At 37.8% G+C, this 144,179-nt stretch overlaps 3 protein-coding genes, 1 non-coding gene and 1 pseudogene across 4 annotated transcripts; 1 reads left to right on the top strand and 4 right to left on the bottom strand.

Moving 5' to 3' along the window:
• Positions 1 to 29,692: 29,692 nt before the first annotated feature.
• LOC114424054 lies at positions 29,693 to 34,238 on the bottom strand (annotated as a pseudogene).
• A 6,788-nt stretch (positions 34,239 to 41,026) lies between these two features.
• On the bottom strand, positions 41,027 to 48,744 carry LOC114422843. Its single transcript, XM_028389386.1, has 5 exons — positions 48,329 to 48,744; positions 46,888 to 46,981; positions 42,014 to 42,051; positions 41,793 to 41,928; positions 41,027 to 41,652 (listed from the first exon to the last, which is right to left on the bottom strand). The coding sequence occupies exons 1-5, from the start codon at positions 48,662 to 48,664 to the stop codon at positions 41,240 to 41,242; spliced, it is 1,017 nt and encodes a 338-aa protein (XP_028245187.1). The 5' UTR covers positions 48,665 to 48,744; the 3' UTR covers positions 41,027 to 41,239.
• Positions 48,745 to 51,304: 2,560 nt separating this feature from the next.
• Positions 51,305 to 101,861, top strand: LOC114424053 (the record flags this gene model as incomplete). The annotated part of the gene is made up of 3 exons (XM_028390920.1): positions 51,305 to 51,412; positions 99,738 to 100,628; positions 100,845 to 101,861. Coding segments are annotated over exons 1-3 (2,016 nt in total), but the record flags the coding sequence as incomplete, so codon positions are not given.
• On the bottom strand, positions 100,002 to 100,108 carry LOC114424788. Its single transcript, XR_003669088.1, has one exon. It is a non-coding gene; the product is annotated as a small nucleolar RNA R71 (small nucleolar RNA).
• A 6,451-nt stretch (positions 101,862 to 108,312) lies between the features above and the next one.
• On the bottom strand, positions 108,313 to 110,654 carry LOC114424051. Its single transcript, XM_028390919.1, has 4 exons — positions 110,624 to 110,654; positions 109,758 to 109,925; positions 109,392 to 109,571; positions 108,313 to 108,368 (listed from the first exon to the last, which is right to left on the bottom strand). The coding sequence occupies exons 1-4, from the start codon at positions 110,652 to 110,654 to the stop codon at positions 108,313 to 108,315; spliced, it is 435 nt and encodes a 144-aa protein (XP_028246720.1).
• Between the last annotated feature and the right edge of the window lie 33,525 nt (positions 110,655 to 144,179).

The following is a 144,179-nucleotide window of genomic DNA, read 5'->3' as shown; positions in this document are numbered from 1 at the left end:
GCCCCAATTCTGATGTCGTACGGGGACTTGTTGCCATCTTTGATCGCCAACCAAATGGCGGTAGTGACCCCCGGAAGGATTTACCGGTCTCCTTTCCCTCGGTGGTACAACCCCAACGCAACCTGTGCGTATCATGGGCGTATCTCGTGGCATTCAATTGAATAGTTTGTGGCTCTCAAGCATAAAGTCCAAAGCTTGATCGATGCGGGGTGGCTAACATTCCAAGAAGACGGTCCAAATGTAAAGACAAATTTGCTTGCCAATCATGGAGGATCGATAGTAAATGCAATAGAAGAGTGTGGACTGTAGAGGTTGAAGCAAATGAAGGACGTGGTAACCTCTAGGAGGTTTATATTTGAGGCGCTGCAAGAGGCGGGCATGGTTTCCTTTGATGGGCACAAGGAGGATTCTTGTTTGATGCATCCGGGAGCATCGCATGACATGGAAACATGTTCAACGGCCGAGGAGCTGTTACAGCGAATGATGGACCAAGGTCGGTTTGAAATTGGTGTTGCGAGCAAGGAAGAGCAACATGTGTGCATGCAATCGGCAGACAAAAGCCCAAGCAAACCCAAACCTTTGGTGATCCACTTCACCAGAGATACTACCTCCCAAAAAACCCAAGGCTCTCAACCTATCCCGAGAAGCAAGCCTATCACATTCCCTTACAAAAGCAACAAGGAAGTCCCATGGAGGTACGCCCCTCAAAAGCCAGACGAAAAGAAGGACGAGGCCGTCGGGGGTGAGATATCCTCTGCCAAAGTTACCAACATCATCAGCATAAACGGTGTGACCCGTAGTGGGCGTGTCTTTACGACACCTGACCTGTTGGTGTGATCCAAGGACTCCAAGGGAAAAGCGAAGGTGGGCACAGAAGAGAGCGACAAAGTAAATCCCGCTCTGGATGAGGATGTCTCGGTCGAGAGATTCACTGAGAAGGAAGGAGACTTCGGCAAAAAAAAGGTATCCATTGAAGAAGCGAACGAGTTCCTTCGGATCATTCAACAAAGCGAATTCAAAGTAATTGAACAGCTCAACAAGACCCCAAATAGGTTCTCCCTGTTAGAGCTACTCATGAGTTCCAAGCCTCACCGGGCGCTGCTATTTAAGGTATTAAATGAAGCCCATGTGGCCCAAGATATCTCTGTGGAGGGCTTCGAGGGCATCGTCAACAACATTACTGCCAATAATTACCTCACCTTCGCTAATGAGGAGATACCTTTCGAGGGGTGGGGACATAATAGGGCCTTGCATGTGTCCGTCAAGTGTATGGACCACATCATGGCTAAGGTACTCATCGACAACGGCTCATCGCTTAATGTCATGCCCAAGAGTACATTGGACAAGCTGCCTTTCAACGTGTCACATCTAAGGTCGAGCTCCATGATAGTACGGGCTTTTGACGGTAGCCGCTGAAATGTAATAGGGGAGATTGACCTCCCAATTCAGGTTGGACCTCACCTTTGTCATATCACTTTCCAAATGATGGATATCAACCTGGCCTATAGCTTCCTTTTAGGCCAGGCTTGGATTCACGCAATCGGGGTGGTCCCTTCAATGTTCCCCAAAGGTTGAAGTTTGTGGTGGAAGGGTAGTTAATCATCGTCTAAGGGGAAGAAAACATTCTGGTAAGTTTTCCTTCCTCTACACCATACGTGGAAGCCGCGAAGGAGTCCTTGGAGACGGCCTTTCAATAATTTGAGGTAGTGAGCAATGCCTTTATCGAGTCTCTCCCGATGTAACCATCTTCATCCAGCGTCGCGCTGATGGTGGTCCAAGTCATGTTAGGGCACGGGTATGAGCCTGGAATGGGCTTAGGTCGGAACGGTTATGGCGTGGCCAGCTTGGTGGAATTCAAGGAGAACCGCAGAAGGTTTGAGCTAGGGTATAAGCCCACACGCGCCGATGTGAGAAGAAGTGCCCTAGAAAGGAAGGGCAGGAGCATGGGCCAGCAGCAAGGGCCACAAGTAAAAGAGACCCCTCCATGTCACATCAGCGAAAGCTTTGTAAGCATGGGCTAGAGGTGTGAAGGGCGAGTCGCCATGATCCATGATGAAGCCCCCCAAGAGCATTTGAATTGGATACAGTCGTGCCTTCCTGAGTTCAAGTTAGGAAACTGTCAAGTTGTCGAGCGACCCGGAGTTTCCGTGGCAAACATAATGTAATTTGTTAGTCTTAACCGTATGGCTAGGCCTAGGCTTTAGGGTTTTCTCCTTGTTAGGGCGTTTGTCTTTTGATATCAAATATATATAAAATAAGATCTTTTCTTCATTTGTTCTTGCACCTTCATCCGTTCTCATTTGTTTGCATGTTTATTTCTGTTGCGATTAAAACGGTACAGATAAATTGGTGGTTTTGCTATGAAATTACCAAGACATCTTCGCTTGGTCGTACCAAGATATGCCCGGTTTGAACCCTGACATTGTACAACATCGCTTACCGCTGAATCCCGGTTGTTCCCCGGTAAAAAAAAAACTATGAAGGATGAAGCCCGAGATGTCCTTAAAGATTAAAGAAGAGGTGAAGAAGCAGTTCGACGTTGGATTTTTGGTCGTAAGAAAGATGGGAGGTACGAATGTGCATGGACTATCGGAACCTAAACCGAGCCAGTCTAAAGGATAACTTTCCTTTACCGCACATCGATGTCCTTGTGGATAACACAACCAATTTTGCTTTGTTTTCTTTCATGGACGGGTTCTCGGGTTACAATCAGATAAAGATGGCGCCGGAGGACATGGAGAAGACTACGTTTGTCACCCCGTGGGGAACATTTTTCTACAAGGTGATGTCCTTTGGGCTAAAAAATGTTGGGGCAACCTATCAACAAGCTATGGTAGCATTATTCCATGATATGATGCACAAAGAGATTAAAGTCTACATGGATGACATGATTGCCAAGTCTAGAACCGAGGAGGAACAACTCGTCAACTTTCGGAAGTTGTTCGAGAAACTGTGGAAGTTGTTCAAGTCGGGAAAATTGCTCGGCTTCATCGTGAGCCAGAAAGGGATAGAGGTTGATCTCGACAAGGTGAAGGCCATCCTTGAAATGCCCAAACTGCGCACCGAAAAGCAAGTCCAAGGTTTCTTAGGGCACCTAAATTATATAGCGAGGTTCATATCGCAGCTCACCGCTACCTGTGAGCCTCTCTTTAAGCTTTTGCGTAAGAATCAGTCCATCCAGTGGAATGATGAATGTTAAGTGGCATTCGGAAGGATTAAGCAATGCCTTATGAATCCTCTTGTGCTCATGCCACCGGTGCTCGAGAGGCCTCTTATCCTATACATGACAGTGTTGGATGAGTTGATGGGGTGTATTCTAGGGCAGCATGATGATTCCGGAAAGAGGGAAAGGGCTGTCTACTACTTGAGCAAAAAGTTCACCGCTTGTGAGATGAATTACTCTCTGCTTGAAATGACGTGTTGTGCCTTGTGTAGAAGCCAAGCTTCATGGTGAATCAAAGGTGATTCAAAGGTGTTTTGATGATAACAATGATGATAACAAAAGATAATGACAAAGGTGATGACAAAAAGCTCAAAGATCAATCAAGAACAATTCAAGAGTTCAAGATAAGAATCAAGAAGAATTCAAGACTCAAGAAGAAAGTCTAGAGACAAGAATCAAGATTCAAGGTTCAAGATCTCAAGAATCAAGATCAAGATTCAAGGCTCAAGATTCAAGAATGAAGAGAAGACTCAATCAAGATAAGTATTAAAAAGTTTTTTTTCAAAACTTTGAATAGCACATGAGTTTTTGACAAAACCTTTTACCAAAAAGTTTTTACTCTATGGTAATCGATTACCATATTGTTGTAATCAATTACCAATAGCAAAATGAGTTTGAAAAAGTTTTCAAACTGAATTTACAACGTTTCAATTATTTTCAAAAAGCTGTAATCGATTACAATGTTTTGGTAATCGATTACCAGTGCCCTTGAACGTTGAAATTCAAATTCAAAGGTGAAGAGTCACATCCTTTCACTTAAAAGCTTTGTGTAATCGATTACACTAATTTGGTAATCGATTACCAGTGACTGTTTCTGAAAAAATCAAAATATGTAACTCTTCAAAAGGTTTTTGACTTTTTCAAATTGGTTTTAAGTTTTTCTAAAAGTTATAACTCTTCTAAATGGTCTTCTTGACCAGACATGAAGAGTCTATAAAAGCAAGGCTTTGTTTTGCATTTTAGGAAATTCAATCTTGAATACTTTTCCAATCAATCTCTTACAATCCTTTACAATCCTTGAATCTCTTTGAACTTCTTCTTCTTCTTCTTTGTACCAAAAGCTTTCTAAAGTTTTCTGGTTTTCCAAACCTTGAAAACTTGTGCTATTCATCTTTTCATTCTCTTCTCCCTTTGCCAAAAAGAATTCGCCAAGGACTAACCGCCTGAATTCTTTTTGTGTCTCTCTTCTCCCTTTTCCAAAAGAACAAAGGACTAACTGCCTGAATTCTTTTGTGTCTCCCTTCTCCCTTGTCAAAGAATTCAAAACGACACAGTCTGAGAATTCTTTTGATTCTTCCCTTTCCCTAATACAAAAGTGTTCAAACGACTAACCGCCTGAGAATTCTTTTGTATCCCCATTCACAAATTATCAAAGGTTTAACAGCCTCAGATCTTTGTCTCAACACATTGGAGGGTACATCCTTTGTGGTACAAGTAGAGGGTACATCTACTTGGGTTTGACTGAGAACAAGAGAGGGTACATCTCTTGTGGATTAGTTCTAGTGGAGGGTACATCCACTAGGTTCAAAGAGAACAAGGGAGGGTACATCCCTTGTGGATCTTTGCTTGTAAAAGGATTTTTACAAGGTTGAAAGAAATCTCAAGGACCAGTATAAAAACTCTTGTGTGTTTGTTTCCTTCTTCCCTACTCTTTTACTTTCCGCTGTGCATTTCTTTTCCGCTTTTACTTTCTGTTAAGTTTTCTCTTCTACTCCTCATTCTCTTAACAATTTAGTAAAAGCCTTAAAAGAGTAATTTTTTAATTAGTAAAGGTTTTGGAATAATTAATTCAACTCCCCCTTCTTAATTATTCTGAGGCCACTCGATCCAACACCTTACCCATCGTCTAAGATAGTACATGCTAAGCCACACCACTTGGTTGGTATCCAAGATGGACCCAGTCAAGTACATTTTTGAGAAACCCACTCTCACCGGACGGATTGCTCGGTGGCAGGTTCTGTTGTCTAAGTTTGACATTATTTATGTCACTTAAAAGGAAATAAAGGGAAGCTCCTTGGCAGACTATCTAGCTCAGCAGCCCCTCAATGACTACCAACCCATGCATCTGAAATTCCCGGATGAGGACATCATGACCTTGTTCGAGGAAGAGATGGAGGATAAAGATAGGGATAAGTGGATCGTGTGGTTCGATGGCGTGTCCAACACCCTAGGCCATGGAGTTGGGGCAGTTTTGGTCACTCCCGACAATCAATGCATACCCTTCACGACAAGGTTGGGCTTCAATTGCACAAATAAAATGGCTTGGGATCCAAGCAGCAATTGACTTCAACGTCAAATTGATCAAAGTATATGGAGACTCAGTCTTGGTGATCCATCAATTGAAAGGAGAATGGGAGACTAGGGATCACAAATTGATACCTTATCAAGCCTACATCAAGAAACTGACAGAGTTCTTCGATGATATCTCCTTCCACCATATTCCCAGAGAGGAGAATTAAATGGCCGATGCGCTTGCTATTCTAGCATCCATGTTTCAGCTAACCCTGCATGGAGACTTGCCGTACATCAAGTTTAGATGTCACGGCAAGCCCGCACGTTGCTGCTTGATAGAAGAGGAGCAAGACGGTAAACTGTGGTACTTTGACATTAAGTGATACATCGAGGACAAGGAGTACCCATGGGAGGCTTCCAACAATGACAAGAGGACATTGCGAAGATTAGCAGCTGGCTTCTTTTTAAGCGGAGGTATACTGTACAAGTGAAATCATGATATGGTCTTGCTCCGATGTGAGGACACCAAGGAGGTTGAACAGATGCTCGTGGAGGTGCATGAGGGGTCCTTTGGGACGCATGCCAATGGACATGCCATGGCCCAGAAGATTATGAGGGCAAGGTATTACTGGCTCACCATGGAAAACGACTATTGTATCCATGTGAGAAAATGCCACAAGTGCCAGGCCTTTGCAGATAATGTCAATGCTCCACCCATGCCTTTGAACGTATTGGCAGTGCCATGGCCCTTCTCTAAGTGGGGAATAAATGTGATTGGAGCTATTGAGCCTAAGGCTTCAAACGGATATCGCTTCATCTTGGTCGCCATTAAGTACTTCACCAAATGGGTTGAAGCAGCTTCATACGCCAGTGTAACAAGGAGCGTGGTGGTTAGGTTCATCAAAAAGGAGATAATCTGTCGGTACGAGTTGCCTAGGAAGATTATCACTGACAATGTTGTGAATGTATGAATACATGATTTTGATGATGCCAAAGAAGAATCAAACAAGGTTGTTTCAAAGGACAAGCATTGCTTCAAGATTAATACAAGGTTGTTTCAACAAACAAAGCCTTGCTTCAAGATTAACTAAAGATCAAGCCTTGCCTCAAAACAAAATGTTTCCAAGACATCCAAGGCTCTGGTAATCAATTACCAGGCAGTGTAATCGATTACTAGAAGATAATTTTGAAAAATAGTTGTTAGAAAGGGTTTTGAATTTGAATTTTGAACCTGTAATTGATTACCAGATGTTTGTAATCGATTACAAACAATAGAACTCTTGAAATTCAAATTCAAAAGTCATGACCCTTCAAAATATAAATGTGTAATCAATTACCAGAAACCTGTAATCGATTACCAGTGAAAAAATTCAGAAAAAAGATTTTTGAAAAGACACATCTCTTCAAACCATTTTGAAAAGGCATGAAGGGCCTATATATATGTGTGTGATTTCAAAAAGCAAGAGAGAGATATTCTAAGAGAACTTCATTGTCAAATTCTCTCTCAACAACTCTTGGGCAAACACTTGCAAATCTATTAAGAGTTCATCCAGGAACTTCAAATTGTATTATCCATTCTAAAGGAGAGAAATCTTTCTATTCTGCTCATAAAGTCAATTGTAATCAAGAGACTGGTTGTCTCTTGAATTGTGAGTTTCCTAAACACAAGGGAAAGGGATTCCTTGGGTGCTCAGAAGTTGTAAAAAGGATTTTTACAAAGATAGTGGAAAATCTCAAGTGGGTTGCTTGAGGACTGGGCGTAGGCACGGGAAGTGGCCGAACCAATATAAATTGAGTTTGCATTTCTCTCTTCCCTTATCTCTCATTTATGTTATTGCAGTCAATTTTGTCTTGCATGTTTTAAAGAACATTATTAAATTGATTGCTTCTTCTTCTTCTGCATTCTGAGCCTATCATTTAGAAGGGGGTTAAAAGTTTGTTAGTGGGAAATTTTGAAACTTAATTCACCCCCCTCTTAAGTTATTGAGGCCACATGTCCAACAAATGCTACTAACCTGAACAACAAAATGATGAAAGAGATGTCTGAGGATTTCAAGATCCAACATCACAATTCCATGCCTTATAGGCCCAAGATGAATGGGGTAGTTGAGGCGGCAAATAAAAACATCAAGAAGATCATTCAGAAGATGATCGTGTCATACAAAGATTGGCATGAGATGCTCCCTTTCACATTGCATGGTTATCGAACCTCAGTACGCACATCAACTGAGGAAACTCCATTTTCTTTAGTGTATGGGATGGAGGCTGTGTTGCCATTTGAAGTAGAGGTCCCCTCTTTAAGAATTCTAGCAGAATCCGGATTGAAAGAGTCGGAATGGGCCCAAGCACGCTTCGATCAGCTAAACCTTATAGAAGGTAAGATATTGGCACCAATGAGCCATGGGCGTTTATATCAAAGATGGGTGAAGAACGCTTTCGACAAGAAGGTACGCCCACACAAGTTCAACAAAGGGGATCTTGTCTTAAAAAAGGTATCCCACGCCCAGAAGGACCATAGGGGAAAATGGGCTCCAAACTACGAAGGGCCTTTCATCATAAAGAAGGCATTTTCAGGCGGAGCATTGGTGCTTGCCAGCATGGATGATGAAGAATTTCCTTCGCCTGTGAATTCTGATGTCTTCAAACGATATTTTGCTTAGCACTTGGGGCAGCTAGAGGAGTCAATACATGTTTGTGCTCCAAAGACTCATTGGGATCCCCGAAGTCTCCCAATCCTTTGTAAACCATGATCGCAACATTTAATAAACATTTGGATTGATGATTTGCATTCCAACTCCTTGTGTTGTGTCTTTTATTGCTCTAGAGTACACACTCTCATTTTGAATCTCGAGCCATTTGGCTCAATCTATGGGGTGCCACAAAGCATTTAAGTAAAATTGAACATAATAACACTTGTTTAATAGTTGCACTTAAACTGCCTAATCATGAGCATGCATGCATGCATGTGCATTTTGTCATCCTGCGAGTCGGGGGATAAATGAAGATTCTTTTTGAGTGATGGTCGGTACCACACCAAAATCAAGACAAAGGTAAGCAAAAGGTGGTTTGTGGTGTTTCAAATTTTACTGCGTGATGCCATTTCCTTTATTAGCTTAGGAGCAGGTACGAGCAGGTGCTAGGCCCATAATCAATCAACCATCATCCAGCGTCCGGCTCAAGAAGTTAAAGAAGCACTACTAGGAGGCAGCCTAGTACCTTTAAAATTTTTGTTTCGTCTATTTTCTTAAGTTATACTTGAATATGCCTAGTTTATTTGCAATCCTAGGAATTAAGGAAATATACGAGCATAGCAAGGGGATATTTAAATTTTTAAAAAAATGGTCAGGTTAGCTCACCTGGGCGAGCATGTCTGGACCAGAGACGTTAAAAGGGGGAGGGGTGAAGCTTCTTCACCCCATTTTCTCCCCCCCCCCCCTGGGATTCATGGTTTTGAAGCCCTAAGTCACCATTCTTTTCATTTTTTTTTTCATTTTAGCACTCTTACTCACTCCCTACAAGTAAGTGCACTTCCCCTTGATTCTTTGGCTCTCCATTGATGTATTTTGATGCCTTAGTTGTTTAGTTTTTGCCAATTACGTGAGACAATGTATGCTAGGATTTATGCTTGTTTTGTTTGAATTGGAGGGTTGTGTGGGATGGCCTTAGGCCTAATGTGAATTCTGAAATAATTGGGCATGCCACATTGCTCCCATTCCCCTTTTGTTCATGTCTAAATATACGTCCACCAAGTGCTCAGTAAAATGCCTCGATGGCATTTGCGCATGAGTTTGTGAATTTTAGTTTGTGAATTTGACTTGTGCTTATATGGCTGTCATTCTTGAGTGTATGGGCAGCTTGTAGGAGCTAGAATAAGTGCCCAAATGTGACTTAGGCCTAGGAACCCGAGCTTTTGATTTTGGATGCTAGAAGGCACGAAAATGAGAGCATGTTGGTGAGGATTCCCCTTTAGACCAGCACTTGGTTTGGGCTACGTCATGATGATTTCTTGGCACTTAGATGGTGTGAATATGTTCTTCACCATGTACATGTGTATATAGAATAGGTAGCAAGAGGAAAATGCCTTTCAAATGAAGCGTACATATGTTGAATAGGTAGTCAAGTGCTTTGCAAATGTGCATATATGTTACATATGGCACGAAAATGCTTCTCAAAATAGGAACATATGACATGAAATTGCCTTTCAAAAATGTGAATAGGTAGTACAAAAATTACCTTTCCAATGAATGTGTAACATAAAAATTGCCTTTCCAATGAATGTATATATGCGTGAATATGTGACATGGAATTGCTTTTCAAATGAATGTCAATATGTGTGAATGTATAGCATGAAGTTGCCTCTCAAGTGTATGTACATAAATGCTTCTCAAAATAGGAACATATAGCAAAAAAAATGCCATTCAAAATGAAGTAGATAGGTAGCAAAATGCCTTGCCAATATGCATGTATGTTTAGATAGGTATCAAAATACCTTGCAAATATGTATGTATGTTGAGATAGGTAGCAAAAATGCCTTGCAAATATGCATGTATGTTTAGATAGGTAGCAAAATACCTTGCAAATGTGTATGTATGTTGAGATAGGTAGCAAAAATGCCTTGCCAATATGCATGTATGTTTAGATAGGTAGCAAATTACCTTGCAAATATGTATGTGATGTGCCATCATTTTCTTCTATTTTCTAAACCCTTTTTGCACCATTTTAATTATTGATTGGTCTTAATTGTCAATTAATTAGGCAGTTTTATTATTTGGGCTCATTTAGCTAATTTGATGTTTTTAATATAATTTCAGGAATTAATGAAACATTGGGCTTAATCCGGATTTTGGTTGTGGACTTGAAGAGGGCAAATAAAGCAGCGCTTACCTTAGTTAATTTCTAATTAGGAAATTTCGCAATTTTATTTTATGTTGTTCAGTGTTTATTTCGTTTTGGGCCAGAGTATTGTAATAGGGCCCAGTGACTTTGAGTGACTCTTTTTAAATAGCTTCCTTGGGATTCGTGCAAGGCATTCTGTTATGCTATTTTCATTATTCAGAGCTTTGGTTTTAGGTTTTCACGTTTTTCTGTTCCCTTGTTATGGTTTTCGTTCTTAATGCAAATTTCCGTTTTCTGCTTCTAATTACGAGTTCATTCTTGCTTCTTCTTCTACTTTCATTTACGTTTCTGTTCATTTACGTTCTGCTTCATGTTTCATTTGCGTTTTCTGTTTGAATCCATGGAAGGCTAGATTTTCTGGTGTTGTTTCCTTTTGAGGACGAAGCCCAACTCTCTTTGAGGTTTCGCTTGTAATGTGGTTTCCTAGCAGTTTTCCCTTCACCAGTTATCCCAAATTCGTGAATATTAATCAGTGCACGCTTCGTGTTCGATTAATTGCCTCTGAGCCTAACTTGCGTTCATGCTTAATGGACGAAGGGCTAACTGGTGTATGTGGTGCCTAATCACGTATTGGCAACCCTAATTTGATTTTCGCTTAGTAAATTGAAATAGGGTTGGATTAAGTGGTTGACTGTTAGGGACGAATTCTCCATAACCCAGGATAAGAGAATGGCTTCTGAATCAAAGGAAACAACCCGTTTTTAATATTAGTAATTTCGTATTCCAGTTTACTTGTTCTGCTCTTTAATCACAAAACAAACAACCCCCCCCCCCATCGTTACTGTTACTGCAAGTATATTATGAACAATTGGTGTGTCACTGCTCGTTGGGAAACGACCTAGGATCACTTCCTAGTTACTGCATTTTCATGTAAATTTGATTCGGGTACGGCCTCGATCAGTATGTATGTTGAGATAGGTAGCAAAAATGCCTTGCCAATATGCATGTATGTTTAGATAGGTAGCAAAAATGCCTTGCAAATATGTATGTATGTTTAGATAGGTAGGCAAAGTGCCTTGCAAATGTGCATGTATGTGGATAGCTTAGTAGGTAACATAAGAAAATTCTTTGCAAATGGAAGAAGGTGTATCTCATAAAGTGTTTTTTCCACCAAGGGAAAATATGTGTGCATAAATATATGTATGTCCTAGAGAAACCCACGCATCGATGTGTAAGTTTTTTTCTCTAAATTCACCTTGACATTTGTGTTTTGTTGGAAAGAAGTGTACGCCATTTTTGTTTGATTTGGCTTTTGTTGTGATAGGTTGTTATTTCTTGTAAACTAACTTTACAAATGTGTCCTCACAGGAGATGGCTCCGAGAAAGCTCTCTGCCAAGAGGTCCTGGAAAGACACAACTGGAGAGGGTTATAGTGCGGCCCCATAGGCCAATGTGGACTTCGATACACACAGGTTCCGGAGCGCGGAACACCAGCAGCGATTTGAAACCATTAAAGGTTGGTCATTCCTCAGAGAGAGATGAGTCCAACTGAGGAACAGAGAGTTTGCTGAGTTCCAAGAGGAGATAGCCTGGAGGCATTGGGCTCCTCTTGTATCACCCATGGGTAAGTTTGATCCTGAAATAGTCATGGAGTTTTATGCTAATGCCTGGCCTACGAAAGAGGGGGTCCGAGGAATGCACTCTTGGGTGAGGGGCCAGTGGATTCCCTTAGACGGAGATGCCATCAGCTAGTTTCTGGGGCATTCACTAATCTTGGAGGAAGGCCAACAGTGCGAGTATAGCCAAAGGAGGAGTCAGGCCTCAAGCTTTGATGAGGAGGCTATTAGCCAGTTGTTGTGCGTGCCAGGGCAGGACTTTTCCCGGACCGCAGTGGGGAAAAGGGTGCGGATCATGCACACAAGCATGACCACTCTCATGCAAATCTGGATGACGTTGCTGCTTAGCAACATTCTCCTCAGTGACCATAACTCAGACCTCCCCATACCGAAGTGCCAGCTGGTCTACGCCATACTGACACAGGTGAGTGTACATGTGGCTCAGCTGATCTCTAATGCTATTTACCAGTTTGTAGGGATTGCACCTACGAGACACCAGGTGGACCCAGAGAAGTCCAACAAGGCCTTGGGATTTCCTGCTTTGATTACAGGCCTCTGTCAGTTCTTTGGAGTGTCGATCACCCCCAGCAAGCTTATCTGACCTCCTATTAACAGGCTTTCATTGAGAAGTACTGCATGCCCAGGCAAGCATAGGGCCAGGCACCACACCAGCCAGAGGAGGGCCAACAACAGGCAGCTACAGACGCACCACCGCCACCTCCAGAGTCCACCTCTACTCACCTATAGAGGTTGGAACTCTGTATACAGCATGTGGCTGACCAGCAAGCGGCCAACCATAGGGGTCAGGTATGGTTGAATGAGAGCTTTTATCAGTACACCCTACATCAGCAGAGCCAGGATCCCAGCCCTTACGCGTGGCCTACTCCTAAGCAGTCTGAAGCCGTAGTGGCATGGCCTAGAGATTGGCCCAATTTTCAGACAGGGGCAGGGCTCGCAGGGACCTCCGGAGATGGAGACGGAGCTCAGGAAGATGATGACATGGCCGATTGATGGACTTTTTCCTTGGAGGAGGCAGAGTCGTACGGCCAAGGTCGCCAAACTTGTGATTTGTCTTTACTTGGCATTATTGCTTTCAATTTATTTTGTTATTGCCATTGTGATTTGTCTTTATTTGGCATTATTTCTTTCATATTATTTTGTTATTTCCATTGTAATAAAACTGAACTTGACATTATTGCTTTTAGTTATTTTTGTTATTTCTATTGTGATAAAACTGAGCTTGACATTATTGCTTTCAGTTATCTGTTATCTCATTGTGAGTAATTTTACCGCTTCTAGCATATTGTCGTATGTACTCTACGATGGTTTTTCTGAAACACCAAAAATAGAGGTCTTGTGTTTTTTTATAGCAAACCTTTTATTCCTTTCGATAAAGCGTAATCTCGGATACTAACTGTGCCCGGGTAGCAAACCATTTCTAATCATTTTTTGCTTAAAAGAAATTGATTGAAAGAAAAAGCCAAAAGAAAAAAACACTAACTAAAAGGCCAGCACGCTTTTTAAAAGAAAATGACTGCCAGTTTTCTTTGGAAAATTCACGGGTCAGAACATAAAGGATTTTTGGAAAAAAAAATGTGTGTGCGCCTAAAGGGTGAATGCAATGAAAGTTTTTCCCGAAGCCCTAAATGGACTTGGATGTGTGCATAACTGGATAAAAGAGCATTGTTTAGAAACACTAGGTTGATGTGGATGGGGAAAACATACCCTAAGCCTTAGTGTTTACATGGCCACAAAAGAGCATTGTTTAGAAACACTGGGTGTGTGCATGATCAGTTTTGCATGAATTTCTAATCATCATTATTATATGTGTGTCATGGAAATAATTTGGGGCATTCCCTTATTCCTAAACCACCTACTAAATAAATATCCCGACATACATCATGTCCTGCCTTCCGCAAGCCTTTTTGAGCCAAACCTCAACTCTTCGGCCATAAACCTTGACCCAGGATAGGAATTTCTACCCTTACCCTTGGAAGAAAGAATAGAAGGATCTCCCCAAAAGAAGCTTCTTTTATCCTCAGGTTATAAATGTGCTTCAAAAGAAAAGAAAAGAAAAGAGAAAAAGAAAATCAACCAATCAAAGATTGGACGAAAGCAAAAGAAAATAGAAAAGAAAGAATACAGAAAAGTTCTTAGGACCAGACAATGTCTGAACAATGTGAAGAATTGTCAAAGAGAAAAAGAAAAAAAGCAGCAAAGTTTGTTTGAAACCTGAGGGATGCCTGAAGCAGTCACCTCCTTAGTTACCAACCAAACCTTTGTGTTTGTGCTTGTTCCGCATCAAACCAAAGGGAAAAGAGGAAAAACAGACAAGGGAAAGGCCAGAACACCCAAAACCCAAATTCCCCACCAAAATCCAACTTCCTAAAAAAGTCCTATAGATCCATGATTACGCATGTTATCTTTGATTTGATAGGAAATGATTTGCAAAGTCAAGTCATGACATATCTGTGATTAGGAATTAGGATGAAACACTTGCCACTGTGAGACTTATACACTTTGAGCGGTTTTCCTCTATTTCAATTGGACCCAGTGTTTCTTCTAAATGCTCTTTTAGAAACGAAATGCTAATATCCCAAATCTCATTTGTGGCTATGAGAAATTCTATCAGTATGCTTTCCTTCACCAATAGACACATTGTTTTTCTTCAAAAATATATGTTGCTCTGATCAGTTTGGGAGGTTTGTTTCTTTGCTAAGTGTGTTAGCATTTTAGTTGAAAGATTCACCGAGACTATTCTTAGTCCCCCCCTTCATCATCCAGAGACAATCAAGTCCGATGGCACGCAGAGACAAATATGGTCATCTGCTCCCTTTATCGAAGACTCAATATCTTTCGACCTAGACTATTAAAGTCTCCCCTTCGACATCCAGAGACAATCAAGTTCGATGGCACACAGAGACAAATATGGTCATCCGCTCCTTTGTCGGAGACTCAATGTCTTTCGACCAAGACTATTAAAGTCTCCCCTTCGTCATCCAGAAACAGTCAACTCCAATGGCATGCGGAGACCGTCATGGTCATCCACTTTCATTGTTTTGAGACTATTTTAGTCTCCTTTACCATCCAAAGACGAGCGAGTCCGATGGTATGCGGAGACGATGATGCTCATCCATTTTCAATTGTTTCTGAGATCTTTGTAGGTCCCTCTGCCATCTAGAGACAAGCGAGTCCGATGGCATGTGGGGACAAATCACGGTCTTCCGCTTTTCGTTGTTTTCAAAATTATTAAAGTCTCCTTTGCTATCCAGAGACAATCAAGTCTGATGGCATGCGGAGACCGTCATAGTCATCTGTTTTTATCGCTTTCAAGGCTCCAAGGCCTTTTGTTGATGCACCTAATGTCTCTTATGCTCTTTCTTTTGACAGGTTTCGCTGATTGGGCTAGTGGTCAGTCGGGTAGAGAGATCACTCGAACGAAATTAGTGTCTTATCTTTACTTCCCGTTTATCTCCAATAAAAGATAAGTAAAGAGGGGCAACTTTCATACCCTAATTTCATCCAGGGACGATTGTTTGTCAACATGTGGATTTGTGCCAGCTGAGTTGAGCTGCTTAACACCAATTGCTGCACAATCTATAGGGTTTTGTGACATTTCGAAAGGAAATGAGCAAAACACTCAAAATGGGGGCAAAATGGCCAATTTGGGGGCATTCCTCAGCCCCTGGGCCCACCTAGGCCCATTAGAAAGCTTCAAGGTGAAGCAACCAGCTCACCGAGACGAGCCTTGTTGCAACCTCCTCCCCCCATTTTGCTATAAATAGGTGTGAGGGGCTGAGGGGAAGGGGTTCAGCATCCTTAGTAAGCATATTTCACTAAAATTAGTGAAAAGAAGGAGAAAAAAAAAGGAAAATCAAGGCCAAGGCGCTTCCATAACGCTTCCGTGATGTTTCCGTGATCAATTCTGTGACTGTTCTTTGTCGTTCTTCGTCCATTTTTCATCGTTCATCGTTCTTCGACCGGCTAGTTTTTGATTTCGAAGCTCTGAATTCATTCTATGCACCCTTAGGGGTCCATTCTTGCTTTGCATGTCTTCATCTTCATTCTTCTACCATCAGTATTCTTTTTCTTTGTTTTAAGTGAGTTTCGACCGATCGTTTAAGCCATAATCTCACTTAATCAATGTTAAAATGAATTTCAACCGATCGTTTGTGTTGTAATCTCGTTTAATCACCTTTAAAATAAAATTCAACCAATCGTTTATGTTGTAATCTTGGTTAATCATCAAAAAATAAGTTTCAATCGGTCATTTACTTTGAAAGTTCTCTTTTAATGAGTTGAGAAATAACTAAGTGAAACCAAAGCAAAAATTAACTCACAAATCAAGCTTTGTCCGCAAGAAAATCGCTTGAATCCGTTCCAAGGTCCAACGCCTTAATGGTTCTCTTTTTTACTTTTATCGGTTAAAACAAACTGTTTAAAAGTCTAAAATCAACACCCCGCATAACTCTCTTGTTTTTTTTAAAGGACTACATAGGTCTGAGTTCCTCATCACAATTGAGGATACGTAGGAGCAAAAGTCCCTGCTTTTGTCAACCCCAAAAAGATAAAAAAACATAAAAAGGGAAATAAAAATAAATTAGAAGTCATGATTTTGCACATTTGATTAAAGGTTGTTGTCCCTTTGTGACAGACATGTAGGGTGCTAATACCTTCCCCGTGTGTAAACAACTCCTGAACCTTTATTTCTTAAGATTCGTAGACCCGTTTTTTTGTTTTTTCTAACGTTTTCCTCAAATAAACATTGGTGGCGACTCCGCACATTTTCCTCCCTTGGAAGATGCACCCATGAGCCTCGCGTCGCCCTCCCGCTGAAGGGTAGGTTGCGACAGAAATAAAGTAAAATACCATAATATACTCAAAGATAACTAAGAAACAATTTAATGATGAATTAAGAAGAAGACATAAAGTTTTAGTTGAACTTACCTTGCACCTCAATGCCGAAGAGCTGAGGTTAGCTTTGATAGGTTCTGACAATAAAAGACCAAACAAGGTGGAGTCCTTGAGAGACCCACCACTCTTTCCCTGTAAACACAAAAGTCATTGTTTAGTTATCTCTTTGGAAAAAGTATATAAAACAATGAATAAGAAGAAGCAATAGTGTGGGAGATTGAAGCAAATATTTTTAAGAACCAAAAAACAAGCAAGAACAAGAGAAGTAGTTTGGAGAGCCATTTCAAGAAGAAGAAAAAAGTATGAATCTAGATTTTGAGTTACAATGTTGTTCTCAGGTAAAGTTGTTGAGTTTTACAATGTTTGTTATCAACTATTAATCACAATGAAGAAACAGTACAGAAGTAGCCATTCAAATCATTCCACCAATTTTGAGTTCTTCTTGATTTCACTGTCATTGACAAAATAGAAATAAAATAAGCTACTGAACAAAGAAACCATGAAGATAGAGGAAACACAAAAATAGCAAAACAACCTAACAACAAAAAAATAGCTAATAACTGGTTTTGTTTGACACACGGAACAGACACACAAAGTCCATGAAGAAAACCATTCCATTTAAAACAAAAACAACACAGAATTATGATGTGTAAGAGAAGCTTACCTCAACACCAACAGCAACAGTGGCGGTGAGACTGGCCGCGAGTGGTAGTGAGAACGACACCGGAGCTCAACGTGGAGAGTTTGCGACGGAGAGGAAGATGCGGAGGCATGAGAGTCAGATGTTGTGAACCGTGAATGGAGGAGTTGTAATGAAGAGGATGTCGTGGGTGACACCAGAGCTGGAGTAGAGACAAAGATATGCAATAGACGTGAGTGACTTAGGGTGTCGAGGCAATAATATTTTTAAAAATCGAGTTCGTTAACATCCATTTTCACAACAAAACTGATGTTAACGTTAACATCGGTTTTTTTTAAAAAAATCGATGTTAACATATCATCTATCGACATCGATTTGTTCAAAAAACAGATGTTAAGGAAGTGATGTGAAAAAAAAAACCGATGTTAACTTATCATTTGCCAACATCGTATTTTTAAAAAACTGATGTTATCAAAGTGATATTAACATCGTTTATTTAAAAATCGATGTTAACCTAATGTGTTAGCATCGATTATTTAAAAAACTGATGTTAAGAAATTCACGTTATTTACCATTATGTCACCACGTTTTTGTTGACATCGTTTTTATCAAAACTAATGTTAACTTAGAGATGTTAAATCTACATTTTGTAGTAGTAGTTTAAGCGGAAAAGATTGGGCAAAACAAGAACCAAAGGGATTGCAATAGAGTGGCTGCCACAAATAGAGTTAGCTTCCAACCAAGCAATTGTGGAAACCTACAAAAAATTTAAAAAATGCATCCCCAAAGAAGACAGTAATGCATTACTAGAAACTAAAATTTAGATCAACAGGTTATGTCAATTCTAAACTCTCAAATTGTGTTAGTGTTGGACCTGAGTATCCATGATAACAGGCATTAGTAAATGCAGGCAAAAGTATATAGCTTCAGATCTCCAAATAAACATATATATGGGATCAAAACTTAGTAAATAGTAATTAATATTTAATAATAAAGATTAACATGGAAAAGGAGGAAACATACTTTTCTAACAGAAAGGTAATATAGAAAAGGAAGCATACCTTAGCCATGAAAGTTAAGATATCAACCAAGAAAAAATTTTGGAATGATATTGCCTTTTTTAATGAAAATAGAAAAATATTAGATCATATTCAAGCATAGTTCCAAGTTCCTACTGGATACTAAAAGCATCAATTCATAAGGAACAGAGTAAAGCAAGTCCCAGTAACATGAGCAATAGTCATTTCCCACCCCTTCAAATCATCCCTATATATATATATATATATATATATATATATATATATATATATATATATATATATATATATATATATAATCCCTTCTTTTTAACTCAACTCTTTCCTTTTCTTAAAAGAAACTCAAAAAACCCTAAGCCAAACACTATGTACATGTTACAAATCAACTTTAGTAATTTGATGCAATCCTAAGTCTCTGGCGCAATTTCCTAAGCCCTACCCAATTGATGTAGTCATTGGCTGTTAGACCCTAAACCAATTTATAAAGCCCAAAGGATCATTTGGTTAACTATTCCAACAATTGTTACATGGACCCAAGGTTGGAAGGTTTACACTAGGAGATGAAAAAGGAAGCTAATTGGCTACGTGAACTTTCATTTACAATCCTATGCCAGAAGCAAATTGGTTAACTTTCATTTACCTTTTGTCTACCATGCATATTTGGATTGATTTATTTTAAGGACATAATCATTTTTTATTTGTAGCTTTATGAAAGTGGGTAAAAAACTCTTTTCCCTAACAATCAAAGGCAGAAATCTTATTTGCATGTTCACACACTGAACCCAGAAGTAGCTCAGCTCTTAAGAAAGGGTTTTTATGAAACAAATTTGTTTGTGGAGCTTTCATTATGGACTCAAATTAGGCTGTTACCCTAGCTTTAATCATTCATTGATGGAGCCCTGTTTAGGTTGGTACCTTGCATAATATTATTATTCAAAGTTCTAGTGTCATGTGATATGGTAAAAATTTTATTTGAATTATAAATAGAATTACTGTTAATGAAATCTTAAGTTTTTTTTATAGAATAAACAATATAAATCCACTAAGATTATGCACTTCAAATTTTACTTAAATATTGCTTATAACAACCTACAGAGGATCATTTTAGCTTATGATCTTATAGCATAAATCCGTAGTACAATTAAGAAACAAAGAAATCATCTCTCAAGATATATAAATAATGGAAACTAAGACATACCACACTGTCATCAACCTTGAACCACCTTCTTTGTAAATTCTTCACATAGCACACACAATGACTCGAAAAAGCAGCATTCATGATATCCATGTGAACAACAACCCCATATAGCCTGTATATAGGCAAATCACTAGTCCCACTCATGAAAGGTGCCAAGTCGAGTATTTCAGGAAACCGTATAGATTTATTGAGCTTCCCAAATTTTCCAAACTAGAATAACACAACAAATATTAAAATCTTCATACGAGATGGGTGATAAAATCTTATCCTTAAAAGTAACAAATACCTTGACGAAGGAAAATAAAAGAGGCGCCTTCTAAAAAGAAAATGAGTGGGAGTGACCACCAATGTTTATTTAAGAAAAACGTTAGAAAAACCAAAAAGAGGTCTACGAATTTTGAAAATAAGGGTTCGGGAGTTGTTTACGTATAGGGAAGGTATTATCACCCCACGCGCCCGTCACAAGGGACGACGGCCTTTAGTCGAGTGTGCACAACGTGACTTCAAAATTATTTATTTTCCCAAGAACGGTGAATTGCTTTTATTATTTTTTATTTTTTATTTTTATTTTATATATATATATATATATATATATATATATATATTAATTTTTTTTAGTCGACAAGGGTGTTGCCCTTGCTCCTACGTATCCCCAGGTGCGATGAGGAAATCTAACTACGTAGTTCTTTTAGTCTGAATGTTTGTGTGTTAAATTGATTTTATGTTTTTTGAAAGATTTATTTTATTTGTGAACAAAGAGTCGTTAAGGTGTGGGACCTTGAAACAACGTTTTAAATTTTGAAAAGCGGATGGAGTCGTTAAGGCGTTGGACCTTGAAACGATCTCAAGAGATATTTGATAAAGAGAAGTTTGGTTGTGAATTGATTTCCTTTATTTGTTTTTTTTTTTTGTTTACTAGTTTCTAGTCTCACAAAAGAAAAGAAAACGATTTCACGACATTGGTGGTCAGCTAGAATTAAACCTTACAAATGAAACGAAGTTACCAACGATAAAGGGGAGAAGATGAATACATACATAATATCAGAGAGGACCCATAAGGGTACATGGATTACATTCAACTCTTAAGAAAAGAAAAGAAAAGGAAGAAGAACTAACCGGTTGATGCACAGGGTACAAGGCTAGCAAGAGAAGTAATGTAGGGAATGATCCTCGGTTGCGATTCGTGTTGGACAAGTGGCCTCAATAACTTAAGAGGGGGGGTGAATTAAGTTTAAAAAAATTCTTGTTTAATTCACTTCTAAATCCCCTTTTAAATTTATATGTTAAGAATATTGAAGATGAAGATGAAAGTTATATCAACAGAATACTTCAACTGTACAAGATAAATAAAATATGCAAGATAAAGTAATCAAGATAGGGAAGAGAGGAATGCAAACTCAATTTATCCTGGTTCGGCCACTTCCTATGCCTACGTCCAATCCTCAAGCAACCCACTTGAGATTTCCACTAACTTTGTAAAAATCCTTTTTACAACTTCTGAACACCCGAGGGATCCCTTTCCCTTGTGTTCAGGAAACTCACACTTCAAGAGACAAACAACCTCTTGATCTCAATAAGCCTTTAAAGAAAGTACAAATGTTTTTCTCTCTTTTAGAGAAGAAGATACAAGATGAAGTTCTTAGAAGAATCCTTAATTGATTTGCAAGTGTTTGGCCAATGATTTGTTTTTTAGAGGATAAGACAATAAGGTTCTGAAAAACTCCCTAAAAACTTTCGTAGATAAGTCACATATTTATACGCCCTTGGTGGCTTTTCAAAAACTTATGAAGGGATTTGACATTTCAAAGTAACTTTTAAAATTTCCTTACTAGTAATCGATTACAACTCTTTGGTAATCGGTTACACAGTTATGTAATGAGGAGTCATCACTTTTCAATTTGAATTTTTGTAGTTCCGTTATTGGTAATCGATTACAGACAAGTGGAAATCGATTATAGCTCTCAAATTTCAAATTTCAAATTTCAAACTTTCTGAAATAGCTTTCGAAAATAATTTTGCTTCTGGTAATCGACTACCAGTGGAAAAATGCCTTTTTCAGAAAATGTTAAAAATATTTTAAAACCTTTTTATAATCAATTTAGAAACTATGTTGTGAGGTCAAACCTTTGCAATCAGTAAGAGACTCTTTTAACAAAGATAGACTAAGACTTAGTTTTCTTCTTGATCTTTGTTTTCTTGGTCTTGATTTGAACTTGAAATAAAACTTGTGTTGCTTTTGTCTTGGCATCATTAAAACCTTCATACACATATCTTCACAATTCGGCAATGCCTCAGCTTCGCTTTTCTTCTTTTTCCTTCATCTCCCTTCGTTTTTCTTCCTCTATAAACTCTCTGAACCCTTTGCCCCTTCCCCTTCATGGCTATTTATAGGAAAAAGCCATTTGGGGCAGGGGAAGCCCGCCCAAGCGAGCTAGTTACTTAGCCCAAAAGGTAACAGCTCGCCCAGGCGAGCTGGTTACTTAAGGTTGAAGATATTTCATGGCTCAAGCGAGCCAGATGCTAGCCAGGGCGAGTTTGGGCCCAGAAAATTCCATAAAATGACTATTTTACCCATTTCCTTGTGGTTTTCATTCCTGGATCCAACAATCGATTTAAGTGATCCCTCAATCTTGCATTGCAATCGGTGTCGAACAATAAAAGCATTCCCCGGACGAAATTAGGGTATAACAGTTGCCCCTCTTTGCTTATCTTTTATTGAAAATAAAAAGGTAAGTAAAGATAAGGACCCTAATTTCATAAGAGCGATCTTGCTATTCAAAACCAGACGGCAGAGAAAACAAAAGAAGCAAAATTGAAAAAACAAAAGGACATTGAAGTCCTATAACACCAAACAAGGACCTTGAAGTCCTATAAAATGTAAAATGGAGGACATTGAAGTCCTGTAGAGCATAAAAGTAAAAGACATTGAATTCTTGAAAGCATCAAACAGAAGACATTGTAGTTTTTGTAAAACATAAAGCAGAAGATATTGAAGTCTCTGAAAGCATAAAAGAGCGAAGACATTGAAGTCTTTGAAAGCATAAAAGACTGAAGACATTGTAGTCTTTGAAAGCATAAAAGACTGAAGACATTGTAGTCTTTGGAAGCATAAAGCAAAAGACATTGTAGTCTTGAAATCATAAAATAGAAGACATTGTAGTCTTTGAAAGCGTAAAAGACAAAAGACATTGAAGTCCTTGAAAGCGTAAAAGACTGAAGACATTGTAGTCTTTGAAAATGTAAAAGATTGAAGACATTGTAGTCTTTGAAAATGTAAAAGACAGAAGACATTGAAGTCTTTGAAATCATAAAGCAAAAGACATTGTAGTCTAGGAATCATAAAATAGAAGACATTGTAGTATTTGAAAGTGTAAAAGACAAAAGACATTGAAGTCTTTGAAAATGTAAAAAACTGAAGACATTGAAGTCTTTGAAAGCGTAAAAGACTGAAGACATTGTAGTCTTTGAAAATGTAAAAGACTGAAGACATTGAAGTCTTTGAAATCATAAAGCAAAAGACATTGTAGTCTTGGAATCATAAAACAGAAGACATTGTAGTCTTTGAAAGCGCAAAAAACAAAAGACATTGAAGTCTTTAAAAATGTAAAAGACTGAAGACATTGAAGTCTTTGAAAGCGTAAAAGATTGAAGACATTGTAGTCTTTGAAAGCGTAAAAGATTGAAGACATTGTAGTCTTTGAAAGTGTTAAAGACTGAAACATTGTAGTCTTTGAAATCATAAAGCAAAAGACATTGTAGTCTTGGAATCATAAAACAGAAGACATTGAAGTCTTTGAAAATGTAAAGCAAAGGACGTTGAGTCCTATGAAAAAAAAACAAAGGACGTTGAGTCCTATGAATCATGCAATTGGATTTTGGAAATTGGTATATAATGAGAAAGCTATGGACTCATAGCCTGATGTAAAACATGAGTTTTGGAATGCATGGACATGTAAACTTCGCCCTAAAATGAAGTAAATGCAGGTTTTGTATGCAACAATGCAATGCAATGAAAAATTATGCAATGTTCATGACATTCTTTCCTCTTTTGGTGATCTTAATTTTGTTTTCTTTTTTCTTCTTTTCTTTTTTTTGTGTGAAAAAAACACATATTGACTGTCTCTTTCTAAAAGACGTGATAACTCATGTTACATCATCCTATCTTTTGTAAATCCATTCTGGGACTCCCTCAAAGTGCATGTTTTGTTTGGTTTAATCACTTGACAATTTTGGATGACGACAGTGGAGTCATTTGACATTTAATCAATCAACTGAAACATTGGTCCTAGGGTTTGCCCCTTTCTTTTTGTTTAAAACCTTCTATTATTTTGCACAGCAAGGAAACATAAGGCTTTGGGATTGATCGTGCGCCCCATGGAAGGATGGCAATGGATTGTCACACTTTGGTATGTGACCAAGTGAGACTTTCCTGATTTAAATATCATAGAGTAATGTCATGGGTCAATTGATCCCGCTAAAACTTGATGACATTGCAGATCCCGAAAGAATTTATATAACGAAGGCTACCCTTGGATCCGAAAGGAATCCTAAGGAGTTTGCATGAGAGACTCACATCTGATGTACCCTACTATCACAATTGTCTTTGGGCATCTTCCACGAACCCCTGGTCGAATGAGCTTCCTCCTCAACTGTGCAAGTGTAAACCTTGAGGCTTTTTTTTTACAATTACAAGCATATGGGTTTTGTTCCAGAATCCAAACTCAAAAGAAAAATCAGTCATTACTTGATCCACATGGACTTTATTAGGCTTGTGACGTGGTCAGGGGGTAAGAGGGCTATGAAAAAAAAAAGGATTAGAGAGGCTCAAAGAGTGTTTAAAGGTTACATTGAGTAAGAATCTTGAGAGCCTTGCTTGCATTTTTATTCATTTCAACCTTTTGGGTTGGGTTCTACCCCATTCGCTTCATACATTAATCTTTTATTGCACTTTTGTGCCTTTCTTGTAAAATTTTGAGATCTTTTGTCTCTCTTTTTTTCTTCACTTGCCTTTGGCGGATTTTATATTTTTTTTTATTGTTGCCCAACTTCATGCATATGTTGTTTGAATTGCTCTTCCCATCAGTTTAGCGGTGGTTCCTACTCGAGGTTTCTATTTTTTTTATTTTTTTTTAGAAAACAAATATGCTTTGGCTCGGAGGGGGTAACAAGGGATAAATTAGTGTTTGGGATGTTGAAACATGGTCATGTGTCATTTCAAATCTTGACTAGATACTTTTATAGTTTGGATTTTGGGACCAAATCTCTGATAAACACGCTCCTTATTCTTTCTTCTTTTTATTATTTTTTTACTACCCTAATTTTTGTCTAGGCCGCCCTTTCGGATTTTCAACCTACCGGGTGAGAACTTATGATCTGCCCCTAGGTTCGCTTGAGGCTCATGCATGGTGTCTGTCATTGCCCCAGTGTAGGGTTCGAAGGTACTTATTATTGTCTTTTGTCATGACCTTGTAGCAAGGAAGAAACTATGCAGGTTCTCGAAAATGAATTTTCGAGGACGAGAAATATTTAAAGGATTTTCAATTAACAGATTAAGTCAAATGACTCTTGTTCTTGACAACTCACTTTTCTCTCAAAAAGACAACTTTTAAGAATGATAAGATGAGGTCACATGAATATCTATACTTCTTATTTTTTATTTGAAACACTGTCAATCAAATGTTTTTTTTAACTTTACTCATTGTTTATGGCACCCCCACCAAACATGTAGAATGAGCAATTTCTGATTGAACAGACTTAGAAATCAACTCAGGAGCGCAAGTCACTTGAGCAAACATGCCAATGATGTACATTCACATTCCAGTGAATGTTCAATAAATATGCAAAGATGTAATTGTGAGAGAATGAGACAAGGACATCAAATTTATCCATATTACTAGCATTGTGACTGTTGTTTACAATAATGGCATAAACTTGAAAATCCTAATGAGTCATTGGAGACTTCTAACAACAACCTTCAAATTGCCCCAAGTATCATGCATAGTATCGCTCGACAACGTCAGAATTCACAAGCAATTGTCCTCCTCGAATTTTAGCCAGCCTGCATCAATTAGACTTTGCACCTTATGTTTCAAGGTCATTCAATGCTCAATGGAATGCCCTGGAACTCCTCCATGATAAGCACATGTTGCATTCGAGATGTATCCACGGGAAAATAGAGGTTGAGGAATCTTTGCTGGGATTATGGCTACCATTGCATTATTGAATAGATATGGGAGTAAGTTAGTATACGACACCGAAATTGGGGTGAATTCTACAAGCTTCTTTTCTGGAAAATTCCTTCCCTGGTTGGTGTTTTGGTTCGTATTAAGGGTGGTGTTTGGCCTCGGATGTGCAGCAGGCGGGTTTTGTGGCTGATTTAGGGGAGGCCTTTGTGGACGATTAGGTGTTCTTGGCTGGTAGGGTGGTGGGTAATGAGAAGGACTGATATTGGTTGAGCATTAATATTGTTGAGCTAGTGGAAATTTGGCCATGTAGGAACGATAGTCACAACATTGGTTTCTACCTCCTTCTTATTCTCTCCATTTGCCCCAGGCTTCCTATTCATCAAAGCAGTATAATCAAATTTGTCTCTTCTCAGACCCACTTTGATCCTCTCGCCAGCAAACACTAAATCTGCAAAGCTTGAAGACATGTAACCCACCATCTTCTCACTGGTAACATGTCCACTATCATTGTTATCATCTCCCTCTCCATTATTAGGGGCGCTACTTGAGCTGCCAGATCCTTCCATCTCTAGGCGTATTCTTTGAAAGATTCATTATCTTTCTTGCACATATTCTGCAGCCGCATTCTATTTGGGGCCATATTAGAATTGTATTGATACTACCTGAGGAAGGAAGCCATTAGGTCTTTCCAGGAATGGACCCAGGAAGATTCCAGATTGGTGTACCAAGTGATAGCTGCCCCAGCCAGACTCTCTTGAAAAAATGCATCAAGAGTTTTTCATCCTTCGCGTATGCCCCCATTTTCCTTCAGTACATCTTCAAGTGATTCTTGGGGTAAGTAGTCCCATTGTAGTTGTCAAAATCCGGCACCTTGAACTTTGGAGGTATGATGACATCGGGCATTAGGCACAGCTCTGCCATGTCAGCAAAAGCATAATCTTCACCTCCTTCATTGCAAAATGTAAGGGTTGGGGTTGTGGGCGATATTGAGGCCCCCCCAAAGCATTTGGCGGGGGTATACTAAAAAATGTCCCCCCCCCCCTCAATAGCATATCTGAGGTGAGGCTCGAAGTCGGCTAGAGTGTAGCCTCGGGGTACTTCATGCGTCTCCCCCATGGGTAGAGAGACATGTGCATGATCAGATTGGGGTTGTTGGCTCTCAATGGGTATGGGTGCGGAGTTGTCGACATTCTCATCGGCAGCGTGTACAACATTGGGTGGTGTATAGTTAAGAGGCAATCCACATGGTGGGAATGAATGCTTGTTCTGAATCTGCACAAAATGGGGGCCTCCCGCCCTTCCCAACGCTTCGCCTCCCTGACCTACCATATCCAAGGCTAGATGATTTACTTGATTGAAACTAGATGGGTGAGTCGGGTCCACATCTGTGGTGGTAGTTGCGGCAACAACTATAGCCATATTGACCTCCATCATCCTTCTCATACTCATCATGCCCTCCATCATTGTGGTCATCTGTTCTTTCATGGCCTCTGTGTCGGCCTTCATCTGCTCTTGCACCTCCTCTATTTCACTCATCACTCTAGCTTTGGCACGCGTTCGGTAAGGGCACCGTAAAGCACATTCTTTCCTTTTGATTACAATTATTGTAGTTCTAATTTCAAGGAAATAATGCAATGAGCAATGCAACCAATATGAAAAGAAAAATAAGCATGGATGTATATGAATGATACATTGTTGAAGTATTGCAAATTTTACACAAGACATTCAATAGAACATCGAGTCGAACCTATTCAGATTTTCATTAAAACAACATTGTTTATTACATCTTGTCAGAGTCAAAGTGCATCTAGAAATAAAACATGGACATCAACAGTCCCTAATTTTGTAAATTATTTAACTCAATCATGTGTTGGCAATAGCCAAAGAAGTTATGTAAACTCGATCCATCTTCTGCCCCCAACTTTTGCAAGCTGGTTACTTCCATACTTGACCTTGACTTGATGAAAACCTTTCCTTAAAAGCATATGCATGGTTCGACCCCATAATCCAAGGAATAGAAATTTTGATTGTCAATACTTCGACAACCTATCATAGAGATGAATGATTAGGGCATACTTATGTTATGCATGACAAATGTAATTATAAGATTGACATGAGACGCCCGAAGAACCATCATTTCCTAGTTAATAATGCATTAGGTACCATGTTCACGTGATTTTCAATCATTTTTCAAGAGAAATGAGTGTATAATCCCAACATGGTTTGTTTATAGCTATCATCATGGTACCTAACACATGTAACTAAGAATGTGGTGTAGACTTTCACGCTTCATTGTGACTTTGAGGAAGAAGAAAAGAACGCAAGGCATGAACAACTATATGGCAGGAATATGCATGAGTGAACATAAAATGCGACTAATGACAACAGAAGGTATGTCATTGGCGGAACAAAAACATGCTAAACGAATATGTATGACAATGTAATGGCTTATGCAAAATGCAATGCGTGAATATGACAAATGGTAGATACAAGAATGATATGTCCATTATGACGCTATGAAGAGATGCATGATGCGATCAAGGAAACAAGACATGGTGAGTTTGCTCTGTGTCCCTAATTCAGGAACTTAATGGAAAGGATCCAAAAGTTCACTATCTAGTGACAACTCCCAAGGGTAGTTTCATGTAACTCTATTGGCCTCTTGAGATATCATCATCTTAGGTAACAACACCATGGCGGTAGAGGCTACTAGCAACAATGCATCACCAAAAAAGGAAAAGTCTAGACGAGGCTTCATTGTTATCAAGCGAGTTGGAGACCCAGCATGACCACAGATCGACCTCTACTCCCTATGGCTCACACAAACCCGGGTATAGGGCCTAATATCTCAAAGTGTGTGCAAAAAGTGTAGGTGCCACGTGTGAACAGAGCAACCTAAGAATTAACCAACCTTACCTACCAAGAAAACAGAAAATTCCCAAGTAGATACAACAAGCACATCACATGTCGTCTACCCAAGGATTCAATGGCACAAATTACTTCTAACTACGAAATTAATAGATACACAGATACACACCAAGAGGCAATAACATGGCAAAGATTATATACAAATATGAACAAAACAAAGGATAAAAGAGAAAATGGAACATAAATAAAGAAAAAGTCACAATAAAATTGCACACTGATCAAATGGCTTAACTCTCTAACGAGTCCCTAATGGAGTTGCCATATGTCGCAACTTACCTCACGACGGGACGGCGAAAGAAAATAAAAGAGGCACCTTCTAAAAAGAAAACAAGTGGGAGTTTCCACCAACGTTTATTTGAGGAAAACATTAGAAAAACCAAAAAATGGTTTGTGAATTTTGAAAATAAGGGTTCGGGAGTTGTTTACGCATAGTTAAGGTATTATCACCCCACGCGCCCATCACAAGGGACGACAGCCTTTAGTCGAGTGTGCACGTGACTTCAAAATTATTTATTTTCCCAAGAACGGTGAATTGCTTTTATTATTTTTTATTTTTTATTTTTTATTTTTATTATATATATATATATATATATATAATATATATATTAATTTTTGTTGAGTCGACAAGGGTGTTGCCCTTGCTCCTACGTATCCCCAGGTGCGATGAGGAAATCAAACCTACGTAGTTCTTTTAGTCTGAATGTTTGTGTGTTAAATTGATTATGTTTTTCGAAAGATTTATTTTATTTGTGAACAAAGATTCGTTAAGGTGTGGGACCTTGAAACAACATTTTAAATTTTGAAAAGCGGATGGAGTCGTTAAGGCGTTAGACCTTGAAACGATCTCAAGAGATATTTGATAAAGAGAAGTTTGGTTGTGAATTGATTTCCTTTATTTGTTTTTTTTACTAGTTTCTAGTCTCACAAAAGAAAAGAAAACGATTTCACGACATTGGTGATCAGCTAGAATTAAACCTTACAAATGAAACAAAATTACCAACGATAAAGGGGAGAAGATGAATACATACATAATATCAGAGAGGACCCATAAGGGTACATGGATTACATTCAACTCTTAAGAAAAGAAAAGGAAGAAGAACTAATCAGTTGTTGAACAGGGTACCAGGCTAGCAAGAGAAGCGATGTAGGGAATGATCATCAGTTGCGATTTGGCAGTGCCTCGATTTCGCTTTTCTTCTTTTTCCTTCCTCTCCCTTCTTTTTTCTTCCTCTCTAAACTCTCTAAACCCTTTTCCCCTTCCCCTTCATGGCTATTTATAGGAAAGAGCCATTTGGGGTAGGGGAAGCTCGCCCAAGCGAGTTGGAGCTCACCCAGTCGAGCTAGTTACTTAGCCTTGAAGGTAACATCTCGCCTAGGCGAGCTGGTTACTTAAGGTTGAAGATATTTCATGGCCCAAGCGAGCTAGATGCTAGCCTGGGCGAGCTTGGGCCCAAAAAATTCCATAAAATGACTATTTTGCCCATTTCCTTGTGGTTTTCATTCCTGGATCCGACAATTAATTTAAGTGATCCCTCAACCTTGCATTGCAACAGGTGTCGAAAGATAAAAGCTTTCCTCAGACGAAATTAGGGTCTGACATACCTAAAATCTCTTTATTGCAATAGTAAGAACATTAGGTGCCTCCGAAACTGTCATTTTCTTCTTGGCCTTCTCGTAAGATTTACACCTGCTCAACACAAAAATGTAAGGAAACTAGTAGTCCAAACTATGTGTCAAAGATGACCACACTAAAAAAATGGTAAGATAATATTGAAAGTTTTCATGAGGCTTCTCCAAGATCAACCAACATGACGCAATGGTACTTGTGAACCACATATTGCATGATGGAAGCAAGGTTGTTACAAGGCAAATATTTGAAAAGGGAACAAGAAAACTGATGGAGTATTTTATCTTCTATGACAAGTTTGGAAGAGTTGTAATTCATATAATGTTGTTATCCATTTAAGTGACATTTGGTCAAGGGAAAACAAAAATATTCTCACAAGATTGTTTTCGGTGAATGATTCATTGATCCAGAAACTCATGTTCTTGTAACAAGGAGGATACTGCAAAGGCAAACACAAAAATTAGAATTTTCTCACAAGATTGTGTCCACTGAAATAAAAATATAAATTCCTTAAGATTCAAGACTCAAAATGAATAGCAAGACAGTTAGACATGCATAGAACATAACCGACAAGATGCTTGAAGGATTGCTTAGTAAAATTCCTTCTTAATTAACTGTATACAAATTAGATCAAGAAAGGCCTTTAACATAGTGAAGCATCAAAGCCATGGACATATGCAGGTCTAAAGTTAACTGTATCTTGCAATTTAGATGAGACTGTCAAAACTCACTAAATTTTTTGATTGCACAAAATAGAGTTTTACATAACAATTTACAAGGGTGATCTTAACTTTCAATTACATGAATCCTTCTTATCCAACTTTCACGTTTAAATTGCAGCCATATATTGTAAGGAATAAGAGATATTCCTAGACGTGAACATACTCAGAAAACTGATGTATACACCCAAGGGTAGGCACACATTATGGAATATCTAGTAAAATAGTGTGAACTTTGACAATAAAAAGTAGAAAATAGTGAAAATACTAATATACCAATAATCAAGGTCTATAAGACTATAACAAATAAGTTCATGCCTATTATTGAAAACCCAACACTAGAATTACATGCCCAATATCTTACAGTGCTTCTGTTTATAACTTTCTGCATTGAAATAACTAGAATTACATTCGATTAGGAACAAGTATTTTTCATTTTTTTTTCACCTAAAAAAATTATAGTGTAACTATAATATTTTAAAGTATAAGGCAACCTTGTTCATCATGTTCCATTGACCAACTTGTGGCAAGTATTCTTTCTCCCTTCCAATCTTGTGATATTTCAACTATAAAGAGAGAAGAGCCAAAATGTACTATCAAGACTAGGAGAATGCTACAAAGCTATCAATGATTGACCAATTTAAATAAAGACAATTACTCATGGAGCAAGAAGAACATGAGCCTCAACTGATGCAAGCTTGTTGTCATTGTTGCACAATTGCAGGAGCAACGAGTAACCTTCCTAGCTTTTCCTTCCGAATCAATCTTGCACAACTGCAGGGAGAAAGTCCACCAAAATTAAAACACAAAAGCAATGGCATAAATTAATCCATTGGAAGGCATAAATATAGAATAGTCATACAACAACAACAACGCCTTATCCCACTAGGTGGGGTCGGCTACATGGATCAACTTCCGCCATAATGTTCTATCAAGTACCATACTTCTATCCAAATCATTAAGTTTGAGATCCTTTTTTATAACCTCTCTTATAGTCTTTTTGGGTCTTCCTCTGCCTCGAATTGTTTGCCTTCTCTCCATCTGGTCTACTCTCCTTACTACAGAGTCTACCGGTCTTCTCTCTACATGCCCAAACCACCTAAGTCTATTTTCCACCATCTTCTCTACAATAGGCGCTACTCCAACCCTCTCTCTAATAGCTTCGTTTCTAATTTTATCCTGTCGAGTCTTACCACACATCCACCGCAACATCCTCATCTCCGCTACACCTACTTTATTCTCATGTTGGCTCTTGACCGCCCAACATTCTGTTCCGTACAAAATCGCCGGTCTTACCGCAGTCCAATAAAACTTTCCCTTTAGCTTGATCGGTACCTTTGCATCACATAACACCCCCGATGCTTTTCTCCATTTCATCCATCCTGCTTGAATGCGATGATTCACATCCCCTTCAATTTCTCCATCATCCTGTATTACAGACCCAAGATATTTAAACCGTGTGACTTGAGGGATAATATGGTCTCCTATTTTCACCTCTGAGTTAGAAACCCTCCTTCTTTTGTTGAACTTACATTCCATATACTCCGATTTGCTTCTGCTTAGGCGAAAGCCATGTGTTTCTAGAGCTCGTCTCCAAGTTTCCAACCTCTCATTCAAATCCTCCCTCGACTCTCCAAGGAGGACTATGTCATCTGCAAAAAGCATGCATCTCGGCGCTATCTCTTGGATTTGTTCCGTGAGGACATCCAGAATTAAGGTAAAAAGGTAGGGGCTAAGGGTTGACCCTTGATGCAAACCAATTGTGATGGGAAAATCGTCTGACTCTCCACCCTGTGTCCTAACACTAGTCGATACCCTATCATACATATCTTGGATAGCTCGAATATATGCAACCCTAACCCCTTTCTTCTCTAGAGCTTTCCACAAAATCTCTCTAGGCACTCTATCATACGCTTTCTCCAAGTCAATAAAAATCAAGTGCAAGTCTTGTTGGTCCATGCGATATTGCTCCATCACCCGCCATAATAAATAAATCGCTTCCATGGTCGACCTTCCCGGCATGAAACCAAATTGATTCTCAGTAACTTGAGTCTCCTTTCTTAATCTCCGTTCGATCACTCTTTCCCATAATTTCATGGTATGACTCATGAGTTTGATTCCCCTATAATTTGCACAGTTTTGTATATCCCCCTTGTTCTTATAGATTGGCACTAACATGCTTCTCCTCCATTCCTCCGGCATGCGTTTTGACCTCATAATTTCATTAAAGAGTTTGGTGAGCCACTCAAGACCTCTATCTCCAAGAGTTTTCCACACTTCAATAGGTATGTTGTCTGGCCCCACCGCCTTACCGTTACTCATTCTTTTCAACGCTTCCTTTACTTCCTGTTTCTGAATCCGACGATAGTACTTATAGTTCCGGTCCTCTTCTCTTGTGTCTAGACTGCTAGAGTCATATCCATATCCATCATTAAATAAGTTGTGGAAATACACCTTCCACCTTTCCTTGATATCTTTTTCATGCACTAAGACTTTGCCTTCTTCATCCTTAACACACTTTACTTGATCCAAATCTCTAGTCTTCCTCTCTCTACCCTTAGCAAGCCTATATATAGATCTTTCTCCGTCCCTGGTTCCTAGAGCTTGGTATAGTCCGTCAAAAGCTTGGGCTCTTACCTCACTCACCGCCTTTTTGGTTTCATTTCTAGTTATCTTATACTTATCCCAAGTTTCAGAATTTCTACACCTAGACCACTCCTTGAAACACTCCTTTTTTACTCTAACTTTGCTCTGAATATAGAATAGTCATAATCAATATTAAATATTGACCAACAAAAAGTAAATGAAATTCCCCAAAGGAATGAAATCAACATGGCTTACTGTCAATGACACTTACACCAGCCCATTCTCCAAGGGTCTTTGCACATGGAACTGTCAGCAAGCTAACATTGTGCTTTACACAAAGGGCCTTAGCCAATTTAACATAGTCAGGCTGGTCACAGTCTTTTGCTAGAACACAGTTGCGCAGCATGCTTCTCGATCCCTTTTGCACCTTCATGAAGGCCATGTGCAAGACCACCATAAGCCAGCGATTTTCTGAGCACGAGTTGTAAGGCAGTCATGTTATCCACAATTTCAAAACCTCTAATTAGACAAAGAATCTCTAGCTTTAAATGCCTTATTATACCCACAATTAATACCTCTATAAATAAGTTACAGTGAAAAGGTAATATAAAATTAGCATCACAAGTCCACATCCTTCAAACAAAAAATGAGTGACAAGGATAAAATTAATATTTATTAAAACCAAATCCAATATACTCGCAGATGAAAAAGAATATAAAGATGCAGATCTCCAAAGAAATGAGAGATGAAAAACAATCATATACCTTCCTTGTTATTGCTCTCCACGACTGAAATCCAATCCAAGCATTTTTGTGTAAACGGTCAATCCTGTTTGCAATTGCAAAAAAGGCTCCATATTCACCAAGTAAATCTCGATAGTAAACATTATTAAGTAGTGGAAGACGAGAAGGAGCATCAACATCATCTCTCCCAAGTCTTCGACCTTTACCGAATTGCAAACATCCAGTACATCCATTGCATCTTATTGAAATCGGAAGCCACTCATTATAAGTTCTGAATAGAAAACACAACTATTGCAAAAAAAATACAAGCACACACAACTTACCAGGCCAATTCCTCGATAAAGAGATTTTTGATGTAGAAAAGACCATGATCCTTCCCCAAAATAAGGTTCATAAATGCATTGCGGTTGTCCTGTCCACTCAAGCTCTCCTTCATCTCTTTCGTGTAAATCATTCTTTGAATTTGAAACAGGTGTTGCAAGCGGACGCAGTTCTCAATTTCGATGTCCACAAAATCTCTATCAACAGGAACAGAACAACGATACTCCTTTTCGGTTCCGAGACACTCTTTGTTATATACCTCTACAAACGCTCGTTGTCGAGGAGACATAGGTCGTTGCAGAACTAGACTATTGCTGCACGGTGAAGGGCGACGGCGATGAAGGGGTCGCGGGGGCGGTAGGGGTTGAGGAAGAAAAGGGCGTGGAAGGGGTTGGCAGAGATGGTGGATTTAAAGGAGACTAGGTTTTGGAAGGAGTTGGAGGGCACGAGTGAGAGAAAGACAGTGTGAATGAAATTAAAATGTTAGGAAAACCCTTTCCACGAAGACGGGTTTTCAAAATCATCTTTAAAATCTAGTATTTAAAGTCGATTGTTTAAGAAAACCAACATTTTCAAAAACAATGTTAAGAAAACCGTCTTTAAAGATTGTAGTTATTTACAAAATTTTCACTGTTTTACATATAACATCGATTTTTATATAACTGTAGTAAAACATGTGTCTTAAAAGAATCCTTTTGTAGCAGTGCAACCGGAATTAACAACTAACTATAGTGAAAATAAGTCTTAATGATAACAAAGCTTTTAAATTAATGAAAAAATAGAGTTTAACTCTATTGGTTAAACATATGTATGAGTTATTCCTAGCAGTATTAATCTAATCCAATATAATAAAATTTGTGAATAATTTCTTTGATTTTGTATCCACATGACAATCAAATTGGGGTATACGTGATGATTAGAGATAAGTTTGTACGACACGTCTCATATATTAATTAATATATTAATTTACAAAAATTAACTACACCGATGACCTATATCACTTATATATTATTCAAATTTATGAAGTAGTTTACATACACAATTAATTTAAATTCAAAAATTATAACCTACCCAAATTAATCTAATCTATCTATAGTCTATAATATATACATACAAAAATGATTTTTATATAAAATGTTTACAGGCGGTCTTCTCTGAACTCTAAATATATATTTTTTAATTTTAAATTCAAATATTGATTAATTAATTGCAATCAATATTTTCTTATAATTATACGTATAATTAAAGAAAATAATTATTATAAATAATACATGATTAATTTATTGCAAACAAATATTTTTATAATTGTAATTATAATTAAAGTAATTGTTATAAATCATATTTTACAATAAATAATTGCAATTCAGTTTTTATTTTATCTTCTGATTCATCACAATTTCACAATCATCTTTATATTTAGTATCAGTATTTAATAAAAATACATTAGTATGGAAAATATTTTTGTAAATAATTTAATTTAAAATGAAAATAATTGTATTGGAACAAAATATCAAATTAAATATTTAATGGTCAATTGATAAATTAAATTATTGAATAAATAAATTAAATATTGAATTATTGAAATTGAATGGTCAATTAATAAATTAAATATAATAATTAGAAAAAATAATTTTAATTATTAATTGGTGTAAGTCCAATCTATTTCAAATATTATTAATGCTCAAGTTTTATTATCGGATATAAAATTATTATATTTCCTTAAATACTAACATAATGAATGACCCTGATAATAACAAATTACTATATATGGATTTAGATTAAGCGATACCATTATTTTCTATTCTGATTTAAAATTAAAATATATTCCAATTAAGGTAATTCAGGTAATTCGTAATTTGTAATATTATTGATTTTAACATTCAAATCATTCCATTTTCAAAATATTCAATAATTGTTATAAATATATTGAGTAAATAATACACCTTACGTGCGCCAATTTCTTCTTCTCATGTAATGTAATTTGATGTGATGTGATTTTTAGTTTTGACTGCATTGTAGAGTTCAAGAGTGTCGTCTTCATCTATGTAATCTAAATTTTACAGTTTTGCTTTTCATCTTCTTCTCATGTAACGTGTTTACCATAAACATAAAGTTTAAGAGTGTCATCTATGAAGTCTTCTTCAAAACATTTCCGTTTTGTTTCTTTTTTTTTTTTTTACTGAATCTTCATCTTTTTATTGTATATGTAACTTTTAAGTTAGTGTGTATTTTAACAATATTTTATAATGTTTGCCATTTCAATTATTAAGATGAAGTAAAGACTCAAAAAAAAGAAAATGGTGGTGCAACATTCTCTTACAGATACAATGGTTTAGTGAGTTCGTCTCAGCCTCCCTAGAGCGTGCTTTATGATACTTTAGAACATTTATAAGATATATACATGGAAACAATTTTTTTCTGCTTTTATTTATTTCCCTGTGCCAAAAAAAAGACTAATTTACTACATGAAATTGATGAAATATGAACCCTTATTTTTCAGTTAAAGTGATCCATGAACTATTGTTGCATTTTTATTTTTTTTTTTACTTTAATATTGGTATGAATGAGCTCTCGTTCAATGTGATAACTAATTTTAGTTGGATATGAATTGTTGTTACATAATACTTTTTTAGGTTGTTCATATTTATATATTTACAAAATTTGGCGTTTCATAATTTTAATTTGTGATTTTTGCTTGAGACTTTTTGTAATATACCTTATGCTTGGTATAAAATTGTGGTATGATTTATTTAACATAATACTACGTAATACATATATGCTAAGGATAATTCTTTATTAATAAATTTATTTAATAAAGAATAGACATATTATGTATTGGTCATAATTATATTATTTAATATGAGATTTTTTAACCTTTGTGTCTATTATTATATTAACGTTTAATACATTTATGTTGATAATTTCTGCCAAGAATTATGTTCAAATAATCATTAAATAGAAGATCCTAATTTTAATATTTTATTCATGATTCAGTAATTATTAATTTATTAATGAAAAAAATTTTAAATTTTATTTAATCTATATTTTTTAAAAATTAAACCTATATTATTTCAAACTGAAGAATAAATAACATGATTAAAAATAAAAGCGATAAATTGAGTTTTATTCCAATAGTGTGATGCTAAAATAATAAACAAAATGTGAACAACTTAATAACAAGATGAAAAATAAAAGCGATAAATTGAGCGTTATTCTCATAGTGCGATGGTAAAAAAAATTACAACAACAAATACATTATATTATCCATTGTACCTTCTCCCGTTCTCCTCATTCATCATGTGTGTCCTAATTTGGATATTTTATCTCAACAAATACCATACATGTCAAAATATGAATTTCATATCAGGCATGCCCATTTCAATGCTGAAGATTTACTGTAAGATCATCATATCAAAGGTCCATACATGTTATAGATGGTCCTAGAATGTAAGCTATTTTCTTAAAAAAAATTATAATAAAAAAATCTTACTTTTTTTATAAAAAAAAATTCAATGAAATAAATTACATTTTCTAGGTGGATAAATTCTAAAAGCTATGAAATTCATATTTTTAAATATCATATTTTAATTAACATTATTAATTTATCGATTTTCATGTTAAGTAAAGTGAAGCAGGAAATAACATAAATATTAAAGTTACTATCCACACGTCTGAGTAATATTTTTTTATTCTAAATTTTAATTTTCCCCATGTTTTATTTTAAAATAATAAGTAATTGGATATTCAACAAAATATTTATACTTCAAAATAATAATTAATAATTTAAAAATAATTATACTTTATGATATATACATGGTTGATATGTAAGCAAAAAATTCTTATTATTTTTAGTTCATAATACCCAATTCAAATTTTTTAAAATTTTAAATTTTGAAAAGTTTATATATTTTATAGCATTGTCAAAAATTTATTTCGTTCATCATATGCATAGTTTGAATTTAGATTTTAATTTAAAAATATATAGCTAAAATGTCATTTTAAAAACAAAATACTTTTTTATTATAACTAAGAACTTTAAAATCACTTAATTACTACGTTTCTTAATATATGATTATTTTTTTATGTTTCTCAATTATTGTATTTAAAAATCATAATCTATTAAATATGTAATCAACTATATATTTATGATAAATGAAAATATTTAATAATTTAAAATATTATATTTTACTTATAACTAATTATTAATGCATATTTTAAGAAAATATTTATATATTAAAATTATTTTATAGAAATATTTATATAAAAATAATTAACACTTGCATGGCATAGTCACACTCTGGTACTATCACGCACTCTAGCAAGATTGTCAAACTCGCGATTCTACGCAAACTTGTGAAGAACATGCAAACTCAAGTCGTATAATCGATTTATAAATTGGTAAGATTTTACTCAATATAAAAAATATATTAATATTCCTATATGTATAATCATAACTAAATATTTCAACTCTAAAATAAATCAAAATAAAAAACTTTAATAAACTAACATAGTCCACACCCAATCAAACATAAATTCATATAATACAAAACATAAATTCTTAAAATAAACGCATTTAAAAAACATAAAAATGGTTTAAATGTCCATCAATCATCTTATTAAATCATCTTCAATATCACCACCACCACCATCATCTTCATCTCCATCATCTTTAAGCTCTTCCTCAGTTGAGAAGTGATCTTCAACATTGTTATTCTAAACCAAATTGTCAATATCAAATGCATCCAAAGTTGGATCACTTAAACTTCTTCCAACAAAGTCAATATTACCTCTACTACCACTTTCACCTAGAGGTTGTCCAACTTGGACATCATCTTCATCAAAAATATCATCTCTCTCTTTTATTATCCACTCATCATCATATTCCATATCTTCAAATGGAAGATCAAGCAACAATTTTTTTTATTTGTCTACTTTTCAACTTCAAAGTACATCACATAAAGTAAGTCATTCATATTCTTTTAATACAAATGATTTCTCTTCTTTGTATAAACCTATAAATAACATAAAAAACTGAAGTTCATAACTTAACTCCAAGTTTGGTCCAATTCTTTCAAGTTTACTATCAATTCTACTCAATTTGTGATTTTGCTCACGATTTAACTCATGGAGACACTATGAAATCATAAACTCATATGATTTTGAGTTAAACCGCAATTTTGATAATCATGCACTTTAGTACTACTACTAATAATAAAATTCTTTTAATTAACTAATGAATTCCTTCAGGGGGATGGCCAACGTTATGTCTCTTTTATCCCTCTTCGATATAGCTACGTGGGCCTATTGACCAACACCTTCTTGGGCCTAAGAGAATATCACCAAAAAATGTTGGGTGTTAATATTGGCATTACGACAATTGCTAATGACACTACCACGTGGTGCCTTTTAGCTGTATTCCAAAATTACCCCTTAGACGACGAAATCATGTTTTCATTGCCTATATGGGAGTAAAAAAAAATGATTAACAACAGATACACGATATTGTTGTACTCTTGTATAACAATCATATTTTTATTGTTATTTAGGAGGTGAAAAAAAAGTAACAAAAATATGATTTTGTTGTAGTGTACAACAACATAATTAAATTTTCATTGTTTGCTCAACGTCAATGATTCTAATCATCATCCCAAAACACCATCTATCCATCCCAAACAATATAGATTCAACAACAAAGACACAAAACAACACAATTCAACACAAATTCAAAGTGTCACAGGGTGGGGCACACAAATCTTTGATGATGTGGGATGGGGCATGGATCTAGACGTCGAAGTGTGGATCTATGACAACAATGTTTGGTGGATAGGGGTGGGGTCAAGCGATGATGGAGGATGGGAGTAGGGTCGTGGTGGTGGCCGATTGGGGGGGATTGGGAAGTCAGAGGGGGGGGGGGGGGGGGGGGGGAGCGAGGGGGCAGGGGTGAAGGAATTTAGTGAGTGGACAAAAGAAGAATTTCCCAAAGATTGGTAATGCCAATAGAATTATTGATAGTGGAAATAGTAAATCCCTAAAAAGTTTTTCCTACTAAGAGTTCAAGAAATTTGAATAGTTCTATGTCCTACATTTTCTTTTTCCTTTAAATAACACCAAATGTCTTGAAATTCACATTTCTTCCCTTTCTCTATGTTTCGTAAGGTAGTGCAAGATTACTGTTTAAGAAATAAAAAAATAGAGTTTTTTCTTTTTAATTGTTAAAGTTACATTACAAATCACAAAATACATTATTGCATCTTTGACAAAAATATCCCTCCAAATATTTAACAAACTTACATACCAAAAGTTTAAACTTGAGGCCAACAAGTAATTTGAGCCCCCACCCCCCAACAAAACGTGAAATTCAACTTCAAAATGTTCAAGAGATAGTAACTTTTAACTGAAAGGTGTAAAGTAAACTAATCATCCAAACACAATAATCAGACCTCTTTAGGGTCCAAGCAAAATAGATACGCAATTAAGCCAATCACGGGTACATATCTAAGATACTTCACTACAACAACCTTGTTTTCCTGGACATTCTGGAGGTTGTCTCCAATCAACCAAGGCTGGAAAATTATGTAAAGACATATATCCCATATGAAAGCATAAGCCAGCCTTTCTGATCCAAGATAACCCACCAAGTAGTCCCATCTATCTGCTATGCCCCCAAAATTTGCATCCATTCGACCAAAAAGAGCCCACAATAGAGATACAATGCATGCACTCCCACCAATCACTCCAACAATTGGAGCACCATTTGTCATCACTGAGCCAAACTGTGAAAGTTTTCTTGTAACACTCTCATCATCAGCATCATTCAATCGGATAGCCATGTATGGGATCAGAAACGCTGGCATCATCAAAAAGAAGTTGTAAAGGAAAAATAAGTTGAGATTTAAGCATTTTATCTCTTTCATATACTGGAAGGTTGATATTCTATGAAAAGATAATCAACAGACTTGTCATGCAAGAGAGATTTGTCAGACATACTATTTGTCAGGAACATTTGCAGGCCCCAGAGTATATCTAGAGACCCTTTATATCTATCATTGTTGCGATCTGTGAACAGCAAAGGGGCAAACATGAACGTCCAGCCAATCACAAAATTGAATAGTCCTTCGGACATCTGAAGCAAGAAAATTGTCCGAAATCAGGGAGATTGTTCCATCAAATGAGTGTATTTGGTGCCAAAATTGAGCAATGACACTTACAGGATGAAGAACTGGCGCATCAATCAGACGAATTCCAACTACTCTGCCAAAATGGTCAGTGCAGAAATCATTGAAGTGCAAAAATAACCCTAATAAATTTCTTAAAAAACCACAAAAGCAGTATATATGTTCCCTGTTATTCTTAAAAGAAGCAGATCAAAGTTTAGTTCAGTTAGACTTTGAATAAAATAGCTGACTTCAATGCAATAATGGATTAAAAATTTTGGGTAGTGGGGATTAAAGCAATATATAAACCAAAACAGAAATATAAAAGATTATCACAATTTATTTCTTTTAGTATCAATCATTCATAAATATGCAACCAAGTAATCAATTTCTTAAATATTCTTTTCACGTGTGATTATTAATGTGTTTGAAATTTACTTAATCATACTTAAAATAAAAGATCAATTTCTTTCTTTATTTCATTCAACCATTCATTACCTTATGAACATGTGTCCATTTATTTAAATAATATTCATAAATATTAATAGCAGACAATCTTCTCTTAACTATTCTTTTCGCATGATTATTTAGTGCGTCTGAAAATTACTTGATCATACTTATAGTGGAGGCAACTTTTAAAACATTATGGGGACAAAAAAGACAAATACTAATAAGGTAGCCATGTTAAACATGTTGCTTTTGTGCTAAATAACCCTATACATTAAGAAAGAATATAGCCAAACCATACATTTGTAATCAACTCCAAGAACATCATGGATACTTTGCTATTATTCATAAGTAATAAATCATGGATACATCATCTTGGTGCCATGTCCAATTGTTGAACAAGTGTGCTAGGCATAACATGCTTATAGCATGTGTTCAATTAAGAAATAGATTTTTTTCTTGGGTCAAATATGGCTGACATGGTGTGGCAGTGTGGAAACAGTCACTTAAAATTTGAAATAAAAATAACACAGATTAAATATGCAACTTTTTATAATAAAAAAACAATGCAGGGTTTTCTTGTCATGTACTAATTTCATTTCCTGCAACTTTTCAATTTTATTTTGGCACATATGGCATACATCAAGATATTATAAATCTTGAAGCTCGTGTGTATATGAATCTTTTTTTTTTCTCAAAATACACAAACACATGCCATGTTCATGTCCGACAATGCTTAGAATTCAGTAAGCACCTATGTCCTTGTCAATCTAAATGCTTCACAACAAGTAATTAGCAAACACTTCCACATGAACCTAGATACAGAATATGATTGAATACAATACTTTTCTGCTAGGATCCTGGAGGAATATAATATACAAGCCAGTTGTAAGTCATGGCCACAGAAACTATCTGTTAGCAATAGTAACCAAAATTTCAAAGGAAATGAGAGAAATCACACACACATACGCAAACACGAGATTTAGCGAGATTCGACAAGTGTGCCTACATCCTCGAGTACTGTGACTGTTTCTATTTCTTATTCATAAATAATAGAGTTACATCACGATATATAATATTAAGCGTACTACGGGCTTTACCCGCACCCCCAACCTGCTTCATAACCCAACAATAGGTGGCCTTTACGCTTTGCTCTAACATTTGTCCAACCCATAAAATATGAGCCATGCACAACAATCTCCACCTTGATTTCTTGGGTTGAGGGTCCTATCACATCTAACACTCAGCAACATTCGACAAGTCCAAGCAATGCTTGAACTTGTCAGTTGTGATTGCATACTCTGAAGTGTGAATCTTCCCGAGCATCATCAAGGCTTCTCACATAAACACAACAATCATATGCACATCGTCTGTAGTCAATCCGAAGCATGTAGGAATCGAACCGTTTGTATCATTACCTTGGAGACTGCTTCAATCCATACAGAGACCTCTTCAACTTAAAAATCAACCGATCCGATCCAGCTTTACTGAACCCTTCTGACTGCTCCATGTAAATTTGCTTTCTAGATCACTGTGAAGACTGTCTTCATATCCATCTGCTCCAAGTGCATGTCATGACTGACTACCAAGACTAGCACCACCCTGATAAAAGTGTGTCTCACGACTGGGCAAAGCCTTGAACTTTTGTTGTGTATATCCCTTTGCAACTAGGCGAGCCTTGAACTTTTCCCCTTTTTCTAATACTGAAGGTTTCTTCTTGTACACTCATTTGCACCCTATGACTCTCTTGCCCACAGGAAGCTCAACTAGCTCCCATGTCTGATTCTTCTGTACAAACTCCATCTCCTCCACCATAGCACCCATTCATTTGGCTTTCTCCTGGCTGTTCATAGCCTCTTGAAGGGAGAAGGATCTCCAGCACTAGTAAGAATTGCAAAAGCAGTCAGTTTAGCCAATTCTTCAAACCCATATCGGACAACGGGTTTAATGGTGCGATGATTTCCATCTTTGACAAGATTGTACTCTTGATGCAGTCCACCTAGACTCAGATCCAGGCTAAGGTGTGGGTGTCGCCTCAAGTCTTGGACTGCATGGTTCTACCCTCTCAAGAATTGCCAACAGCTACTCTAGGTCCACCTGAACCTCCATGGAGCTAGGGGAAGCTCCATCAGACACTAACATAGTTGTATTAACTATCTCCGGCAACATGGACGGCTCATCAAACACTGCATCCCTACTGATCACCATCTTAGAAATTGGATCCCAAAACTTGAACCCCTTCACACCTTGGGAATAACCTACAAAAACACCTTTTCGACTTTGAATCAAGTTTAGATCTATTATCACTGGATATATGCACAAAAGCAGGACACAAATATTCTCAAATTATTAAAAGCAACAAGGATACTTGTCCAAACTTCCTCTGCAACTTTCCCATCCAATCATGCTCGTGGTGATCGATTGAGTAGGTAACATGCCATACTCACCGCTTCAGCCAAAAAGCTTTAAGAAAGGCCAACTTGCAACCTTAGACATCAGACCCTTTCAATAAGGGACCTATTCATTCTCTCTACAACACCATTTTGTTGTGGTGTTTTCCACACTCAGAAATGTCTCTAAATGTCATGTTCCTCACAAAATTTTTTGGCCTATTTCCCAAGCACACAGTACTCACACAAGTCTAACTTGCAACTCTGAATTCCTTTCAAAAGTCCTCACTTATGAAGCTCTATCATTCCACATTCACTGAGACGACCCAAACATGTGCCACAATTTGGTAGCATCATTATCAGACTTAACAAATGCAACTCGGCCTTCAATTGTGCTCCGCAACAGCCTATTAATGTTTCCTACAATTCGTTGTGCTTTCATCACAACCTGTTAACTGAAACCATTTGCCTGTAAGGTACCAAGTGAGATCAAATCTTCCTTAACTCGGGGATTTGTCAGACATCACACAACATTCTCACTTTACTATCATCCATAGCAATCTGCACCTATCTCATTCCAACAACAACACACACTTTGTCATTATCCATATAGACACTGCCAAAATTGTCTGACCTGTATGAGGTGAACCACTCCCTATTAAGACTCATATGGTAAGAACATTTGAAATCAAGAATTCATGCATTTGTCAATTGACTGCATGAACTAGAGAGAACATCTCCCTCACTGTAGTAGACATCTTCAACTTTGGGCAATCTCTCTTGAAATGTCCCTTCTAGTTGCATTTGTAGCACTCCATTGTTTTTTTGCGTTCTTTGGACTTGGACTTCTTCCTTTGCCTACCACCACAACCCTTGCCTTGTGTCCTTCCACGTTCCTATTTCCCCTTTACATACAAACCATCGCCTTGCGAACTCTCCACTGCATTTTGTCTCTGTTGAAAGTAAACATGAGTGCAGCCTGTATCACATCCAGATTGATTGAATTTTTCCCGTACATTAAGGTTGTCCCCAAATGTTCATAAGAAGGCAAAAAACACAACATAATACAAGTCTTATCCTCGTTCTCATTCTTTACATCCAGCCTTGCTAGGTCGCTGATAATTTGATTTAAGGCATTCACATGTTGTTGGAGATCTGATCCCTCTTGCAACTTCAGCCCATACAGTTTTTGCTTCAGAAGCAGTTTGTTTATTAACAATTTCGACATGTATTGACTCTCCAATTTCTTCTATACCTCCCTCGGAGACTTCAACTCCACTTCATCATGTGATAGAGAACCTTGTCTGCCAAACACAAGCGTATGGTTGCCGCAACCCTCTCTTGCAACTCCTCCCAATTCAAAGTCTCCATATTATTAGGCTTTGATTTGTGCAGCGCCTTCAAAAGACCTTGTCATGAAAACAAATCCTTAACTCGTCTTTACCACAATCTAAAATTCCTAGTTTCTTCAAACTTCCCCACTTCGAATTTGGCCCTAGAGTTAAGCACCATCTTATACTAGTTATCAGCAATAGCAACCAAAATTCTAAAGGGAATGAGAGAAATCACATGCACATACGCAAACACAAGATTTAATGAGGTTCGGCAAGTGGGCCTACGCTCTCAGTAGCAGGGTGACTATTTTTATTTATTCATAAATAATAGGGTTACATCACAATATATAATATTACACGCACCGCATGCTTTACCCACACCCCCAACCCGCTTCATAACCCAACAATAGGTGGCATTTACGCTCTACTCCAACATTTGTCCAGCCCATAAAATATGAGCCATGCACAACACTATCCATGCTACATGTAAATATAAAAGGTTTCCAATGTAAATTTTGATATATAAAAGGAGGAAAGGATTCAAAGAACATTAATCTTGTCATACAAATTCTTCTCTTTATTAAAGAGTGACCAAAATATAGTTTATTGAACAATGGAAATATAATAGGAAAAGGTAAAAATCACAAGAGCATCGGTTATTCTTATCTGACATTGAAATGCTTACAAATTCATCCAAATTAAAGAATCTCCATGATGAAAATTTGAAAACAATATAATGAGTAACAGGGGTACGTACCAAAGTTCATGAAAGGCAATATTAAAAAGAAATTGAGAGAAAGACCCACAAGAGAGTTCAATGTGTCAGAACTGATGGCCCATACAGGATCTCCCTGTCACAATACAAGGAGTCTTTCAGACTTCAAAATTAAATCAAATCTACATAATATCATCAAACAGAAAAAAGAAAAATTATATGCAATACAACTCTTCAAAATATTCCAGACAGCTAAAGCTAACAAAGAATGAAAGGAGGAAGTTTTGTTGCCAAAGCCATAGAAGCAACTTTCTATACAATCATTTTAAATTGTACTTGTAAGAAGATAAAGGGTAAAAAGAATACCCAGAGTGATAAAATTATTTTGATATTTGCTGAGAAATATGTGATACATAAACAAAACACAAACTCCCATTTATAATTGTACCAGACTCTTAATCCTACTTAAAGGGAGAAAACAAATCATGAAATAGAAGAAAATGTGGAAGCCAAAACTCCCATATGATTCTCTCTATGATAAACACCCCCTCTCCTCCAGTTTGTTTCTACTGGTGCTCCTCCATTTCCCAATTTATTAATAGTGGTTGCTACACAGAGTCCTAGTTGCCAAATTGGAAGTGATTATGTCAAGCATGGCAAACAGCATTGTTTCCTAGTCCACGGAAATCAGTTCATAAATTAAAATGTTAACACTAAATCACTTGAGAGACATTTACCTTAAAGCAATCATTCAAGATAGCACACCCAATATGCTCTAAAGATAACAACAACACGTAGCACCATAAAATGGAGCAAAATTTTATACTACCTACCCCCTTTACAGTCACCACTTTTACTTTAACAGTTTTTTATTTTTTATTTTGATAATCATGGTTTTGGTACCAAATTATTCTCACCGAAAACAATAATAAATCTTTGCCGGGGACCTTGAGAGCAAACAAGGTGGGTATTCCCCTCCCAACACAATTTATTCTATATCTAAGGGCTAACAGATTCTTATTTTTATCTTATATTTGTGAAAAAGAGAAAAAATCAAAACTTGTAATTTTCATGCACTGTCAGTATAACCGCCAATCAATCATAAATCATAGCAGGTAACAAACTCACCGTTCAAGTCAATCATTATAACAGTGTAAAAAATGTTGGACCTCTCAGTGCATTGCAATTAAATTCAAATAACAACATATGCTAGCTGTTCCGGTATACTAAAACAGTTCCAGATTGTTTAGGAATTGAAACCAAAGACAGTTTATAAACACCATTCTTACAGGTGTAAAAAAATAACGTGGTGGTTATAGGGTTAGAGCATGGTTTTAAATATCGGTTGCCGACGTTTTAAGAAAACCTTGATGTTGCTACCCAAATCACGCTCGTCGCGGACCGTTTTTTAAAACCTAGGGTTAGAGTGAATGCGGTAAAATTGAAAAAATGTTAAAAATATGAAAAGGGTAATACTACATACAGGGGCATAAGGAAGAAGGAAGAGCCATAGAATGTAGACACCTTCTGCAACCCACAGCGCAATTTGAAGCACTCTTTTTCTAAAATTGTCGTCGCTCTCTTGTTCCACCGAAGACGGGGTGGGTTTGGCTTTGGCGCGAGAAGCGAGGCACAAATGGGTCCCTGAAACGCCGCGTTTCGCTTTGGGGATGGCAGAGAAGAAGCGATGGGTGGAACTGAGCGGTGTTCGGTTTTGCAATTGGGGAAGAGGGAGCGAAGGGTTTGGGGGAAAGGGTTTTGGAGAAAGGAATGAAAAGAGAAATGGTGGAGACGACGTCGTTGTGGTGGTCATCGCCATGGTGATGGCTTCACATAGGCTTGGGCATTGAGTGGCTCAGTTCACAGTTCACGCTTTATAACGCTGGTGTGCAAGGTGGGAAATCTTGAACCATTCGTAGCGAATGTAATCGTCCTATTTTACTTTTTAATTTTAATTTTACTTAGGTTAGGCTTCATTAGTCATTACATTTCCCCCTCTTCCTAAAGATTTCATTTTTAATTTTTAATACCTTAGACCAGTGGTATTTTTTAAGTCTCGCAAATAAAAAAATTATATTTTCTTAATTTTTTAAGTTTGATAATTGTTATTTTTTTAATTTCTGTCTTCAAATAAAAAAATTATACTTTTTAGTCTTTAAATTCTGGCATAAACTAAAAAGAACAATTTTAAATTAAAGGATATAAACAATGAAAAATTTTATTTGGGACCTAAACAAATAGACCATTTAATTTAAATGAATAAAAATATACTTAAGTCATTTTACAATATTGCAAATTGCATTCTCTATTTTATTTTTTATTTTTATTTTTTGCAAATTTTGGCCCCTTTGATTTTGCTGTGCGTCAAATAAAATTTTTCATTTTTTAATATCTTTAAATTAAAAAGATTCTCTTTTTAGTCTCTCGTTGTAAATAAAAATTTGCATTTTTTTAGTTCTACAATTTTGTCGGAGCAACTAAAGAGAGCAATTTCAAATTTAAGAAACTAAAGAATGCAATTTTTATTTGGAGAACTAAAAAAATCCTAATTTAAAAGACTAAAAACATAATTAATTCTTTTGTAAATTAGGGGGTAAAATTCAATCAATGTCTCTATAGCAATTAGGAGTAGGGTTGTTGAAACACAACCCTTTCTAAGCTAAATGCTTTAATGACAAAAAACATTGCACAAGTAAATTCTAAGTCTTTTGTACTTATGCTACTAATGGTTTGTTTTGAGTGCTTTCAAAGAAATATGACTTGTCGAGAAGCATGGAGAAAAGGTGTGAAACATTGGCCTAAGACAAAGTTTTCTTAAATATGAAGTTTGTCCAACTTTAGAAGTAAGAAACCAAAATAGAAGGGCGATCATGAATTCTCTGTCAAAGTGCTTATATCAGAAATTGTGTGTGACTAGAAGCATGATTATGAAGGTAGCCTAAGTCAAGGGATACACATCAAAAGCTATACATGACTTAAGGATCATCAAAAGATACAATGCAGAAGTTAACAAGTGTAGAAAAACATGTCTACACAGTTTAGTGTAGAAGCAAGGCTTCATGGTGAATGTGATTCAAAGGTGTTTTGATGATAACAATGATATTAAACATGTTGGATCAACCAAGAATCTAGAAGGGGGGTTGAATAAATTCTTTCAAAATATTTACAAATTCATTCTTTAATCAAATAAAAAACAACCCCTTTGAATTAATCATAGTTCTCTCAAATGGTCATATCAGAAAGATCAGTACAATCAAGAAACTTTTAATGATTATAACATATGTAAAAATAGAGCTTTTATGGCCCTTTGATATCAATTTCAATATCAAGATGAATTCAAGACTAAGAGTTAAGAGAAAAAGAGAATCACACAAGAGTTTATACTGGTTCAGTCCATGCAAGACCTACATCCAATTGTTCTAAGACCTCTTAGAACTTCCACTATTTAGAGAATCAAGTACAAACATTACGCACACACAAATTCCCTAAAAGAAACTCTAATCTTTTCCTTGAAACCTACAAGAGAGAGACCCAGAATTGAAACTTTATCAATTCTTTGAACTTCTTGGTAACCCTAACCAAGAATCGTAACATAAAAGAATGTGAGGTAAAGGATTTAATACACCCGAATGTGTAGATCTTCAATATCTTCAAGTTCTCTTCATAAGATGATTAATTCATAATGGTAAAATGAATGATTCTTTTATCAACTTCAATCTTCAGACTAAATGTAGTGCAATCCTTTTAGAAGACTTTCTTGAAATATTTTTCTCTAAAACATAACGTATCAAGAGTCTCTAATAAAGAAAATGCATAAGGGTATTTATAAATTTTGACAGTTAAAATAGATCTAATCGATTATAAAACCATGCAATTTATTAATTCGTCTAAATCCCATTTGTTTTGCATTTCCAGAAACTCGATAATCGATTAATTCATTTCAGTCTAAGTATCTTTATTTCTTCAGTGCTTTCTAGGTAATCAATTGTCACATATGGTAATCGGTTATAGAATCACACAGAGAGCTTCTCTTTGTTTCTAGGAGCTGGGTAATCAATTATCAAATGAGGCAATGGATTATCTTAAGCTACAAATCCTTCCTTCTTCTAAAACTGGCATAAGCACTCAATTACCAGGCTAGGCAATCGATTAATTCGATGATTCTAGCCAAATTTCAAGTAGAAGTAAGTTCTTGGGAAACATAGAGAACTAGAATACTTCATTCACTTCATATTTGATCAACACTAAGCAGGAAAAAGACGTAGACTATATTGCACACATGCCTAATCTAAAAACATTCACTATAAATGCCTCATCTGTTAAACATGTTAGGCATTGCAAAAGTATCAAATCAAAACTAAAACAAAGGGCTTCAAGCTTTGATCTAACAAAACCCTGCGAACATGCCATTGTGCCTAGCGAGGAATAAGACAAGTGAACGCAAGAGGAATATAAGGTCATGGAAGATCAAGTAGACAAGGCTACAACCATTACTATTGAGTTGGATGGTGGTGATGGTGCCTTTGAAAATCACAAAGCCTCAAGAAATCGAAAGGTCAAGCCAATAGTGAGTCGGTGGCGGTGGGTGGGCACATCTTCGAGCCAAGAGTTGACAAGGAATCTTGAGTTGGTGACAAGGGCGCAGAATGTGTAGGTGCCAAAAGTCACATTATAGAGCTTGTAGCAGCGACTATCAATGGATGTTGATGCTACGCTTTCTTCAACCAATTTTATCATGGTTGTTGAAGAACACAAAGACAGTGTAAGAAAAAGGGGGAGAAAGGGTTTTGATTTTGAGGAAAATGGACCAACTGCTTTGTGCATTAAATTTCCTTTAGAAGGTGTATTGAACTTTGAAAATAAGCCAAAGACTAGATTGTGTTGTGCTTCCTACCTTGAAGATTGTGATGTTGCTGCCATTGGATAAACCACTTGATATACAAGGATCCTCCCCCTTTTTCCACCCTAAGATTATAATATCCTTTAGAGATAAAGTTATAGGGAATAAACTAGCTCTTCCCCTAGAGAAAGTTGATTTATGGGCAAAACATTTAGTAAAAGTTGAACTCGAAAATGGGAACCGCCCTAATGTGGCTCTATGTAGAGCTTGTAGGCCTTGGATCTTCTTCATCAATGGAGTCCTTTGATTCTTGAAGATCAATGGCAGCAGAATGGAGAAGGAGGAAAAGTGATTGGAGATGCCACTTCAAGGAGAAGATGAGTCAAGAACAAGCTCGCCACCATAGGAAGCCATGGATAAGAGCTTGAAGGTAGGAGAAGATAAATGGAGGAAGAGGGAGAGAAAGGAACAAAATTTTGAGAGAGAGAGAAAAGGGAGAATGAGGTTTGAACTTTGAATTCTAATTTCTCAAATCATCAAAGTTGCAAAATGCACACACAAGGCCTCTAATTATAGCCTAAGTGTCACACAAAATTGGAGAGAAATTTGAATTTCTATTCAAATTTCACTTGAATTTGAATTTGAATTTATGGAGCCAAATTTAGAGCCAAAATTTCACTAATTATGATTAGTGAATTTCAGCTATGGTTCAGCCCACTAATCCAATATCAAATCCAAGATTCTCCACTAAGTGTGCTTAGGTGTCATGAGACATGCAAAGCATGAAGGACATGCAGAAAGTGTGACTATATGTGTGGCAATGGGGTGTAGTAAGCAAATGCTCACCTTCCTCTTAGGTTGGTCTGAAATTTAATTGGATTGAGCTTCTCCCAATTCAATTAAATTTCTCTCCCAACACACATCAAATAGTGCACTTAATGCATGTGAAATTATAAAACTACCCCTAATGCAAAAACTAGTCTAGGTGCCCTAAAATACAAGGGTTGAAAAATCCTACATTACTAGGATACCCTAAACTTGAGGGGTACCCTCCCTACACTATGGAGTCCTAAATAAAAGGCCCAAAAAATAATGAAACCTTAATCTAATATGTACAAAAGATAAGTGGGCTCATACTTAACCCATGGGTCCAAAATCTACCCTAAGGCTCATGAGAACCCTAGAGCCTTCTCCTGCATCCCTGGCCCAATCTTCCTGGAGTCTCCTAGCCATGACTTTAGTGATGGGTCCCCTCCTTGGGAGGATTGCATCACGCCCTTATGTGCTAGTAGACCTGATATTATGTTTAGTGTATGCATGTGTGCTAGGTTTCAATCCAACCCCAAACAATCACATTTGAGTCCAGTAAAGAGAATCATGAGATATCTATTAGGAACAATCAATTTAGGATTATGGTATCCTAAGAACTCAACATGTAACTTAATAGGATATTTTGATTCTGACTTTGCCGGATCTAAAATTGATAGAAAGAGCACAAGTGGAACTTGTCAATTCATTGGATCTGCTCTTGTCTCATGGCATAGTAAGAAACAAAACAGTGTTGCTTTATCCACTGCTGAAGCGGAATATATTTTTGTCGGCAGTTGTTGTGCACAGATTTTATGGATGAAGCAACAATTATTTGACTATGGTATCCTTCTTGATCGCATACCTATAAGGTGTGATAATACTAGTGCCATAAATCTATCCAAAAACCCTGTTCAACATTCTAGAACGAAACATATAGAAATTAGGCACCATTTTCTAAGAGACCATGTTCTAAAGGGAGATTGTTTGCTAGAGTTTGTTGATACAAAGAATCAGCTTGCTGATATCTTTACAAAACCTCTCCCAAAAGATATATTATTTTCAATAAGAAGAGAATTAGGTCTTTTAAACCTTAGTGATTTGGATAGGTAATGTTTATGATTGATTGATTGTGTTTTGATTAAGTATGACGCTTGTTTATGATTAATTTATTTTACTTTTCTTGTTGGTATAATTAACTCTTAAGATAGTATAAGTTTTTAGACTTAGAAATAAGTTTTCTTTTAGGAAAAGGCTATTGTTTTGTTCTGGTAATCGATTACATGAATACTATAATTGATTACACTAGAACAGATGGCCTGTAATCGATTACCAGTAGGCTGCCTCCACCTGTAATCGATTACCATTACTTGTAATCGATTACAATGCATCCTGGTCTATAAATGCCACATTTTTCAGAAACCCCTGCGCAGCCTCTTCCCCCTTGCGACGTTCCTCCATTCCCAAACCTCCAAACCTCCCTATCTTACTCATTTCTTCATCAAATCGACTCCCGTAACTTGCAATCTTCTTCTTTTTCATTTTTCTTTTGATTTCACCGATTGAAATCTGCAAAAAGTCCATCATATGGCTGAATCATCAAAGAAACGTAAGGGTTCATCCACCTCCGCTTCGGCTTCAAGAGCTCATCGTCCCGGAACCAACAGCGCATCCACAACACCAATTCCACCCTCCTTATCCTCTTCCACATTGTTTTCTTCCGAAGAACAGCAGAAACGGTACTCAAATCTTTTCTCATCTCGTTCCATTATCGACCCTAAGTTCATTGATATGGAATTCTTTTCTGCTGAAAGTTTTGATTGCATTCAGGCATTTCAAAATTTAGGTCTCATACCTTTCATGTCATTACAATTGCCTGTTTATCCTAAATTGGTTAAAGCTTTTTATTGTAACCTTGAAATTCAGGACAACACTTTGATTTTTGAGGTTTTTGGGATAAAAATGGTCATTGACCAATCCCTTTTCCATGACTTAACCCAATTGTCCAGTGACGGTGTACCATTTGAAGGTACACTGAGTGACGATTGGAAATTTGATTTCTCTGCACATGATGCCCGCTAGTTGGTTTGCACCAACCATGCAGATATGACCGGACGCCTTCTTGCCGGTTCATTGGCTTTTGAAAGCCGCATCCTTCATTATCTGATTGTGCGGATTTTGCTTCCACGATCTTCCAATCTTGCCCAGGTTTCTGAGGAAGATCTTGTTATCATGTGGGCCTTTCATACCGGGCGTCAACTTGACTGGGCACACCTTGTCAGATATCGCATGCATAAGGCATCGCGATTAAATGCTCCATTGCCATATCCACACCTTAGCACTCTCTTTTTTCGCCATTTTCAAATTCCTCTTGATTCTGAACCTTATGTTCCAATCAAGAGATCTTTTTTAATTGGTGCTGCTGTGATTGCTTCTTTTGGTTACCGCAAAGAGCATGATGGCTCTTGGGTCAAAAAGGGTGCTCAACTCGCTGATGAAGAAGGCAACCTACCAGTTGAAGATAATTCCTCTCTTCTTCGAAGGATTTTGGACAAGTTTGATGGTCTTTAGATTTTTGTTGGTGACAAGTTTGATGCCATGGAATTGCAAGTCGACATGCGGCTCGATGCCATGGAATCAAGGATCACCAAAGTTGAAGAAGATGTCTCCTTCATCCGTACTTGCTTTGATCCACCACCACCGCCTCCATCATCATCTTAGCTTAAGTATTATGACTAAGTATTATTAGTGATTAAGTATTATTAGTACTTTGGTTTATCGCCGTGTATTTGGCTTTTTGTTGCTCTAGTTGTCGTAATCTTGCACTATTATTATATTTCTGGACTTTGCTTTGGTTGGTTATGACAATGTATGGATTTATTTTGGTTTAATGTTTGGCTCTGTTTAGCTATTGATTGTCTTGCTTAGTTCTTTTTTATGTTGCCAAAGGGGGAGAGAACTTGGGTTAGAAATCAATTAGAAATTTATCATTAAGTAAAGTTAGGCATACATGCCAAAAGATAGGGGGAGTAAGGGTTGTGTGAACGTGCTATCATCTTGTATATAGCTTGTCTTGATTTCAGGGATTGTCATCATCAAAAAGGGGGAGATTGTAGACAAAGGATCAAGCTGAATGTTTTGATGATGTCAAAGGATCACATGTTTCTCAAAGCTTTATTCAAGACAAAGAAATCAAAGATACTCAAGATGGAGGATCAAGACAGTCTCTAAAGTCTTAGGAAAAGTATATTAAATAGGAAGGGAATTCCAATTGATGTAGCAAAAGGTTTGGCCAAGAAATTTAAGTTGAAAAATCTTTTTCAAGAGATTTACTCTCTGGTAATCGATTACCAGTGGCCAAAACTGATTTACAACAGCTATTAAAATTTGAATTCAAAATTTGCACTGTGTAATCGATTACACATATATGGTAATCGATTACCAGCAGTTATTGAACATTTTAATTCAAATTTTAAAGCTTGTAATCAATTACACAAATACTGTAATCGATTACCAGAGCAGATTTTCAGAAAATATTCTCAACAGTCACATCTTTTTATTTGGTTCTTGAATGGCTATCAAAGACCTATATATATGTGACTTGAGACACAAATTTGAGAAGAGTTTTTCAGAACAAAAAGGTCTTATCCTCTTAAAAAGCATAATCGTTTCATCCTCTTAAAAATTCCTTGGCCAAAACACTTGTGATTCAATAAGGAATTATTTGAGTGCTCAAATTGTTCAATCTATCTCTTTCAAGAGAGATTACTTCTTCTCTTCTTCTTTATTCTGAAAAAGAATTAAGAGACCGAGGGTCTCTTGTTGTAAAGAAATCTGAACACAAAGGAAGGGTTGTCCTTGTGTGGTTCAGATCTTGTAATAGGCTTTTACAAGATAGTGGAACTCTCAAGCGGGTTGCTTGGGGATTGGACGTAGGCACAAGGGTGTGACCGAACTAATATAAATTTGAGTTTGCAATCTCTCTTCCCTTAAACTCCTTTATTTATTATTGTTTTATATTCATATTCAAATTGCTCTATTTGAATCAATATTTAAGAAATTCATTTTAAGGGAATTTATAACTTGAATAGAAAGTGAAATAAAATTTTAATTGGGGAAATAGTTTGTGATATCTTAATTCAACCCCCCCTTCTTAAGATATCTGAGGCCACTTGTCTAACATGATGCAATATAACATATCTTTTTCTGTATTTTCATGTTGACTACTCCTACCAAAAAGTATTGTTAGTGCTTAGCTTTACTGAGCTTTAAAAGATTGGCTAAAATTTTGTTAAAACATAAGCACTTAGACAATGAAGGAAAGCTGGAGTTGCTGCACATGATGTCTAACATTATGTCAAGGAATCAGATCGGGCTGCACAATGCACAAGGCAAGATAAAATGTCAAATGAAGAATTGAAGCTGCAGGATCCACGATGTCGGATACAATGTCCAGGACATCCTGCCCGAAAATACTGGACACATAAATCTGTTATATCTTTAACAGATTGTGCAGGATCCACGATGTCGGATACAATGTCCAGGACATCCGGCCCGAAAATACTGGACACATAAATCTGTTATCTCTTTAACAGATTATTGTGCAGTTAGCAACAGATTAGACGATCTATCTCTAGGAACGAATTAAAAGATAATTAAAGTTCGAATTACAAACTTGAATATTTCGTTCAGGGATTAAAGATTAAAGATAAAAACTAAAAGATCAAACTTGATCTTTTAGATCTTTAAGTGCAGATTTTTCAGGAGAATGATAGATCTCATCCAGCGCAAGTTGTTGCAGCCCAGATACGCACACTGCTATATAAACATGAAGGCTGCACGAGTTCTGTACCAAGTCCGGGATTGAAGAGTTATTTTGTGAGTTTTGGGACTTGAGTGTTTTGTGAGCCACCTTGATGTCACCCTAACATCAAGTGTTGGACCTGAGTGTGTAGAGTTGATCTCTATAGTGTGTGGAGTTGATCTCTTTTGTTCAGAGAGTAATCTCTGGTGTGTATTCGATTTAATTGTAAACACGGGAGAGTGATTGAGAGGGAGTGAGAGGGGTTCTCATATCTAAGAGTGGCTCTTAGGTAGAGGTTGCACGGGTAGTGGTTAGGTGAGAAGGTTGTAAACAGTGGCTGTTAGATCTTCGAACTAACACTATTTTAGTGGATTTCCTCCCTGGCTTGGTAGCCCCCAGATGTAGGTGAGGTTGCACCGAACTGGGTTAACAATTCTCTTGTGTTATTTACTTGTTTAATCTGTTCATACAGTCAAATATAATCTCCTTGTTCTGAAGCGTGATGTCGTGACATCTAGTACGACATCTGACCTCTGTATCAGAATTTCAATTGGTATCAGAGCAGGCACTCGAAATCACTGAGTGAGATCTAGGGAGATAAATTCTGATGAACATGGAGAAAGAAGGAGGACCAGTGAACAGACCACCAATTCTGGATGGAACCAACTATGAATACTGGAAAGCAAGGATGGTGGCCTTCCTCAAATCACTGGATAGCAGAACCTGGAAAGCTGTCATCAAAGGCTGGGAACATCCCAAGATGCTGGACACAGAAGGAAAGCCCACTGATGAATTGAAGCCAGAAGAAGACTGGACAAAAGAAGAAGACGAATTGGCACTTGGAAACTCCAAAGCTTTGAATGCTCTATTCAATGGAGTTGACAAGAATATCTTCAGACTTATCAACACATGCACAGTGGCCAAGGATGCATGGGAGATCCTGAAAACCACTCATGAAGGAACCTCCAAAGTGAAGATGTCCAGATTGCAACTATTGGCTACAAAATTCGAAAATCTGAAGATGAAGGAGGAAGAGTGTATTCATGACTTCCACATGAACATTCTTGAAATTGCCAATGCTTGCACTGCCTTGGGAGAAAGGATGACAGACGAAAAGCTGGTAAGAAAGATCCTCAGATCTTTGCCTAAGAGATTTGACATGAAAGTCACTGCAATAGAGGAGGCCCAAGACATTTGCAACATGAGAGTAGATGAACTCATTGGTTCCCTTCAAACCTTTGAGCTAGGACTCTCGGATAGGACTGAAAAGAAGAGCAAGAATCTGGCGTTCGAAGGAGAAGAAGATGAGTATGACCTGGACACTGATGAAGGTCTGACTAATGCAGTTGTGTTCCTTGGAAAACAGTTCAACAGAGTGCTGAACAGAATGGACAGGAGGCAGAAACCACATGTCCGGAACATCTCTCTCGACATCAGGAAAGGTAGTGAATACCAGAGAAAGTCAGATGAAAAGCCCAGTCACAGCAAAGGAATTCAATGCCGTGGGTGTGAAGGCTATGGACACATCAAAGCTGAATGTCCCACTCATCTCAAGAAGCAGAGGAAAGGACTTTCTGTATGTCGGTCTGATGATACAGAGAGTGAACAAGAAAGTGATTTTGACAGAGATGTGAATGCACTCACTGGGAGATTTGAATCTGCTGAAGATTCAAGTGATACAGATAGTGAAATCACTTTTGATGAGCTTGCTATATCCTATAGAGAACTATGCATCAAAAGTGAGAAGATTCTTCAGCAAGAAGCACAACTGAAGAAGGTCATTGCAAATCTGGAGGCTGAGAAGGAGGCACATGAAGAGGAAATCTCTGAGCTTAAAGGAGAAGTTGGTTTTCTGAACTCTAAACTGGAAAACATGACAAAATCAATAAAGATGCTGAATAAAGGCTCAGATATGCTTGATGAAGTGCTACAGCTTGGGAAGAATGTTGGAAACCAGAGAGGACTTGGGTTTAATCATAAATCTGCTGGCAGAATAACCATGACAGAATTTGTTCCTGCCAAAAACAGCACTGGAGCCACGATGTCACAACATCGGTCTCGACATCATGGAACGCAGCAGAAAAGGAGCAAAAGAAAGAAGTGGAGGTGTCACTACTGTGGCAAGTATGGTCACATAAAGCCCTTTTGCTATCATTTACATGGCCATCCACATCATGGAACTCAAAGTAGCAGCAGTGGAAGGAAGATGGTGTGGGTTCCAAATAGTCTTGTTGTTCATACTTCACTTAGAGCATCAGCTAAGGAAGATTGGTACCTAGATAGCGGCTGTTCTAGACACATGACAGGAGTTGAAGAATTCCTGGTGAACATTGAACCTTGCTCCACTAGCTATGTGACATTTGGAGATGGCTCTAAAGGAAAGATCACTGGAATGGGAAAGCTAGCCCATGATGGACTTCCTAGTCTGGACAAAGTACTGCTGGTGAAGGGACTGACTGCAAACTTGATCAGCATCAGTCAGTTGTGTGATGAAGGATTCAATGTAAACTTCACAAAGTCAGAATGCTTGGTGACAAATGAGAAGAGTGAAGTTCTAATGAAGGGCAGCAGATCAAAGGACAACTGTTACCTATGGACACCTCAAGAAACCAGTTACTCCTCCACATGTCTATCCTCCAAAGAAGATGAAGTCAGAATATGGCATCAAAGATTTGGACATCTGCACTTAAGAGGCATGAAGAAAATCATTGACAAAGGTGCTGTTAGAGGCATTCCCAATCTGAAAATAGAAGAAGGCAGAATCTGTGGTGAATGTCAGATTGGAAAGCAAGTCAAGATGTCCCACCAGAAGCTTCAACATCAGACCACTTCCAGGGTGCTGGAACTACTTCACATGGACTTGATGGGGCCTATGCAAGTTGAAAGCCTTGGAGGAAAGAGGTATGCCTATGTTGTTGTGGATGATTTCTCCAGATTTACCTGGGTCAACTTTATCAGAGAGAAATCAGACACCTTTGAAGTATTCAAAGAGTTGAGTCTAAGACTTCAAAGAGAAAAAGACTGTGTTATCAAGAGAATCAGGAGTGACCATGGCAGAGAGTTTGAAAACAGCAAGTTTACTGAATTCTGCACATCTGAAGGCATCACTCATGAGTTCTCTGCAGCCATTACACCATAACAAAATGGCATAGTTGAAAGGAAAAACAGGACTTTGCAAGAGGCTGCTAGGGTCATGCTTCATGCCAAAGAACTTCCCTATAATCTCTGGGCTGAAGCCATGAACACAGCATGCTACATCCACAACAGAGTCACACTTAGAAGAGGGACTCCAACCACACTGTATGAAATCTGGAAAGGGAGGAAGCCAACTGTCAAGCACTTCCACGTCTTTGGAAGTCCATGTTACATTTTGGCAGATAGAGAGCAAAGGAGAAAGATGGATCCCAAGAGTGATGCAGGAATATTCCTGGGATACTCTACAAACAGCAGAGCATATAGAGTATTCAATTCCAGAACCAGAACTGTGATGGAATCCATCAATGTGGTTGTTGATGATCTAACTCCAGCAAGAAAGAAGGATGTCGAAGAAGATGTCAGAACATCGGGAGACAATGTAGCAGATACAGCTAAAAGTGCAGAAAATGCAGAAAACTCTGATTCTGCTACAGATGAACCAAACATCAACCAACCTGACAAGAAACCCTCCATTAGAATCCAGAAGATGCACCCCAAGGAGCTGATTATAGGAGATCCAAACAGAGGGGTCACTACAAGATCAAGGGAGATTGAGATTGTCTCCAATTCATGCTTTGTCTCCAAAATTGAGCCCAAGAATGTGAAAGAGGCACTGACTGATGAGTTCTGGATCAATGCTATGCAAGAAGAATTGGGGCAATTCAAAAGGAATGAAGTTTGGGAGCTAGTTCCTAGGCCCGAGGGAACTAATGTGATTGGCACCAAGTGGATCTTCAAGAACAAAACCAATGAAGAAGGTGTTATAACCAGAAACAAGGCCAGACTTGTTGCTCAAGGCTATACTCAGATTGAAGGTGTAGACTTTGATGAAACTTTCGCCCCTGTTGCTAGACTTGAGTCCATCAGATTGTTACTTGGTGTAGCTTGCATCCTCAAATTCAAGCTGTACCAGATGGATGTGAAGAGCGCGTTTCTGAATGGATACCTGAATGAAGAAGTCTATGTGGAGCAGCCAAAGGGATTTGTAGATCCAACTCATCCAGATCATGTATACAGGCTCAAGAAGGCTCTCTATGGATTGAAGCAAGCTCCAAGAGCATGGTATGAAAGGCTAACAGAGTTCCTTACTCAGCAAGGGTATAGGAAGGGAGGAATTGACAAGACTCTCTTTGTCAAACAAGATGCTGAAAACTTGATGATAGCACAGATATATGTTGATGACATTGTGTTTGGAGGGATGTCGAATGAGATGCTTCGACATTTTGTTCAACAGATGCAATCTGAATTTGAGATGAGTCTTGTTGGAGAGCTGACTTATTTTCTGGGACTCCAAGTAAAGCAGATGGAAGACTCCATATTCCTCTCACAAAGCAAGTATGCAAAGAACATTGTCAAGAAGTTTGGGATGGAAAATGCCAGCCATAAAAGAACACCTGCACCTACTCACTTGAAGCTGACAAAAGATGAAGCTGGCACCAGTGTTGATCAAAGTCTGTACAGAAGCATGATTGGGAGCTTACTATATTTAACAGCTAGCAGACCTGACATCACCTATGCAGTAGGTGTTTGTGCAAGATATCAAGCCAATCCCAAGATAAGTCACTTGAATCAAGTAAAGAGAATTCTGAAATATGTAAATGGCACCAGTGACTATGGGATTATGTACTGTCATTGTTCAGATTCAATGCTGGTTGGGTATTGTGATGCTGATTGGGCTGGAAGTGCAGATGACAGAAAAAGCACTTCTGGTGGATGCTTCTATCTGGGCAACAATCTTATTTCATGGTTCAGCAAGAAGCAGAACTGTGTGTCCCTATCTACTGCAGAAGCAGAGTATATTGCAGCAGGAAGCAGCTGTTCACAACTAGTTTGGATGAAGCAGATGCTCAAGGAGTACAATGTCGAACAAGATGTCATGACATTGTACTGTGACAACATGAGTGCTATTAATATTTCAAAAAATCCTGTTCAACACAGCAGAACCAAGCACATAGACATTAGACATCACTATATTAGAGATCTTGTTGATGATAAAGTGATCACACTGAAGCATGTTGACACTGAGGAACAAATAGCAGATATTTTCACAAAGGCATTGGATGCAAATCAGTTTGAAAAACTGAGGGGCAAGCTGGGCATTTGTCTGCTAGAAGACTTATAGCAATTACTTCTATTTGAATGTGCTCAAACGTTAATAGCACATTCATTACTGGGCCAAAACAGATTCGACCTTTGCTTCACACGCCCCTCTACATTCTTCATTCAAATTTATATTTTCTTGGCATTCTTGTTTTCATCAGCATTCCCCAACACCTCTCAAATTTTCACGAAACCATTTCAAAAGCTCTGCGTTTTCATGGCTACCGCACCAAAAGAAACTTCAGCTCCTGGTTCATCCTCTGTACCATCATCTCCATCATCCACCAAAGCACCATCACACCAGGAACGACCTGAATTCAATATCCAACCCATCCAAATGATTCCTGGTTCAGCCCCTGTTCCTGAAAAACTGGTTCCCAAAAGACAACAGGGAGTGAAGATTTCTGAAAACCCTAGCCCTGCAACAAGTCCTAGGGAAGTAGACCCGGAGATGGATAAGAAGATCCGCAGTATTGTGAGTAGCATTCTGAAAAATGCGTCTGTCCCTGATGCTGATGAAGATGTTCCAACATCCTCCACCCCGAATGTGTCTGTCCCTGATGCTGACAAAGATGTTCCAACATCTTCCACCCCAAATGCTGAAGTCCCCTCTTCATCCAGTAAAGAGGAATCAACAGAGGAAGAGGATCAAGCCACAGAGAAGACCCCTGCACCACGGGCACCAGAACCTGCTCCAGGTGACCTCATTGACCTTGAAGAAGTAGAATCTGATGAGGAACCCTTTGCCAACAGGTTAGCACCTGGCATTGCAGAAAGACTTCAAAGCAGAAAGGGAAAAACCCCCATCACTAGGTCTGGACGAATCAAAACTATGGCACAGAAGAAGAGCACTCCAATCACTTCTACCACATCCAGATGGAGCAAAGTTGCAATTCCTTCCAAGAAGAGGAAAGAAATTTCCTCATCTGATTCTGACTATGGTGTCGAACTAGATGTTCCCGACATCAAGAGGGCCAAGAAATCAGGGAAAAAGGTGCCTGAAAATGTCCCTGATGCACCACTGGACAACATCTCATTCCACTCCATTGGCAATGTTGAAAGGTGGAAATTTGTATATCAACGAAGGCTTGCATTAGAAAGAGAACTGGGAAGAAATGCCTTGGACTGCAAGGAGATCATGGACCTCATCAAGGCTGCTGGACTGATGAAAACTGTCACCAAGTTGGGAGATTGCTATGGAAGTCTAGTAAGGGAATTCATTGTCAACATTCCCTCTGACATAACTAACAGAAAAAGTGATGAGTATCAGAAAGTGTTTGTCAGAGGAAAATGTGTTAGATTCTCCCCTGCTGTAATCAACAAGTACCTGGGCAGACCAACTGATGGAGTGGTAGATATTGCTGTTTCTGAGCATCAAATTGCCAAGGAAATCACTGCCAAACGAGTCCAGCATTGGCCAAAGAAAGGGAAGCTTTCTGCAGGGAAGCTAAGTGTGAAGTATGCAATCCTGCATAGGATTGGCGCTGCAAACTGGGTACCCACCAATCATACTTCCACTGTTGCCACAGGTTTGGGTAAATTTCTGTATGCTGTTGGAACCAAGTCCAAATTTAATTTTGGAAACTATATTTTTGATCAAACTGTTAAGCATTCAGAATCCTTTGCTGTCAAATTACCCATTGCCTTCCCAACTGTATTGTGTGGTATTATGTTGAGTCAACATCCCAATATCTTAAACAACATTGACTCTGTGATGAAGAGAGAATCTCCTCTATCCCTGCATTACAAACTGTTTGAGGGGACACATGTCCCAGACATTGTCTCGACATCAGGGAAAGCTGCTGCTTCAGGTGCTGTGTCCAAGGATGCCTTGATTGCTGAACTCAAGGACACATGCAAGGTGCTGGAGGCAACCATCAAAGCCACCACAGAGAAGAAAATGGAGCTGGAACGCCTGATCAAAAGGCTCTCAGACAGTGGCATTGAAGATGGAGAAGCAGCTGAAGAAGAAGAAGCAGCTGAGGAAGAAGAGGAAGCTGCTGAGGAAGAAGAAGATGCAGCAGAGGATACAGAATCAGATGATGATGATTCTGAAGCCACCCCATGACCATCAGACCTTTATTTTTGTTTTTTACTCTTACTAGCTATAGGGGCATGTCCCTTTGAACAATTGATTGCTATTGGTCTGTAATATTTGCATGCATTCTACTTTTGTCAAATTCTGTCTAAAAAGGGGGAGTAATAGTATTATATGCATGATTTATGATTTTGAGTAAGTAGGATACGATGTATGCATGATTCATGATTTTAAGGGGGAGTTGTATGTATATGATTTTGAGGGGGAGACTGCTGCTGATGATGACTGATGTAAGCTACTGAAACTAGTAGCTGATAGAAGATGCAGTACGAGCATGGAGACAGGGGGAGCAAAAAGCTGATGTCACGTGAGATGTCTTGACATCCTGGAAAAGCCTAGTAGCTGATAGAAGATGCTGCAGTGAACTGCTTCACAGCAGTAGGAGCATGGAGACAGGGGGAGCAGAAAGCTGATGTCACATGAGATGTCTTGACATCCTGGAAACGACTTGCAACCTGCAGAATTTTGCTGTCGCCACTACAGATACCGCTGTGCTTGATTACTCTGATAATGAAAGTTGCTGATCCCACTTGCATAACTGCTCGTACCTGCTCAGGAAGTGTCTAAGTATGTTTTAGACAAAATTTGCCAAAGGGGGAGATTGTTAGTGCTTAGCTTTACTGAGCTTTAAAAGATTGGCTAAAATTTTGTTAAAACATAAGCACTTAGACAATGAAGGAAAGCTGGAGTTGCTGCACATGATGTCTAACATTATGTCAAGGAATCAGATCGGGCTGCACAATGCACAAGGCAAGATAAAATGTCAAATGAAGAATTGAAGCTGCAGGATCCACGATGTTGGATACAATGTCCAGGACATCCTGCCCAAAAATACTGGACACATAAATCTGTTATATCTTTAACAGATTGTGCAGGATCCACGATGTCGGATACAATGTCCAGGACATCCGGTCCGAAAATACTGGACACATAAATCTGTTATCTCTTTAACAGATTATTGTGCAGTTAGCAACAGATTAGACGATCTATCTCTAGGAACGAATTAAAAGATAATTAAAGTTCGAATTACAAACTTGAATAGTTCGTTCAGGGATTAAAGATTAAAGATAAAAACTAAAAGATCAAACTTGATCTTTTAGATCTTTAAGTGCAGATTTTTCAGGAGAATGATAGATCTCATCCAGCGCAAGTTGTTGCAACCCAGATACGCACACTGCTATATAAACATGAAGGCTGCACGAGTTCTGTACCAAGTCCGGGATTGAAGAGTTATTTTGTGAGTTTTGGGACTTGAGTGTTTTGTGAGCCACCTTGATGTCACCCTAACATCAAGTGTTGGACCAGAGTGTGTAGAGTTGATCTCTATAGTGTGTGGAGTTGATCTCTTTTGTTCAGAGAGTAATCTCTGGTGTGTATTCGATTTAATTGTAAACACGGGAGAGTGATTGAGAGGGAGTGAGAGGGGTTCTCATATCTAAGAGTGGCTCTTAGGTAGAGGTTGCACGGGTAGTGGTTAGGTGAGAAGGTTGTAAACAGTGGCTGTTAGATCTTCGAACTAACACTATTTTAGTGGATTTCCTCCCTGGCTTGGTAGCCCCCAGATGTAGGTGAGGTTGCACCGAACTGGGTTAACAATTCTCTTGTGTTATTTACTTGTTTAATCTGTTCATACAGTCAAATATAATCTCCTTGTTCTGAAGCGTGATGTCGTGACATCTGGTACGACATCTGACCTCTGTATCAGAATTTCAAGTATGACAAACCTGAGGTGTCACATATGAGCACCTAGGTTTGTATTGAAACCAAAAATAAGAACAAACCTACCTAATGAGTCTCTATGTACATGAATCATGAAGATGTTGGGTGCATGAGTGATTTTACAAAAAGAGGGTTGCACCACTCAACACATTCATCATATCACCTATTTTAGGGATTTGGTGCCTAATAATACCTATTTTGGGCACCAACAAAGCACAAGGATTTAAGCTCTTATGAACCAAACCCTCATCCAACAACTCTTTTACTAAAGGAATAACCTCAAGGCCAAGAGGTGTGGCAGTGCTAACAAGTGTCTTTTTACAAAGGAGAAAATGTGGAGGTTGTCTAAGAAGGGAAGTTTCTTTAATGTTTCTCTTTATTGCAAAATGACTTTCCTTCTTAGCTAACCTCTTGGAGGAGACATTTACCTCCTTACACTCCTCCTCAGCCATTAAAGGTTGTGCTTCTTCATGGGGGTAGATTTCTTCATTAGATTCTTCCCCTTTTGCTTCTTCACTTTCACTAAAGGAAGGTGAAGTAGTAGCCTAATCTTGGCTACTATAAATGTCTTGGCCTTTCATAATCATGGTTTTTTTGGTTAGGCATTGAGAAGTAATGTGTCCTCTTCCAAGACATTTAAAGCACTTTATAGAGCTAGTCTTTTCTTGCATACTAGCCTTAGGGGGTTGTATTTCTATTGTCTTCCCCTTATCATCTTTGAGCTTAGAAGGTGCCACCCCTAAGATGCCTTGACCTTGGTCTTTCTTTGGATAAGAGTGAGAGCCATAAGATTTTGAGGTAGACTTCCTTTTAAGTTGTTGCTCTTGTAGAAGCAAGCTTCATGATGAATCAAGATTGATTCAAAGAGTTTTGATGATAACAAAGATGATGGCAACAAGCTCAAAAGTCAAGAACACTTCATGATAACAAAGATGATGATCTCAAGAATCAAAGAATGAGTTCAAGATTGAAGAGGAAATATGATTTAAAGAATCAAGAATCGATTTTCAGGATTCAAGTTCCAAACATCAAGATCAAGATTCAAGACTAAAGATTCAAGAATCAAGAGAAGACTCAATCAAGATAAGTATTAAAAAGTTTTTCAAAAACTGAGTAGCACATGAATTTTTCTCAAAAACCTTTAACCAAAGAGTTTTTACTCTCTGGTAATCGATTACCAGATTATTGTAATCGATTACCAGTAGCAAAATGTTTTTCAAAAAGCTTTCAACTGAATTTACAACGTTCCAATTGATTTCAAAATGTTGTAATCGATTACAATGATTTGGTAATCGATTATTAGTGTGTTTGAACGTTGGAATTCAAATTTAATTGTGAAGAGTCACATCCTTTCACAAAAAAGCTTTGTGTAATCGACTACACTGATTTGGTAATCGATAAGCAGTGATAGTTTCTAAACAAAATCAAAAGATGTAACTCTTCCAATAGTTTTCATGTTTTTCTAAAAGCTATAACTTTTCCAAATGGTTTTTAAGTTTATCTAAAGGTTATAACTCTTCTAATGGTCTCTTGACTAGACTTGAAGAGTCTATAAAAGCAAAGCTTTGATTTGAATTTTAATCATTCATTCTTTAGACAACAAACTTTAGCCAATTGATTTCTGAATCTCTTTGAACTCCTTCTTCTTCTTCCTTTGCCAAAAGCTTTCTAAAGTTTTCTGGTTTTCCAAACCTTGAAAACAAAACTTGTGCTATTCATCTTTTTCATTCCCTTCTCCCTTTGCCAAAAAGAATTCGCCAAGGACTAACCGCCTGAATTCTTTTTGTGTGTTTCTTCTCCCTTTTCCAAAAGAACGAAGGACTAACCGCCTGAATTCTTTTGTGTCTCCCTTCTCCCTTGTCAAAGAATTCAAAATGACACAGTCTGAGAATTCTTTTGATTATTCCCTTTCTCATATACAAAAGATTTCAAATGACTAACCGCCTGAGAATTCTTTTGTATCATCATTCACAAAGTTTCAAAGGTTTAATTGCCTGAGAACTTTGTCTTAACACATTGGAGGGTACATCCTTTGTGGGGGTACATTCACTAGGTTGTTCAAAGAGAACAAGGAAGGGTACATCCCTTGTGGATCTTGGCTTGTAAAAGGATTTTTACAAGGTTGAAAAGAAATCTCAAGGATCGCAGGTCACTTGGGGACTGGATGTAGGCACGGGTTGTTGCTGAACCAGTATAAAAAACTCTTATGTGTTTGTCTCCTTCTTCCCTACTCTTTTAATTTCCGCTGTACAATTTAATTCCCGCTTTTACTTTTGGTTAAGTTTCTTTTCTATTCTTCATTTACTTAACAACATAGTAAAAGCCTTAGAAAAGTAAATTTTTAATTAGTAAAGGTTTAGGAATAATTAATTCAACCCCCCCTTCTTAATTATTCTGAGGCCACTTGATCCAACAACTCTACCCTTATTTTTCATTCTAAGTAAGCCTCTACATTGTGCTTCCCATGGAAGTATGGGAGGTTAATGTTAGCCTCTTGAAGCTTTTGTTCCTTTTCTCTCCTATGGGAGTGAGGTCTAAGATGTGACCTATGCCTTCCTTCATAATAGTCACGAAGTTCTTCACTTAGGCTCTTACAAGAGTCATGACTGCTATAGGAGGCATGTTTTTCTTTTCTTAACTCTTTTAGTATTTTCCTTCTTTCTTCTTCCCTTATTTGTTCCCTCTTGTCTCGATTTATTTCAACCCTCTCTTTTCCTTTTTCTTTTTTTTTCTAGTTTTTTTTCCATAACTTGAGGGAACTCAACTCATCTAAGATTCTAGATAGAGGGTCCTTAAGACTAGTACCCTCACCATTAACTCTAGATGAATGATGAGTCATGTTGGTTCCTAAGTTGTCGTTCTTTCTTGTTGGGGGTTTGCAAAAGGTAAAAGCTAGGGTTCCAAAAGAAATCAAGATAAACATGATAAGCAAGAAGAAAGTATTATCCAATAACAAGATAAACTAGGCGTGACTAGTAAAGAAAATAAGCTATGAAAGTAAGCAAGAAATGTAAACTAGGTGGATCTTAAGAGTGTTTGGATGACCACATTTAAGGTTCCCAACAAAACACTCACTATCCTAAGGGAAAATTGCCTAAAATTATTACACACAAATGGAAGTTTGGTAACCTATTGGAGGCTCCCAACACACTTCCAATGAAAGGCCTTTTTGTTACAAAACTTGAAAGCAATGAAGGTAAGTAAATTGGCAATTACAAAGTTACAAAAGAAAGTCCTCAATTTTTGTGGTTGTTCTCTCTTTGGTGTTTCACTCAATTTGGAGTGCTTTTTAGTCCAATAGCTCTTAAGGTGGTTGGCTCCTTGCTTCTTGACTTAAATTCTTCAAGGGATGGCACCAATCCTCCTTTCTAATTCCCTATATGGCAACTCACAAACAAGGAAACAAAGAGACAAGCAATAACCAAAGATCAAAAAATGAAATGAAAGATAAACCAATAGAGTTTTTACAAGACAAATTTTCAAGGATTATTCAACAATTAAGGCAATGAAAAGCACATAAAAGCAAGCTAGGACTCAAAGAGAAACCTAGAATTACTAGAGTAGAGTAAAAAAACTATAAAAAAAAGACTCAAGAAACCTCTAGTTTTGGCACATGTTTTCACACCACTTTTCAATTGTAATTTTATAACTAAGATTGGTATAAAATAGGCACCAATTATAGAACAAATTTTGAGTCAAAACAACAAGCACACTTCCCTTTCACTTTTTTTTCCTAGATACTAATTTTCCTGCCAGATTGTATAATTTTTCTTATTTTTTCCTTTTATCAAAATCACTTGGTTATTTTTTTATAATTTTTTACAGATGTCTAGAAAATTCAGTAAAAAGTTCAGCTCAAAATTCAAAGTATTCAAGCCATGGTGGAGTTAAGAAGACAGTGTGCCAAGACTGACAACAACTAGAATTTCAACCTAGAAATCAAGAGTAGTGTTTATGTTGCTGAAGGCTTGGATAGTTACAATTTGTGTTTTCTTATGCTCAATTTTCTTAAATAACATAATTCAAGAGAGCTTAAGACTTATTATGATTCACAAATCCAGCCACAACTCAATTTCTTCATAGGCATCATATAGGAAACTTAGAAAACCAAAAAAAAAAAAAGTTCAACAAGACTACTTCTAGGAATTGATTTAGAACATGTTATGAAATAAATAACATGCATGAATTAGACTCAAAATTCAAATGATAGGCTAAGAATTTCAAGAATACATGAACAAATGTATCTAGAATTCAATCAACATAATCGAAATTGAACACAAACTTAGAACATAATGTGATAATTATTATGACTAAACATGACTCTATGATTTTTGTGTTTTCTTTTCTAATCAATATTTTGCAAGAAAATTGAGATCTAAAGGTTCAGCACAAGAAGATTATGGCTGGAAAATGATAGAACCTAAAATCAACACAAAAACATGATTCAAGAGTATATCTATAAAATTTGAACCATAGAAATGCAAGAACAAGTGTAGATCTAAGATTTAATTGGTTTATTTTTTTGAATCTACTCTAAACAGCACCAAAAAACAAGACAATGGAGGAGATACATGGAAAATAAGATGAAGAAGAAGGAATTAAAGTGAATTGACTGAACAAAAAGATAAAGGAAGCAAAAGAGCATCACCAAGATGAAGATGCTTTGATACCACATGATGTAGCTCCATGTGGAGCTTGTAGGCCTTGGATCTTCTTCATCAATGAAGTCATTTGATTCTTGATGGATCAATGTAAGCGGAATAGAGAAAGAGGAAAGGTGATTGGATACGCCATTTCAAGGAGAAGATGAGTTAAGAACAAGCTCACCACCATAGGAATCCATGGATAAGAGCTTGAAGGTAGGAGAAGATGAGTGGAGGGAGAGGGAGAGAAGGGGCAAGAAATTTATGCTTCAAATGATGTCTAAACATTGAAGTGTAATATCTCAAATGATCAAAGTTGAAAAAATGCACACACAAGGCCTCTATTTATAGCCTAAGTGTATGTTGTATTGATTGATAGTTGTGTATGAACATGGTACTTGTTATTGTTTCTCTTGCTAATTATGGTTATTTGATAATTGTTGGTTTCTTTTGTCATAAACCCACCCTTGCAATTTTTGTACTGTGTGGTTGGTACTTGTGATGATCGCGAACCTTCGTTCATGGGAGTAGGTGGATGATAGTGTTGGATCAAGTGGCCTCGGAATAAAGAAGGGGGGGTTGAATTAATTATTAATGAACCTTTACTAATTAAAAATCTATCCTTATTAATGTTACTAGATTCAATTAGGCTTTTACTATAATGTTAAGAAAGTAAAGAATAGAAATAGAAACTTAACCAAAAGTAAAAGCGATAATTAAAGTGCACAACAAAAATTAAAGAGTGTAGGGAAGAAAAAGACAAACACAAGAATTTATACTGGTTCGGCAACAACCTGTGCCTACATCCAGTCCCCAAGCAACCTATGGTCCTTGAGATTTCTTTTCAACCTTGTAAAAACCTTTACAAGCAAAGATCCACAAGGGATGTACCCTCCCTTGTTCTCTTTAAACAACCAAGTGGATGTACGAACTGATCCACAAGAGATGTACCCTCTCTTGTTCTAAGTTACAACAACCCAAGTAGATGTACCCTCTACCTGTACCACAAAGGATGTACCCTCCAATGTGTTAAGACACAGTTCTCAGGCGGTTAGTCCTTTGAAACTTTGTAAAGGTGAAACAAAAGATATCTTAGGTGGTTAGTCCTTTGAAATCTTTTGTGTAAGGGAAAGGGAAGAATCAAAAGAATTCTCAGACTGTGTCCTTTTGAATTCTTTGAAAAGGGAGAAGGGAGACACAAAAGAATTCAGGCGGTTAGTCCTTTGTTCTTTTGGAAAAGGGAGAAGAGAGACACAAAAATAATTCAGACGATTAGTCCTTGTTGAATTCTTTTTGGCAAAGAGAGAAGAGAATGAAAAGATATAGCACACTTTTGTTTTCTGCAAAAGAACAAGGTTTGGAAATCAAAAAACTTGGAAAACTTTTTGGCAAAGGAAGAAGAAGAAAGATGAGAAGCAAAGGTTTCAAGATTTCTCAAAAGTTGTTCAAGAAATTCTAAAAGTTGTAAGATTTATTGAAATGCAAGTCAAGTCACTAGTAATCGATTACCAATATATTGTAATGGATTACACCATTTAAAAAACATTTGGAACGTTGCAAATTCAGTTAAAAGCTTTTGAAATCAAACATTACTACTGGTAATCGATTACTAGAGAGTAAATACTCTGGTAACTTAGAAAAATTTGGAAAATCTTTTCTTGTAAAACAAAACTGTGCTATGTTTGGTTTTTGAAAAATCTTTTGCAATATTTCCCTTGTGAAGTCTTGACTTGTTGCTTTTTGCTTTCTTCTCTTCAATCTTGATTCTTCTTGATGTCTTTTCTTTAATCTTGATCTTGAACTTGTTGACTCAATCTTGAAATCATTCTTTAGGGCTTTTTGTCATCATCAAAACTACTTGAATCATACTTGATTCATCATCATGAAGCTTGCTTTTACAATCTCCCCCTTTTTGATGATGACAACCCTGAAATCAAGAAACACATACACATACTTTTTCCTAGTCGATCACTCACTTAATTCTCCATATTCTCCCCCTTTGTTTTTGAGTTTAAGCTTTACATGAAATTAAGTTATTTAATTATATGAGTTCTTGATTTAATCCCTATTTTCTCTCCCCCTTTGGCATCAACAAAAAGCCAAAGTACGTAAGAAATATAAAACATACATAAATGACTAATCATACAAGATAATTAGAAAATAATTAAACAAGATAATTTAACCATTCATCAAACTTAGAAAGGTAAGAGATATAGAAACCATACATAAATGACATACACAAGAATAGAAAACATTCAAACAAGATAACTTAGTCATTCATCAATCTTAGAAAGATAATACTTCATAGAATGCCATATAATCCAGAAAGTCATTCATAATAACCAAATAAAAGTACTAATGCATAAAAATTAAATACTAGTAAGTGCTTTTAAGACATAGCCAAATACACGGCTTGAAATTAAAGTACTAATAATATTAAAAATAATAAAATCTAAGATGATGGTGGTGGTGGTGGTAGATCAAAGCATGTGCGGGTGTAAGTGACATCTCCTTCAACTTTGGTGATCCTTGAGTCCATCTCGTCGAATCGCATGTCCACTTGTAGTTCCAAAGCATCAAACCTTTCACCAACATAGGTTTGAAGACCATCGAACCTGTCCAAAATTTTCTGAAGGAGAGAGGAATCCTCTCCAACTGGTAAGTGTCCTTCATCATCAATGGGTTGAGCACCCTTTTTTACCCAAAAGCCATCATGCTCTTTGTGGTAACCAAAAGATGCAATCACAACAGCACCAATCAAAAAGGATCTCTTGATTGGAACATAAGGTTCAGAATCAAGAGGGATGTTAAAGTGTTGAAGGAAGAGAGTGACTAGGTGTAGATATGGCAAAGGAGCATTTAATCGCAATGCCTTATGCATGCGATATCGGACTAAGTGTGCCCAATCAATTTGTCGACCGGTATGAAAAGCCCACATGACAATAAGATCTTCTTTAGAAACCTGTGCAAGGTTTGAAGATCTTGGAAGTAAAATACGCACAATGAGATAGTGAAGGATGCGGCTTTCAAAATCCAATGATCCGACAAGTAGCCTTCCGGTCATATTCGCTTGGTTGGTGCAAACCAACCGGCGGGCATCATGCACAGAGAAATCAAATTTCCAATCATCATTGAGTGTACCTTCAAATGGTACACCTTCACTAGATAATTGGGTCAAGTCATAGAATAGGGATTGGTCAATGACCATTTTTATCCCAAAAACCTTAGAAATTAAAGTGCTTTCTTGAATTTTGAGGTTAGAATAAAAGACTTTAACTAATTCAGAATAGACAGGCAATTTCAAAGACATAAAAGGAATGAGATTTGAGTTCTGAAATGCCTGAATGCATTCAAAACTCTCATTGGAAAAGAAATCCATGTCTATGAACTTAGGATCAATAATGGAATGATAGGAGAGAAGGTTTGTGTACCGTATCCGTTGTTCTTCTGATGAGAACAGCGAGGAAGAGGAAATGGAGAAGGGAATCTGCCTCGGAATGTCATTGGATTCGACACGAAGATCCCTTGCGCTTCTTTGATGGTTCCTCCATTTGAGGAAGTTATTTGAAATTTCAATCGGTTGAAGTGAAAGAGAATGAAAAAAGATGAAGTTTGGGCTTTGTGGGGAGTGATTTGGACAAGGAATGAGTGAATTATGGCAGAAAGAAGAATTGGGAACGAGGGTTTCGCGAGAGAAGAGGTGGTTTCTGATTTCTAATTCGAAATCTGAATATATATATATATAGGTGCAAGGACGCATTGTAATCGATTACAACATTTGGTAATCAATTACACCCTTCTTAACTGCCTGTAATCGATTACACTGTTGTAGTAATCGATTACCAGAGAGCATTTCAGCCAAAACTAAATGCTGAAAGACTCTTAAGGGAAAAAGGATTTGAATGAAAGTCAAAATACTTTTTTTAAAAAAATATATATAATATTAACTTTTTGAAAACACTTTATGAAAGAACCTTAAGCAAGTAATTCACATATCACATTCAAAATCATGCATAATTAAAAAAATCATTGTATATATTCAATTATATCAAAATAATCAACACAAGTATTGAAGAATAATGATCATAGACATTATCAAATATTTAAAAAGAAACTTCATGCTTTGAGAAAGAAAATTAACTCAATCAAAAACATATAAACACATACTCACAATTTCAATCAATCAAGACAAACAAATAAAATTTTGTTAGTCATCATAATCAAATTAATTGAAAGGAAAATTTCAACCAAAATAAATTTTAAAAGAGAATGGTTTTGATGTTACCTTTTTCATGATTAAAGTGTCTAGATCTTCAAAGATGGAAGTCATACTTTTACTTTTTGCTTAATCTTCTTGAGAGATGTTCTCATCACTCTCATAGTCCTTGGTTATAAGGTTGATCTCTTTCTCTAAACCATCGGATGAGTCATTGTCATCCCATGCAACGTAAGCCTTTTTGGTCCTTCTTTCTTTATACCTTTTCTTATCACTCTTCTCAGGCCATTCCTCATTTGAGGGACAATTTGCTTTGATGTGACCAAGTTGGTTGCATTTGTAGCATCTAAGAATTTGAGAGTCTTCTTGAGATCTTCTTCCATTGTTGAAGTTTTGACGCCTCTCGATTCTTCTCTTCTTGACAAATTTTTGAAACTTCTTCACAAAGAGTGAGAAGTGTTCTTCATCTTCTAATTCTTCATCTTCATTTTCCTCTTGCATTGATGTGGAGGCTTTAAGTGCTATGCTTCTTTTCTTTTTGTCAGTTTCTTCATTTTGATTAAGTCGTTGAAGTTCCATTTCATGTTCCTGCAATTTGCCAAACAAAGTGGCAAGAGACATAGAAGAAAGATCTTTACTTTCAGAAATGGCGGTTACCTTGGGTTTCCATTCCCTACTTAAGAATCTCAAAACTTTATTAATTAAATCTTCATTAGGAAAGATTTTTCCTAAGGAGGCAAGATGATTGACTATATGTGTGAATCTTTCTGCATACTTTGGATGTTCTCATTAGGGTTCATCCTAAGTAGTTCATATTCATGTGTAAGGGTATTGACTCTAGATCTTTTCACATCAGTGGTGTTGATCGAGGCCGTACCCAAATCAAATAAACATTAAAAATGCAGTATCTAGGAAGTGATCCAAGGTCGTCTCCCAACGAGCAATGGTCAACCAACCGTTCATATCAGATAGTAGGAAAATAGTAATGAATTGGGGGGGGGGTTGTTTGCTTTTGTAAATTAAAAAATGAATATATGTGAATTAGAAAATATCAGAATTAAAACACGTTGCTTCCCCTTGATTCACAAGCAAGTCTCTTATCCTAGGTTATGAGAGTTTATCCTTTATCAGTTCAACCACTTAATCCAACCCTAAATTAAGTTACTAAGTGAAATTTAACATAAGTCATTCATTATGTGATTAAGCAACACATACACCAATTAATCATGAACGATCATTAAGCATGAACGTAAATTAAGCGCAAAGACAATTAATCAAGCACTAAGCATGCATGAATTAATAGCAACAAATACAAAGTAATTGGTGAAGAGGAAAAACTGATCAGAATTTAATAGTCATAATAGAACCTCAAAGAGAGTTGTGCTTGATCCTCAAGAGAAAACAACGCTGGAGACTTAGCCTTCCATTAATCAATAGAAAACAAAATTGTAGTAGAAACGAAGAAAACTAGAATTATTCTCCAAAACGAAAAAGAAACTAAAGCGATTTGAGAGTAGCACTCTAAAACTAAAATGAAAAAGAGAGAGAGGAGAGGAGAGAGAGAAGAGAGCCTAAACTAGAACCTTGGTGCTGTTATATAGTTTTTCAGCCCCAAAGCTTACAAATCTATTTTAAATCCAAGCCCATAAATAAAATAAAATCTAGATAAGATAAGATCTAGATGAAATAATATATCTAGATGAGATCAAATCTAAATAATATCTAGATAAGATAAAATTTGGTAGAATAAAATAGTCTGCTCTCTTAAAGTCCAAGCCCAAGCCCAATTTTGGATTCAAGCCCAATAGCTTGTAATTCTCCTGAAATTAAATGATGACACATCAGGTGCCTTCATGAGTAAGTTGTAGTGTATCCCACATCTTCTTGGCATTTGAACAGTTTGACACTCTAAAATATTCATCTATTCCTAGAGCAGAAGTGATGATATTTTTGGCTTTAAGATTGTATTGAATTTTTCTCCTATCTTCCTCAGACCATTGATCTCTAGGCTTTTCTAAAGCACTTACATTGGTTTCACTACTTTCATTTACTATGGTAGGGATGAAAGGTCCTAACTCTATTGCTTCCCAAATGTTGTAGTCTATGGCTTGAATGAAAATTTGCATATGGGTTTTCCAATAGTGGTAACCCTCCTCACCATTAAAGATATGTGGTCTATGGATTGAATTTTCTTCCGAAAATAGAAAATTTGAAGAGGCCATGAATCTTGAAGTGGTTAAACTTTCTACAAGATACCTACTCTGATACCACTTGTTGGATCAAATGCCCTCAGAATAATTAAGAAGGGGGGGTTGAATTAATTATTAATGAACCTTTACTAATTAAAAATCTATCCTTCTTAATGTTACTAGATTCAATTAGGCTTTTATTATAATGTTAAGAAAGTAAAAAACAGAAATAGAAACTTAACCAAAAGTAAAAGCGATAATTAAAATGCACAACGAAAATTAAAGAGTGTAGGGAAGAAGAAGACAAACACAAGAATTTATACTGGTTCGACAACAACCTGTGCCTACATCCAGTCCCCAAGCAACCTGCGGTCCTTGAGATCTTTTTTCAACCTTGTAAAAACCTTTACAAGCAAAGATCCACAAGGGATGTACCCTCCCTTATTCTCTTTGAACAACCAAATGGATGTACGCTCCATTTGAACTGATCCACAAGAGATGTACCCTCTCTTGTTCTCAATTACAACAACCCAAGTAGATGTACCCTCTACCTGTACCACAAAGGATGTACCCTCCAATGTGTTAATACAAAGTTCTAAGGCGGTTAGTCCTTTGAAACTTTGTAAAGGGGAAACAAAAGATATCTCAGGCGGTTAGTCCTTTGAAATCTTTTGTTTAAGGGAAAGGGAAGAATCAAAAGAATTCTCAGACTATGTCCTTTTGAATTCTTTGAAAAGGGAGAAGGGAGACACAAAAGAATTCAGGCGGTTAGTCCTTTGTTCTTTTTGAAAAGGGAGAAGAGAGACACAAAAAGAATTCAGGCGATTAGTCCTTGTTGAATTCTTTTTGGCAAAGGGAGAAGAGAATAAAAAGATATAGCACACTTTTGTTTTTTGCAAAAGAACAAGGTTTGGAAAACAGAAAACTTGGAAAACTTTTTGGCAAAGGAAGAAGAAGAAAGATGAGAAGCAAAGGTTTCAAGATTTCTCAAAAGTTGTTCAAGAAATTCTAAAAGTTGTAAGAGTTATTGAAATGAAATTCAAGGTCTTGCTTTTATAGACTCTTCATGTCTGGTCAAGAAAACCATTAGAAAAGTTATAACCTTGAGAAAATCTTGAGAAAACCATTGGAAGAGTTACATCTCTTGACTTTTTATTCAAAACTTGTCACTGGTAATCGATTACCATAACCATGTAATCAATTACACAATGCATTTTATGAAGAGATGTGACTCTTCACAATTGAATTTGAATTTCAACATTCAGATACACTGGTAATCGATTACCAATATATTGTAATCGATTACACTGTGGGACCTTGTGGCCTCAATAACTTAATAGGGATAGGCTTAGAATGCAGAAAAAGCAACAATCAATTTAATCATGTTCTTTAAACATGCAAGACTAAAAAATAAATAAGATAAGGAAAGAGAGAATGCAAACACAGTTTTATACTGGTTCGGCAAATTTCGTGCCTACGTCCAGTACTCAAGCAACCCACTTGAGATTTCCACTATCTTTGTAAAATCCTTTACAACTTTTGAACCACACAGGGACAACCCATCCCTTGTTTTCAGGAATCCTTACAACTCAAGAGACCCTCGGTCCCTTAATCAATTTCATTGAGTAAGAAGAATGGAAGAAAAATTCTCTCTTCAAGAAAAAATATTATAATGAAGATCCATGGATGAACTCTTAATGGATTTGCAAGTGTTTGCCCAAGAGTTCTTGAGAGAGCATTTGACAATAAAGTTCTCTTAGAATCTCTCTCATTTTCTTTTGAGAGGATAAGACATTCTGGACCAACAAAACTCTCTCATAAAATTCGTGCCCAAGTCACCTATTTATAGGCCTTTGATGGCCATTCACAAATCCAATGAAAAGATGTGACTGTTGGCATATTTTCTGAAACTCTCCATTGGTAATCGATTACAGCATTGGCGTAATCGATTACACTGTTAATTTTATTCAATATTCAAATGTATAACATTCAAAAGCTCTGGTAATCGATTACATATGATGTGTAATCGATTACACACTTACAAAATCATTTTTAACTATTTTAAAGCATCGGTAATCGATTACATAGTTTTGGTAATTGATTACAGCTTTGAAAACTTTGAAAATAACTTTGAAAACATTTCCAGAAAGCTTTGTGGCCACTGGTAATCGATTACAACCTCTGGTAATCAATTACCAGAGAGTAAAATACTTGGAAAAGTTTTTGTTAAGATAAAAACTCACTTGGCCAATCATTTGTGCTTTTCAAAAACTTTTCTAAGAGTCTATCTTAATTCTTATCTTGAGATCTTTTCTTTGCTTGACAACTTGCTTTCTTCATCCTTGAAATTCATCTTGAATGATCTTTGAAATTCCTTGGCATCATCAAAATAATTCTTGAAGCTTTGCTTCTATAATCTCCCCCTTTTTGATAATGACAAGTCCTGAAATCAAGATAGTATATACAAATATATACAAATACTCCCCCTTTCGTTTGGAGATTATACTCCCCCTTTCTTTAAGCTCTCTTCATTTCTAAGTTCTTTAATTTTTCTCCCCCTTTGGCAACATCAAAAAGCCAGAGTGCGGGGAAATTTAAAACATCAAACTTAAGCAATCAGTAAACCCGAATGTTTCAATCAACCAATCAATCCTTACTTATCCAAATCACTAACATCTAAGAGGCCTAATTCTCTCCTAATGGCAAAGAATGTTTCCTTAGGGAGAGATTTTGTAAAGATATATGCAAGCTGATTCTTTGTATCAACAAATTCTGGAACACAATCTCCCTTCAGAACATGATCTCTTAAGAAATGGTGCCTAATTTCTAAATTTTTGGTTCTAGAGTGTTGAACTGGATTTTTGGATAGATTGATTGCACTTGTATTGTCACACCTAATGGGTATATGATCAAGAAGGATTCCATAGTCAGATAGTTGTTGCTTAATCCATAAAATTTGGGCACAACAATTGCCAGCAGAAATATATTCCGTTTCAGCAGTAGATAAAGCAACACTATTTTGTTTCTTACTATGCCATGATACAAGAGCAGATCCAATAAATTGACATGTCCCACTTGTGCTCTTTCTATCAGTTTTGGATCCGGCAATGTCAGAATCAGAGTATCCTATTAAGTTACATGTTGAGTTCTTAGGATACCATAATCCTAAATTGATTGTTCCTAATAGGTATCTTATGATCCTTTTTATTGCATTCAAATGTGATTGTTTGGGGTTGGATTGGAACCTAGCACACATGCGTACACTAAACATGATATCCGGTCTACTAGAAGATAAATAGAGAAGAGATCCAATCATACCTCGATATTGTTTCATGTCTATAGACTAACCGAATTCATCTTTATCTAAGTAACAACCAGTACTCATAGGTGTAGCCATGTGCTTTGCACTTTCCATCCCAAATCTTTTGATCAATTCTTTGTAGTATTTTGCTTGGTTGAAAAATATTCCTTCTTTAGTTTGCTTGATTTGTAACCCCAGGAAGTAGTTTAGTTCTCCCATCATTGACATTTCAAATTCACTTTGCATATCAAGAGAGAACTCCTTGCATAGTGAATCATTAGTGGATCCAAAGATTATATTATCAACATATATTTGAACTAACAGAATATCATCATGTTTTCTCTTTAATAATAGTGTGGTATCCACTTTTCCTCTAGAAAAATCTTTCTCTAAAAGAAATTTGTTTAGACATTCATACCATGCCCTAGGGGCTTGTTTCAAACCATATAAAGCCTTTTTCAATCTATAAACATGATTTGGCTTATCTGACATTTCAAAACCTGGGGGTTGTTCAACATATAATTCTTCTTGAATTAAGCAATTTAGAAAAGCACTTTTAACATCCATTTGATAAAGCTTAAAATTCATTATGGATGCATAAGCTAAAAGCATTATAACGACTTCTAATCTTGCAACTGAAGCATATGTTTCTTTCTAATCTATTCCCTCTTTTTGATTATATCCTTTTGCAACTAATCTAGCCTTATTCCTAATGATTATGCCATGTTCATCTAACTTATTCCTAAATACCCATTTTGTTCCTATGATGGGGTAGTTTTCAGGTTTCTCTACTAGTTCCCACACATTGTTTCTCTCAAACTGATTTAGTTTTTTTTGCATAGCAACTATCCAATGATCATCTATTATGGCTTCATTTAAATTTTTAGGTTCAATCATAGACACAAAAGCCATATTATTGCATAAATCTTTAAGAGAATGTCTAGTTGTTACCCCTTTTGAGATATCACCAATAATGTTTTCAAGGGGATGATCTCTTGAAGCTTTCCATTCTCTTGGAAGTTCATTATTTGATTTGGCTTCTTTTGGAGGATCTTCATTGCTTCCTTTCCCTTTTCCTTTATAATCTTTTCCATAAATATGCATTTGTTCTAAAGATTCTGCAATATCATCTAGAATATCCTTTCTTGGAGGAATAGCATTAGACTCATCCAAGGAAACATGAATAGATTCTTCAATAGTCATAGTTCTCTTATTATATATTCTATAAGCTTTACTATGCAAGGAATAACCAAGGAAAATTCCTTCATTTGACTTAGCATCAAACTTTCCTAAGTTTTCTTTTCCATTGTTTAATACAAAGCATTTGCAACCAAAAACATGAAGGTGTGAAATGTTAGGTTTTCTACCATTAAATAGTTCATATGGAGTTTTCTTTAAAATGAGTCTTATTAAAGCTCTATCCATGATATAGCATGCAGTATTAACGGCTTCAGCCCAAAAATATTTTGGAAGAGGAGTGTCATTTAATAAGGTTCTAGCAATTTCTTCCAAAGATCTATTTTTCCTTTCAACAACTCCATTTTGTTGAGGGGTTCTAGGTGCAGAAAAGTTATGTTCAATGCCATGCTTGTCACAAAATAATTCAAATTCACCCTCATGATCACTCCTAATAGATCTAATTTTGAGATTTTTCTTGTTTTGAATCACTTTTGCAAGTTTCCTAAATGCTTGAAATGCATCATTCTTATGAGTGATAAATAGTGCTCAAGTGTATCTAGAATAGTCATCAACTATAACAAGGGCATAGTAACTTCCTCCAAGACTCATGATTCTAGAAGGGCCAAACAAATCCATGTGTAGTAATTGTAAAGGTTGAGTAGTTGAAACAATGTTTTTGGATTTGAATGAAACTCTAGTTTGTTTTCCCTTTTGGCATGCATCACATAGTCTATCTTTTTCAAATTTTAGTTTTGGCAAACCAACAACTAAATCTTTTGAAATTAATTTGTTTAAGTGTTCCATGTTAATGTGAGAAATTCTTTTATGCCATAGCCATGGATCATTATCTTTGCTAAGAAAACATTGACTATTACTTAGATTTTGTCTTAAGTCTATCATGTAAACATTATTGACTCTAAACCCTATATGCTTTATATTTGTATCATGTCCATGTTCAATGACACATTTTTGAGAATCAAATGATACCAGATAGCCATTATCACACAATTGACTAACACTAAGCAGGTTGTGCTTAAGACATTCAACTAGTAGAACATTTTCAATGGAGGTTGAAGAATTTGTACCTATTTTTCCAACTCCAAGAATTCTACCTTTGTTGTTGTCACCATCGGTTAGATGCCCGCTTTTCTTGGGAGAGATATGTGTGAACTTTGATGCATCTCTCGTCATATGTTTTGAGCACCCGCTATCTATGTACCACTTTTTCCTCAAGGGTTCCTACAAGATCAATATTATGACTTAGGTACCCAATCTTTATTGGGTCCTTGAGTGTTAGTGTGAACAATGGATCCTTTTGGGACCCAAATCATTTTAATATTGTTGCAATTTTTCCTAAAATAGCATGTAGATATGCCATGCCCTTTTCTTCCACAGTAAAAACATGTAATGAAAGGAGAATTATATTTTTGTGTGGAAGAAAAGAAATTTTTATAAAACTTTTGTCTTTTTTGTGGTTTATATCCAATCCCTGCTTTATCAAAAATACATCTTTGTTTTCCTAATATAATATCTAGGTTGTTTTTGCCACTTGAGAATTTGGCAAGTGAGTTTTTCAGATTTTTAATTTCTTCTACATATTTACTACAACATTCACATGAATTTTCTTTTTCAATAGTCATAGTAGAAGCATTAACTTTATCACTTGATTTAGAGATTTACACTTCAGACTTAAGATGATCTAACTCTTTATTTAACTTTGAAATCTCTTTCTCTAAATCTAAAATAGTTTTCTTAGATGAAGAAACAAGTTTTGCAAGTTTAATAGATTCGCTATGTAATTCAGCAAATGCATCTTGCAACTCATCAAAAGAAACAGATTTGTTAGAAGATGTTACCTCTTCGTCACTTTCATAGTTTTTGCCCATTAGACATAGATTAATCACTTATTTTTCAGAATCATCAGACAATTCTAAGTCATTATCATCCCATGTGATGTAGGCCTTCTTTGCCTTCTTTTCTCCAATGTTTTTGTTCTTCAATTTCTCCATTCTTTTCTTAAAGATTGGACAATCAACCCTCAGATGTCCGAGTTGATTGCACTCATAGCATCTTGGAGTTTAAGATGATTCTTCAATCCTTCTTTTAGGTTTGAAGTTTTGTGTTCTTTGAGTTTCTCTCATCCTAAGAAATTTGTTGAATCTTTTGACAAAGAGACAAAGTTCTTCTTGGATTGAAGATGAGGCTTTAAGAGCAATTCCCTTCTTCTTCTTATCATTTTCTTCATGTTGATTTAGTCTTTGCAACTCCATTTCATGTTCCTGTAATTTTCCAAATAATGTAGCAAGAGACATACTAGATAAATCTTGAGATTCTGTGATGGTTGTTACCTTGGGTTGCCATTCTCTACTTAGATATCTCAAAACTTTATTTATTAGATCCTCATTTGGAAATATTTTTCCTAAAGATGCAAGATGATTAACTATGTGTGTGAACCTCTTTTACATGTCTTGTGTACTTTCATTTGCATTCATCCTAAATATCCTTTTCACTTTTATAGTTTGATACCCTAAAGTATTCATCCATTCCTAAGGCAGATGTAATTATGTTTTTGGCTTTTAAGTTATATTGTACTAGTATTCTTTCTTCCTCACTCCTATCTTCGCTAGGCTTTTCTATTGTTGTATCTCTGGCAACCATGGTCGGAATATAAGGCCCTATTTCTATGGCTTCCCAAATTTTTAAATCTATAGCCTCTATGAAGATTTGTATGCGGGTTTTCCAATAGTGGTAACCCACTCCATTAAAAATGGGAGGCCTATTAATTGAATTGCCTTCGGGGAACAAGTAGTTTGATGAGGCCATTAATTCTTGAAGCTTCTAAACTTTGTACAAGAATGAAGCTCTGATACCACTTGTTAGACAAGTGGCCTCTGATATCTTAAGAAGAGAAATATTAAGCAACAATAAATAAAAGAGTTTAAGGGAAGAGAGAATGCAAACACAGTTTTATACTGGTTCGACAAATTCCGTGCCTACGTCCAATACTCAAGCAATCCACTAGAGATTTCCACTATCTTTGTAAAATCCTTTACAACTTCTGAACCACACAAGGACAACCCATCCCTTGTGTTCAGGAATCCTTACAACTTAAGAGACCCTCGGTCCCTTAATCAATTTCATTGAGTAAGAAGAATGGAAGAAGAATTCTCTCTTCAAGAGAAGAATATTACAATGAAGATCCATGGATGAACTCTTAATGGATTTGCAAGTGTTTTCCCAAGAGTTTTTGAGAGAGCATTTGACAATGAAGTTCTCTTGGAATCTCTCTCATTTTCTTTTAAGAGGATAAGAAATTCTGGACCAACAAAACTCTCTCATAAAATTCGTGCCCAAGTCACCTATTTATAGGCCTTTGATGGTCATTCACAAATCTAATGAAAAGATGTGACTGTTGGCATATTTTCTGAAAACGATTACAGCATTGGCGTAATCGATTACACAATTAATTTTATTCAAAATTCAAATGTCCAACGTTCAAAAGCTCTGGTAATCAATTACATATGATGTGTAATCGATTACACACTTACAAAATCATTTTTAACCGTTTTAAAGCATTGATAATCGATTATAGCTTTGAAAACTTTGAAAATAAGTTTGAAAACATTTCCAGAAAGCTTTGTGGCCACTGGTAATCGATTACAACCTCTGGTAATCGATTACCAGAGAGTAAAATACTTGGAAAAGTTTTTGTTAAGATAGAACTCACTTGGCCAATCATTTGTGCTTTTCAAAAACTTTTCTAAGAGTCTATCTTAATTCTTATCTTGTGATCTTTGCTTTGCTTGACAACTTGCTTTCTTCATCCTTGAAATTCATCTTGAATGATCTTTGAAATTCCTTGGCATCATCAAAACAATTCTTGAAGCTTTGCTTCTATATACACCATTTAAAAAACATTTGGAATGTTGCAAATTCAGTTAAAAGCTTTTGAAATCAAACTTTACTACTGGTAATCGATTACAGGAAACTGGCAATCAATTACCAGAGAGTAAATACTCTGATAACTTAGAAAAATTTGGAAAAAATTTTCTTTTAAAACAAAACTGTGCTATGTTTGGTTTTTGAAAAATCTTTTTCAATACTTCCATTGTGAAGTCTTGACTTGTTGCTTTTTGGTTTCTTCTCTTGAATCTTGAATTCATCTTCTCTTGAATCTTGATTCTTCTTGATGTCTTTTCTTTAATCTTGATCTTGAACTTGTTGACTCAATCTTGACATCATTCTTTTGGGCTTTTTGTCATCATCAAAACTACTTGAATCATACTTGATTCATCATTGTCGCAACCTACCTTTCGACGGGAGGGCGACGCGTGACTCACGGGTGCGTGTTCCAAGAAAGGAATACGCACGGAGTCACCACCAACGTTTATTTGAGGAAAACATCGGAAAAACCGGAAAAGACGTGGGTCTACGAATTTTAAGTGAAAGGTTCGGGAGTTGTATTTACGCACGGGGAAGGTATTAGCACTCCACGCGTCCGTCACAAGAGACGACAGCCTTTAATCAAATGTGCAAATATGACTTCAATTTATATTCTTTTCCCTTTTTACGTTCTTATGTCTTTTTTATGCCTTTTTATATTTTTATCTTTTTGTGGTCGACAAGGGCGTTTCCCTTTGCTCCTACGTATTCCTCAATTTTGATGAGAAAATCAGACCTACATAGTTCTTTTGTGAACAAAGCGTTTTGGTTAAGTTATTTTTTATCCTTTTTTGCAAGATATGTTTTTATTGAATGAAAGGTCATTTAAGGCATTGGACCATTAGATAATCTTTCGATTCTTTTGAAAAGTGAGAAAACATTAAGGCATTGGACCATTAACGATCTCTTGGTTTTTGAAAGAGATAACAAAGTTACATGTTGATTTTAGGCTTTTTAGAAATCTACATTTAACCAATAAAAGCGGAAAAGATCATTTCAAGGCGTTGGATCTTTAAAAATGGCTTTTTTAGGCGTTGACAAAAAGTTTGGTTTATGAATTGATTTTAGCCATAGTTTCACTTTGGTTATTAGTCAATTCAATTAAGAAAGAAAAATCTCAAAGAGAAATGTCCGATTGATTTTTTTGTTTTATTTTACTAAAAGATATTTTTTTATTATTATATTATTATTTTACCTCTTTTAGGTTTCCAACGTGGTTACGGCATGACCGAACGATCGGATTTCATTTTAACAGAAATTAACGGATAATACAATTCATATGATCGGTGAGAATTTATTTTATTTTTTGATTAGGCGAGAAAATGACTTAAGTAAATGACTAAAGCACATCAAAAGGGGGTACGAAAAGTAAATGAAATGAAAATAAAACCATGTGAAAACAAATGAGGACCACTAAGGGTACATAGAATGAATTGAAAAGTTCGATTTCGGGAACTAACCGGTTGAAGACCGAAGAACGAACGAAGAACGTCGAAGAACGGTTGAAAATCTTCGCGAAATCACCCACGAAAACGTTACGGAAGCGCCTCGGCTTGGATTTTCTTCACGGAAACAATTTTTTTCACTAATTTCAAGTGATCTTGAAATACCAGGAGGGCTGAACATTTTTCTCCTTCACTCCTCCCCCTATTTATAGGAAAATAGGGGAGGAGCTTGCCACCCAGCTCGCCCAGGCGAGCTAGGTTGCTTCCTCCAGAAGCAACCGCCTTCTAGAGGAACATCCTGGAAGGCCCAAGTGGGCCTGGTTGCAATTTGCACCCCCATTTTTACTAAATACACCCCTTGCCTTTTTTTGGTGATTCTTTTTTCATAAAGTTACGGAAACTTACGAATTTCGTAACGATACTTGTTTTCTTTCCGTAAGGTTACGAAACCTTACGGGCCATGTAATTACTCCTTTTTTAGCTTTTGAAATGTTACGAAAACTCACGGATTGCGTAACAATACTTCCTTTTGATTTCCGACATGTTACGGAATTTCACGGATTGCGTAACAATGCTTCCTTTTGATTTCCGGCATATCTCGGAACTTCACGAATTGCCAAACGATGGGAGCCAAGTACCTCGAAGTGGTCAAACGAAAGTTGCATGCCACCAAACAATGGTCCCCGGACGAAATTAGGGTATGACAGTTGCCCCTCTTTACTTGTCTTTTATTGGAGATAAAAGGGAAGTAAAGATAAGACACTAATTTCATTCCTCTCGGTTGACGAAAGTCACAGGTGACCATAAGATATCTCCGCATGCAACTGACTCGCTGTCCCTGGATGACAAAGGCGCAGAATTCGTCTATGCGCGTTTACCACCCAACTTGCTGCTCTTGAATGATAAAGGTAAAAATGTGGGACCAACTGGTTCCTGCATGTCATCGGGCCCGCCGCCTCTGGATGACAAAAGGTGCAGAAGACGACGTTAGTCTCTGCGTGCTATCATGCTTTGAGTCTTAGAGATAGCAAAAAAAAGTTTAAACGGATAACCACTCGGGTATCTCCGCATGTCACGTGACTCCAGTGTCAGTATGACAGAAATTGTCTGTGCGGAAGATGACGTAAATCTCTGCGTGTCACCGGGCTTGTTGGCCGCAATTGACAAAGGGTGCAGAAGACGATGTTAGTCTCTACGTGCTATCATGCTTTGAGTCTTAGAGATAGCAAAAGAAAGTTTAAACGGATAACCACTCGGGTATCTCCGCATGTCACGTGACTCCAGTGTTAGTATGACAGAAATTGTCTGCGCGGAAGATGACGTAAATCTCTGCTTGTCAACGGGCTTGTTGGCCGCAATTGACAAAGGGTGCAGAAGACGATGTTAGTCTCTGCGTGCTATCATGCTTTGAGTCTTAGAGATAGCAAAAGAAAGTTTAAACGGATAACCACTCGGGTATCTCCGCATGTCACGTGACTCCAGTGTCAGTATGACAGAAATTGTGTGGCGGCCGACAAAAGCGAGGCTCTTGCTCCTACGTATCCTTGATGAGGAACTCAGACCTACGTAGTTCTGGATAACTTGTGAGACTAAAAATAGTATCAGTGTTTTCTTCACTAAAATGCAAACATGCTTTAGTAAAGAGACAAAACTTCCAACTAATCAGAGCAACATATGCTTTTCGAATGAAAAACAATGTGTCTACCGAGGAAAAGGAGTATGCTGATGAAATCTTCTCATAACCACAAATAAGATTTTGGATGTTAGCATTTCGTTTCTAAATGACCATTTAGAGGAAACACTGGGTTCAACAAAAATAGAAGAAAATCACTCAAAGTGTATCAATCTCACACAGGTAAGTGTTTCGTCCTAATTCCGAACCATAGATATGCCATGACTTGATCTTGCAAATCATTTCATATCAAATCAAAGATTACATGCGTGATCATGGATCAATAGGACTTTTTCTTGGGAATGGTGTTTTTTTTTGTGGGAATTTTGGCTTTGAATGTTTTTGGCCTTTTCCTTTTCTTTTTTTGTTTAGTACGGGGTGAAAAAGTCGCTGACGCACAGGATTTTGGTTCGTAATCAAAGGGAGAGGGCCACTTTAGGTCGTGGTTTCCTTTCTCCTCTTTTTTTGTTTTCTTGGTGACATTTCTGTATTGTTCAAATATTGTCTGGTCCAAAGACCTTTCTGCATGTTTCTTCTGTTTTCTTCCGATCTTTGATCGGGGATTTTCTTTCTTCTTCTTTTTTTTTTTCCTTTTTTTTTGCTTTCTCTCCCTCTTTTAATTGGGAATTTTCTTTCTTTTTTTGCTTTCTCCCTTTCTTTGATTGGGAATTTTCCTTCTTTTTGTGTTTTCTTCCGTGGGCAAGGATTGATATTCTCACCCTGGGTCAAGGTTTATGGTAAGTTGGGATTTTGGCTCAAGGCTTGTAGCACGACTGGACATGATATATGTCAAGGTTTGGTTTGGTTCAAGGATAAAAGGGGATGTCCCACATTATTTCCATGACACAAATGCAACAATGATGATTTGGAAATTTTATGCAAAACTAGTCATGCATGCACCTATATGGACACTCAAGAGTCGAAAAATTTTTGGTCATGTGATGCTAGGGCTCATAATTCATTTTCTCAAAGAAGCCTGTTGAGAAAGCTTCTCAAAGAAGCCACGAGGAAGCTTCTGGAGGAAGCCTCTTAATGAAGCTTCTAGAGAAAGCTACATGCAGCTGCCTCAGTAAAAATGCTTCCCAGCCTTCATTAACCGTTGGATCTTCTCAAACTTTGGTCTGCAACTTCCAAAGACACTTGTCCATGATCTGACCTTTGGGATCTTTGAGAAGATGTCTGGAGTGTGCTAGAAGCCTCTTAATGAAGCTTCTAGAGGAAGCCTCTTAATGAAGCTTCTAGAGAAAACTACATGAATCTGCCTCGGTAAACACGCTGCCCAGCCTTCGGTAACCGTTGGATCTTCTCGAAATTTAGTTTGTAACTTCACAAGAAAATTGTCCATGATCTGACCGTTGGGATCTTTGAGAAGATGTCTGGAGTGTGCTAGAAGCTTCCGTTCCCGAGAGCATCTCTTATTTAAGCACTTCAGCCTTTGCTTTCTTGTAGCTTAGGAAAAATGACATTTCTTCTTCTTTATTTCTTCCAAATCCATTTCTAAAGTTCCAAGTACTTTCTCCATCACCCACATCCACCATTAGCCACCACAAACCATCATTGTTCTCCATTGAAAACCCACACCGAGAGGAACCCTTCAACCGAAGCAGAATTTCCAACTTGGCTTGCAGTTTCGGTAGAGAACGAAAACCCTAATCTGATCTTTCGTCTTCTTTCGAGGTAACCATGGTTCTATGCTTGTTTCTTGTTAGTTTCATCTTGTCTTTGCATCTTTTCTAACTTTGCAACCGCCATTGCATGTCTTATGCTTCCTTTGAAAAACCTTAGAGAAAGAGACTTTGTAAACGTTATCCTTTCATGAAATACATGTTATTTTCGTAACCTACACTGAACCCCGGTCACATTGGCGTGGTCGGAATTTCCAAATTACGTTCCTTTGTAAAACCCGAAATACTCTCAACTCTTTCATGTAGTAATGTGGGTGTTTGACCCAGAGCACTGTTACTAGCTTTGTTTTCTTAAATCCATACTAAGTCTCCTTCGTTTTGGCATGGTAGAGGCTTGTGTGGAATCGACAAGCAAAGACAAAAAGGAATCTTCAAGTGACGCGACGAGGAATCCATGGGGTAGCTCACTATAGGTAAGGGGAGTTTATTATAAAATTTACCATTTTAACACCATAGTTAGGGTCGGGGAACCTAGCTATGAGGATATCTGCCTGTCCCTGTTGCATGCTGATTTTTCTTCAAAGAAAATTACGTTTTAACTAATGGGATGCGATATATATATGTATCCTGATGAATGATATTGTTTTGGTTGTTTGAAATGTGTTGTTTGAAGACCGTGCGTGTGGAAATGATATTGTTGTGTTTGTTTGAATTGTTGTTGATGTTGCTATTGAGGATTTTAATTGATATGTGATGATAATGATAATTATGATGATATTGATTTGAGATAATGTTGTTAATAAAGACCATGTCAACATGAATTGTTATTATTGATGAATATGTGAATATGAAATGAGGTTGTTGTTGTTGTTGATAACGTCATTGAGATGAGATGATATTTATGTTGTGAATGACATGGAAATACGATTTGTTGATTGATGTTGGAAATGCATTGGCATGTGCATGTTGTGTATGTTCGTGGGGGGCACTGTGCACTGACCTTTCAGGGTCTTTGGCACTAGCTTTTGGCCACGTTCATACGTTGGATGTTGTGTATGATCGTGGGGGGCACTGTGCACTAACCTTCCAGGGTCTTTGGCACTAGCTTTTGGCCACGATCATACGTCGTATGGAGTGTATGTCATGGGGGGTAGAGTGCACTGACCTTGTCGGATGGCCCAGACGTGGGTAACTAGCGTGGTTAGAGAATCTAAGCAATCCTGAGGGGATGCTTAGGTGCTTTAATTGGTCCATGGTCTTTGGCATTTACCTTTGGCCGTGATCATAGCTCATACGACACAGGAAATAGAGTAACTGTGGCCAAGTGTACTTTGTACTAGGGGGCTGTCACCTGGTAGGGAACACCTTTGGGCTCCCAGGCTGATCACCTATGGGAGGGGGGCTGTTATGTGCACAACCGGGTGGTCTTGACAAACTCAGCACAGTTCCCTAAGTGAGAGTATCGTGTAGACACGCTTAGGCTATTTCCTGATATTTGGTTGTTGTTGGTACGTACCACATTGCATCTGAGTGTTGAGTTAGGTGCATGCATCATTCTGTGCAGTCTTGATTGGGTCCATGGATGGATGATGAGTAATCGTTGGATGTGAATGATGAATATTTGTTGGATATGAGTGTTGAATAATGATTGTTGTGTATGTTTATCATGTTTGCCTATGTTCCTTGCTAATTGTGGTTATTTGGAATTGGTATTGGTTCTTTTATAATAAACTCACCCTTGCAATTTTGTATCGTGTGGTTGATACCTGTGATGATCACGAACCTTGTTCGTGGGAGCAGAATGACAGTGGCAGGGTGTAGGGAGTAAGATTCTGGTGAGCAGCCGCCGAGCCGACGTGATGACGTTGGCGTTATTTTGGGAGAGAGTTGTGTTTTGTAATCAACTCCTCCGTAGTTGGCTTTTAAGTTTTATTTTGTTGAGTTAAAGATGTAAAACTGGAATTTTAATTATATATATATATATATATATATATATATATATATGTATATATATATGAACATATTTAATTTTCGTTATGTGTATGACATGTACCGAATTATTGTTTCTATGTAATTATGCATAATCACTTAAGTAATGACGTGTTGTTGGATGAATTTATGTTGTGACAAAATCACTTCTATTTTCATAATAAAAAATTAAGGGAGTTCTTTTTATAAAAATTGAAATTATCGAATATTAGAGTGTGGATACCGTAGCGACGAGGCGGGTCGTTACATGTCGTAGGCAACACTCTAACCTTTTTGTGGATGAGCTGAGGTGAACTCTAGTGGTGGTGGCGGTGCGTCTGTTGCCCGCTGCCGGCCATCCCCAGGTTGTTGTGGTGTCTCGCCTTGCGCCTGCTTGGGGGGCAGTACTTCTTGATGAAAGCCCGGTTAATGCGGGGCCTAATGAGCTTGTTGGGGTTGACAGACACTCCGTAAAACTGACAGAGGCTCGTAATCAGAGCTGGAAGCCCCAAGACCCTGTTGGACTTCTTTGGGTCCACAGGGTGTCCTGCGGGCGCAATCCATGCAAACAATAGATGACATCAGAAATCAGTTTGAACCATATGCATACTTACCTATGTCGCGATGGCATGACCTTGCCGGGGAGTACGGGCACCCTATAGGACTGATAGAGGCCCGTAACCAGAGCTGGAAACCCGAGGGCCCTGTTGGACTTCTCCGGGTCCAGTGGGTGTCTTGTGGGCACGATCCCTGCAAATAGTAAATGGCATTAGAAATCAGTTGAACCATATGCATACTTACCTATATCGGGACAACACAGACCAACTGATACTTCCGTAGGGGGAGATCGGCATTACGGTCGCTGGGTAGAATGTTGCTAAGTAGCAACGTCATCCATATCTGTGTAATAGTGGTCATGTTAGTGCGCATGATCCACACTCGTCTCTTTGCAGCGGCACGGGTGAAATCTTGCCCCGGTATGCATAGTAGCTGCATGATAGCCTCCTCCTCTGGTTGTACTTGCATAGTTGGCCCTCCTCCAGGATCAGGGGGTGGCCCAGGAACTGATAAAAGGAAACTACTAGCCCCTTAACCGGGAGTGCAAGTCTCGGTTAAGCATTTAAGGGCAGAGGACCTTAAATTATCTTAAGGTGTGGATATGGAGCCCACTGAAAGTGAGGACACGTAGCCCTCTAAAGGTGAGGGCGTGCAGCCCTCTGAAGTTTAGGACGTGTCACCTTTTGAAGGCGAGGGAGTGTAGTCCTATGATGGCGAGGACGTGTAGTCCTCTAAAGGTGAGGGCGTGTCGCCCTCTAAGGGCGAGGATGTGTAGTCCTCTAAAGGCGAGGACGTGTAGTCCTCTGAAGGTGAGGGCGTGTAGCCCTACTAAGGCGAAAGTACATGACCCTTTGAAGGCGAGGACGTGTAGTCCTCTGAAGGTAAGGATGTGTAGTCCTCTGAAGGTGAGGGCGTGTAGTCCTCTGAAGGCGAGGACATGTAGTCCTCTCAAGGGGAGGGCGTATAGTCCCCTGAAGATGAGTGTGTGTAGCCCTCTAAAGGTGAGGACGTGTAGTCCTCTGAAGGTGAGGATGTGTAGTCCTCTGAAGGTGAGGACATGCAGTCCTTTGAAGGTGAGGGCGTGTAGCCCTATGTTGGCGAGGACGTGTAGTCCTCTGAAGGCGAGGACATGTAGTCCTCTAGAGGTGAGGACGTGTAGTCCTCTGAAGGTGAGGACGTGCAGTCCTCTGAAGGTGAAGGTACACGACCCTCTGAAGGCGAGGACGTGTAGTCCTCTAAAGGTGAGGGCATGCATCCCTCTGATGGCGAGGACGTGTAGTCCTCTGAAGGTGAAGGTTCATGACCCTCTGAAGGTGAGAACGTGTAGTCCTCTGAAGGTGAGGGCGTGCAGCCCTCTGATGGCGAGGACGTGTAGTCCTCTGAAGGCGAGGACGTTTAGTCCTCTGAAGGCGAGGACGTGTAGTCCTCTGATGGCGAGGACTCGTAATCCTTTGATGGCAAGGACTCGTAATCCTCTGATGGCGAGGACATGTAGTCCTCTGAAGGTGAGGGCGTGCAGCCCTCTGAAGGCGAGGACGTGTAGTCCTCTGAAGGTGAGGGCGTGGAGCCCTCTGATAACGAGGACATATAGTCCTCTAAAGGTGAGGGTACTAGTACCCAAGGGTCCATCCTTATGAGAAAGCAAGAGATCGACTTATCGAAAGAGTCGGTGATCCCAAATTCAAAAGATTAGATGTAGTTAACATGATGTTTAGTGATGCAGATGCATGCAACCTTTGTTGTGAAATTTGGTAAATGCGGACTTCATATGAAACAATGCAATGTAATGGAATGTTCATAACATTCTTTCCCTATTTTGTGATTTTGATTTTGATTTTTTTGGAAAACACAGATTGACTGTCCTTTTGAAAGAGGTGATAATTCATGCAACCTTATCCTATCTTTTGCAAATCTTTCTAGGAACTCCCTCAGAGTGTATGTTCCGTTTGATTTAGTCACTTGACCATTTTGGAGTGATGGCAATGGAGCCGTTTGACGTTTAATCAATCCATATAAATTCCAGGGTTTGTCCCCTCTCTTTTTTTGTTTAAAAACATTGACGGGCGAGAACTTTTGATCTACCCCTATGTTCACTTGAGGCTCATGCATGATGCCCCTCATTGCACCAGTGTAAGGCTTTGAGATACCAACTGTTATCTTTCGTCATGACCTTGTAGCTGGGAACCTATTGGGTGAGAACTTCTAATCTGCCCCTAGGTTCACTCGAGGCTCATGCACGATGCCCCTCATTGCCCCAGTGTAGGGCTTTGAGGTACCAATCGTTTTCTTTCGTCATGACCTTGTAGTAGGGAACCTATTGGGTGAGAACTTCTAATCTGCCCCTAGGTTCACTTAAGGTTCATGCACGGTGCCCCTCATTGCCCCAATGTAGGGCTTTGAGGCGCCAATCTTTGTCTTTGTTTTCACAACCTCGTAGTGAGGAAGAATGAAAGAAGTAGTTGATTCTTGCAAAAAGAATTTTCCAAGGACGAGAAATAGTTGAAGGATTTTTTCAGTTGATGGATTAAGTCAAATGACTCCTATGTAGAAGTGATGTGCCATCATTTTCTCCTATTTCTTAACCCTTTTTGCCCCATTTTAAATACTGATTAGTCTTAATTGTCAAATTTATTAGGCAGTTTTATTATTTGGGCCCATTCAGCTAATTTGATGTTTTTAATCTAATTTCAGGAATTAATGAAGCATTGGGTTTGAATCCAGAATTGGGCTTGGGTTTGAATCCAGAATTGGGCTTGGGCTTGAATCCAGAATTGAGCTTGGACTTGAAGAGGGCAGACTATTTTATTCTACAAAATTAGATCTTATCTTATCTTTATCTTATCTAGATATTATTTAGATTTGATCTCATCTAGATATTATTTAATCTAGATCTTATCTTATCTAGATTTGAATTTCTCATCTAGATATTATTTAATCTAGATCTTATCTTATCTTATCTAGATTTGAATTTAATTTATTTATGGGCCTGGATTTAAAACAGATTTGTAAGCTTTGGGACTGAAAAACTATATAACAGCACCAAGGTTCTAGTTTAGGCCTCCTCTCTCTTCGATTATTCGTTTTTAGTTTTAGTCTCTCTCTCTCTCTCTCTCTCTTCTTCTCTCTCCTATTTTCGTTTTTAGTTTTAGGCTTTTCTTAGACACTTTTTTGTTTTGCAATTCCAGTTTTGACTTTTCATTTTAGCAATAAAATTTCGTTCTTCAATCTATAATTTCGTTCTCTATTGATTAATGGAAGGCTAGATTTTCTGGTGTTGTTCCTTTTGAGGACGAAGCCCAACTCTCTTTGAGGTTTCGCTTGCAATGTGGTTTCCTGGCAGTTTTCCCTTCACCAGTTATCCCAATTTCGTGAATATTAATCAGTGCACGCTTCGTGTTCGATTAATTGCCTCTGAGCCTAACTTGCGTTCATGCTTAATGGACGAAGGGCTAACTGGTGTATGTGGTGCCTAATCACGTATTGAAAACCCTAAGTTAATTTTCGCTTAGTAAATTGAAATATGGTTGGATTAAGTGGTTGACTGTTAGGGACGAATTCTCCATAACCCAGGATAAGAGAGTGGCTTCTGAATCAGAGGAAACAACCCATTTTTAGTATTAGTAGTTTCGTATTCCATTTTATTTGTTCTGCTCTGTTAGTGCTTAGCTTTACTAAGCTTTAAAAGATTGGCTAAGATTTTGTTAAAACATAAGCACTTAGACAATGAAGGAAAGCTGGAGTTGCTGCACATGATGTCCAACGTTATGTCAAAGAATAAGATCGGGCTGCACAATGCACAAGGCAAGATAAAGTGTCAAATGAAGAATTGAAGCTGCAGGATTCACGATGTCGGATACAATGTCCAGGACATCCTGCCTGAAAATACTGGAATTGCTAAAAGCATTGAAGCTGCAGGATCCACGATGTCGGATACAATGTCCAGGACATCCTGCCCGAAAATACTGGAGTTGCTAAAAGCATTGAAGTTGCAGGATCCACGATGTCGGATACGATGTCCAGGACATCTTGCCCGAAAATACTGGACATATAAATCTGTTATATCTTTAACAGATTTTTGTGCAGTTAGCAAGAGATTAGATGATCTATCTTTAGGAACGAATTAAAAGATAATTAAAGTTCGAATTACAAACTAGAAGAGTTCGTTCAGGGATTAAAGATTAAAGATAAAAACTAAAAGATCAAACATTATCTTTTAGTTCTTTAAGTGCAGATTTTCAGGAAGAATGATAGATCTCATCCAGCACAAGCTGTTGCAGCCTAGACCCACACACTGCTATAAAAACATGGAGGCTGCACGAGTTCTGTACCAAGTCCGGGATTGAAGAGTTATTTTGTGAGTTTTGGGACTTGAGTGTTTTGTGAGCCACCTTGATGTTACTCTAACATCAAGTGTTGGACCTGAGTGTGTAGAGTTGATCTCTATAGTGTGTGGAGTTGATCTCTATTGTTCAGAGAGCAATCTCTGGTGTGTATTTGAATTAATTGTAAACACGGGAGAGTGATTGAGAGGGAGTGAGAGGGGTTTCTCATATCTAAGAGTGGCTCTTAGGTAGAGATTGCACGGGTAGTGGTTAGGTGAGAAGGTTGTAAACAGTGGCTGTTAGATCTTCGAACTAACACTATTTTAGTGGATTTCCTCCCTGGCTTGGTAGCCCCCAGATGTAGGTGAGGTTGCACCGAACTGGGTTAACAATTCTCTTGTGTTATTTACTTGTTTAATCTGTTCATACAGTCAAATATACATTCTGCATGTTCTGAAACGTGATGTCGTGACATCTGGTACGACATCTGACCTCTGTATCAGAATTTCATGCTCTTTAATTACCAAACAACCAAACCCCCCCCATCGTTACTGTTACTGTTACTGCAAGTATATTATGAACATTTGGCTTGTCACTGCTCGTTGGGAAACGACCTAGGATCACTTCCTAGTTACTGCATTTTCATGTTTATTTGATTCGGGTACGGCCTTGATCAAATTTGGCGCCGTTGCCGGGGAGCAGTGTCCAAAGGTTCATAATAGCTAGCTATTGTTGTGTGTTTAATCCTTTCGTGTTTTATGTTTAATTGTTAGTATTGTGTTAGTATGTGTGTTAGTGTTGATTAGTTCACTGGTATTGATAACAGACAAATCCAGAATCCATATATCTAGGCTAATTAGACTTGTCAGGTTTTAGCGATTTTAATATATAGATTTTAGTCCTTATTTTCATTGTCGGTCTTCCTTAGAAGTAGTTATTCCTTATTTTTTACTGTTGGGTTTTAGGAGTAAGTATTTAGATTTAGTAGATTTAGATCTTATTTATTTGAATTTCTTAGAAGTAGTTATCTTTATCGCAATTTAAATATTTTATCATATCTTATCTTTAATTTTTTTTTTTATCTTATCTTATCTATTATCTTTATCTTCTATTTTGATCTTTCAATCTTTTATCTTCGAATTTTATCTTTAAATATCTTATCTTTTCTTTACCTTATCTTCTATTTTCTATTTTAAATTCTTATCCCTTGCTTTTAAATTGGGTTTGCATTAATCTAAATACAAACAAAGTCCCTGTTTCAGTCTTGGGTGTTTTGCTGTGAAGATTGTGCTTGAAAACAGAGTAGTAGTAGAAATCAGCTTGCGGAAAAACAGGGTAGTAGTAGAAATCAGCTAGAGACGGATTTTAGCGACCACCCATGCTGAATTATTTGGGATTTTTTGTTTTAGTAGCTAGGGTTGTTATTTTTGGCTGAATGTTTTTGTGGTAACTTCTTTTAATCCATATTTTGTGGGAAAAATAGCTAGAGCCTTTAGTTTGGTCAGATTTGAAAGTTCCAAAAAACTAGCAAATTTTGTGTTTGTCAAAACTTCAAACGGCCATAACTTTTGCTCCGGTTATCAGAATCGCAATTATTATATATGCATTTGGGGTAGAAAAAAGTTTCCTACGCCGCGGCAGCCCGCCATAGGCTGGCTGAGGTCTCCATCGTCCAAAAAAACCGATTCTGTCAAAAGTTTTTTATTTTTCAAGTTTTATTCACTTATTTTTCTTAACCTACCATTTTTAGCTTTCATAGTTAGACTTTGAATTTTTGTCTGAAATTTTTTGTGCTATCTTCTCATCATTTTATAAGGTTGCTCACAAAATTTCAAGTCATTTGGATATCATTTGAGGGTAGCTGTAGTTCAAACCTACACCTTTATTTACATGACAAGGCAACTAGTTGTGTGCATGCTGAATGTAGTGTATGACTAGAGGCAATCCATCTGACTTACAACCCTTTGATCCTGAGATAGATAGGACATTTCATAGATTAGTTAGGCATCATTTTATACCTTTTGATCATTCTGAGCATTCCATAACTGGTGAATCTGTGCATTCTGTTATTGGTGATTTTGAACATCCTGATCTTGAGCATTATAATTTTGAGCATTCTGATTCTGAGCATTCTGATTTTGCACATTCTGAGAACATGGCACAACCTCCACCTCGTGAGAGGGCTCTAAGGGAAATGGCTGCACCTGATTTCACCTACGAAAGCTTGTGCATCCAATACCCTGATGAGGATGTCCCATATGTTCTTAAGACTGGACTGATTCATTTGCTTCCAAAGTTTCATGGCCTTGCAGGTGAAGACCCGCACAAACATTTGAAAGAATTTCACATTGTCTGCTCTACCATGAAACCCCCAGATGTCCAAGAGGATCACATATTTCTGAAGGCTTTTCCTCATTCATTAGAGGGAGTGGCAAAGGACTGGCTGTATTACCTTGCTCCAAGGTCCATCACGAGCTGGGATGACCTTAAGAGAGTGTTCTTAGAAAAAATTTTCCCTGCTTCCAGGACCACAGCCATCAGGAAGGATATCTCAGGTATTAGACAACTCAGTGGAGAGAGCCTGTATGAGTACTGGGAGAGATTTAAGAAACTATGTGCTAGTTGCCCCCACCATCAGATTTCAGAACAGCTTCTTCTCCAATATTTTTATGAAGGACTCAGTAATATGGAGAGAAGTATGATAGATGCTGCCAGTGGTGGAGCCCTTGGAGACATGACTCCTGCTGAAGCCAGAAATTTAATTGAGAAGATGGCCTCCAACTCCCAACAGTTTAGTGCCAGAAATGATGCCATAGTCATTAGAGGAGTGCATGAGGTAGCTACAAACCCATCTGCATCATCTGAAACTAAGAAGCTTGAAGGCAAACTGGATGCGTTGGTCAACTTGGTAACCCAGCTGGCCTTGAATCAGAAATCTGTACCTGTCGCAAGGGTTTGTGGTTTGTGCTCCTCTGCTGACCACCATACAGACCTTTGCCCTTCCATGCAGCAACCTGGAGCAATTGAGCAGCCTGAAGCTTATGCTGCAAATATTTACAATAGACCTCCTCAACCTCAGCAGCAAAATCAACCACAGCAGAACAATTATGACCTTTCCAGCAACAGATACAACCCTGGATGGAGGAATCACCCTAACCTCAGATGGTCCAGCCCTCAACAACAACAACAGCCTGCTCCTTCCTTCCAAAATGCTGCTGGCCCAAGCAGACCATACATTCCTCCACCAATCCAACAACAGCAACAACCCCAGAAACAGCCAACAGTTGAGGCCCCTCCACAACCTTCCCTCGAAGAACTTGTGAGGCAAATGACTATGCAGAACATGCAGTTTCAGCAAGAGACCAGAGCCTCCATTCAGAGCTTAACCAATCAGATGGGACAATTAGCTACTCAATTGAATCAACAACAGTCCCAGAATTCTGACAAGCTGCCTTCTCAAGCTGTCCAAAACCCCAAAAATGTCAGTGCCATTTCATTGAGGTCGGGAAAGCAATGTCAAGGACCTCAACCCGTAGCACCTTCCTCATCTGCAAATGAACCTGCCAAACTTCACTCTATTCCAGAAAAAGGTGATGACAAAAATTTACCTAACAATTTCTGTGCAGGTGAATCTTCTTCCACAGGTAATTCTGATTTGCAGAAGCAGCACATTCCCCCTCTTCCATTCCCTCCAAGAGCAGTTTCCAACAAAAAAATGGAAGAGGCAGAGAAAGAGATCTTGGAAACGTTTAGAAAGGTAGAGGTAAACATACCTCTGTTGGATGCAATAAAGCAAATTCCAAGATATGCCAAATTCTTGAAGGAGCTGTGCACTAATAAGCGGAAGCTTAAAGGAAGTGAACGGATTAGCATGGGCAGAAATGTCTCCGCATTGATTGGTAAATCTGTTCCTCAAATTCCTGAAAAATGCAAAGATCCAGGTACATTCAGCATACCTTGTATCATAGGGAATAGTAAGTTTGACAATGCCATGCTAGATTTAGGAGCTTCTGTTAGTGTTATGCCTCTGTCTATTTTTAATTCTCTATCTCTAGGTCCCTTGCAGTCAACTGATGTGGTAATTCATTTAGCTAATAGAAGTGTTGCCTATCCTGTTGGTTTCATAGAAGATGTCTTAGTTAGAGTTGGTGAACTGATTTTCCCTGTTGATTTTTATATCTTGAATATGGAAGATGGATTTTCTCAAGGATCAGTTCCCATCATTCTAGGCAGACCCTTTATGAAAACTGCTAGAACTAAGATAGATGTTTATGCAGGCACACTGTCTATGGAGTTTGGTGATATAACTGTTCATTTTAATATTCTGGATGCTATGAAATACCCATCTGAAGATCTTTCTGTATTTCGTGCTGAAATAATTGACCATGTTGTTGATGAATACATGACTGATCTTTATTCTAATCTGCATGCCTCTCACTCTTCATGCATTGAGTCTGAAATTGTACTTGATCATATGTCTGAATTTGATGCTAAGAGTGAATCTGAGAGTGATATTGATTGCATGCCTGGTGGTGGTGTTTTACCTCTTGAGATTGATTTTATAGAGTCAGATAGGACTAACCATGTTTCAGGAAGTACACATACCTCTGACTTTCTTTATGAGGTCAAGGCTGAGAAACCATCTCCTTCTACCACTGTCCAGCCGACCACACCAGAATTGAAGCCTCTGCCATCAAATTTAAAATACGCTTACTTGGATGATAGCAAGAGTTTTCCAGTGATTATATCTGCCTCCCTTGCTGATGAGCAAGAGGAGAAGTTGTTGTCAGTTCTCAAGAAGCATAAGAAGGCTATAGGCTGGACCCTGGCGGACATTCCTGGTATTAGCCCATCCACATGTATGCATCGAATAAATTTAGAGGATGGAGCTAAACCAGTAAGACAGCCACAGAGAAGACTCAACCCGGTGATTCTTGATGTAGTGAAGAAGGAGATAACCAAGCTTTTGCAAGCTGGAATCATTTATCCTATCTCCGACAGCCAATGGGTGAGTCCCGTCCAGGTAGTCCCGAAAAAGACTGGCCTCACAGTGATCAGAAATGAGAAGGGGGAGCTGATTCCTACTCGGGTGCAGAACAGTTGGAGAGTCTGCATTCACTATTCACAGCAAAACACCCAAGACTGAAACAGGGGAAACGTGAGCGAATTGAGTGAACCTTAGCTCTTCTAAGTTAGCAAGTTTCCATTGTATTCGAGCTTACTGTGTAAACACTCGTTGAATTATTAGAATATGTATTCTATCAAAAATTTATTGTTTGTCAAAACCAGGAGTGGCTTCGTGATCCAAAATACCTGGGTCTTATTAATCTTAGGCATAGATTAAGGGTAGTGCTAGAAGTGTTCTACATAGTACTTGTTGTAGCCAAAAGTGGCATAAAGAATACTTGGTTGTAATCAAAGTTTTGATTAGTGGAACCCTTCAAGTTTTGAAGGAGAATTGGACGTAGCCCAAGAGTTGGGATGGACTGATATAAAACCTCTATGTGTTTCCTTACTGCTTCTATATAACTAGTTCTTTTCTAGAGTTTACTTCTACATTATTGTGTCCAAGTTCTGTGAACTGGCTTTTAAACACAAAGTAATTTCGAACCCCTTTGATGAAACTCATCGTTCATTGATATCTGTTTGAGAAAAGCTTTCATAGTTTTTGAAGGGTAAAGTTTTTATCCATCACACTATTCAACCCCCCTTCTAGTGTGCTTTAGGTTCTTCAAACTCTAAAGGAATTTGTTTAAAAGGAAAACAAATATATCAATTATAAAAACATATTGGAGGTCAGTAAGTTGAAAATGGCAGAAAATAAGAACTTGTGGAAGAACACTTCAACTGCAAAGTCTGACAAATCACCAAAACCATAAGAGAAATTACCATACAAAACAAAGCAAAGACATGAAGAGTAAACAACCTTGAATATTGTAAAAGAAAATATTAGAAGAAGGAGGGTTGAATTGTGATTTTAGAAATTTTCTAAACCTTTTTCATAAACACAAAGCTATCGTCTAAAACAACTTTGAAAATAGATAACATATTTTTGCAACAAACACGATCAGACAATGATTAATAGATTTATCAAAAACGTGTTTTTCAAATCAAATTCAAACCCTAGACAACTTATACATAAAGAGATAGAAATATAAGACATAAGAATTTGTACTTGTTCGTCTTAACACCAAGACTACGTCTAGTTCTTGGAAAACCTTCAAGTTCCACTAACTTCAATAGTTACAAGTATTGTTCACTGCCATTTCTGGCTCTTACAACCCAAGCTTATCACCAAACTTAAAAACGTAGTATTCTTTGTTCTACCAAGCCACTACTAACTCTAAAACAAATAAGAAGATTTGTTGTTGGTTTGCTCACTCACTAATTCTTAATTGTCTTCAAGACAAATTTACAACTTAAGACAACTTAAGCACTTAGTCTTTTCTCTCAGGATAATCAAGGTGTTTAAAGAGCTTTGAAACTTTATGAAATATATAGAAAGAACTTGAGAAGAGAGAACAAGAGATTCAAATCTTTGCGCGTAGGTTTATTTTTCAACTCTTCAAAGCTTGCATTTATAGGTCTTCTTCAACAAATGTATGTTGTCTCTAAATGGGTAGATTTCTTCATTGAATGTTTGCATTTGAAGAAGTATTTGTTGGGGCATTTAATGCTTGCATTAAATGCACATGTTCTTCATGTTGAGAAACCACCCTCTTTAGTTTTCTGGAAGCATACTCCAACAGAAAACCATGTGCTTTTGGTTAGACCAGGTCTTTCACAATAAAACATGTCTTTTGATAAAGTTTGAACTTGAAAGCACTAATAGTTCTATTATGCTTCTTAAGATTTCAATAGATCCAGGGAAGAATGTTTCTAAGACAATTCCTGAAAAAATGAATCTTAGGCACAAAGTATTAAATGAAACCATAAATGATGCATCAGATCATAACATATGTTTGCTTCCGTTTGAAACTTTAGACGCAAAAACAATATTTTTCATCTAAGTGTGCATAAGACGCAACTTTTAACCTTTGTATTTATTTGCATCTAATCAAAATAATTGAGGGTCCTAATTCTTCTTATGACCTAACAAATACAACACAAGGGCATATGTTAGATGAGATATTGAATGTGGAATTAAAGGAAGAATGTTTAGATTCACCAAAGTTGTTGATATCCATGCATGTGGAAATGACCAATCCAAATATTATAGATATCACAGAGTGACAGGATGTGACACAAATGACTTTTTTCAACTGAATTTTTTTATCAAAGCATTAATTAGAGAAGGAAAACTCATTAGATATGTGCAAGGTCGATAAAAAAAGCAAAGACCTAACTATGAAAGACACCCTACAAGCGTTGCATGGGAAAGATCCAAAAGCCTAAAAGGATATCAAAGATGGTGTGGTTGTTCTCTGGAGAGATCCCTAAGATACCAATATGTTAGAGATATGGGGAGCAACATGAAGACTAAGTCTTGGAGGTTGAAGAAGTTTTGTCTTTTACATGCCCAACTCTCTTGAGTGGCATTTGTATTGATTGTTGTTTTGATTGTTGCATTTTAGTCTCTATATTTTCATGTGCACATCATGCATCATCATGTAGGAGTAAGAAGATTGTTTCTAAAGTTATAAAATTCTCCAGTGCATAAAACTCTTTGTTTTAATCGATTACAAGTCTAATCATAATCGATTACACAAGTGCTTATAGCTTCCAAAGAGATTTTCGTATCGGTTTAATCAATTACCAGTTAATCGTAATCGATTACTCTATTAAGTTGAGACAATGATTTGTTTTTCAGGAGTCTCTACTTTAATCAATTACCAGATAATCATAATTGATTACTTTGTTCTTAAAAGTGTTCCCATAAGTGATCTAGAACACTTTAATCAATTACATCAAGAATCTAATCGATTACATTGTTCTTGAAAGTTTTCTAGAATTTGGGAAGAACACTTATTGAAATGATAATATAATCCGTTAGTTCTTCAAAATAATCGATTACATTGACTATTTAATCGATTACATGCGGTTATAACTATTTTCTGTATAAATAACCACCTTGTGTTCTCACTTCTGAGCAAATGAAGTGCGAGTTGAAATAAGTGAAATAATGAGAGAAGATTAAGTGCTTAGAAAAAGTGTGACTCACAACTTCTAAACTTCATTTTTGAAGATCTCATGGTGAATAGTGAGTTATAAATTTCTCTTGAGTTAAAGAAGACACTCATTCACTCAAGCAAGGTTCTTGCATATGATTGATCAGGTTATGTCTTTCTTAACACTTTTTTGCATGAATTTCTGAAGGCTTACTAGAATAGGTTTTTCTAGTTTGGGCTAAAGGTAGGTTTCTCTCAGGCTTTTATTCACAAAGGTCCCTAGGGTTGGATGCCTTAGTCTCTTTTTCTAGGGTAGGAAATGAGATTGATTGTGATTGCTTGTAACAATTATATATGCATAGTGAAAATCTAATTCGAGTTGAATTAGATAACTGGATTAGCTTCTCTAGAGATAGAGAGTGAATTAGTATAAAAATTGGTGTACATATTCTCTTGATCTCATCTTTCTTTCTCATTGTAGACTTGAAAGATTTACTAGAGGTTATAGAAAACATCTTTTGAGAAAGAACTTTAACAAAACATTTTGTGTTAAGGGTGATTGATTAAATATTGGTTTATCAAATGTTTGTGATACATGTTGGACAAATATGGCCTTAGTTATCTTAAGAAGTGGTGAATTAATTTCCCACTAACAAACTTTTAACCCCCTTCTAAATGAGATAGGCTTAGAATGCAGAAGAAGCAATAATCAATTTAATAATGGTCTTTAAACATGCAAGACAAAATTGATTGCAACAAAATAAATGAGATAAGGGAAGAAAGAATGCAAACTCAATTTTAAACTGGTTCGGCCACACCCTTGTGCCTACGTCCAGTCCTCAAGCAACCCACTTGAGATTTTCCTTTCTCTTTGTAAAATTCTTTTACAAAGTCTGAACCACATAGGGGAAACCCATCCCTTGTGTTCAGGAATCCTTACAACTTAAGAGACCCTCAGTCCCTTAAACAATTTTTTTGTATAAGAAGAAAGAAGAGGAATTATCTCTTGAAAAGAAGGATATTACAATTGAAGTCCATGGATGAACTCTTAATGGATTTGCAAGTGTTTGCCCAAGAGTTTCTTTTGAGAGAGCATTTAGCAATGAAGTTTTCTTGGAATATCTCTCTCATTGCTTTTTGAAGTCAGACACACACATATATAGGCCCTTTGTGCCTTTTCAAAATGGTTTGAAGAGATGTGTCTTTTCAAAAAGCTTTTTCAAAAATTCTTCACTGGTAATCGATTACAGGTTTCTGGTAATCGATTACAGACATATGGTAATCGATTACATGTTCAAAATTCAAATTAAAAACCCTTTTCAATAGCTATTTCTCAAACTTCCCTTCTGGTAATCGATTACACTTCCTGGTAATCGATTACTAGAGCCTTGCATGACTTTGAAACCCTTTGTTTTGAGGCAAGGCTTGATCTTGAAGAAATCTTGAAGCAATACTTTCTTTGTTGAAGCAATCTTGTATTAACCTTGAAGCAAATGCTTATCCTTTGAAGCAGCCCTTTTTGATTCTTCTTTGGCATAATCAAAATCATGTATACGTATATTTCACAATACGATCATTGGAAAAGAAGTTGTTCTTACTCTGGTTTTTTTTTAAGTTTGATTTGATTTAGAAACCAATTCACCCCCCTTTTGGTTTGTAAGTTTCATAATCTTTTTTCAATTGGTATCAGAGCTACATCTTGAAAGTTGCTCAAGATCGCAGTTGATGTAGCTCCATGTGGAGCTTGTAGACCTTGGATCTTCTTCATCAATAGAGTCCTTTGCTTCTTGAAGATCAATGGCAAAGGAATGGAGGAGAAAAGGTGATTGGAGATGCCACTTCAAGGAGAAGATGAGTCAAGAACAAGCTCACCGCCATAGGAAGCCATGGATAAGAGCTTGAAGGTAGGAGAAGATGACTTGAGGGAGAGGGAGAGAAGAGGCACGAAATTTATGCCTCAAATGAGGTCTGAACTTTGAAGTGTAATTTCTCAAATGATCAAAGTTAAAATAATGCACTCACAAAACCTCTATTTATAACCTAAGTGTCACACAAAATTGGAGGGAAATTCGAATTTCTATTCAAATTTAACTTGAATTTGAATTTGAATTTGTGGAGCCAAATTTGGAGCCAAAATTTTACTAATTATGATTAGTGAATTTTAGCTATGGTTCAGCCCACTAATCCAAGATCAAGTCCAAGATTCTCCACTAAGTGTCCTTAGGTGTCATGAGGCATGTAAAACACCAAGGACATGCACAAAGTGTGACTATATGATGTGACAATGGGGTGTAGCAAACAAATGCTCACCTCCCCCTTAGGATGGTACAAAATTTAATTGGATTGGGCTTCTCCCAATTCAATTAAATTTCTCTCCCAACACACACACATCAAATAGTTCACTTAATGCATCTGAAATTACAAAACTACCCCTAATACAAAAACTAGTCTAGGTGCCCTAAAATACAAGGGCTAAAAAATCCTACATTACTAGGGTACCCACCCTACACTATGGAGCCCTAAATACAAGGCCCAAAAATAATGAAATCCTAACCTAACATATACAAAGATAAGTGGGCTCATACTTAGCCCATGGGCCCAAAATCTACCCTAAGGCTCATGAGAACCCTAAGGCCTTTTCCTGCATCTTTGGCCTAATCTTCTTGGAGTCTCCTAGCCATGGCTCTGGTGATGGGTCCCCTCCTTGGGAGGATTGCATCATCCCCCCCCCCCCTCTTAAAGAGTATTTGTCCTCAAATCTATAGACCCCTCATCATCTGAATCAACTACACCTACAAAAGGAACCAAATTAGTAATGTTAAAGGTGTTGCTAACTCCATACTCCTCTGGGAGGTCTAGCCTATAAGCATTATTGTCGATCCTCTCCAAGACCTAAAAAGGGCCATCACCTCTGGGGCTAAGTTTGGACTTTCTCTTAGTAGGAAATCTATCCTTCCTAAGATGGAGCCAAACCCAATCCCATTTATTAAGCACCAACTCCTTCCTTCCTCTATTGCCTTTAGCTGCATACACCTTTATTTGGTTCTCTATTTGGTTCCTAACCCTCTCATGTAATTTCTTCACAAACTCTGACCTAGATACCCCTTCTTTATGTATAAAAGAAGTTTCAAGTGGAAGGGGAATTAGGTCCAAAGGTGTGAGAGGATTGAACCCATAGACAACCTCAAAAGGCGACTGCTTGGTAGTTCTCTGAACCCCCCTATTATAGGCAAACTCCACATGAGGAAGGTACTCACCTCAAGACTTGTGATTTCCTTTTAGGAGAGCCCTTAGCAATGTGGATAGGGATCTATTCACTACCTTTGTCTGCCCATCAGTCTGTGGGTGAGAAGTGGTGGAGAAAAGGAGCTTACTACCTAGATTATCCTATAAAGTTTTCGAAAAATGGATAAGGAACTTAGCATCTCTATCAAACACAATAGTCATAGGCAAACTATAATGCCTCACAACTTTTCTAAAAAAATGTCTTGAGATGCGACTAGCATCATCTACCTTGTGGCATGGTATAAAATGTGCCATCTTACTAAATCTATCCACCACCACAAAGATAGAGTCTACACCCCTCTGGGTCCTAGGAAGCCCAAGGACAAAGTCCATACTTATATCTACCCAGGGTGCAGATGGAATAGGTAAGGGTATGTATAGCCCATGAGGAATCACCTTAAACTTGGGTTGTAAACAAGCCACACACCTAATGCAATACCTATGGGCATGTTTTTTCATATGGGGCCAAAAGAATTTTTCCTTGAGGAGGACAAGAGTCTTATCAATTCCAAAATGCCCCATTAGCCCACCTTCATGGCTCTCTTTGACCAACAACTTTCTAATGGATCCTTGGGGTATACAAAGCCTTCCCTCCTTGAACAAATACCCCTTAGCAATGTAGAATCCATCTTGGGCCTTGTGCCCATAGATAGCATAAATGGGAGAGAAGTACTCATTAGAAACATACAATTCCCTTATGTTATCAAATCCTAAAATTTGAGCTCCAAGGGAAGAAAACAATGTGTGTCTCCTAGAAAGAGCATCTGCAACCACATTGGTCTTTCCCTTTTTGTATTTGATAAAATATGGAAATTTCTCTAAGAACTCTACCCATTTTGCATGCCTCTTGTTTAACTTGCATTGCCCTCTAATGTACTTAAGTGATTCATGATCACCATGAATAACAAACTCCTTGGAAACAACGTAATGTTCCCAAGTTTGGAGGGTTCTAACTAAGGCATTAAGCTCCTTATCATATGTGGGGTAGTTGAGAGCGGCACCATGAAGTTTCTCACTAATGTAAGCAATAGGGTGCCCACCTTGCAACAACACAGCTCCTATACCTACACCAGAGGCATCACACTTTAGCTCAAAAGTTTTAGAAAAGTTAGGGAGAGCTAGAACGGGTGCCTTGGTGAGTTTTTCTTTTAGCAAAGCAAAGGCTTGCTCTTGTCTCTCACCCCATGTGAATGTCACATTCTTTTTCACCAACTCATTGAGTGGAGAAGCAAGTGTAGAGAAATTAGGAACAAACCTTCTATAGAAACTTGCTAACCCGTGGAAGCTCCTAATATCTCCTACACTTTTTGCGGTGGGCCACTCTTGACACAAAAGGTGCATTTATCTATATTAGCAAAGAAAGTGTGTTTCCTAAGAACTAAAAGAACTTTCCTTAGATGTCCTAAGTGATCATCTAGGTCCCTACTATAGACTATGATACAGTCGAAATAAACAACTACAAACCTACCTATGAACTCCCTTAGGACATGATTCATTAGCCTCATGAAGGTGCTTGGTGCATTAGTGAGCCCAAAAGGCATCACTAGCCACTCATACAACCTAAACTTGGTCTTGAAAGCGGTTTTCCACTCATCACCTTCTCTCAACCTTATTTGGTGATAACCACTTTTACGATCAATTTTGGAAAATATATTTTCACCATGCAACCCATCATGCATATCATCAAGCCTAGGAATGGGGTGCCTATACTTCACAGTTATGTTGTTGATGGCCCTACAATCTATACACATTCTCCACTTACCATCCTTCTTTGGCACCAACAACACAACCATAACACAAGGACTAAGGCTCTCTTAGACCCAGCCCTTCTCCAACAATTCCTTAACTTGGGATTCAACCTCCTTGGTCTCTTGAGGATTAGTCCTATAAGCTGGCCTATTAGGAAGGCTTGTTCCTGGGACTAAGTCTATTCGGTGTTCTATTCCCCTAAAAAGAGGTAACCCAAGGGGTATCTCTTTGGGAAATACATCACCAAATTCCTGTAAGAGTTCTTGGACCTTTAGGGGAATGGTCTTAAGTGGGGGAGTTGTGGCAGTGCTAAGGGAAGTCTCCCTTGAAAGGAGAAGGTAGAAAGATTATTTGAGAATAAGAGGTCTCTTAATATCTCTTTTTGTTGCAAAATGACTCTCCTTTTTTTCAACTTTCTTAGAGGAACACCTTCCCTCTTTTTACTTCTCCTTGACTTTTGGAGCTAAAGCCTTACTATCCTTTTTTTTCTTTTGTTTTTCTAACTTTTCCTCATCCCTCTTGTCCTTCATTGTAAGTTGATCCTTAGCTACCTATGAAGGTGTTTGAGGATGCAATACAAATTTAGTGCCAAAATGGGTGAGGGTAATCTCATTAGTTAGGCCATTGTAAATGATCTTCCTATCAAATTGCCATGGCCTTCCTAAAAGAATATGCCCTGCCTCTGTTAGTCATCTTATACAACTAACTTTTGTATAGAAAACTTTTATAAAATGTATATAAATCTCCCAATTTATGGTTATTTTTGGTAGGATTGTAAATATTTTTAGTTTAGTTTTCATTTGTGCTCAGTAGAAGCCTTCCTTATGAATTTAATGTAAATTTCACTTCAATTTCAGGTAAAAAGGAGAAAATTATGAAGGTGCAAAAGTTGTTGTTTCACTAAGCCTGAACCATGCGCTTAGCAAGACCAAACCGCTAAGCGAGACAGCAGTGGCTTAGCGACTGAGGATAAGCCTCGACAACTAAACAATCATGATTTCTTTTTGCAAATTCCTGCTAATTGAAAAAACCTCCAAGTTCCGCGAGTTCGATACTCGATTCACACCATTTTAATTATTTACTTGACGACCCTGTGGAGTTGCTTGTAGATTTCGCATCCACACAAACAAGTAGTATCCCGGAGCGAACCAACAGCCTCCGTGGGAACTATATCACAATTAACTTCATCCTTATATGTCCCAATGGAGAAAGGTACCTTCACTTGTTGGTTAACTATCATTTCCCCTTGCTCATTGAACCATTGAAGTTTATAAGGTTTTGGGTAAGGAATGATAGTGAGGTTAAACTTGGAAACTAATCTTGTTCTACAACAATTGCAACAAGATCCACTATCCACAATGAGAGAACAAGTTTTATCTAAAATTTTGCATCTTGTATGAAATATGTTCTCTTTTTGGGATTGAGATAGATCACAAGATTGGCCTCCAAGGAGCCTTCTAACCATTAGAAGGTCACTTTCTTCATGGGGGTAGACTTCCTCACTAGACTCTTCACTCCTGACTTCATTTTCACTTCCACTAGAGGAAGAAGAAGAAGTAGTCTCCTCTTAATTACTATAAATGTCTTGACCCCTCATAATCATGGTTTTCTTTGTGGGGCATTGAGAGACAATGTGACCTCTCCCAAGACATTTGAAGCATTTAGTGTTTCTAGTCCTTGATTGGGAACTAGTTTTAGGGGTGGATTTCTCTATGGTCTTACCCTTGTCTTCCTTAGGTTTTGAAGGTGCAACCCCCAACATTCCTTGGGCTTGGTCCTTCCTTGGATAAGAGTCAAAGCCATAAGATTTGGAAGAAGGCTTTCTTTTAAGTTGTTTCTCCACTCTTATACAAAGTTGGACTAGCTCATCTAGGTCCTTATATGGAAGGAGTTCAACCTTGTCCCTCACTTCCATATTAAGCCCACTAAGGAACCTAGTTATGCTTGTTCTTTCCTCCTCCCTAAGTCCAGCTCTTAAAAGGAGTAGTTCCATTTGTTGTCTATATTATTCAACACTCATAGTCCCGTGTCTAAGCCTGTGGAACTTGTCCATAAACTCCCTTTCATAGTAGGAGGGAATGTGCCTCTTCCTAAGAGCACTCTTAAGATCATTCCAATACTCTACTGGAGGATCCCCATGAATCCTTCGTTCCCTAACCAGGGAAGTCCACCAATAAAGGGCATACCATTGAAAGTAAGGGTAGCCAATGGAACATTTCTTTCTTCACTAATATGATGGCAAGCAAAGAGTTGTTCAACCTTTATTTTCCAATCTAGGTATGCCTCAACATTATCTTTTCCATGGAAATATGGGAGGCTAATGTTAACCTCTTGAGTCCTTCTATCCTTTTCTCTTCTTTGGAAGTGATGTTTAGTATGTGACTTATGGCACCTTCTATAATAGTCACTAAGTTCCTCACTTAAACTTTTGCAAGAGTCATGACTACTATAGAAGGCATATTTTTCTCTTCATTTCTTTCTCTCTTATTTTCTCTCTTTCATCTTGACTTATTTCTTCCACTCTTTTTTTCCTTTTTCTTTTCTCTTTTGTTTTTCTTTCCACAATTTAAGGGATCTCAAATCATCTAATATATTTTACAAGGGGTCCTTAGGAGTAGAACCCTCACCATTAACACTAGATGAAGAATGAAGACTCATGTTGGTTCCTAAGTTGTGGTTCTTTGTTGTTGGGGGTTTGAAAACAAAAGGTAAAAAAAAACTATGGTTGCAACTAGCCAAATAAAAACTAAAAGAAGTGTGAAAGATAAGGTAAAAACTAATTGGTAAAAGGAAAGCTATCTAGGTGGTTTGACAATGGAAGGTACAGGAAATTTAAAGCAAGCTAGACTATGTGAAGGCTTGGATGACCCTTTAAAGGTCCCAACTAGCTCTTCACTTAGTCTACATGGTTTAAACTAAGCTATTACACACAAAGAGAGGTTTGGGTGGTCACTTGGAGACTCGCAATACACCCCTGAAAAATGTCCAAATACAAGGAATTGCAATAGAAAAAATTCAGCACCCAATTGTTCTATTACAACAAATTTAACAAAGCAATTAAGGTCTTCAAATTTGTCTTCAATGCTTGTTTGTTTTCTCAAGTGTTTCACTCAAAATTGGATGAGGCTTTGTTTGCTTCAAATCCAATGGTGCTCCTAGGATGGTTAACCTCCAAGACTCAAAAATATTCCTTCAAGCAACACACCAATTTCCTCTTCCAATCCTTATTGTAGGCAATACTTAAACACAAAAAAAAAAAAAAAAACAAGCAAGAAGCCAAAGGATGAAATGAAAGTTGAACCAAAAAAAAATTTAACGTGACATTAATTCAATGGGATTCAAGAAAAAATAAAGCAAAAGGACAGCACCACAAGCCAAGGTGGAACACAAAGGAAGTCCTAGAATGACACTAGATTAGATTGACAAATTAAAAACAAGACTCAAAGCAAAATTCCAGTTATGTCAACTTAGCAAAACATCTAAAAGATGAAAAAACTCAAAGGAGTCAAATAGGCTTGTAATACAACTCGAGATAATGAACAATTTTCAAACTAATCAAGTATACACATTTTTTTGTCGTTCTTCTGGACGTGTATTTTGATGTTAATCTTTATCACTTTTTCTTGTTCATTTATTTTTCATTTTTGTTCATTATTTTTCTATTGTTTTAGTCTAGATGTATATTTTATCCAGTTAAAATTTCATCTTAAAAATCAAAGTATTCAAGCCATGGTGGAGTTAAGAAGATAGTGTGTCAAAACTGACAGCAACAAAAATTTCAACCTAGAAACAAAGAGTAGTGTTTATGTTGCTTAAGGCTTGGATTGTTACAATTTGTGTTTGCTTATGCTCAATTGTCTTGAATAACAAAATTCAAGAGAGAGTAATACTTATTTGATTCACAAATCCAGCCACAACTCAGCACCACAACTCAATTTCTTCATAGGCATTATATAGGAAACTTAGAAAAAAAAGTTCAACAACAAGACTACTTCTAGTAATTGATTTAGACCATGTTATGAACTAAATAACATGCATGAATTAGACTCAAAATTCAAATGATAGGCTAAAAATTGCAAGAATACATGAACAAATGTATCTAGAATTCAATCAACAAAATCGAAATTGAACACAAACTTAGAACATAATGTGACAATTATTATGACTAAACATGACTCTAAGACAACATGAATGAAGTGATTTACACTTAGTTTTTTGTGTTTTCTTTTCTAATCAATATTTTTCAAGAAAATTGAGATCTAAAGGTTTAGCGCAAGAGGATTATGACTGAAAAATGATAGAACCTAAAATCAACACAAAAACATGATTCAAGAGTATATCTAAAAAATTTGAACCATAGAAATACACGAACAAGTGTAGATATAAGATTTAATCGGTTTATTTTTTTGAATATACTCTAAACAGAACCAAACTACAAGACAATGAAGGAGATATATGGGCAAGAAGATGAAGAACAAGGAATTAAAGTGAATTGACCGAACGAAAAGATAGAGGAAGCAAAAGAATATCACCTAGATGAAGATGCTCTGATACCACATGATGTAGCTCTGGTGGAGCTTGTAGGCATTGGATCTTCTTCATAAATGGAGTCCTTTGCTTCTTGAAGATCAATGGCAGTGGAATGGATAAGGAGGAAAGGTGATTGGAGACGCCACTTCAAGGAGAAGATGAATCAAGAACAAACTCACTACCATAGGAAGCCATGGATAAGAGCATGAAGGTAGGAGAAGATAAGTGAAGGGAGAGGGAGTGAAGGGGCACGAAATTTATGCCTCAAATGAGGTATGAACTTTGAAGTGTAATTTCTCAAATGATCAAATTTGAAAAAATGCACACACAAGGCCTCTATTTATAGCCTAATTGTCACACAAAATTGGAGGGAAATTTGAATTTCTATTCAAATTTCACTTGAATTTGAATTTGAATTTGTGGAGCCAAAATTGAAGCCAAAATTTCACTAATTATGATTAGTGAATTTTAGCTATGGTTCAACCCACTTATCCAAGATCAAGTCCAAGATTCTCCACTAAGTGTGCTTAGGTGTCATGAGGCATGCAAAGCATGAAGAACATGCACAAAGTGTGACTATATGATGTGGCAATGAGGTGTAGCAAGCAAATGCTCACCTCCCCCTTAGGATGGTCCAAAATTTAATTGGATTGGGCTTCTCCCAATTAAATTAAATTTCTCTCCCAACACACACACATCAAATAGTTCACTTAATGCATGTGAAATTACAAAATTACCCCTAATACAAAAACTAGTCTAGGTGCCCTAAAATTCAAGGGCTGAGAAATCCTACATTACTAGGGTACCCTCCCTACACTACGGAGCCCTAAATACAAGGCCCAAAAATAATGAAACCCTAAGCTAATATGTACAAAGATAAGTGGGTTCATACTTAGCCCATGGGCCCAAAATCTACCTTAAGGCTCATGAGAACCCTAGGGCTTCTTCTGCATCTATGGCCCAATCTTCTTAGAGTCTCCTAGCCATGGCTCTGGTGATGGGTCCCCTCCTTGGGAGGATTGCATCAACAGGTTTTCTAAAATGGGCTCTAAACAAATCACTTTCAAAGAGGGTGCATCTCTAAATCGACCTACTTTGTTTGAGGGAGAACATTTTTCATTTTGGCAAAAAAGAATGGAAATGTTTATTCATTCAATTGATCCTGATGCATGGAATTCTATTTTTAAAGGTCCATTCATACCAACTAAAGACTTAAATGGTGAATTGGTACCTAAAGAATGGGATGAGATGAAAGATGACGAGAAAAGAAAAGTGCAAGATGATAAAAAAGCTAAAGACATTTTAACTTTTGGTTTATCTTCTAATGAATTTTTTCGTACTACAAGGTGAAAATTGCGAAGGAGATATGGAAAATGCTTGAAGTCACTCATGAATGTAGAAGCAAGGCTTCATGATGAATGTGATTCAAAGGTGTTTTGATGATAACAATGATGACAACAAAAGATGATGACAAAGGTGATGAACAAAAAGCTCAAAGATCAAAGAACAACTAAAGTGAATCAAAGAACAATTCAAGAGTTCAAGAATCAAGAAGAATTCAAGACTCAAGGAGAAAGCCTAGAATCAAGAATCAAGATTCAAGATTCAAGATCTCAAGAATCAAGATCAAGATTCAAGTGAAGCAGAGAACTTAGGAAGCAAAGATCACAATGATCAAGGAATCCAACGACTAAGCATCAATGTCGATGAAAGCTCTCTTTGAAAAATTTCTTGCATATGAACATGAGTTAATTCAACAATCTCATGCAGAAGAAACATAAAAAGAAAAAAAGAAAAAGAACTGAACTCAAAGTCAATTCTTCAAAGGAAGACTACAAAGAAAGCTCTAGTGATGATGAAAATGTAGAGAATTTAAGCTTGATGGTGAAGAAGATTAGAAAATTTCTCAAAAGATCCAAAGACAGAAAATTCTCTAAACCTTTGAAGAAGATTCAAAGCAACAACAACACCTTCACATGCTTCGAATTTGGGAAGCAAGGTCACATCAAGTGTGAATGTCCTATCTACCTTAGAAAACAACTTGTTGAAAAGAAAGGAAAGAAGATCAGAAAACAGAAAAAGGCCTACATAGCTTGGGAAGACAATGCATCCACGTTCTCTGACTCTTCTAGTGAAGAAGATGTTTCAAATATGTGCTTGATGGCAGACTCAATGGATGACTCCTCAATCATTGAAGAAACTGAGGTAAATTCTGAATTTGAAGAAGATTTGGAAACATTTAATGAAATGCATCAAGAAGCACAAAGGCTTGTTGTTTCAAACAAAAAGATGAGAAGCAATCTAAAACTACATATCACTAAATTGGCTTCAATACAAAGTGTGCTGGATAAACTGAGACAAGAAAATGAAAAACTTGTTTCAAGCTATAAAGCTACTAATTGTGTTTGTGCTTCTACTTCTCTTAATATGGATGATTACAAATCTTTGCAATTTAAGTGTGAAAAGTTCAAAAAGGATCACTAATCAAAACGTATGAAGTTGCAAACTAAGTTTTCCTATCTTAAAGATCTATTTAGAAAATTGAACAAAGGAAAGAGTGATCTTAGTCACTTGCTCAGTGTGCAAAGCATACTACCGATATGACTGGTTTGGGGTATAACAAGCAAACTATCTTTTCTAAAAAAACCAAGTTTGCATCCTCCAAAAATATGCACCCAAACAAATTCTCCAAAAAGAAAAAAAAAGACATAGTGCATTCTAAGCCTAAAGCAAAGAAATGCTATGTTAGGAGATTTGACGTTCTTAGAGGCAAATGTGTTTGATTCCTAAAGATTTAATTGTGGAAATTAACCCCATTGGACCCAACCTCAATTGGGTACCATCTCTCTCTAATTGATTTTGTCTTGTAGGTGTGGCTAAAAGCAAGGGACTCACTGTGGTACTTGGATAATGGCTGCTCTAGGCACATGACGGGTGACAAGTCCAAACTTACTGAATTTGAGTCAAAAGAAAGAGGATATGTCACTTTTGGAAGACAACAATAAGGGAAGAATTATGGGAGAAGGAAACATTGGAAATCAGCACATGACACAAATAAAAAATGTCCTATATGTTAATGGACTTAAGCATAATCTCTTGAGCATTAGTCAACTATGTGACAAAGGCTTCAAAATTGAATTCAATAAGAATTGATGTCTCATCTATGAAGTCATTTATGGTGAGGTTCATATAGGTAATATCTACATGTTGAATATTGAACATGCATCATTTCATGAACTTAGTTGTTTGGTAAGTAAGATTGATTATTCTTGGTTATGGCATCTTAGGGGTGCACATATAAACATGCATCATCTCAATCATCTAGTTAAAAAGGACTTAGTAATTGGCATTCTGAAACTCAAGTTTGAGAAAAATAAATTGTGTGAAGCATTTCAAAAAAGGAAACAAGTTAAAAATTACTTTCAAAGTAAAAACGCTGTTTCTACTTCAAAACCCCTTGAACTTCTTCATATAGATTTAATTGGTCTTTCAAGAACTATGAGTTTAGCTGGCAACTACTATAGTTTGGTAATTATAGATGATTACTCAAGGTTCACTTGGAATTTGGTTTTGAAAACCAAAAATGAAGCTTTTGATGCTTTTCGCAAACTTGCCAAGGTTATTCAAAATGAAAAAGGTCTTAACATTGTTTCAATTAGAAGTGATCATAGAGATGAATTTCAAAATAAATATTTTGAAAAATTTTGTGAAGAAAATGGAATTCACCACAAATTTTCTGCCCCAAGAACACCTCAACAAAATGGGGTTGTGGAAGGGAAAAATAGATCCCTTGGAGAAGGAGTTAGGAATAATCTAAATGAAACAAAGTTACCAAAGTACTTTTGAGCTGATGCTGTGAGTACTATTTGCTATACTTTAAATAGGGTACTTATAAGACCTATTCTAAAGAAAACCCCTTATGAACTTTACAAAGGAATGTAAATGTTTTGTTATATAAAATGGTAAAGAATCTCTTGGCAAACTTGATGCATTAGCCGATGAGGCTATTTTTCTTGGTTACTCATTGCAAAGCAAAACATATAAAGTGTTTAATAGGAGAACTTTATGTGTGGAAGAATCTGTTCATGTTGTGTGTGATGAAACTAATTCTATTGTTTAAGCAAATTCTTTCGAAGATGAAGATGCAGGTTTTCAGGATAAGGATTTGGCTCTCGAAGATTAAACCAAAGTTGAAAATCTTGAATAAAGCAATGAAAACACTGGCACACCTCCTAAAGACCTCCCTAGAGAATGGAGAACTCAAAAAGACCTCACCTTGGACAAAATTATTGGAGAAATATTAAAAGGAGTTTCTACTCACTCTAGACTCAGGATTTTATGCAATAACATGGCTTTTGTTTTTCATATTAAACCAAGAAACATAGATGAACCCTTTTACGATGAACATTGGTTGATGACTATGCATGAAGTGTAACGACTCGCCTCGTCTCTACGATATCACCACTCTAAACCGCGAGATTTTCAATTTTTAAATGAAAACTCCGTTAATTTGCTTATGAAAAATAAAGTAAATTTTTTCACAATATACATTCCTAAATAACGCACCATTACTTAAATGAATACATACATACATACATACATACATATATATATATATATATATATAGGCATAGTAACTCAGTACACAACATTCACATAATGGAAAGTAAATTTGTTCATACATATACTTAAATCTGTGATTTACATCCTCAATTTAAAAAAAGAATTATGTAACCAGCAATGGAGGATTTGATTAACAAAACACAACTCTCTCCCAAAATAATCCCAACGTCATCATGTCAGCTCAGCAGCTCCACAAAAGAATCTCACTTCTCATACTCTACTGCTGTCATTCTGCTCCCTTAAACAAAGGTTCACGATCATCACAGGTACCAACCACACAGTGCAAAAATTGTGAGGGGTGAGTTTATTATAAAATAAGTTAATACAAAAATCAAATAATCAATAATTATTAAGAAAACATTATCAAATACCATAAACATTGTCGCAACCTACCCTTCGGCGGGAGGGCGACGCGTGACTCGCGGGAGGCGTGTTCCACGAAAGGAATACGCGCGGAGTCGCCACCAACGTTTATTTGAGGAAAACGTCGGAAAAACCGGAAAAGACGCGATCTACGAACTTTTAAGTGAAAGGTTCGGGAGTTGTATTTACGCACGGGGAAGGTATTAGCACCCCATACGTCCGCCCCAAGGGACGGCAGCCTTTAATCGAATGTGCAAACATGACTTTGATTTTTTATGTTCCCTTTTTATGTCTCTATATCCTTTATACCCTTTTTATATTTTCTCTTTTTGTGGTCGACAAGGGTGTTTCCCTTTGCTCCTACGTATTCCTCAATTTGGGATGAGAAAATCAGACCTACGTAGTTCTTTTTTTTTATCAAGTGATTCTTTTTCACTTTAAGAGGTGATCATTTTAAGGCGTTGGACCTTAAAAATGATCCATTTTACTTAGTGAGGAAATGAAATGACAAACTTCAAAAGCCTATTTTTTATGGACGAGCTTGACTAGGCGAATTGATTTTAGCCTTTTAGTTTCACTTTAGTTATTAATCAATTCGATTAAGAATGAGAAATCCCAAAGAGAAAACGTCCACTTGATTTTCCGCTTTATTTTACTAAAAGATGTCTTTTTGATTATTATATTATTTTTTACCTCTTTTTGATTTCCAACGTGGTTACGGCACGACCGAACGGTCGGAATTTATTTTAACCGAAGTTAATGGATAATACAATTCAAACGTTCGGTGGAAATTTATTTTATTTTTAAGTTAAGCGAGAAATGACTTAAGTAAAATGGCTTAAGCACGTCACAGGGGGTATAAAAAGTAAACAAAACGAGAATAAAAATGCACGAAACACAATGTGGACCACTACGGGTACATAGAATGAATCGAAAAGCTTGGTTCGAGGTACTTACCCGTTGAAGATCGAAGAACGATGAAGAACGAATGAAGAACGTCGAAGAACGGTTAAAACCTTTGCGAGATCCCTTACGGAAAACGTTACGGAAACGTTTTGGAAGCGCCTCGGCTTAGATTTTCTTCACGGAAACAATTTTTCCAAGCAAATTCGAAAGAGAGAGAAGTGCCAAAGGGGCTGAACCCTTTTCTTCTTCACTTCCTCCCCTATTTATAGCAAAATAGGGGAGGTGGTTGCCGCCCAGCTCGCCCAGGCGAGCTCAGCTCGCCCAGGCGAGCCAGGTTGCTTCCTCCAGAAGCAACCGCCTTCTGGAGGAATATTCTGGAGGGCCCAAGTGGGCCTGGGTGCTATTTGCACCCCCATTTTTACTAAGTACACCCCCTTCTGCTGTTTTTTGGTGATTCTTTTTTCGTAAAGTTACGGAAACTTACGAATTTCGTAACGATACTTGTTTTCTTTCCATAATGTTGCGGAACCTTGCGGATTACATAATCATCCCCTTTTTAACTTACGGAATGTTACGGAACCTCACTTAATTATGCAACGATGCTTCCATTTGATTTCCGGTGTGTCACGGAAACTTACGGATTCTACATCAATATATTTTTTTGGTTTTTTCGGCATGTCCTGGAATTTCACAAATCGCCTAATGATGGGTGCCAAGCACCTCACGAGGACCAAAGAATGGTCGCATGTCATCAAGCAAAGGTCCCCGGACGAAATTAGGGTATGACAAACATACACAAACATCCATTAGTCCAACACACACTCAACAAACAGTCATCATCAGTCCATCGTTCCAATCAATCATGCTCAGTATGATGCATGCACCTGACCTCAACTCTCAAATGCAATGTGGTACCATCACCAAGGAAATAGCCTAAGCGTGTCCACACGACACTCTCACTTAGGAAAACTAGGCAGCAAGTCTCGAGGTCACTCTATTGTGCACAGGCAACTCCCCCCCCCACGGTGATTAGCCTGAGTCTCAAGGGAATTCCAAACCGAGTGACATGCCCCTAAGTACAAGTATTCCTCCTCATGAGAAACTACAAGTACTTACTGACAAATTTTATACTATTTCCATGTCATATGAAGTATGAAACATGGGCAGCATCAATGCACTGACCGTGGATAATTAAAGATTCTAAGTCATCCCCCTCCAGAGATGCTTAGAACTCTTTAACCACTCTATTTCCCCCGCCAGGGATATCCAACAAGGCCAATGCACCCCCCATGTACATACACAACATAACATCACAGTGCATTTTCAACATCGTGAACATTTCATCTCAATATCATTATCAACATCAACATCATCTCATCTCAATGACAATATCAACAACAACAACATCATCTCATATTAACATAATCATCAATAACAACATCAACTCATATTGACATAATCATCAATAACAACATCATCTCATATCAATATCACCATAAACATCCACATCACCTCACATCAATTAATGTCATCAATAGAAATATCATCAGTAAGTCACACTCCGTATATACATATACAGTTCATGCTTGAGATTCACACTCCCCAAGTCTTCAGACAACATAAGTCTAATAGAAACAATAATGTTATTCATCAATAATATATGTATCGCATCCCATTAGTCAAAAACATTGTTTTCTTGAAAACTAGCATGCAACAGGGGCAAGCATACATCCCCGTAGTTAGGTTCCCTGACTCCAACTATGGTATTAAAAACTATAAACAATAATAAACTCCCTTGACCCCCCATAGTTAGGTTCCCTAACCCCAACTATGTTATTAAAAACTGTAAACAATAATAAACTCCCCTCACCTATGGTGAGTTGTACGTCAGTTTCCCTTTGCGTCGCTCAGAGACCTCTCTCGTTCACGTTCGTCAGTCCAAAAGCAAGGTTCTTTATACCAAATTGAAGGAAATTTAGTATAGATTTCAGAAACAAGGTTAATGACAACATTCGGAGTCAAATACCCCTGTCAAAACATAAAGGGTTGAGGGATGTTTCGGATTCCACTAAAAGGAGACATCATTTTATAATTCCGATCATGCCAAAGTGACCGGGGTTCAGTGAAGGTCACAAAAATAACATCAATGTTATAAAAAGATAACTTTTACAACGTCTCATTTTCAAGGGTTTTTCAAAGGAAGTGTAAAAACATCCAATAATGGTTCCCAAGTCAGAAGAGATGCAAAGATAGGCTCAAACTAACAAGGAGAAGGCTTAGAATCACAGTTACCTCAAAGAAACCATGAAGGAAGGATTGGAGACTTCATTCTCTACTGAATCCTCGCGTTGAGTGTTGAAGATTCCACTTCGATTAAACTGTTCTTCTTCGTGCGGTGATCCGACGGCAAGCAAAGGCAGCTCGTGGCAGTCACCCGTGGTCAATGGTGGTGGAGGAGGAGCTTGGGGTGTTGGGGGAGGGTTTAGGGGAAGAGAAGGAGGAAGAATATGGTTGTTTTACACTGCTGGACATATTTGTAGCCTGCAACACTCATCCAAGAGAGCTTGGCTCGCCTGGGCGAGCTGATCCAGCTCCAATTTTTTTGCTTCGGTAAAAAAATCGTATCTCACACTCAATTTGTTAAATTGTAAATCCCAACGGTCAGAATGTGGATAATTGTCTTAGGAACCTCCAGACAAAATTTGAAAATGATGCAATGATTAACGAATCCGGGATGACGATTTTACTGAAATAGGTTTAGGTAAAATTTGAAATGTCATAATTTCAACTTAGCTCAACAAAATTCCACATAACTCAACATCCACATCAAGAAATTCACACATGACTAATTCAAGCCATACCTCAACTCATTCAAGTCAACCATATAATCAAATAACACAATAAATACAATTAAACATTGATTTATAATTAGTAATATTTTACGGTGTTACACCATGCGCCCATCACAAGGGACGACAACCTTTAATCGAGTGTGCAAAACATGAATTCAAAATTATGTATTTTCCCTTTTTATGTTTATTAGTTTTTTGGGGTCGACAAGGGTATTGCCATTGCTCCTATGTATCCTCAGGTGCGATTAGGAATTTAGATCTACGTAGTTCTTTAAGTCTGAAAGTTTGTGTGTTGCATTGATTTTATGTTTTTTGAAAGATTGATTTTAATTATGAACAAAATTCGTTTAAGGCGTTGGACCTTGAAACGATGTTTTAAACTTTGAAAAGCGGAGAGAATTGTTAAGGCATTGGAACTTGAAACGACCTCAAGTGATGTTTGATGAAAATCGGAGAGAATCATCAAGGCATTGGACCTTGAAACGATCTCAAGCGATATTTGATGAAATGAAGAAATTTATGAGTTGGTTTTATTTTGGGTTTGCTTATTAACCTTTAATTTTTTTAAAGATAACTTGTGGCACTAATGATCGGTTAAAACTCACTTTACAAGAGGAAAATGAGATTACTGATGATAGAAGAAGGAGATGAAGATGCACAAAACAAGAAAGAGGACCACTAAGGGTGCATACATTGCATTCAAATCCTAAAAACAAAAACTAACCGGATGACAAATGAAGAACGATGTAGAAGTCGATTATGATCGCAATTCGGTTGCGCCTCAGCCTCGTTTTTCTCTTCTTTCTTCTTCTTTTCTCTGATTTCTTTCAATTTATGTCAATACTGGACCTTGGAACCCTTTACTCATCCTTCCTCATGCCTATTTATAGAAAAAGATGGCATTAGGGGTCATGGCAGCTCGCCCAAGCGAGCTGTTGCTTCAACCTGAAGTAACCCTGCTCGCCAGGCGAGCTGATTACTTCACCCTAAGCTATTTGGGGGCCCAGGCGAGCCAGAGGCTAGCCTCGGCGAGCCAAGGTCCAGAAAACTCCTTGAAATGACCCTTTTACCCCTTCATTTCGGTATCTTTCGTGTTCTTGATCAAAACATTGAATGATCATCTATTTCACACTGTAACTGGCGTTTAACACTAAAAGTCGACTAGCAAGGATCAAAAGATCAACAAACGATAGTCCCCAGACGAAATTAGGGTATGACAATGCATATGTTGTGTTATGGTTCAAAATTGTTTGTTTTAATCGATTACTGCTAGGTATTAATCGACATGTTTTGGTTTAAAGCTTTTTCTGGCATTTTGTTCTATTGTAATCGATTACAACTTTGTTCTAATCGATTCCATGTTGTGGTTTATGACTTCTTTTGGCTTTGTGTTTTGTTTTAATCAATTACCTTAAGTTTTAATTGATTACAAAGGCCTCAGGGGGAGTTTTTTTGGCATATTTAATCAATTAGACCTACATTTTAATCAATTACTTATATTAGCTTTTAGTTTTGACTGAAAACGAGGGCCAATTTAATCGATTACTATGTTATTTTAATCGATTACTTGTGTGTAATCCGTTACATCTCTTCGTCTTCACCTTATCAACCACCTTTATTACAACAATTTCTTCTATTGCCCACCTTAGCCAACCAAAATGACCCAACCTCTCTATAAAAGACAACCTAAACCCATCCACAAATCACACCAACACCTCCTCTAACACCCTTCTCTGAACCCAAATATCTTATGCTCTCAAACCCTCTATCTCCTCTTCAAAATATCAAGCAATCCTTCAAGAACTCAGAAGAAAGCAAAAACTTCCAAGAGGAAGCAAGGCGAATGCTCTCAGGCTACTCTCAACAGGTTGGACACATGGTTCACTGATGAAAGCAAGAAGAATTACTACAAGATGATTTATGCTATAAAAAATGTGATGATCCCCAAGTATTTGGACTTGGAATGGTTCTCCCAACAAGGGTTCACCTTTCCTAATCTACTAGAAGCATAAGGATTGTCAAAGCTGGTGCAGATGAAAGGAACCTTTAATCCAGAGCTAGTCAAAGTTTTTTACACTTGTGAACGTGTTGACCTTACCTTTTCTCTACTGTTAATGGAGTAGAAATGATCATTGATGTTGCTGCGTGGAAGGAAGTAGTCAATTTGGACATGGGTGGAGTCCGCAAGTGCGATGAAATAGATGATGTGTACAACAAGATGCAAACATACAGGGAAATGTATCTTGACCCAGCAAGGAACTTGAGGAATTTCTTAGGAGTTGGTGGACTGACTGTAGAAGACAAAATAATAGTCTACCTCATTACCTACATTCTCACTCCGAGGTCCTGTAGATTATTTATGGTATGAAATCAGGCATCAAGATGAATTAGGTACTGTTGATTGAAGACAATATGCTGAAGAGTCATCGTATGGTAGATTATGAATTTCCTTATGCTATATTTGCCTTAAGATTCATTGACTATGTCAATGTCAATGTCTCCAATGAGATTGTGGAATTTACCAAAGCATATAGTGAGATTACCAAAGGCATCTCAAGAAGCTTGGAATGAAGTTTATTGATCATGAATAGATAATGGTTGGAGAGCCAATAGCTGGAAATTTTGAACAGATGGATGAAGATCCTGAAGCCGAAGATCCACAAGAGCCTGCACATCAATGGAGTCCTTTGAGTCACTTATGATTCAGAAGATGGATGTTGTGCTTCACCTCCATCAAGAGCACTCAACTGAAGTTCATAGTTCATTGGACAACATAACTACCTGGCTGGAAAACATAGAAACTAGGCTGACCCTTAGCAACCTCCTTAACCCTGATGAGGATAAAACTTAGTTGTGTTTTAAGTGTTTAGTTTAGTTGCTTGGTTGTCATCTCTGATTATGTTTAATTTTGTTTCAATGTCTCTGTTTGATTAAGTAGCTATGGTATATTATAATGGTTTAATGATTAAGTTGTAATGTATTCATAATGAATGAAATGCTATGATCTTTTCCCTTTTCACGTCATATGTTTGTTTGTTTTTATTCTACGAGTAGTTGTGACTTTTTGGCCTTGTTATGCCAAAAGTGGGAGAAAAATTTCATTTGCATTGCATTAGATTAGTGCACTGCATACATACAGTCATATATAACTCTACTTAATGATGATGATGATATGAATTGATACTTCTCTTAATGTTTAGGAACTTTCAGGTTTTTCTAAGAAAAGTCTCTTACTCTCAAGACTCTCTGAATGCACTCAAATGGAAATTCAAGTTTGGCATCATCAAAGCCAAAAGGGGGAAGATTTTTTGAGATAGGGGGAGCAATATGAAGACTAAGTCTTAAAGCTTGAAGAAGTTTTGTCTTTTACATGCCCAACTCTCTTGAGTGGCATTTGTATTGATTGTTGTTTTGATTGTTTCATTTTAGTCTCTATATTTTCATATGTACATCATGCATCATCATGGAGGAGTAAGAAGATTGTTGCTAAAGTTATAAACTTCTACAGTGCATAAGAATCATTGTTTTAATTGATTACAAGACTAATCGTAATTGATTACACAAGTGTTTATAGCTTCTAGAGAGATTTTTGTATCGGTTTAATCAATTACTCTATTCAGGTTAGACAATGACTGGTTTTTTAGGAGTCTTTGCTCTAATCAATTACCAGATAATTGTAATTGATTACTTTGTCCTTAAAATTATTCCTAGAAGTGATCAACAACACTTTAATCGATTACATCAAGAATCTAATCGATTATATTGTTCTTGAAAGAATTCCAAAATTTGGAAAGAACGCTTTAATTGATTGAAATGATAATATAATCAATTATATCTTTGAAATAATTGATTACATTGACTATTTAATTGATTACAGATGGTTATAATTGTTTTCTCCATAAATAACCACATTGTGTTCTCACTTCTGAGTGAATGAAATGCGAACTAAAATAAGTGAAACAAAGAGAGAAGATTAAGTGCTTAGGAAATGTGTGACATGCAACTTCTAAATTTTATTTTTGAAGATCTCATGGTGAAAAGTGAGTTGTAAATTTCTCTTGAGTTCAAAAAGAAACTCATTCACTCAAGCAATGTTCTTGCGAATGATTGATCAGGTTGTGTCTTTTCTTGACTCTATTTTTCGTGTGTTTCTACACATTGTTAGCATATTCATGAATTTCTGAAGGCATGCTAGAATAGATTTTTCTAGTTTGGGCTAAGGGTATGTCTGTCTTAGGCTCTTATTCATAAAGGATCCTAGGGTTGGGTTCCTTAGTCTCTTTTTCTAGGGTAGGAACTGACATTGATTGTGATTGCTTGTAAGAATTCTATATGCAGAGTAAAAATATAATTCGAGTTGGATTAGATAACTAGAGTAGCTTCTCTAGAGATAGAGACTGAACAAGTATAAAAATTGGTGTACATCTTCTCTTGATCTTATTTTTCTTTCTCATTCTAGTCTTGATCAATTTACTAAAGGTTAAAGAAAATATCTTTTTGAGAAAGAACTTTAACAAAAGATTTTGTGTTAAGGATGATTGATTAAATATTAGTTTATCAAAAGTTTGTGATACGATCCGTGGAAAAGAAGTTTTTTTTACTCTTATTTTTTAAGTTTGATTTGATTTAGAAACCAATTCAGCCCCCCTCTTGGTTTTTTAGTTCCATCCTCTTTTTTCACAATATAGGACATCAGAAAGGAATGTGGAACAAGACATTCATATGGTTCATAGAGACACCTCAAAAGTCCTCCAAAAGGCAGAGTTACAAAATAGACAAGGTAACTCTAGTCCAAGGATGCATGTAGTAGCCCCCTACCCACCCCACATGTTTAAAATCCACCAGCATCAGCCTGCAAACCCACAGGTACTCATGGATTTTTTGTAAACTTATGAATACCCATGGATATTAAAAAAGAAGTTTACGATATAGTAGTAAATAAGAATTAGGAATAAACTTTCAACACGTTAATGGCTTACAAAAAAAGAATTTGGAATGAAAATTTTGGTTGTTCTTTCTATGAGTAATTTGATATAAGTACTGTTGGATTTCCCCTGCAGTTACTTTTTGGTCCACTTTTTCTTTATACAAATATGTTCAAGGGAAATCCGGTTTGCTGGAAAGCACACCGGATCATCAAATATTTAAAATTAAAACGAATGAATCCGAGTATTGAACTCAGGGAACTAGTCTAAGACATGGTTTAATTCAGAAATAAGGCATTGTTGAAGGAAACATTGATAATTGATAGTTTAAAACAGAATTAAACTAAGTCTAGGATAAAAACAATAAAAATGCAAGTAAAATTGACAGCAGTAGGTAAATATGTTGGGCCTTTCTAACAGACCAGCTGATGTATATAAAGATATTTCTCTAATCAATCATGCTTTTGTGTTCTATGTTGTAGCCTAAATTACTAAACCTCGATCCCTAGTTGGACTGAATCAATCCAAGCTTCGTCCACAGATCCCTCTTGTTGGACTAGGCTTAGACCAAACATTATACTTAAAACCAAAACTTAATCTACAGATCCCTCTTGTAAAACTAAGATTCAATTCTGCTTCATTCAAGTTCTAAGGCAATAATACATTTTCCAATGTTAAAATCACCTAACTAGGCACACAAATGGCAGATCAGACCAAGAGCATACAGAATTTAAGCACTGAAAGTAGCATTGAACACAAGAAACACAATCAATTAGATATGAAAATAATTACATCAGTTGTTCAGTAAAAATCCCCAACAAGGGTGTTTAGCCAGCCATTACAGAAGAAACCCTAACAATAATAAGCTTACAAAACCTAGGTATCTCTGCAAAAGCTACTCCTCTTGTCGCCTCCAGAGCTCTTTTCCCGAAATAGGCACTGTGGTGTGCTGTGGAATTCTGTGCCCTAGGCATTGTACCCAAATTCTGCACAAAATAGGCTTTAAATAGGCTATGAATTCGTGACGTTGCGCTTAGCGCCACCCTTGCGCTTAGCGCGAGTAAGTGGATTTGAGCTTAGCGCCAATCGTGCGCTGAGCCTGGATGAAGACAACTGTTGTGCTTAGCACACTGATCTCATGCTTAGTGCGCGACCTTGATGATGATGCCCTACCAGATTCTTCTATCGCGCTAAGCGCGCTGAAGCTATGCCTAATGATGGATGCGCGCTTTGCCCACTAATGAGCTAAGCTCAACTGTCACTTTTAGCACTTCATGACTTAGCCTCATTTTCACTTGAAATTGCACATATTTCATCATTAAATCCAATGAACATGTGCTAGAGACAACTTTAACCATAAAACAAGATTTATTTACAAAAATCACTACAAAATAACCATAAATTGGGGAACTATACAAGTTTTGGAAAATGTTTTCTATTCAAAAGTTAGTCGTATAAGACAACTAACAAACTCCCCCAAATTTACAGTTTTGCTTGTTCTCAAGCAAAGAAAGAACAATTCACTTGTCCTCAAGTGACAAGCTACAGTGACCACTCAAAAATGGTGTTTGCTTCACAAAGAAATTCAACCATATGAATTGAATATCATGTTTTAGACAAGTGGCCTCAGATATCTTAAGAAGGGGGGGTTGAATTAAGATATCACAAACTATTTCCCCAATTAAAATTTTATTTCACTTTCTATTCAAGTTATAAATTCCCTTAAAAATGAATTTCTTAAATATTGATTCAAATAGAGCAATTTGAATATGATTATAAAACAATAATAAATAAAGGAGTTTAAGGGAAGAGAGATTGCAAACTCAGATTTATACTGGTTCGGTCACACCCTTGTGCCTACGTCCAGTCCCCAAGCAACCCGCTTGAGAGTTCCACTATCTTGTAAAAGCCTATTACAAGATCTGAACCACACAAGGACAACCCTTCCTTTGTGTTCAAATTTCTTTACAACAAGAGACCCTCGGTCTCTTAATTCTTTTTCAAAATAAAGAAGAAGAGAAGAAGTAATCTCTCTTGAAAGAGATAGATTGAACAATTTGAGCACTCAAATAATTCCTTATTGAATCACAAGTGTTTTGGCCAAGGAATTTTTAAGAGGATGAAACGATTTTGCTTTTTAAGAGGATAAGACCTTTTTGTTCTGACAAACTCTTAGCAAATTCGTGTCTCAAGTCATATATATATAAGCCTTTGATGGCCATTCAAGAACCAAATAAAAAGATGTGACTGTTGAGAATATTTTCTGAAAATCTGCTCTGGTAATCGATTACAGTATTTGTGTAATCGATTACAAGCTTTAAAATTTGAATTAAAACGTTCAATAGCTGCTGGTAATCGATTACACAGTGCAAATTTTGAATTCAAATTTTAATAGTTGTTGTAAATCTGTTTTGGCCACTGGTAATCGATTACATCCTCTGGTAATCGATTACCAGAGAGTAAATCTCTTGAAAAAGATTTTTTAACTTAAATTTCTTGGTCAAACCTTTTGCTACTTCAATTGGAATTCCCTTCCTATTTAATATACTCTTCCTAAGACTCTAGAGACTGTCTTGATCCTCCATCTTGAATATCTTTGATTTCTTTGTCTTGAATAAAGCTTTGAGAAACATGCGATCCTTTGGCATCATCAAAACATTCAGCTTGATCCTTTGTCTACATCATTGACTACTTCAATCAATTAATTTTCACAAACATGCAACTTTTCAAAGATAGAAACATGCACATTAGAGTCACAACTGAAATAAGCTAGTAAGGATGGCAGAAATCAAGGAAGGATCATCAACCAAACCTCACAGTCATTGTTTCAGTCAAGCTCAAGTGTTTAGGCTCATACCATCATAAACAACTAACACAAGTCCCAACCTTTGCATTTCATCTCATGTCATACAAAAATGAACACACAAAATTGAATCCGAAGGACTTTCTAGGCTTGTAATGGGGTTAGGCTTCCAACAAATCATGGTTTTTCTAGGATTCAAAAGCTTAGGTTCTAGGATAGCATTCATCCATAGATAAACCTTCACTTTTTCATTCATTCACATCCCATACTTGCCTTTTAGTTAGGCACTCAGCTTTATTTCATTGTTTTGCAGCATACACACTTATTAATTTCATTTGTACTTACTGTTTTTTTTAACACAATATACATAGAGACATTATGTGTATGTACATAAATAATGTCTGTATGCTATTTACTTTGACCATTTCCATTCTTACCCAGTGCCTCCCCCAAATTTGGAACAAATTTACCTTCATAATTCTCCCCCAAATTTGGCACAAATTTGCTTTGAACCATGCTTCCTGTGGATGATGCTCTCCTACAACCTAAGTCAAGGTAGCAGGAGATAACACTGTATAGGCTCAAGGTTCAATCAATCAATAATTCATTCAGCTCAAACTGGGTACAAGGGATAATTCATTCAAGCACATGGTCAGCTTTTTGGCTAAGTGGCTATCACTATCAAACATGGCCTTCATCATCCTCAATTTCATGCATTCAGTCCATACTTCAAAGATTCACGCAAAAATCAGTACTAAATGATAGTCGTTTCTCTCAAAATTTAAGGATCACACTCTCACCGGGATATGATTAATGCATTCCTTCACAATCAATCTGACAAACTAACTAACATTTTCAGTCATGCTTCCAATCACATGCTCATTCTCTTCTAATGGCTACAGCTTGATCAAAAAAATTATCTAATCATTCCAATCCACTCAAATCATACAATTGCTTATTCAAATCATTCTCAAACACTCATTTCATACCAAACAATTCACTGCATATCATTTTCAATCCATTCACTGTTCAAACAAGCTTTTTGGTACAGGCAAACAACTCAAAGTGCTAAAATTTAAATAACTGAAATTTAAAGAACTGAAATATAAAAACTGAAATTAAAATGACTAAACAACAATCATAAAATAACTGAAAATAAACTAAAATGTTCAAGATGCACAAATTTTAATGTCCTGCTCATGTGGTTGCCCTGTGCATGCTCATTCAGGTCCAACACCTGAGCAGCTGGTGAATCCTGAGAGATAGGTTGCTCTAACTCAGGTGTTGGTGCAGATGGTATGGCATCATCAGGTATGGGTGCTGGGGATGGCTCTGGGATCTAGTCTGTAGAAGCATCCTCCTCTTGAGCCATGTGTATACCTGCATCAAAATAAGAAGGCTTAGGAGGGGTGAGCTCATCCTCCCCCTCTGCTACTACTGCTGCTAGCTCCTCAAAAGCAGGCTCCTGGGCTGCAGAGGCCCTACCACCCCCTCCAGAAAGAGAAGGTTAGGCTCCTGGCCAGGCCACCTGCGCATCAAACTCCTCCATGCTCATGATGGATGGCAAGCCCAAGCCCTGAAGGCTCTACATGATAATGGACTGCCCCCTGTGGATGCTCTGGAGCATGGAGTGCAACATCTGTGGTGTAAAAATAAAATCTGATGGTCCTGTAGATAAAGGAGCTGGAAGTGGTCTCTAAGTGGATGAGGGAAGAATAACTGGAGTCTGAATGGGAGGTAATGAAGTTGTGGAAGAAGAAGGAGTTGGTGCCTCTAGTGGTGCTAAAGTAGTGGGGGCCTCTGATCTCTTACCCCTGGCCTTCCTTGGCCCTCTAAATGTCACTGTTGGATCATCAAGATTCCAACAGTTCTTCTTAATATATGTAAAGTTAATGGCAGGGCTCAAGCTCTCCAGGGATCTAGAGTCTAATTGAACTCCTCTAGCCTTGCATAGAGTTGTGATCAAGGCAGGGAATACAAGTTTGGATGTGTCATGTTGTGCAATCAGAGAGATCTGGTAGGAGATGAGGTACCCCAGGTTCATGTCCATCTTCATAATAATCCCATAAATCAATTTGGCTCAGTCCAAAGTCACATCAAATGTGTGGGAGGTAGGAATGGGGTTAGAAAAAGAAAGAACGCTCCATGTCTGAGCGAGCATGGTCATGTTCTTCCTTAGAATCTTCAAAGGTTGTCCATCAACATTAAGCTCGAATCCCTTCCCTGGGATACAAAGCTTAGCAGCCAACTCCTGAGGATCAGGCCTCATGAGTGCAAATCGAGAATAAGTGCACAAGTTCTCCCCCTCTTCCAACACTACAGGGGTCTTCAAGAATGTGTTCAAGGTATCCTCATCAAACTTCACTAAATGACCTCTCACCCTCACCTGCTTACGTGATTTATCTTCGGGTTCATAGAGGTTGGCATAAAACTCCTTCACAATGGCAATGTCTATACTATTGTCAGAAAAATCAGTCAGCTTCTCATCCCAATGGCGTCTCTCGAGTTCCTCCTTGAACTCGTCAAACTCAGTATAATAGACTACCACATTCCTCTCTGGTAGTAGCTTTCGCGACACTACAATGTCAGTGTATCTCTCCCAAGCCTCTTGGGATGTGAATCTAGATCTATCAAATCTGGCTTGGGTAGGTGTAGAGGGTGTTTTCCTCTTCTTAGATGCCATCTGCAAAATATAAGACAAAACACAAAAGCTTAGTACAATTTATTTTCACAAAAACAAAAATAAAACTGAAATTTTGACTGGGCGCTTAGCGCAGCATCCTGGGCTTAGCGCACCTTATGAAATTTTACTCAAGCGCAAAGCGCAGAAAGCTGGCGCTTAGCTCGAAGACACAGAAAATATTTTTTTCTACAGAATAGGCTTAGCGCACAGCTGAGCTTAGCCTAAGTCTACAATTTTCAAAATTAAATAGGGTTGGAGCTTAGCGCAGCATGATGGCACTTAGCTCAACCTCAGCAGAAAGACACTTAGGCTTAGCACACAGGGCGCGCTTAACCTGACTACAAAAACTTAAAAGACAATGAGGGAGTTGAGCTTAGCACAGTAGGGGGCTTAGCTCAACACACAACAAGGGCTTAGCGCACAAATGCACTTAGCCTTATTACAAAGGAAAACTTACACAAGCAAAGTGGCGCTTAGCCGTACAGGTCTAGCTTAGCGTTGAACAAAAATTCTCAAAACCCTAAATGTCAGAACACTGGTCCCGCTTAGCGCACAGATACACTTAGTAGGCTTATCACTTAAGTTCATCAGCAGGGATGAACACACTTAGCACGACATGGTCCGCATAGCGCGTTCATATGGAAATCCAAAATTTTAAAAGTTGTGATGAACAGGCTAAGCGCGCAAATAGAAATTTAGGGGTCTTCACCCCTTTTTAGCCACATTGCCCCTAATGGGCTTCTAGGTTACCTAAATTCCTACATTGACTAACCCTAAAACTAATAACCTTAACCTAACAACAACTAACTAAGAAAAACAAGAAGTCATCTATCCTAAGGTTTGAAGAATGAAAAATAAAAATAGAAATGTGCTAACTTACTTGGATTGTTCTTGAGATGAAGTAAAGATGATGCAGAGAAGCAGAACACACGTAGTAGAAAGTAAAAGAATTTGCTCAAGGTTAAGAGGGTGCAGAGGTTTAGGTACAAAGGTAGCAACCCAAGTGCCTCTGCCTTTGATTTTTTAAAACTGAAATTCGTATGGCACGCTTAGTGCATAGCTGCACTTAACGTGCCAACGTGACATTTGAGTTTAAAACATTAGCGCTTAGCCTAGCTTCATGCTAAGCCCAACTTGAAGTTGTAAGGTACAGTGAACATCTGGGGCTTAGCGCAGCAAGCTGCGCTTAGTGCTTTCTACAACACCAAATTTTTTCTGCAATATGCACTTAGCCTAAGATGTGAGGCTTAGCGTACCATCAAGCTTCAACTTACAGAGAGTAGTTCAGGCTTAGCGCAATAGGCGCGCTTAGCGTACTTCCAAGAGTTCAAAAACCGTAAGAGATTGGCGCTTAGCGCCTCCTGGCCAACTAAGCCCAGCTTAAAAGCTCAAGTTACAGAATGGACTTGGGGCTTAGTGCAGGATAGCACTCTTAGCGCTGCTACAATGAAATGTTTACAGAGAAGAAGTGGCATGTTAGTCGGTGAAAACAACTAACTTTTGTGTATGAAACTTGTATAAATTGTATCAAACTGTCCCAATTTATGGTTATTTTGTAATGTTATAAGTATTTTCTGTTAAGTATAGGTAATAAATACTTAGTATTTTCATTTTGTGTGTTTAATAATCATTTTCTCTCAATTTCAGGTTAATTAGGCAAGCTTTGGAAAGTGTTGCTTTCACCCTCTCGCTAAGCCAATCTGCTGGCTTAGCGAGCGTCCGCTAAGCGCAACACTCCTGGGCCAAGCGCGAGGAAGACTTAGGAAGAAGATGAGCTGTACAGGTTCGCTAAGCGTACCGCTTCAGTTCATCCGCTAAGCAAGAAAGGCACGCTAAGCCAAAAATCACTAACGTGCGCTAAGCGGTCCATAAGTGCGCTAAGCGCACGAGCACGAACAAGGCCACCTATTTAAGCCTGAAATCATATTTTTGTGAAGGGAGTTAAGACTAGGATTCATAGCTTTGCATGTCTAGGGTTTCTAGAGAGAGAAAGGTCCATGTTCCAGAGAGTTTTGAGAGATTTTTCTATGTGAAGATCTGCAGAGACCAGAGCTTGAAGCAGGAGCCGGTTTGAGAGCTTGGGATGAGTTTGTGAGTGATTGTGGGATCCTAGAGGTGAAGGAGACATCCTCACCACTTTTATTTTTGCAATCTTTCATCTTGTTCTTCTCTTTGTTGTTAAGAAGGCTTCCTGGTATGGAAAGCGAAATCCTCTGTTGGATATTCCCTGTAGGTACCTGATGTAAATATATTTCTATCTATTTAATGATGTTTTGTGTGTTCTCTATGCTATCTACTTTTCATTCCAGTATGCCTTTACCTTGATCACATAGATGCATGCTTTGTTAGGGTCATTCAACAGTGGAAACTGGTCTGACTCTAAAGTCCTTGATAGTGCAGGGCTGAGTTGTCGTGCTTTCACGAGGAATCGGGGTGTGATAAGTTAGTTGAGTATGTGTGTCTTAATGCGGTCCTGGTTGAGTTTAGTCTTACAAGAGGAATCTGCGGATGATGCTTGATCATGATTAGGCTAAACTATCATGAGGAATCGAGGTTTAGTATTTCAGGAGACACCATAAGAACACATGAGCATTGTTAGATAGACAATATCTTTTTAGCATCAGAAACCTATTAGGAAGACCAATGTGTTCTCTACTTGTTTTTACACATCATTTCTCTCGCGTGATTTTCTTTCTTTTTGCATTGATAGTCTATATACCTGTTGTCATACCCTAATTTCGTCCGGGGACCTTGGCTTGGTGGCATGCAACTTGTATTTGGTCATTTTAAGGTGCTTGGCACCCATCATTAGGCAATTTGTGAAGTTCCGTGATGTGCCGGAAACCGAAAGAAAGTATTGATGCACAATCCGTAAGGTTTCGTGACACACCGGAAATCAAAAGGAAGCATCGTTGCACAATTAGTGAGGTTCCGTAACATTCCGTAAGTCAAAAAAGGGGATGATTATGTAATCCGCAAGGTTCCGTAACATTACGGAAAGAAAACAAGTATCATTGTGAAATCCGTAAGTTTCCGTAACTTTACGAAAAAAGAATCACCAAAAAAAGGGCAAGGGGATGTATTTAGCAAAAATAGGGGTGCAAATAGCAACCAGGCCCACTTGGGCCCTCCAGAAGGCTGTTGCTTCTGGAGGAAGCAACCTAGCTCGCCTGGGCAAGCTGGGTGGCAAGCTTCTCCCCCAATTTTCTATATATAGGGGGAGAAGTGAAGTAGAAAAGGGTTCAGCCCCTTAGGCACTTCTCTCTCTTTCGAATTTGCTTAGGAAAATTGTTTCCGTGAAGAAAATCCAAGCTGAGGCGCTTCCGTAACGTTTCCGTGAGTGATTTCGCGAAGGTTTTCGACCGTTCTTCGACGTTCTTCATTCGTTCTTCATCGTTCTTCAGTCTTCAACGGGTAAGTACCTCAAACCAAGCTTTTCAATTCATTCTATGTACCCGTGGTGGTCCACATTTGGTTTCATGTATTTTTATTCTCGTTTTCATTTACTTTTTATACCCCCTTTTGACGTGCTTAAGCCATTTATTTAAGTCATTTCTCGCTTGATCTAAAAAATAAAATAAATTTCCACCGATCGTTTGAATTGTAATATCCGTTAGTTTCGATTAAAACGAATTCCGACCGTTCGGTCGTGCCGTAACCATGTTGGAAATCAAAAAAGAGGTAAAATAATAATATAATAATCAAAAAATATCTTTTAGTAAAATAAAGCGGAAAATCAATCAGACGTTTTCTTTTTGGGATTTCTCATTCTTAATTGAATTGGCTAATAACTAAAGTGAAACTAAGGCTAAAATCAACTCGCCTAGTCAAGCTCTTCCACAAAAATAAGATTTTGAAAGTTTATCATTTCAGTTTCTTACCAAGTAAAATGGATCATTTTTAAGGTCCAACGCCTTAAAATGATCACCTTTCAAGTAAAAAAGAATCACTTGATTCACGCATACAAAAGAACTACGTAGGTATGATTTTCTCATCCCAATTGAGGAATACGTTGGAGCAAAGGGAAACACCCTTGTCGACCACAAAAAGAGAAAAAATATAAAAAGGGTATAAAGGATATAAGGATGTAAAAGGGAACGTAAAAATCAAAGTCATGTTTGCACATTCGATTAAAGGCTGTCGTCCCTTGTGACGGACGTGCGGGGTGCTAATACCTTCCCCGCGCGTAAATACAACTCCCGAGCCTTTCACTTAAAAGTTCGTAGATCGCGTCTTTTCCGGTTTTTCTGACGTTTTCCTCAAATAAACGTTGGTGGCGACTCCGCGCGTATTCCTTTCATGGAACACGCATCCCGCGAGTCTCGCTTCGCCCTCCCGCCGAAGGGTAGGTTGCGACAGTTGGCGACTCCACTGGGGACTATTTTTAGAGAGTTAGGCCATTTAATCTTGTGCAATGTTTTATCATGACTTTCTCCTTTGTTGGTTTCCCTTTATTTTTTATGTTCTTGTGAATATAAACTCTTTGTTGCTTTTAGTGCGTTTTAAAATGTATGCATGAGGTAAATATTTATTCATTTGATGCACACAAACACCAACACTATTTGCACACACTGTGAGTTGAAAAAGGGCCCTATACCCGGGTTCATGGGAACATAAGGAGTGGAGGTGAATCTATGATCATGCTAGGTCTCCGACTTGCTTGATTACAGTGAACCCTCATCTAAAGTTTTTCTCTTTGGAAACATATTGTTGCTAGTAGTCCCTACTGCTGCTGTATGTTCTTCGAAGGGGATGATACCTCTAGAAACCATCAAGAGAGATATGACTACCTTGGGGGTTATCACTAGAAGCCTAGTTAGCTCTCTCCCTTATAGGTCCCTTAAATAGGGGCACGGAGCAAACACGCTGCGTGCCATTTTTCACACTGCCATGCATAAGTATCATATACCCTTTTGCTTATATTCAGTGAGTATTGTCATACTGTGTACATTCCCATATTGCACCTTTTGCATATGCATCGCACACGGGTTCTGTCTTGATCCCCTCTATAGACAAATCAACCGAGGGTCCAGGTCACCGTCTTAAATACATACGTTGGGGCACTTTGCTACCCCTAGACGTTGTGTCTAAGAAGGAGACAGTTCCCCGGGCTCCCGCATTCCTAAGATACATCTGTGTCATATGCATTCCTTCATGCATTCATCCATTCCACCCATGAGATGTCGGAGTTTTGATTTGCACCAGCTTTTTGTCTCACTTTAGTAAGCATGGGGACAAATCACACCAGCAAGAGGTTTTACCAAGTCAAGGTTAAAGGCCTAGATACCACCAGCATCAAGGAATTAGGGCGGTTGATGGAACCTCTCTAAGTGCAAGCCTTCCGCAAGACTTACGAAAAGATCTTAGATTTGACCATAGCAGAGGTATCCATAGAGGCCATTGCGTCACTCACCCAATACTACGACCAGCCTTTGAGATGCTTCACGTTCGGAGACTCCCAATTGGTACCAACCATTGAAGAATTTGAGGAGATTCTAGGATGTCCTCTCGGGGGAAGAAAACCATATCTTTTCTCCGGGTGTCTCCCCTCTTTGAGCAGAATTGCGACAGTGGTCAAAGATTCAGCAAGAGGTTTGGACCGCGTAAAACAAACTCGAAACGGCATAGCGGGCCTACCACGGAAGTACCTAGAAGACAAGGCGAGGGATATGGCAAATCGAGAAGATTGGGTCCCGTTTATGGATGTGTTAACATTGCTAATCTTTGGGGTCATCCTCTTTCCAAACGTGGATGGTTTGGTGGACCTAGCCGCCATCGACGCTTTCCTTGCATACCACCATAGCAAGGAAAGCCCGGTGGTAGCTGTCTTGGCAGATTTATTTGACACATTTAACCGAAGGTGCGAGAGGAGTAGCGCACGGATCATCTGTTGCTTGCCCGCTCTCTGTGTTTGGTTGGTTTTGCACTTGTTCCTGCAAGACACTAGGCATCCATGTCCGCTCCAAAGCCATCGCTCGTGTGCTGAAAAGAGAAGAATAGATTGGGACCAACTTTTGGCTGGTGTAGGAGGTAGAACAATCAATTGGTTCCCCCGATGGAAGGAAGGAAAGGAGGGAGTCCTTTTCTCATGTAAAGGGTACCCAAACATTCCACTAATAGGAACGAGGGGTTGTATTAACTACAATCCCGCGCTCGCTATAAGACAACTAGGGTACCCCATGAGGGGAGCACCGATGGAAGAAAGCATGTCTCCTTTCCTTGTAAGGGATTTCGGCGCGCAAAATTTCAAGGCTATACAAAGAATCCATAAGGCATGGGAAACCCCGTTAAGGAAAGATCAAGAACTTAGGGGCATTCGTAACGGCATCATTGGTGGTTATCATGAATGGCTGAAAGTTCACATACGAGGTTTAGATTGGCTCGCCAAGTTAAAAGTCATCAGCGAAGATAGTTTCGAAGCACCGGAAGAAGACGAAGAAGTCCAAGCTCTCAAAAACGAGTTAGGAAAGGCGAAACTTGCCAAGGAGAAGTTCAAGTTAGCCGCTACACACATCCGGAAGGAATGTGCCGGATTACGGGAAGAGAATGCAACTACCGCAAGAGCCCTTGAGCAAGAGAGCAAGAGGGCTCGCAAGGAAGAGTATGGCCGTAACAAATTTCGCGGAGCTCTGTGGGGTAGCAACAGTGAACTCAAGCTGCGAAGGGAAGAGAGGGACCAGTCGCGAGCACATAGCATGGTCTTGAAAGAGGAGTTAGTTGCCTGTTCAAGGTCCAAAAGGAGCTTGTCTCAGCGTTTATGTGAGACGGAGACCAACATGCTAGCTATCATCGCCAAGTACCAAGAAGAGTTAAGTCTAGCCACGGCCCACGAGCATAGGGTCGCGGACGAATATGCCCAAGTATACGCGGAAAAAGAGGCTAGAGGAAGGGTGATCGACTCTTTACACCAAGAGGCAACCATGTGGATGGATCGGTTTGCTCTTACCTTGAACGGGAGTCAAGAACTTCCCCGATTGTTAGCCAAGGCCAAGGCAATGGCGGACACCTACTCCGTCCCCGAAGAAATTCATGGGCTTCTCGGCTATTGTCAGCATATGATAGACTTGATGGCCCATATAATTAGAAACCGCTAGGAAACTTGTATGATCTCTCAGATCTTGACTAGATACGACTTTCTGAAATAAAATGAGTTGGTCCCATGTTTCTACTCCAAAAAGCTTGTGCGAATCAAATCACTCCTGCATTTTATTTCTAGCATGCATTCTTTCTTTCTTTACCCACTCCTCACGTTTGGTTTTTTAGGGAAAAACACCATAACTAAACGCGGCACAAGGCATCCCTATCGCACCAGATCCAAATCTAGAACGATGGGTGATCAAGAGGAGACACAGGAACAGATGAAAGCCGACATGTCGGCTCTGAAAGAACAGATGGCTTCCATGATGGAGGCCATGTTAGGATTGAGGCAGCTCATGGAGAAAAACGTGGCCACCGCTGCCGCTGTCAGTTCGGCTGCCGAAGCAGACCCAACTCTCTTGGCTACCGCACGCCATCCTCCCTCAAACATAGTAGGGCGGGGAAGGAATACGCTAGGGCATGACGGCAACCCTCATCTGGGATACAACCGAGCGGCTTACCCTTATGGATTGCCGCCCAACTACTCACCACCTGTCCTGCAAGACGATGCGGGCCATATTGCTTCTCCCGTCCTTGAAAGAGAGCCTCCCCAACAGCCCGACGAGGTCCACGAAGACCCTCAAGACTATGCTCGCAGGGATGTCGAGTTCTATCCCCCGATCCCCGAAGGTCCGGCACCCAGCACGTTGCCTCAGCCCAACATCACAGCACAACCAATAGTTTTGTCCATGGAAGGACCGCCTCCGGCAACTGAGGAAAGGAGGAAGCTCGATCTCCTCGAGGAGAGACTGAGGGCCGTAGAAGGATTCGGTGAATATCCATTCGTAGACATGACGGATCTCTGCTTAGTACCCGATGTTGTTATCCCCCCGAAGTTCAAAGTACCGGACTTCGACAAATATAAAGGGACGACTTGTCCCAAGAACCATCTCAAGATGTACTGCCGCAAGATGGGCGCACACTCTAAGGATGAGAAGCTATTAATACACTTTTTTCAAGATAGCTTGGCCGGAGCTGCGGTAGTTTGGTACACTAATTTGGAAGCTTCCCGTATCCGTACTTGGAAGGATCTTATTACTGCCTTCCTAAGGCAATATCAGTATAATTCCGATATGGCTCCCGATCGCACTCAGCTGCAGAATATGTTCAAGAAAGAGGGCGAAACCTTTAAAGAATACACACAGCGGTGGAGAGACCTGGCAGCACAAGTGACTCCTCCGATGGTCGAGAGAGAGATGATCACTATGATGGTAGACACGTTGCCAATGTTCTACTATGAGAAGCTAGTAGGTTACATGTCGTCCAGCTTCACGGACCTAGTGTTCGTCGAGGAAAGAATCGAGGTAGGATTGAAAAGAGGAAAGTTCGATTACGTTTCCTCCACGAGTGCGAATGCCAAAAGAATCGGGACAACGGGGGCAAAAAGGAAGGAAGGAGATACCCATGCTGTCTCTTCAACGCCCGCATGGGTCAAACCCCCGCAGACACCTCATGGTACCCATCAGTACGCGCAACATCACCCAAGCTTCTCGGCTCACACCGGGAACGCTTCTAGTTCAGCACCTGTGCAGCCTAAGGCACCCACCCAAAGGGAAGCTCCCCAAGTTCCAACTCCAAACACAACTCGTCCGGCCGGCAATTCCAACACAATAAGGAACTTCCCTCCGAGGCCATTTCAAGAATTCACCCCACTCCCAATGACGTATGAAGACCTCTTGCCGTCCCTCATCGCCAACCAATTGGCCGTGGTAACTCCCGGAAAGGTCTTCCAACCCCCTTTCCCAAAGTGGTATGACCCTAACGCGGCTTGCAAGTACCATGGGGGTGCCCCGGGGCATTCCATTGAAAAATGCTTGGCCTTTAAACACAAGGTCCAACATTTGATAGATGCGGGATGGCTGACTTTCCAAGAGGATCGGCCCAATGTGAAAACCAACCCGCTCGCCAATCATGGAGGGGGAGCGGTTAATGCCGTTGAGTCCGATAGTCCGCGCAGGTCTAAACCTTTAAGGGATGTGGCAACCCCTAGGAGGTTTATCTTTGAGGCCCTACAAAAGGGGGGTGTGATTCCCCATAGTAGGCGTAAGGAGGATTCCTGTTTGCTACATTCCGGCGAGCTGCATGACATGGAAACGTGTTTGGGAGTAGAGGAATTGTTACAGCGGATGATAGATCAAGGTCGACTAGAAGTTGGAAGTGAAGGAAGAGAGGAGCAACACATATGCATGCAATCCACGGATGGGAGCACTGTTGCGAAGCCCAAACCCTTGGTGATATACTTCACCAAGGGCACAGCTTCGCAAAAGCCCGGACACCCCTTGGCAGCTAAACCTGTTCCTTTCCCGTACCAAAATAGCCACGTAGTCCCATGGAGATATACACCTCCGAGGGGGAAGGAAGAAGAAGCCACCGACGTCAGCTCGTTGTCGGCTAAGGTAACAAATATCACGGGACTGATTGGTGTGACCCGTAGCGGTCGTGTGTTTGCACCCGCGGACCTACCAGTCCAACCCGCAAACGTCAAGTGGAAAGCAAAAGTGGTGGAGGAACAAGATGACGAAGCACCCCTCACTTCGAATAAAGATATTCCGGCGAAAGGTCTTCCGGAGAAAAAGGATGGTAAAAAGGAGGTGTCACTAGAGGAAGCCAGTGAGTTCCTCCGTATAATTCAACAGAGCGAATTCAAGGTTATCGAACAGCTCAACAAAACCCCGGCCAGGGTCTCGCTGTTGGAGTTACTCATGAGCTCCGAGCCTCATCGGGCTCTGCTAGTGAAGGTTTTGAAC

Source organism: Glycine soja, chromosome 8, assembly GCF_004193775.1.
Source record: "Glycine soja cultivar W05 chromosome 8, ASM419377v2, whole genome shotgun sequence".
Taxonomy (NCBI): Eukaryota; Viridiplantae; Streptophyta; class Magnoliopsida; order Fabales; family Fabaceae; genus Glycine; species Glycine soja.
This window is presented reverse-complemented; position numbering and strand designations above follow the sequence as displayed.

Bases quoted from the DNA above. Each gene is read 5' to 3' on its own strand.
- LOC114424051 (XM_028390919.1), bottom strand. From the start codon at position 110,654: ATGGTTGTGTTGTTGGTGCCAAAGAAGGATG. The intron at 109,572-109,757 runs GTGATCATGAAT...CTCAAATTTTAG, and splicing joins CAAGGAGTTTGTTATTCATG to GATTTGATAACATAAGGGAA. The intron at 108,369-109,391 runs GTGGGCTAATGG...TTCCTTTTGTAG, and splicing joins GGTCAAAGAGAGCCATGAAG to GTGTAGTTGATTCAGATGAT.
- LOC114422843 (XM_028389386.1), bottom strand. From the start codon at position 48,664: ATGGCGATGACCACCACAACGACGTCGTCTCCACCATTTCTCTTTTCA. The intron at 46,982-48,328 runs GTATGTAGTATT...GTATTGTGACAG, and splicing joins TCCTTCTTCCTTATGCCCCT to GGAGATCCTGTATGGGCCAT. The intron at 42,052-46,887 runs GTACGTACCCCT...TTGGCAGAGTAG, and splicing joins ATTGCCTTTCATGAACTTTG to TTGGAATTCGTCTGATTGAT.